Here is a 144,179-nt window from a genome sequence, read left to right on the forward strand (position 1 = left end):
CATAGTCAAAATATTTCAGATATGGGCACTTGATCTGTTAGGCTCTTGACTCAAATAGGTTTGATGAAAGGATTGTGTTCATATTCCCACCAATAGTGCATGAGGTTTCTGTTTACTGAATTCCTTGCCAACACTTGTTATTTCTTATCTTTTTGATAATAGTGCTCCTAATAGGTATGAAGTGATACTTCAGTGTGGTTTTGATTTGCATTTCCCTAATAATCGATTATATTGACTATTTTTCACTTACTTTTTGACCATCTGTATGTCTTTTTTTGAAAAAAAAATTATATATATCTATTGAGAGCTCCTGCCCATTTTTAAAATCAGGTTGTTGGGCTTTTTTGTTGTTGGATTGCATGAGTTCTTTATGCATTTTGAATATTAACCCCAAATTAGATAAAGGATTTACAAGTATTTTCTTTCATTCAGTAGGTCACCTTTTTATATTTTGTTGGTGGTTTCCTTTTTAGTATGGTGTAGTTCCACTTATCTATTTTTGATTTTTTTGCTTTTGGCATCAGATTCAAAAAATCCTCACCAACACCTATTTCATAGAGCTTACCACCTATGTTTTCTTCTAGGAGTTTTATGGTTTCAGGTCTTACTATCTTACACCTTACACACAAATTAACTCCAAATGAATTGAAGACTTGAATGTAGTACCTGAAACCATAAAACTTCTATGTAATTTGTTTTAGTGTTTCCAATCTCTTCTGTGGTAGACAGAGTATAAGTTGACTTTCCATGATCCCCACCTCCTAATATTTGTGATTCTATAATCCCCTCCCCTTCGGGGGTGAGTAGAACCTGAGACTTGCTTCTAACCAAGAGAATATTGTGATAGTGATGAACTATCACTCCTGTGATATGTATTACAGAACATAAGGCTTTTTACTTGCTAGCAGACTCATGCGAAGGATTCTTCTCATTGGCTTGAGAAGAAGTGGCTATGTTGGAAACAAAACATGGCAAAGAACTATAGGCAGCCTCTAAAAACCACACCTAGCCTCTAGAGCTGAAGGCAGCCTCATTTCAGAGCATTACCATTTCATATGAGCAGTTGAGGCCTTCAGTCCTTTATTAAAATGGGGGAAAAATTCTGCCAACAACCTGAGTGAACTTGAAAAGAGATTCTTCCCCATAGAGTCTCCAGATAAGAATGCTTCCTGGTCCACAGCTTGATGATGGGACTCTAAGTAGAGGGCTCAGTTAAATTGTTTCCAGGCTCCTGATCCACAGAAACTATAAGAGGACTAATGTGTGTTACTTTAAGTCACTACATTTGTGGTAATTCATTGTATAGCAATAACAAATTCATATGTCCCCTAAACTCAATGATTAAGAATGTTTTACAGGTAACTGATGGCTGATATGCTTGCTTCTTTATATGGTGTGGTTGACATGAGTGAACATACTAAATAATTATCTGGCTGAAGGAAAAAAAGAGGGAGGAAAGACAAAGTAGAAACAGCAGAGAAAGGAGGAAAGAAGGGACATGCAGTGAAAAGTCAGATAAGGGAAAATAAGTTGATAAATCTTGGGCAACTATTCACATTTCCAAATTATAGTCTTATACTGACCTGAATCTATCTTCTGTGCTGAGCTCTAAAGCTTATGTGCCAAGTGTAGGCCTCACTCATCTGAGGGATTCTTCACCCTCCTGCACAATGTACCAGACCTAGCTTGGATTCTGAGGACATATGCACAACAAAAGCCACTTACCTACTGAGAAGTTCTGGAAGGCAAAGAGAAGAGGATAACTGTGGTTAAAGAAGGAGGACCTCACCTGTGGCTGATAGAGCTGCCTTCTTCAAGTTTATTCATTTTTCCATCAGATACTTTGTGACAAGTGGAATATTTCACACATGATTTCCTTTTAATACATACATTTCTCTGTCAAAACATCTTGATATTGTGATATTATAAAAAGTTTATAAAGTTTATAATTGGTCTTTATCCCTGGTTCCTGGCATAGCACTCCTAAATCCCTTGTTCAGGATGGAAGAAGCATTTTGTTTTGTTTTGTTTTGTTTTAATATGTGGTTTTAGTCTCTAGTTCCAACACAAGAACTTCTAAGACCTTTGGAATATCAGAAATGATGAGTGTCTTTTTATATGCTAGTGAGATGACTGGTGGCAGGGGCACCTAGATAGCTTCAGAAAGAGAGTTGGTTGTCAGAAAGACCAAGGCATGATTAGATGCTTGAATCTTTTAGTTAATCACCAATGACCAATAATTTAATCAATCATGCCTACGTGAAGAAACCTCTACAGAGTCCCCTAAACTGTGAGATTTAGGGGGCTTCCAGAATGGTAAACCCACCATGTGTCAGGAGGGTGGCTTACTCAACTCCTCAAAGACAGAAGCTCCTTCTGGACCCCATTCTATTTACCTTTTCATTTGACTGTTTATCTGTATTCTTATAACATCCTTAATAATAAACTTATAAGTAAAGTGTTTTCCAGAGTTTGGTGTACAGTTATAACACATTATCAAACCCAATGAGGTTGTTATTAGGACCTCTTATTTATAGTTGATTTGTCAGAAGTATGAGTGACAACTTGGCAGTTGGGGCTGGCATCTAAAGTGGGAGCAGTCTTTGTGGGACTGAGTTCTTAACCTCTGGTATCTGCTTTAACTCTGGGTAGCATAAGAGCTGAACTAAATTATAAGGTATGCAGTTGATGCCTGCAGAGAATTAGAGAATTCTTGAGGTGGAAAACTCACACATTTTATGTCAGAAGTGTCAGTATAAAAAGGCTTATTAACATGAAAGAGTTAGTACTTCTTAAATCTATACCTAGATTTTTCTCACCCTCCTATATACATCTCCCTAAGTAGTACTATTACATCTACTAAGTAGCTACTCTCTAAAGAAATTGTAGTTAAAACACCAACTTCTTCCCTATTCTTTTTAACTCAAAATTGTTTCTTGGTCTTGAAAAGAATAAATTTTTTTGTGTGTGTTGGACAAAGAAGAGGAAAAATAGGAGAAAGAAATTGTACACAGAAAATTCTTTTCTCTACATGTGGGCAGCACTTGGGACACAAATGTTCCATAATTGTTATAATTTTATTTTTACAACAAAAAAGATTGTTAATAATCTTTCCTAATGCAAATTTTTAGAGACTTACTGGAGATACCAAAGAGCAAAAGGTCTAGTTTTGAGCAAATATTCATAATTTTCCTCAATTTTCTTGATATTGCTATATTTTGGCGGAGGAAGATGCAGATATTTGGATGTGGATTTTCAATTTAGATAACTTCTGTGTTATTGAGTCATCTTTTGTGAATTGAAGAGAATTGGAGAGTTAGGGATGAGCAGGACATATGTGCACAAAAGTTTCAGCTGAACACTTAGGTTTCCACCCATGGCTTCAGAGAGAAAGTATAGACTTTAGTAATCAATGAATACACATATGGAATTCCAGGGTATGCGAACATCAAGATAATAAACAAATTTTCTATGTTGTCTGTAAGTGATGAATCAAAAAATTCTACTACTGAAATAAATATTGCACTATATGTTAACTAACTAGAATTTAAATAAAAACTTGAAATAAAAAAATAAGATAATAAGAAAAAATTAAAAAATGAAGATTTCTTCCTGGATATAAGAAAGTGAGTGTGATTTTGAGAATTCAAGAGATCATCACTCCTGGGGTCAGAAGCTTCACATAAAGTGGATGGTCTCTGGATACCTAGAAGCTCATGCTGGGTAAGCTGCCCTAAATTTATATCGCAAGAGGCAGATGTCTCAACCTCGTGAGGAAACAGGACAAAAGTGTCTGTGTGAGTTTCTAAAGGCATAGAAGAAACTAAATCTTGACAGAACTTACCCCCAGACTTCGGAAGAGAGGGAGGAAATTTCCATTGCCTTCACTCAATCTTCCCTTCTCTGACTCAAGAAAACATGGGTTCATTGGTAACAGCACTTCACCTGCGGACACCCTACAGATGCAATTGTCACAAAGCCCCATGGTACTTAGACCCTGGAGCCTTATGAGGGTGATGGTGAAACATCCAAACACCTCTCTCTGGAATGCTGAACTGACTGAAAAACAAACAAACAAACAAAAAAAACCCCCAGGAGACTCCTGATATGAAATAATGATTAGTGACAGCAAAGTTGCATGCACATCAAAGTTACATAATTAGAAATGTAAATAGCAATAAAATGGCTTGTCAGTCCATTATGAATGCTGAAGAAGGTGAAGATCTAGGACCTATAGGACTTACAAACATACATTTCACTAATTCAATTGAAACTAACTCTTGAGTGCTTACCGAATGCAGGCCCTGTTATGGATTCTGTGCTGGATTAATGAATGAATGAAATCGTCAAGGTGCCTGAACTTAAAACACACAATTACTTCCTAAAGTATGTTGACAGAAAATAAACAGGACAATTCACATAGTTTCCTAAGGAAAAGATAACCTTAACATATAAGTACATATGTTATATTATATAGTGAGTGGAGGTGAAGGAGGGTGAATGCTTTTACATTGGTTAGAAGAGGACAGTCATCTGTGTCTAGAGTCAGAGAATATCTGGGAGAGAAACTAGTGAATATAGACAGGAACAGGTTGCCATGTTTAAGGGAAAGAAAGAAAGCCACTATGACTGAAGTTAGGGGGTAAAGAAAAAAGTGATAAGAAACAAGATTTTTAAAAAAATGAAAAAGAATAAGAAAAAAGAAACAAGATCAGCAAAGTAGGCAGAGACCAGACATATAGAGCTTTGTAGATCAGTATAGGAAATTTGGATTTTATTGACAAATGTAACAAGAAGCTATTGGGGGCAATTAAGCAATGGAGTTATAAACTAACTTATGATTCATTGGTCTTGTTGTGGGTTTTTTTTTTTAATTTTTATTTATTTATGATAGTCACAGAGAGAGAGAGGCAGAGACACAGGCAGAGGGAGAAGCAGGCTCCATGCACCAGGAGCCCGACGTGGGACTTGATCCCGGGTCTCCAGGATCGTGCCCTGGGCCAAAGGCAGGCGCCAAACCGCTGCGCCACCCAGGGATCCCTTGTTGTGGGTTTTAAAATATTTCTTGCTATAAAGAAAATAAATGAGGCACCTTGGTGGCTCAGTCAGTTAAGCGTTCAACTCTTGATTTCAGCTCAGGCTTAAGCCCCACATTGGGCTTCTTGCAAAATTAAATAAATAAATAAAATCTTAAAAAAACAAAAAAGAATAAACATTATTAGAAAAAGAATAGAAACTGAGAGATCATGTAAGAGGTCATCTGCAGTAGTCACACAAAGAGATAATGGTGGGATTGCTCGATAGTATACTTGAAACTACCATAATATTATATGTCAACTATACTTCAGTTAAAAAATTAAAAAGAGAGATAATGGTGGCTTGCATTAGGGTGCATTAGGTGCATTAGGGTGCATTAGGGTGACCACAGAGTAAATAAAATGAAGAAAAGAAGAACATATTTTGAAAGTAGAGCCACAGGAACTTGTTTATACTTTGGATGTCAGCTTTGAAGGAAAGAAAAGAAAAATAAAATATCTACAGACTGTATTTAAAGCCTAGTGAGAAAATTTAGGCCAAAAAATGATGCAAGGTCTAGGACTGAGCCTTTTAACTCACCAACATTGTGCATTTAAGCTGAGGAGAAACCAGCAAAGACATTAGTAAATATGATGTCTACAATGATGATGTCTACAATGATGGTTTTCACAATTTGAACAGTGACAGCATTTCCTTGATGAGATGAGAAGGACAGGTCTGACATAAAAACAATCAAAACAAAACAAAAAAAAAGTCGAACTCAGAAACAGAGTAGAATGGTGGTTGCCAGAGTCCAGGGTGGGAGGTGCGGTAGCAGAAATGGTGAGATATTGGTCAAATGATACAAATTTACAGTCATAATACAGGTAAGTTCTATAGATCTAATGTACTGCATGGTAACTGTAGTTAATAATCCTGTATTGTATACTTGAATTTGCTAAAAAGACAAATCCCTTAGCTATTCTTACCACACAAAAAAGTTAACTATGTTGAGGTGATGGATGTTAATTAACTAAGTTAATGAACTTGGTTGTGATAAATATTTCACAATGTTTAAGTGTATTAAATCATGTTGTCCACTTTAAATATATACAATTTTGTCAAATATACCTTAAAAAATACAAAATAAAAACAAAAGTGAATTTGTTTTTTTAAAAATAGTGGGAAAAAGGCCTACACTGTCAAAGCAGATATTTTCTTGCCATGACTTTGCTTCCTCTCTGTTAAACACTAAAGTCACTACTAAGGGTCAAAGGTTAGTTCTGGATAATTAAGAAAAAAGAAAGAAAGAAGAAAGAAAGAAAGAAAGAAAGAAAGAAAGAAAGAAAGAAAGAAAGAAAGAAAGAAAGAAAGAAAGAAAGAAAGAAAAAAAAAAAGAAAGAAAAAGAAAGAAAGAAAGAAAGAAGAAAGAAAGAAAGAAAGAAAGAAAGAAAGAAAGAAAGAAAGAAAGAAGAAGGAAAGGGTAAAAAGGACTATGCTCTACAAAAAGCTAAGAGAAATAAAAATTTTAATAGAAACAGACAAAATATGCTATTTCAGAAGAACGGTTAGCAAATAATGCATACATGCATAGTACACAACCTGGAATTGGTCGTTTGCCTACTTAAAATATAGAAGTTTAACTCTACTGCCAATTGCCTGTTCCTCCCATCTGTGGACACTGATATTTTCCAAATGTCAGGGAGACTTTTCTGTCTGCTTTAGTACAGCTATTTTCCACTAGAGGAAAACTGAGGTATTTATCTACCTCTTAGAAGACACCATCTGTATTTGTCAAACTTTCTGAACAATGCAGGAATCTGGGCTACGCCTTGCTTAGATTTCTCCTGATGACTTGCTATCAATGACTGTGTGTGAAGGACAAAGCCTCTTAAGTTCTACGAGGTTGAGGGATATGGGTATGACACAGCTTAACACAGTGACATTCTCAGTTTATCAAAGACAGATGACCCAATTTATTGACCTCCCTAGTCCTTTTCTTTTGATTTGCTTTGTCCTACTACCTTTTTAGTGTTTTTTTTCTTGAAACCATACCAGATAAGAGGAGTAATTTAAAGAGAAAGAAAGAAAGAAAGAAAGAAAGAAAGAAAGAAAGAAAGAAAGAAAGAAAGAAAGAGAAGAAAGAAAGAAAAAGAAAAAGGAATATAGAAATAGAAATGCTTAAAGTTTTCAGCTATGGTGCTTCTCAGAAAACCTGATTTTAACTTCTGTGTGTAAATGAAACAAATACATATGTGTCAATTAAGTATGATAGCCATTTAAATTTAAATAGAATATTTTTCTTAAATTCACAGTAACCAAAGGTTGGCTTTAACTCAGGTATGGATATGTGATAGTTGTAGGGAAGCAGGAAGGATGGCAAAGCAGAGGAAGTAAGAAGAAGGATCCATTTCATTTTTTCAACTAAGTTCCTATTTGGGTAATGATAAAAATTTCCACTAGGTAAACAGTAGGTGCTCTGCACTGTAGTACAGTGCAACGACTTAGGATGTAGGCCTGTGACCATCCTTCTTACCAGCATTTCATGAATCACACAATGATTTCAAAGAAGATGGCCCAGATTCCAAGAAAAAACATGAAATCTATTCCAACAGAACAGCATCGATGATCTCAGCTGATGTAACATAATTTTAGGAATGAAAGAAAATTTAGTCTTCAGATGACTAAATAAGAGCATAGAGAAGGAAAACGCGTGGGTCAGTTACCCAGCTACTTCTCTTAGAACTGAGATCAGAGCCCATTCCTCGGAGCTGCTTCTCCAAAGCAGTTGGATTCCTTCACATTTAAATTTCAGATAGCAGAATCATATTAGTGCCCTCGATATGCTGTGATGAGAATCTCATTTTACTTCTGGCCTTCTTCATTCAAATCCATAACCCCAGTCTAATTGGGAAAAAAATCAGACAAAATAGCTATAGAAAATTCTGCCAAATACCTGCTAGTATCCTCACAACTGGTCAAGACAAGGTCAGTAAAACCAAGAAAAACCTGAAAAGCTATCACAGCCAAGAGGCACCTAACCAGACATGACAATTAAATGCAATTTGGTATCCTAGAGGAGATGCTGGAATAGAAAGTGGGCACTAGGTAAAAACTAAGGAAATCTGAATAAAGTATAGATGCTAGTTAATAATAATGTATCCATGTTGGTTCATTAATTGTGATACTTAGGCCATAATAATGTAAGGTGTTAATAATAGAAGAAATTGGGTGTTGGGTATATGGGAACGTTCTATATGATATTTACAAGTTTTCTGTAAATCTAAAACTATTCTAAAACAAAAGATTTATTTAAAATCATATTTACCGGGATCCCTAGGTGGCGCAGTGGTTTGGCGCCTGCCTTTGGCCCAGGGCACGATCCTGAAGACCCAGGATCGAATCCCACGTCGGGCTCCCGGTGCATGGAGCCTGCTTCTCCCTCTGCCTGTGTCTCTGCCTCTCTCTCTCTCTCTGTGACTATCATAAATAAATAAAAATTAAAAAATAAAATAAAATAAAATAAAATCATATTTACCTATGACAGGCATATCTACTTTTTTATTAAAAAGAATATCAGTCAGTTATAATTACAGTTGTCATTGCTTATCGGCTTCATAGGAAACTCACAAACAAAGCTGGTTTTCAATTTCTAAGGTTTCTATAATTTAAGAATATTTCTGTGAAATAATGATTGAGTGTGCCAAGATTCTGGAAATTTTAACTTTTATCTGGTTATGAACTCATTCATGCATTTTAGAATCAATTCCTGGATGAAGTAAAAAGATAAATTTTCTAGACACAGTGTGTAAATGTTTCCATTTTAAGCTGAGTCATGTTCATAATATTAATTTTTAAGTTAATGGATTCTAATTGCTTGCTAACTCTTTTATATGAATCAGTTATCACTAGTGATGGAAATAGTCCAGAGTACCAAAATGACACAAAATTATATAGAATTAGAGAAAATATATCCTACTTACTGGTTCATACTAAGAAAAAAGTTCATAAGCGTACATTTTTCGTGTTAAGCATTTTAATGAACCGTAAATTCATATGCAGTTGTAAGAAAAAATACAGACAAATCTGGATTCCCTTCAGTCTCCCCCTAGAGGTAGCATCTTGCATAACCAGGAAAATCAGGTACAATCCGCCAACCTTATTCAGATTTTACTACTTTAACATGCTGCATGTTCTGAGGGACACGTTTTTATCTTTTCTTGACAGTTGTTAACTAGGGGGCAGGGTATTCATTACCTGGGACAGGGAAGCAGAGTTTCAAGCTTTTTTTCCCAATTTGGTTGGGGGTATCCTGTCATTTCATCCATCATCTTGGACCTGTCTGGTTTGATTCTGCTTCTTGGGCCAAGTGCTGCCAGGACAGGCCTCTCACCTTCCTGAGAGGTGGTCATCACGTCCTCTTTGCTGAACTCCAAGTTAGAATCTAACTAACTGCCTACTCTTAACAATGGTGCCTCCTGCTATTAATAACCCCTCCCCTCAAGTGGTATTTAGCAGGGCCTTTCAGAACTGACAGCCCTGTGCTACAGTGAGTTAATTCTTTCTCACCAAATTTCCACTTGACCTTAGAAAGGGTCTTTAAAAAAAAAAAAAAAAAAAAAAAAAAAAGCCTTTCTGAATACCCAACATTTCACAGAAACTTTGTGAGTGAATTTTTTAGTTTTATCCTTGCCATGAAGACTTTCTTTTTTACAGAATTTATAAGAATCAGAAATTTTTAAAAAATACTGAAAAAAACAAAACAAAACAAATGAACTGCCACAGCCTGAGGGACTTAAATAACAGAAATGTATCTTCTCGTAATTCTGGAGGCCTCAAATCCAAGGTCAAAATGTCAGCAGGGTTGATTTCTTCTAAAGCCTCTCTTCTCAGCTTGTAGGTAGCCTATCCTTATATTCACGTGGTATTCTTTCTCTGTGAGTCTGTGTCTCCTCCTTTTGTAGGGACACCATTCATATTGAGTTAGGGCTCACCCAAATGACTTCATTTAACCTTGAAGGGATTAATAGCCCAACAGGGCCATAGCAAGATTACTCTAAACTGAAAACATTTGGACAATCCACAGCCAGGGAAAGAAACATTATCTAAACATTAGCAGAACCTCTTGAAAATACAGGTTCCATGGACTCTCACACAGAGAGTTTCCTGCTGGGGAAAAGACTGAGTTTATTAGCATCTGGAGTACAAATTCAGTTGCCATAAACCATGCCCTCTGAAGGAGCTTTCATCCAAGAAGGAAACTGCCCATTGCCATGAGCATCAAAATGCCCAGTTGAACCTCCCATACTTTCCCACTGAAGCTTTTTAACAACTGACCCCCCCCAACCTTTTGTTAAGTTGGTATACACACACCTTTATTTCTGTCTATTCCGGGATTACTCATTTCTGAGTTCATGATGTGAAAAAAACCTTGTCTTTTCTCCTGTTAATATACTGTTAGTTTATTTCCAGGTCCCCAAACACTGGACCTAAATTGACAGAATAAAAATTTTTCCTCCCAACAGCCTTAGTTACCGTTAAGGCTCCCCTCTAAATGCAGTCACATTCTGAGGGGCTGGGAATTAGGACTTCCAAAGATGAATTTTGGGGTAAAATTCAACCCCCAATACTCAGCTACAAATTTCTCCAAATCACTCTTCCTCTCTTATGCTAGAGAATTGCTCTTAGACAAGGCTTATACCGTTTCTCCTCTCAGCAGACCACAAACTTTGACACCAAGAGTCCCCTCAAGAGCCTAACTTACCCACTGGGCATGCCCAGATGTGTTTTAATCACTCAATGAGGATGCTTAGAATTAAGACTCATGTGGGTGAGCATGCTATGTTCTGTAAATTATTACAAACTAACTGACAAAATGTGGAATCAGAAGAATATTCCCTAATGGCTAATAATTTAAGCCAACATTCTCGATTTGTCTTTGTCTCTCTGGATAGAGAGTTATCCAAAGGATGAATCTGGGTGTTCATCCCAGGCTTTGAACTTCAGCTGAAGAATAGTTGATGAAAAATAGAAGAAACTACCATCAAGTAATAAGAGAGGATGATGGTATATATAGCCCAGCTAAAACCAGAATAAAATTCATTACTTCATGACCTATAAGGAATGATGGTTTCAGAAGCCTTAACCAAGTTACCTCACATAGCAACCAACTTATTGGTAAAATACTGGTTGGATTTCCAATCACCAAAGTTTTGGAGGGAATCCAACTGGAGACTGTTCCCCTTGCCCAGTCCTCGTCTGTCATGGGCTGATAAAATAAGGTATATTCCTTGGCATTTGCTGATATTTTGTCATTTAATCAGCTCTTTAGGAAGCCAGGTACAATAAATCATGACAAATTTGAGTACTATGGGCTTTTCACATAATATAATTATGTGCTTTTTAGATATTTCTCAGATGGAAACAAAGTCTCAAATCAGTATTGATGAATTTGTGTTAAACAAATGAAGTTTGTCATCTTTAAGGATATCTTTAGTTAATGTTTAGTGGTACATACAATCACAATTTAATTCACATGTAAAATCAAATGGCAAAACTCTAAACAAGGAGCAAAAATCTCGAATTTTCCTGTTAGAACTAAATTAAAAATGGAGAAAATATTTCTAGCCCTACGATTGCTTGAGAAAAGAACACAATAGGGGTACCTGGGTGGCTCAGTCAATTAAGCATCTGCCTTTGGCTCAGGTCAAGATCAGGCTCCTTGCTCAGCAGGGAAACCTGCTGCTCCTTCTCCCTCTTCCTGCTGCTCCCCCTGCTTTTGCTCTTTCTCTCTCTGTCAAATAAATAAGTAAAATCTTAAGAAAAAAAAAAAACAGAAATAAATGTTGAAAACACACGGAAACAAATCTGCTCATACAGTGTGCACAAAGATATTAGATTCTATCCATGATAAAACCAAAGCATGTTATTATTTCTTTATTCATGTATCTAATCAAAAAATAATTCAGTGCCTACTACTTGTTAGACTTAGTCTAGGCACTTAAAAAAGTGAAGGTGACATAAATTCTATTTCTAATTATGTAAATAATTAATTGAAATAATCAGAAAGTGTAGAATTAAGAGATGGATCTAACACATATAATTCTTTATTTTTTCATTTATTTATTCATTCATTATTTATTTTTTCATACATTGTTTTTTGTTGGGTGTTGTGTATGTGTGTGTGTGTGTGTATTGGTCCCACTTTACAGAGATACATTAAAAAATACAAAGTCACATTTCTGCTACCAAAAAGCTTACAATCATAGTAAGAAGAAATTTTATCCAGCCTTGTGCACAACGTCAAAGACCTAAGCCTATCCACGATTTTAGATACACCATCTTGCACTGGTAAATATATCAAAATCATTGTATTCTGACTAAGGAATCTGAAAGAATAAGTTCAGCTTCATTAGTTGTAAAAGAAATAAAAATGATAGCAACTTTTATCTTTACCTACCAGAAGTAGGGAATTGGGAATGCTGGAGTAACTGAACATGTGGATATCTGGGCATGAGAAAAAAAACTTCCCAGGAACATAAAGATCTGTAAAACCTGTCAGTGGGCAATTCTGAAGTATAATTTAGAAGTTTAAATATATTTGACCCATAAGTTCCACTGCTAGGAATTGATCACAAGGGAACAGATGTGTTAAAAATATATGTATAAAGATATGTTAAATAAAACAATATTCATCTTAAGACATTCATAATAGTCATAGTCTAGAAGCACAGCAGGCAACTGTTTAATTTAACAATAGTACATTTCTAAGATAGAATCCATAAAAATGATAGAAAATGCTCATTTACAGGGGAAGATATTTATAACATATTGCTGAGAGACAAAAGATAACTACCAACAATGAAGTATGGTGCCATTGTGTAGAAAAATATATTAGTAAACAGGAAAAGGTCTGAAAAAGCATATCTGAAAATGTCACCAGAAGTTAGTTACGTTTTGTGAGATTATAATAGTTATTTTCACATTTGGATTTTTCTATATTTTTCAAGTTTTCTGAAAACCTGAAATTTAATATTTTCAATTTAATTTTTTAACAAGCAGAAAGATGTATGAAATAAGCAAAAGTAAATCTGTCTCACATCAAACTAAGGATATATGACATGACTGCTAGAGGTTCCCAGTATCTGTTATATTTCTCTTCTTTTGTGTGTGTGTGTGTTAAAATAATTTAATTCTCCCTGTACATTTCTGTCCACGTGAGCCAACAGAAATCAAGAATGCGTACTTTTACAGCATTTACCTGTTTTGAGACATTCAAGTCAATTCAGATGGCAAAGTAGAATTCAATCACTAATGAAATGTTTAAAAAATATATATTAAACAAAAAAATGTTTTTACAAGATAAAAAATAATCTTCCACAATGCAATAAATTGCAGATCACTGAAATCTTAACTCTTTAGATGATTTCAGTTCAGTTTTTGGTTTCAAAATCTAGAGACAATCAAAGAGAAAAAGTGTTGGCAGAATTTCTATCTGTTTTTACGTTTCTCTTTCTTGCTTCCACTACTTGTTACGCTGCCTAAAGAACATGATGAAGGTGCTCTTGCATGGCCTGTGGCTTTCAGATGGTCAAAAAGTTTATTCCGGGATGGAAATTCACAATGGCAGGTTGTACAGCTGATAAGAACATCACTCACTGTCTGTGGTTCAGCAGGTACTTTAACAGATTTTTTCGTATCTTTGGCTTTCTTTCCTTTGGGTTTAGGAGCATTCTTAGCTTCACTTTTTGGATCATCACAGAGTTGGACAGTCTCTGTGACACTGCTATTTGCTTGGGGACTACCTTCCAGTTCTTTGGCACAGTCTTCATTTAAATTGGTATCTTCTGATTCAACCTTTACTCCTTATTCAGTTCCATTTTCATTAAAATTATCATCATAATTCTGTGCTGGTTTCTGTTTCTTTTTCTTCTGCTTTTTAGAAAGCTTTTGTTTTGGTGCATCTTCTATTTCTTCCTCAGAATTGGCATTCAATGGATTTTCATCAGTTTGAGGTCCTGAAAAATTTTCTTCCTCCTCCTCCAACTGTTGTTTTAACAAAGCAACCACTTATTTTTAACTGGGCATTAAAGCTCAGAACAAATACTCCATTTCCCAGTTTTCTTGTAGCAACTGGCCATGTGACCAAATTCTGGCCAATGAGACAGAAATAAAAGTGTTGTATAGAACTTCCAGGAAAATTCTGAGATCTGTAATATTCATTCATTATTAAGAAGTGAGAAGAGGTTTTCGAAGAATAAAGAGAAGTCTTTAAAATAAAATTATTTAAACTACAGAATTTTCTGTAATACATATACCCAGATCATCTGAGAAATTACTTATATTTGTGCATATAAAACAAAATTGCAGTATGCGTATTTCCCATGCTATTTTCTTCATTAAATACTGTCAAAGTCCTCCAGTAGAATTTTGTTTGTAATGACTAATGTGGATCTATAGTACACTCCAACACGTTGATTCATACAACCTCAGGCCCATTGGGGGGCAGGTAGTACCAAGAGTTTTCCCGCATCCTGATTGCCTGAAAGCAATGGGAAGAGAGTATGGAAATTCTTACAGATACTGTCAGCTGTAAATGACAGAAAAGTTTGCCCAAGGTGGTTTAATCACTAAGAACATATACTATTTCATATAACCAAAGGTCTGGAAGTACATAGTTCCATGATAGGTTAGATTTCAAGAGAATTAGAGTTCTATCCCCAATTTTGTGATCCTCTTGGCTTTTCCCTCACACTCTTAATGGCTGCAGCCCCATCTAGCATCACAGCCTCACATGTTCTAAGGTAGGACATTCCTCACTTTCTGAGGGGTCTCAGAAAACCCCACCACACTTCCCTTTGAATTCCTCTTGCCAGGATACTTGTGGTTAAAGGAACCATTGGCAACTGGTGGAATTATCTTGCTTAGTTCAGGCAAACCTGTACTCCTCTGTGGGGACTGAGGAGGGCCTCAAAATATGTGGATGCCCCCCAATCTTTAGACAATGATGGATTAACAATAAAATAATCTAGCTGTGGAACCTGCAAATACAGTCTTTCACACACTGAATGTTGCTATAAAGAGCAAAACTAAGCTCACTAATGTTTCTCTCCAGTCTATGTAGATATCTATTTTACATGTATAATAGCTTAAAAAAAAAGGACATTTTTCTAAGGTAAGAAAGAATATAAGCACACACATGTATGGATCAAATGTGTATATTATGCAATGAATGTCAATAAATTGTTACATATCATATACAATGCACTAAATAGAGCTTGCTGGAAATTTAAAGAACAATTATTACATGAGAGTGTTGACAATTTTAATGGTACTAATTTCTGTAATGGAAAACAAAGTCATAAAGTCATTTTAGGTAGATCTTTTGGTAAATCCCTGCAATAAACTTGTACCTTCTCTGAATGTTAATGCTTTATTTCTCCTTCTGGAATGGACAAATAACTCACACAAAATGTTCAGCTAAGTGACCTTTTATAGGTATTGTCCCTGCCAGGGCCTAAGTCTGTCCTTCTGGGAGTGAGTAAAGAAGTAATGCAATGAACTATACTAGTCTGAGCCTGCACTTTTCCCTAAATGCTCAATTCCAGCAGAAAGCCCTCAGTGCTAGGAACAATTGCTCCAAGTGTTCTACAATAACAAGGACAAGAAGATCTACAAAAACAGTTAAGGATGAACATGTTACAAGGTTTTTCAATCAGCTATTGACAATATAAAAGAGTGTATGGTTTTATTAGGGTTCACTTGAAAGATTTTTTTAGAAAATTGAAGTATAGTGGGAGGGGGCATGGGATAACTGGGTACGGGCATTAAGGAGGGCACAGGATGAGATGAGCACTGGATGTTATACTATATGTTGGCAAATTTAACTTAAATAAAATATTTTTAAAAATTAAAAAAATAATTGAAATATAGTTGGGGCACCTGGGTGGCTCAGGGGGTGGAATGTCTGATTCTTGATTTCAGGTCGGGTCATGATCTCAGTCAGGGTCTTGAGATTGATTCCCATGTCAGACTCTGCACTGGGCATGGCCTGCTTAAGATTATCTCTTTCCCTCTCTGTTCCCTGCACCGCACCCCTTGCCCTGCATGGACTCACTTTCTCTCTCTTAAAAAAAAAAAAAAAATTGAAGTACAGTTGACATACAATGTTACATTAGTTTCAGGTGTAAACAGTGATTTAACAAGTCTGTGGGATCCCTGGGTGGCTCAGTGGTTGAGCGCCCCCCTTCCGTCTGCCCAGGGTGTGATCCTGGATTCCCGGGGTCGAGTCCCACATTGGGCTCCCTGCATGGAGCCTGCCTCTCCCTCTGCCTGTGTCTCTGCCTCTCTCTCTCTCTCTCTGTGTCTCTCATGAATAAATAAATAAAATCTTAAAAAAAATAACAAGTCTATATGTTACTCTGCTCTCACCACAAGTGTGGCTACCATCTGTCACCATACAATGCTATTTATTACAATACCATTGACTATATTCCCTATGCTGTATGTTTTATCCCTAGGACTTATTCCATTCCATAACTGGAAGCCTGTGTCTCCCACTCCCCTTCACCCATTTTGCCCATATTCCTACCCCTCTCCCCATTGACAATCACCACTTTGTTTTCTGTATTTATGTGTCTGTTTCTGCTTTTTGTTTATTCATTTTTTTAGATTCTACATATAAGTGAAATCATATGATATTGGTCTTTCTCTGCCTAACTTATTTCACTTAGCATTATACTCTCTAGATCTGCCTGTGTTGTTGCAAATGGCAAGGTCTTCTCCTTTTTATGGCTGTGTAATACTCCATTGTGTGTGTGTGTGTGTGTGTGTGTGTGTGTATACACACACACATATATATTAAAAATATATATATCACATTATTTTATCCACTCATCTATCTATGAACACTTAGGTTGCTTCCATATCTTACTATAATGGAAGAATTTTTAAATTTATAAATTCTCATATTTGGAAAATGTCTTAGAAATAATCTACTTAATCTCCTCAGTTTACAAATTAATAGATGGAGTAGCCTAAATCTCAAAGATTTATCAAGGTCATACCTCTTTTGGGAAGATGAGCCATAAAAAAACAAACAAACAACAACAACAAAACCCACCCATGTCTCCTGGTTACTAGTTTAGTATTTTTTCCACTTTGGTATTTTATTCCAAGTATTGTAACACTTTTGTTTATTCACATGAACAATGACAAAATTTAAAATAACATCAAAATGTAAGCAGCATTGAATTAAAAATGAATCTCATGATTTGTTTTCAAGGAAAAGAAGCCATAAATAATTATCAGAATGAGAAAATCATGTTTTAGGTAGTAAGAGTTCTGAACCCAGTTATCATTAGGAAGGGTCTTTTCCCACACTGTCAAGCAATTATCCAACACCAGCTGGATATGCTACAATTCAACTAAGTTCTGGCACTATTTACCTGAGATGGCATTAGATTCCACAGGGCTTTGCCTCCATCCCCATGTCTCCACTTCATAGGACAGACACAAGCCCAGGCTATCACCTGTGCTTCTGACAAGACTGACTATAGATTAGAGGTTCCAATGACTCCCTCCATAGGCTTATTAGTTTGTTAGAATGGCTCACAGAACTCAGAGAAACATTTTCTTTACTAGATTATGATTTTATTATAAAAGGATAAAATTTAAGAACCACCAGATAGAACAGCTTATGGGGAACAGCTTCAGCTTATGGCTTGAAGCTTCCATGCCCCCTTTAGGTGCACCACTCTTCCCAAATCTCCATCTATTCACCACCCAGAAATTCTCTGAACCCCATCCTTTTGGAGGCTTCATTACATAAACATGCTTGATTCAATCATGGACTATTGGCAATTAATTCAACCCCTCTGTGGATATTAATAGTGACAGAGTGGTTTTAGTAGCATCAAGCTTTATATCTTCCCAGAAAAGCTCAAATCATGGAAGAAGGGAGAGACTTTTTGTGAGAAGTTTCCAAAAGCCCTCTCTTCAAGCCCTGGTCATACCCTTTCGTTGCAAGGATTGCTAAGAAAGCAAATACATGGAAGGTGCGTTTTGCCAGTAAGGAAGCGGAGGGGAAGAAATAGCTTTAAACAGGTAAAACTGTATCACTAGCTATTGCCTCATAGCACATTACTGCAAAATTTAGTGTTTTTTTTTAAGATTGTATTTATTTATTCATGAGATATACAGAGAGAGAGAGGCAGAGAGATAGGCAGAGGAGGAGCAGGCTCCCTGTGGGGAACTTGATGTGGGACTCGATCCGAGGACCCCAGGATCATGCCCTGAGCCAAAGGCAGACATTCAACCACTGAGTCACCCAGGTGCCCCAAAACTTAGTGGTTTAATACTGTGTATAATTTATAAAGAATTTACATGTCACCTGGCCTGTACCAGTTTCAGTAGATCTGGGCAGGGTTTCCTAATAAATTTATAGTCTGTTGGTGGAACAGTTTTTGTAAAACTAACAGGAAGTCCTGGATTAATGTCCTTGGAAGCATTCTTTTTACTTCTTTGTTTTCTTTTCATCATTTGGTCCTGGAGCTAGATACTGATGTAGTTGTAAGGTTCAGAATCCAGACCACCTCCTAGTGCTGGTCCTGGAGAATATTTATATGACGAAGGAGTCCATTTTTAGTGCCAGCCTTTGGCATTTGATCATAGGAAAGCTCATTTTCTGGGTGGAATGAGCACAGATCCAGTTTGCTGCTAAGTTGCTGTTGCATGTCTGATAGTCTTGATGAGTGCATGAAGAAGGACTATTTTGGAAGTTCTCTACTGACCTAGTTTACTTAAGGAACCAGATCATGTAAGTAAATTATTGCTCAGAGTGGACACATTGCTACAATAATTACAATGGACAGGCAGGGTGTATTTCCTATGAAATATATATTGTTCAAAAGAAAAACTCTACTGCATAAACAATTCTAACTGAATTGTCTAAGATTGAACAGTGAAAAGATAAAAGTATGACACAAGATCCCAGAAACATCTTGTCTTTTACAAACAATAAAAAAGAGTATAGCTTTTAATGAACAAATTTATCTTCATGGAGATCCATAGAGATCCATGGTATTTACACTATGGATGCACATCCCAGTCTGAGGAGACAAGAAAGAAAGAAGGAACTGTAGTTACTCAATCTAACAGATCTGAGTTATAAGTAAAGGTTTTATAACTTGTATGACCCACTTTTTTAAAAAATCAAGAGTGAGGGAGAAGATGGTCAATGTTGGGAGACATAGAGTTTGTGGGGAAAGTGAGAGTGTCATAGCCACAGGAAGTCTAGTCTTGAATATATACCAGTTCAGATTACAAACTGTATGTTCTCCCAGTAGTAGCTGTCATTAGTAATAGCTACCTACTTATAAGTTTGAGTATACAGAACCCAATTAAAATATATCCTTCCTGTATAGCCTCATATCATTATCTTTATAATAAATTACCATTGAAAACTTATTATCTTCAAAATATAGTAAATCTATTTTAAAGATAATTATTTGGGGGTGTGTATGAAATTTTAGCTTTGAGAATATCATCTGAGAAAAGAGAAGTAATTCTTGGTCATTGTTTCAGTGACTTGAAAGAATTAATTCTCTTGTATTTAGCCAACAGGAAGAATATTATGAATCAATATCTTAGACTATAAGAACAGGAAGGGATCTTAAAGAATATACCGGCCCATCTCCCTACTATTAATGACAGGAAATTAAGCTCTGAGAAGAATATAGAACACTCAGTGTTCAACACTAGCTATTTCATGAATTGCAGTTGTTGTTTTTCTTTCTCTTTCATTAAAATATAAACACTTGCGGCAGCCCAGTCTTGTCTGGCAGAGATATAATCATAAACAAACCCTTAGTATAGCACAAAGAATCTCCTTCAATGCCTCTCTGACACATCTTTCCAGTCATATAGCCCACCCTTCTATGTTCTACTAGGGATTGCTTTAAAGTTCAACATGATATTTTGAGGAAATTATTAACCCTAATAATAAAAACACAAAGTTATACAAATATGTAAATATTAATTGTTATTATCTAAATTTTTTAGGAGTAGGTATATATTTAGAGGTCCAAAGCACAATTGCCAAACATTGAGCAGGGAGTGTGGTTGTCATATTCAAAGAATGTCTAAGAGACATTGGCTGGAGCACAATAAGTGGATAGAAGACAAGTAGAAATTGTGAGCAGAGAGAGGGTAAGCAGGAGGGTTTCCCAATTGTGCAGGGCTTTGGCTCTTACACGGAGTAGAATGGGGAGCCATTGGAGGGTTGGATTAGACTGAATGACACATACTGATTTATGATTTAGAAAAAAATACTTCTCAATGCTTCTGTTGAGAATAGATGTAAAGAGTACAAGGGTAGAAGTGGGGGATGAGTAGAGTGGTTATTGCATTAATCATGTAAGAGGTGATGGCAGACTGTACTAGTATTGTAGCAGTTGAGCAAGACAGCCACAAGGAGTCCTTCAGCTTGACTAGACTGTAGACAGGCTTCTTCCTGGCTCCAGCCCTAGATCTCCCCTTTCTTAGAATATTTACCTTTGAAAACCGATAATTACAAAATCTTTCACTGCCCTTTTGAGATGAATGTCTTTTAAAAGCTTCTTGTTAGTTCTATAATCTAAGAATGTCTTTCGCAGGGATCTGAGAACCACCTCTTTGAAATGGAATCAAGGAAGATAGTATTCTTATCTTCAAGTTTCTGTGGGAGGATAGGAGCCTAACTTTGGAGATGCCTTTTTCCAAGTTGTAAAACTACTCCTTCTTATGAAGATATGAGAAATTTTACTTTTCCTTTAGGTAATAAATGCTAATTAGCCAACATAGGTGGCCTACAGTACCATCACTTCCACCCCAGCTCTTAAATGCTCTCCAGCCCTGTCAAAGTTTTAAGCTTAGACAGAGTTCTAGCCCCTGTTTGCTACTGCATTAGCTTTGCATAAAATCGTCCTTACCTGTCTAACTTCATCCAGTGCAATTTTTGCTTTGATGCAAATATATCATTTGATACATTTCAAAGATAGAATTTTCTGATGAAATTAGATGTGGAATATAAGGGAAAGACAAGGGTTAATAAAGAGTGATGTCAAAAGAGTCAATGCACAAATAGAAGAATCAAACTGTCATTGAGATGAATACTTTGGTTAGGACTTATGGGTTCGGTAGCCAAGAAGATGAGCTTAGGATATGTTGAGTTTGAGATGTCTATTAGACTAATCAGTAGGCAATTGGATGTTGAATGTGAATCTGGAGTTCAGAAGGGAAGTCAGAGCTGAAGATGTAACTGTGAGGGGTCTTCAAAATACAGAACATATATCAAATCAATTACTGGATGTAGAAAAGTGCGGATAGAGAAAAGAAGACTAAAGAGTGAACTCCGAGTCATTACTTTAGCTGGTGGTTGAAAGAAGAATTGCCATGCAGACTAAGAAAGTGTGGCTCAAGAGCAGGTTGAAATCCAAGAAAGGTTGAAATCCAATCCAGGAAGCCAAGAGGAAAAAGAGTTTCCAGAAGAAGTGGATGATCATCTCTGCCAGATGCTGTTGAGAAAGTTAGATGTGAGTGGAGAATGGATCACAGGATTCAGCAACTTGGAGGTCATTGGTGACCTTGGCTATCACCGTTTAAATGGAATGCTGGGAATAAAACCTGGATTGGAGTAAGTTAAGGAGGCTGGGGGAGGGGCTTGGAAAAAGTGAATCTAGTAAGGAGGTCTGGTGTAAAATCGAACAGAGGAATGTGTCAGTAGATAGATGGAAAAATAAAGTCAACAGGTTTTCTGGGTTTTGTTTGTTTATATGTTAGGGATGAGACATAAAAACTCCATTACACTGATGGGAATGATACAGGAGAGAGAGTTTAACTGATGACATTGGAGAAAGAGAGGGGAGAGAACTAGGCATGTGGTGATAGCCCTGAGTAGATGAGAGGAAAGCGAATAGAAGGTCTAGTGCACTGGGTAAGAACTGGCCAGTTGATGAAGCATTTCATCTCTGTAACAGGTGGAAAGGCAGGCACTTCATCTCAATAATAGGAAAAAAGGCAAAACATATGGGCACAGAGTCCTGGAATGGATGGTGGACGAGGCAAAGGGAGTTCACAGAAATTTCCTTCTAATTCCTTTTAAATTCTGTCTGATGTGTTTTTTTAAAAGATTTTTATTTATTTATTTATTTATTTATTTATTTATTTATTTATTTATTTATGAGAGACACAGAGAGAGAGGCAGAGACACAGGCAGAGAGAGAAGCAGGCTCCATTCAGGGAGCCTGACATGGGACTCGATCCCTGGGACCGTGGGATCACGCCCTGAACTGAAGGCAGATGCTCAACTGCTGAGCCACCCAGGTGTCCCTGTCTGATGGATTTTTAAAAAACCTCATTACACTATGAAATATGTTATAGGGGAGCAATAATCAGGGAGGCTTTAGGATATGAATCTCCTCTCCCCTGTAGTGTAAATTGTAGATCACCTGGAACAGTATTTCTCAAAGATAAATTTTCACTTAATTTTAATAACACATTTGTGGCTTATTCGTGGAGCTCTCTTTTCTTTACCAGAACAATAATAATAATAATAATAAAAGCTGTCATGCAATTTAAGTATTATTTCTCAACATTTCCATGTATAACCTCTATTCTACTTGCATTTTGACTGCTACCCTTCATACTATAGACCAAAAGAAGATATTGTACCGTGTCTCTATACAAACTACATTTCAACATTTGGATTTTAGCCTACCAACACTCACACAAGGCAATGGCATTCCTTTAATTGATATGAAGAATATTACTGTTAGATCTTTGAAAGAGAATAAAATCAATGGTAATAATAGCAGCAATAATAAGAACTAGCATTAATTAACTACTTGCATACTGCTAAACACTTTACACTCTACATAGATTACATCATTTAATCTTTACAGTAAATCTGTAAGTTAGGTACCATTATAATACTCACTATTTAGATTAGGGACTTGAGGTTTTTAAAAAGTTAAATAACTTGCCCAAAGTCATACTTATTAAGTCACAGAGCTGGGATTTGAGCACAGGTATTCTGACTACAATCACATTAGCCCAGGAGGTGCCCAAAGCAAGAACTCCAGCTTCCCAAACTGGTACAATCCAGGTGGGTTCCACGTAGTAGTGGTTTGGAAGAACTGTGTGTTTGTAGGGGTGGTATGTGCATATGCTTATGTTTGTTAAATGTGGTAAATATGTTCTCATATATAGTTTCTACTTATTTATAAGTGCATTTTCAATGGTTTGGAAAACATTCTCTCCTTTTGTCTTATACTTTTTACCTGTTTTTAACACAGCTTACTTGCAACTGGTTCTGGCAACATTAGAGGAGTCATTTATGTAAAGATTTTTATCCAACTATCCAGGCATTTCTTTGGCTATTACCGAAAGAAATCACATTTGTATCAGTCAGGGTTCTCCAGAGAAATACAGCCAATAGGAGATTGAGATAGATGATAGATAGATAGATGATAGATAGATAGATAGATAGATAGATAGATAGATAGATGATATTTTTTTCCTCTTTAGACCTTCAACTGATTGGGATGATACACGCCACATTATCAAGGGTTATTCTTCATCACTTAAAGTTAACTGACTGCTCATTCAATTTTCTCACATAAATGTTAATGCAAGCATGTGTGCATGTGTATATGTTGATAAGGGATGTGAAATAATTTTTGTTAGTTATCTTACTTTTTATATAATAACAACTTCACTGCAGTGCTCAATACCTTCCCATTTTAGTACCACCTGCCCACATCTAACTAACGTAAGCAGTCTTACTGTGGTGCTCACTGTTAATCTGCCCCTAATCCTGAACATTTGCCCAGGATCCTATTTTTGTCTGTTTGTTCCAATTGGATTTTCTCCTTAGCATCACTTCCTTACTACATGGACCAAGTCTTAGCTGTGGCCCCAAATTACTGGCTGCAAACTTGTCCCCAAGCATCTCTTGACTTCCAATCCTATTCTCCTATTCAAGCATGCACACCCCCATTGGTCCTTTCTTTTAAGGATGTATGTCCTTACCTATCCCCTACCTGAATATCATTCCAAGCATTGGCCCTAATTTTCAAGTTGTCCTCTTGGTGCTGTCAGTTGGATGACTCATGACCCAGTGCATATTTCCCTTGTGTGACATCAGTGCTGGTCACCATGACTGTGTTAATTCTCTTAGACAATTAGATTATGAGATCCTGTTTTATGTATCTGTACATCCTCTAGAATATTTTATACATAGTAGACATTCATTATTTATTTGTTTAATTGAAACTGCATCAAAAATAATAGCTTTATAGCAAAATATTGTTTGCCCTTTAAATTCTGTGATACACTGAGTATGAGCGTAATATACATGCCAAATTGTGCATAAATAGTTCCAGTATTTATGGGATCAGGGACTCCTTCTTGAAACTTTCAAAAGCTTGTCAAGAATGTAATCTATGTTGAATCACTATATTGTACACCTGAAACTAATTTAACACCATATGTTAAGTATAGTGGAATTAAAATTAAATTTTTAAAAAAGAATGTAATCTCTACTACTTGACCACTAACACAATACTAAAATTTATCGAATATGCAATGTGGCTGACAATTTACTGAATTTGGGAATTTAAGAAAAAAGAAAAGATACAGTCTCTGATTGTAAATAACTCAATATATAGAGGAGGAAATAAATAAGCAAAGGAACAAATATAACACAGTATGATAAATATTGTGACAGATCTAAGCACCTGATGCTATCTGAGAACAGAGTAGGGGTACTTATCCTGTCATTAAGACCTTGCTTAGGTCTTAATAAGCATGAGATATTATACAATAAAAAATGGAGGGAATGGCCTTCCAACCAGAAAAACAAAACAACACAAAACATAGCAACAGAAAACACCAACAACAAAAAAAACGAAAAAAAAACACCAAAACAAACAAACAAACAAACAACAACAACAACAAAAAAAACCCAGCACAAGAAAATGTTCAGAAGAATAAAGAACGTGATATTATTAGGGCATAGAAATATTTAGTATGGCTGTAGTGTAAAAAGGAGGAAAGTAAAGAGAGATGAATAATTCAAATTATGTATTCAAATTATACCTGACCTTGTGTACCCTGCCACATAATTTAGAATTTATCCTAAAAAATGGGCATAGAATGACTTTAATTATGGGACGACATGAGCAGACTTACATTTAAGAAATGTTTTCTCCACAGTGAGGCAACCAGATTGGAGAGAGAATTGGAAATATATATCATAAGGGTTCAAAAAAACATTATGGCAAATGGACAGAGAGAAAGCAGACTGGCTAAGGACTAGAAAGGTAGTAGAATCAATTCGAGTTGGAGACCTATAAAGTATGATGGAGAGGGAGCAGTGAGTGAGGCATTTGAAGCCTCTGGCTTGTAGGATCTAGAGGCTATTGTGCCTCTAGATTCACTGAGATAGTAATTCAGAAAAAGAAGGAAGTCTGGGTGTGTCTTGTGAGGGTAGGTGAGGAAACACAGGTCTGAAGAGAGAGAGGGGTAAGAAGGGAAGGAGCGAAGGAATGCTGATCCTGTAAGACAGGAGGACCTTGAGATTATAGGGGATCAGAATGTGCCATCCCAAAATATGCCTCTTTGGTATGTGGATTGATTTAGGCTGATTATTTTTAAGAATTCAGAGGCTCAGAAAGAAACTTTGACTTCCCCTCACTGCCTAAAAGAATTGACATAGAGGACTTGCTCTGGGAAGTGAGCTGCCACCATAGATAACTACAGCATAAAGCATGAGGGGTGATGGACAAGGAGGAACTTAGTAAAATCTTTTTTGTTTTCTTTAAGATTTTTCATTTATTCATGAGAGACACAGAGAGAGAGGCAGAGACACAGGCAGAGGGAGAAGCAGGCTCCATGCAAGAAGTCCGATGTGGGACTCGATCCCGGGATCTTGGGATCACAACCTGAGCCAAAGGCAATCGCTCAACCACTGAGCCACCCAGGCGTCCCTTAGCAAAGTCTTGTTGTTAAATTTCCTCTTTGTCCCATGGTTACTATATGGCCCAGCAAATAATTGTTTACCAAACGTTTACTCTTTTCCTCTTTCTGTGAGTTGTCTTCTTTTCCTTTGAAGTCCCAGACTCTTACACTGCTCTCCTTAGTTCAGAATGGGCTATGAGCCTTAACTGCCTGGATGCCTGTGAGCCTCATATTCTTATGGAGCCCCCATAGGTACGTAATTAAATTTGATTTTCTCCTGTTGATCTGTCTCATGTAAATTTAATTCTTAGACCAGCCAGAATCATAGAATCACTGGCAGAAATTTCCAGTATTCCCATTCGAATTTCATATTTCAGGTAGCTCTTCTCATATCTTTCTAGAAACCTTGCACCGTGGTTCTGGCCCCCGCAAGTCTACAGCATTTGGTCCTGCAAGAGTCTGGCCCTTCATTAGCCCTCTTCTGCCCATTTGGCGCTCCAGGGAGAGCACGCTACTTCTCTGTAGAGTGGCCCAGTTGCCCCATCTTTTTTTTTTAACAACAGTCTACTCCCTACTCTGCTTCCACAGTGGGAAGGAGTATTTTATCTTTCTTCTATTTATGGGGAAATATTTCCCGAGTAAGTCTGATCTATAATTGGCTTCCTGGTTGCATACTTCACTGATAAAAAGACTCTTCTTTATAATACCATAAAACATTGCCTGTGGCTGCAGCATGGTGTTCCACTACTTACACATGCATTTAAACTCATCTTCTCTCTTTCTTGTGGGAGACTATTCCCTTTATAGTTAGGGAACCAAGTGTCATGGGGGGTGCATGGCGGGGTGATGGTGCTACTCATTATTGGGAACTGGGATGGGTCCAGGCAGACAGATGATCCTGTAAAAGGCATGATTGAATCACTCAGAAGGCACAACCAAAGGAAGTCATGCTTCTGGGAATGTTGCCACACTGCTTAATGAGCTCCAGGCTCTAATGCCTGGCAGCAGTTTGCAGGGAGGCACACTCTTCCATTGCCCCTGCACAGTGCATGGGGGTAGAACTATAGAATTCCACCGAGTGACCCCCATAACACACTCTTTAGTTTCTTAAGATCTGCCTGTCTCCATTTTTTTATTTCTATTTTCAGCTTCTTTTTCTTTTTTTCTAGTCCTTTCTCTTTTTCTGGACTTTTTCTATTATCCATTTTTTTTTTGCATTATAAAAGCATGAACTTCTTTAGGGTCCATATATACTCTAATTCCACGAGGTAGAAATAGAAGAACAATTACAAACTTTCCATATATTGCTGAGACTTCCCATACCCTAATATAATCTCTGTAGCAAGTCTATGATATGAGAGTACTACAATTTCCCCATTTTACCAAGGTAAACTGAAAATGAGAGGTACTAACATCTTGTTCAAAGTCATATAACTAATAACAGGATTCAAAGCTTGTTCTGATAGACTTTAGAAATATGATTCATTTATTCAAGAAGTAGTGATTGAGTGCCTTGGTGCTAGAGACGAAGAGTGACAAAACAGACCAGTCTCTGATCTCGTGGATCTTACCTTCTCTTGAAGTATCAAAGAAAAACTACACAGGACAAATTAAAAGGCAAGGAAGACTTTATTAGAGACTATTGCAATAAAAAAAAGACCATTGCAATAGAGAAGAGAGACTGAACTCAACTCTATAATATATGGTGGGAGAGGTGTTAAGCATTGGAATGAGCTAGTGGGAAAGTACTGGAGGATGTTAGGGGGGTCAATGTGATTAGTCATTTTTAAGGAAACTCTATGGTTAATGCGGGGCTCAATTTCAAGACCTCAAGATCAAGGGTGATATGCTCTACTGATTGAACCAGTCAGGTACCCCATAAGTCATTTTATTTTTTAATTGATACTTGTCAAAGTTAGGCTCCTACTCTCCCACAGACTAGGAAATAGGGTGTAATCTTTCTTGATAATTATATTTCAAAGAGATAGTTTATAGCTCCTTGAGAAAGACATTTCTGGGTTGTAAAACTGGCAGGAGGTTGGGGAAAAAAAAAACTAATCTCAAAGGGAGATAGAATTTCCAATAGTAAGAATTCTAAAGTAAATGCTTTAAGAAACAAGATTTCAAAAGTTTGGGAGAAACCACTCTAAAGTTTAGTCAAGCTAAGAGGAACATTAAGTTCATCTTGATCAGGGATAAGTAACATACACAGTAAATGTAATATCAAGCAAAATAAGAGTGCTCAGGTGGGGATGCTATTTTGCGTAATTTATAATATTTTCTTCCAGTTTATTCCTAGAATAAAGGTCTTAACCCCCCCAGTTCCTAACTTATTAGAGGAACTAGTTGGCATTAGGGAGAAATATCTTCTAATGACAGGAAATGTCACAACTGACTGACTTGATAGTTATTGGAAAACATGGCGCCAGTCTGGGTCTTTCTTCTGGTCTAGCTCTTGATCTCAGGACTTTTCTAGCCATTATTCCTAATGTGCGTCATTAATTCCAGGCATATAATTTGGCATCAGCAAATAGGCTATTATCTTCTTCCACTCCAAGTTGCCAGACCCTCTAACCCAAAGGCCTATAACCATATGCTGGGTAATGGGGCCATCCTAATTTTTCCTGAGGGAACACTTCCTTAGTAACTTAAGTCTGTTCCCTTTTACCTCTTCTAAATCTGGCACATTGCCTAATAATTCTAAACATGAAGTTTCCCCCCCCCCCCCGCCCCGGTCAATAGCATTATACATGTAATCTTCAAGAACAAAGAAGTCACCTCAGCACTTCAAGAGTCATCCAGCCCATACCCCCGCCTCCTGCCCTGACTCCTTGGATAACCAAGGAGCCAAGGAGACTTTTCAGCAGGTCACTACCTGAGGCAGGAAAAGCAAGTGGTTAAAAAAACAGATTTAGGGCAGCCCGGGTGGCTCAGAGCTTTAGCACCGCCTTCAGCCCAGGGCGTGACACTGGAGACCATGGATCGAGTCCCACATTGGACTCCCTGCATGGAGCCTGCTTCTCCCTCTGCCTGTGTCTCGGCCTCTCTCTCCCTCTCCTCTCTGTCTGTGTTTCTCATGAATAAATAAATAAAATCTTAAAAAAAAACAAAAACAGATTTAATCTCCAGCAGGACACCTCTACTCCATTATATGTCCACTAGTATTTTTATGTTCTTGAAAAAGTGTGACAGTGACATTTTGTAGATAAGAAGACTGAGGCTTAGAGATTCTTCTTCAAGCCACATGAATGTTAAACAGAAGAGCTGAGATATAAACATAGGTTTTTCTAACTCCAAAGTCTGTGTTCTTTGGTATTTTTAATTCCATTATTACAAGCTACTACTAATTAAGTTTTCTTCTTGGGGATAGGGGAGAAAAAACTGAGTCCTATAAATTTTTCCCCCATGGAAAATGTAGGTATCTATAGGGATATTGGAATGAAACATGTAAGAAATATTATTTTAGCCTGTTGTAGAGTTTCTCATGAAATTCAATAATTATTACTAAGTTTTCTATTCAAGTGTTCTTCTCAGGAATAGATAATTAGGGAAAAGGCTAAATGGTATGGATGATTCATATTTATTTCAACATTAAGAGGAGCTGTTTTACTAGCTTATTACTTCCCTTTGTGGATTCATAAGCTCAATTAGTTTCATCCTTTTTAAAGATAAGAATATTGCAGAAAACAATGAGTATCACAGGGAAAATTCCAGTTAATTTGTAGAATTCGTAGAGTTCCTTGTGTTGGTTGTTTGCTTAAGAGGTTTCTTTTCTGATTAAAGAACTGTAAGTTAAAGTGCAGGAGTAGATTTTCCATTCACATTTTTTTCACAGTTTATCTCTTTTCTCTATCACTTAATATCAGAAAGCTTATTATAACCTTGGCTTAGGGAATAATAGTTGGTGCATCCCTTTGAAACACTAAGCAATGCCTTTCCATCCTCCAACTTCTCAGCCTAGGATTTCTTCTGAATATCTCAGAAAATTCAGACCACGTCTACTATAGAAAAGTGGGTTTGAAAGATGAAAATCCCAGAATCAGGTGCCGGTGCCAACATGCATTCTTTTTTTTTTTTTTTTTTGCATTTTCTTTTTTTTTTAATTTATTTTTTATTGGTATTCAATTTACTAACATACAGAATAACCCCCAGTGCCCATCTGCATTCTTGAAGATGGCACTGTGGCTGCTGTGTTTCTGATGATGCTCTCATGTCCCTGAGGCCATAAGCCCTTCTCTTTTTCCCTGGCTCATTCCTACTCAAATGGGAGGTCAGAGACATGAGAATCTGACATCCTTCCTGTGGCACTGCCACCTAACGGTACTATTCTCCATCACGTACCAGTTAGAGGAAAGGTGTGAAAACCCCTTATCTTAGGAACTATTTAAACATATGTATTAATGCTATATATTTGAAAGGGTGTCCTGTGGGTTGTAGAATTACATAGTCTTGCAGGAAGAAGGGGGCATAAAAGACCACTGAGTACACTCATTGTCATTCTCAGAATTACTTAGGAACCACACAGGGATGATTGTTAGACACTGTTTTAGATTGTTAGATTCCTGTGTCATATCCCAGTAACGTTAAGGTTCTCTGAGTTGCTAACAAGGTTCCTAAATATTTCTTAGTTAGCTCTGAAACTCGAAAAGGATATGAGTAGGTGGTTAAATGATGTGATGCACCCCTAAAACCATGGAATTAAAACATGATAACAAATAACTCCTGAATGATAATTCTCATCATAATAGTCTGGGTAAAGCCTGGCCGGCCTCTAACTCTTTTACAGATTAAAAACCTATTCTGTTTTCTCCTAAATGGATGGGTTGCAACCTGATTTGATTTTGCCTCTTGCAGACATTCTGTGTCTGTGTCCCCGGGGAGAGACAAAAGAGCATGAAACAGGGGTCATTGCTGAGGACAGCTTCTGTTGTGAAAGGTACCTTCATCACTCGGACTTGAGGCAGATATCAGTCTTTAGGAGGCAATGAAAGACCTGCTCCTAGAGCCACTACTGCCTCGTCCTTCCCAATTCATGACAGAGTGCATCTTAAAGTGAAAGAAATGTTTCCCTCATGAATCCGGTATAGATGAAATGAAAAAGGATGGCTTTCTCCCAACTCCTGGGTAATTAATTTAGTCTCATGTGTCTGTTCTAGCATCCAAGTTCTGCAGTAATAGGCGCCATGTAAATATACAGATAGCTGGAGAGAGACCACTGTATTTAGACAATCGAATTACTGCTTGGTCCACCCAAAGTTAACAATGACTTAAAACTCTCATTCATTTAGTCTAACAGTATCTTACATGTTATAACAATTTTTAGTATTTAATGTATTTTTACATACACTTTGAAGAAGCTAGTGCTTAATGAACTTATTACTCTTGTTTTCATGATCTTAACATGTAGGATGGGTCAGAGTCAGGATTCAGATGTAAGCCTAGAGACGTCAAGTCTAGTTTTCTTTAAAAAACGTGAGGGCATATGTAATCAGTGTTTCCAAATTCCTGTTGTAGGGAAAATCTAAAGCTCTGGTTATGATAAAAAGGTTATTTGGCTCAAACTCTCACCCAGATCTGATGGGACTATAAAGTCACTCCTACCTCTCAACAGGGCTTGGCTCTTCCTGAAAAACACTCCACAGTCTCCTTTATCTGGTTAGAATTCAGGAGCAAATTATATGATGTAGCACTAAACCCCAGCATCTTCATATGATTTATTCTCTGTAGTAAGTCTCCCATTCAACAAATATGTATTGAGCATGTGCTAGGGGGTGGGCATGGTGCTGAGAACAAAGAATATAATCAAGGGCAGCCCTGGTGGCTCAGTGGTTTAGAGCTGCCTTCAACCCAGGGCGGGATCTTGGAGACCCGGGATCGAGTCCCACGTCGGGCTCCCTGCATGGAGCCTGCTTCTCCCTCTGCCTGTGTCTCTGCTCCCCCCCCCCCCGTGTCTCTCATGAATAAATAAATAAAATCTAAAAAAAAAAAAGAATATAATCAAGAAAAAGAAAAAAAATATTTCTGTGTCTTCTATGAGCCTATGGTAGAGTAGAAGATTTGGAAAAGCTAAACAAGATATGCATTGGATATGGGGTATATGGATATTTCAAGCTGAGATGGAGATGCAAAGCTAGTCAGTCAGTCCAGACTGGCATTGCCAAGGAAGACTGCTTGGAGGAAGAAACTTCTAAGCTGGTCCATAAAGGATGAGTAAGAGTCAGGTGGGGGAAAAAAAAAAAAAAGAGTCAGGTGGGTAAATGGAGATGACATGGAAAGAAATTTGCAGTCAAAAGGAAGAAGCAAACTGACCAAAATTAACCACAGTTTACTATCCAACTCTTCCCCTGGAAGTCACAAGCCTTCAACAGATTGTGGATTTCCAAGGTAGTTACATCAGACAGATTCTACTAGTACAATTGTTGTCTAGATGGAGACAGATTCTTGGTACTTCCCATTTTGCCATCTTTCCAGAATCCTTCCCTGCACTCATAGATATTTGCACAAAACAAATAAAAACATATGTCCACAAAAAAACCTTGAACGAAAATGTTTATGGCTGCTTTCTTGATAATCACCAAAAACTGGAAACAACCAGATGTCCAATGAGCATCCGATCAACAGTCCAATGGATAACCAAGTGTTATATATCCAACAATAGAATACTGAGTAGTATTCTATTCAACAAAAAAAGTGCCAAACTGACAATACATATAGCAACATAGATGAATCTCAAAAATGTTATGTTGAATGGAAGCAAGAAATGAAAAAGTGCATACTATATATTTCCATTCATATGTAATTCTGAAACAGCACAAATTAACCACAATGATAGAAATCAGACCAGTGATTGTGTGGAAGGTAGAGGGAGGGTATTGGCTGAAAAAGGACACAAAAGAGCTCTCTGGGTTTATGGGATGTGCATGTCAGGGGAGTTTAAATTTCTCAAACTGACTGAATGATAGTCTTAAGATATGAGCATTTTATTGTATGTACCTTATACTTCAAAAGAAAATAGCTTTTTTTAAGCTCAATAAAATTGCCCCTGTGAATTTTACTTGACCTTGTTTATCAGTTGATTTTGAAAATATATGTGTGGATTATAACCATCCCTGAATTGAAGATATTAAAGGGATCAAGATATTATTTTATAAGTTTTTAAGAATTCAGGCCGTTTAATATCTGTTTCATTCAGATCACACATGTACAAGGCTGAGCTACTGATATTAGCCAAACTCACTGGGATGGCTAGAGAATGAACTAATTAAAGATCTCTAAAATACTTAGCCATAAAAGCAAATTATTCTTTATGTGATATGTAATTTAATTTGACATATAAAATGAAAAGCCATCATTATTTTCTACTCTTGTTACCATAATTTGTATTTCACTTTATCTTTAGAGGGGTAAGATTATGTAGGGGATCAGTAAAGGTGGTAACAGGTCATCATTACTTGATGCCTAATTGATATTTGGTCATTAAAGAACCTTCTTGGAGATGAATTTGTGTAAATATCATAGTATCTTGGTTATTATAAATAGGAGACCAATTTATTGAGTCAGGTAGTTGGGAAAGGGGGAAAGGCGCTTCACTGAGCAGGCAACAGATGGGTATCTACCGGAAGCTAGTGGAATTATAAGAATTCGTGGCCAAGTACCATTTCGAATAGAACTAAAGGATGGAGCTGTCCCTAAAAGCAACAATGCTTATCAGGCCATGGAAGAATAATGATAAAATGCATGAAAAATATTTAGCCATGTGCTTAAAGTGAGCACCTAGTGGGTGCGAAAGTCTAATAGAGATATATACAGAGACACATGTAATTATAAATATTTGGCAAAAGAAGGTACAGATTTGACAGACACACATCAAACTTTATTTGTTCCTCGTGGCAGAGGCTGGCTGAGGACTGACCAAATGTCCCCCTTTCCTCCTGGGTCTACAGCAAGCTTACCTGTACAACCTCCCCCGGAGGAATGTGATGCCAGGTCGTGAGTTCCCACCCCTGGAATAGGTAGAAGGGATGCGAGTCACCACTTCCAAGCCTGGCATATAGATCATTCCATGAATTTCTCCACATCTTCTTTTCCCATCTGCCAGCTGCATGTTGGGGCTCACTCGCTAAAGGATGGAAGAACCTGGATCTCTGACTTCAGGGACCGATTGGCCACCACCACCACCATCTCCTCTCCCCTGGTCCTGTCTCTCAGAGTGTGAAGTGCATAAAGAATAAACTTCTACTGCATTAAGGACCCTGAAATTCAGGACTCCATCTAGTGGAGCAACTAGCATTACTTTGACTAATACACCGATGCACTAACAAATATTAAATGCAAATATTATATAAATTATGGAACACTGGTGTTACCTGTTGCTGTGTGTATAAATGGCACAAGAGTGTATCAGTCAGAATTTTGTTTGGTTCCAATCATAAAAAAACAGCAACAATAACAACAAAAATAAAAAACAAAAAACCTGTTCCCAGCAGCTTTAAATACCTAGGGGTTTAATTTCCTTACAAGGACATAGGTTTAAAAAAAAAAAAAAAGAAAGAAAGAAAGAAAGAAAAAGAACACAGATTCAGAAGTAGCAGTTATTGCCTTATTTCGGCAGCCAACGTGTCTGGGGACCTCTTGCTTTTCCTGCGACATGACTGAGGCAGCTCACGTGCTATGATCAAGGCAGGAAGGAAGTAGAAAAGCCCAGTGCATCTCCTTCTATCAGAAAAGTCGGAGCTTATCTGGATTTCTCAGCAGATGTCAACTCAAATTTCACAGGCTTCTCTGCCAAGGTGTCATTTGTCACCACGAGCCATAGGAAGGTTGGAAAGTTTCTACTTAACCAGATACCTTGCTGTCCCAGACGTAATTATGGCCCTGTTACCAAAGGAGAACTGGAGAATAAATATTAAGTAAGTGACAATGTCTGTAATTCATAGGGGTAATCATGAACTACAACCTGTTAAGTTTTAATTCTGTGTATTTGTCTAAATGAGGATTAAAAGACCCAGAAAAAAATCAGGAAGTAGTCTAATTTTACCAAATGCCAAAAGTTAACAGAAATAATCGTATCTATGCAAGGGCTATATATAACTTCTGCTTCCATGTGGAAGACCATTTGCCACGTGAAAACCCAGATGTGCTCAAGTGATTGGCTCTTATTCATGACATGATAAGAAAAAGATAAAAACATATATGTGTAAAAATACTTTTAAAATAATGTGGGGAGAGAAACGAGAAAGGACTTACAAAAGTTCTCCGGGTTAAACCCTGAAAGTCTCCCATATACTGGTTTATTCAATCAAATTTTTACATTTCAATTTAAGTTAGTTTTAATTTTTAATCAAACTAAACGTCTTGTTTAGTTTGAGTGCGTGATGGCAGTGAGGAGTATATTAGCTTCTTTTTTATTTATCTTGCCAGGAGTTTCTAATTAAGTAAGTCTCCTATATGACTCATAAGTAAACCTTTCACCGGTCCTAAACATCTGGAAGTCGCATTTATGTATTTATGACAGATTTCACTTGCTGTCATGACTCATGGATGATAATAATCATTTATTTGAAGATTCACATTTCCTTCCTTTTCTTGATGTGGGGGTAGTTTCAGCTGAGACATTCAGCAACTAAAGATTTTGATGTACTAGACATGAATGCACAGTATTTATATATTCTGCTACTTTTCCTTGCAAATGTTTCCTTCAACATAAAAAATAATTGTGTGTGCATGTATTTACTTAATATATTTTCTGTAACTACATGTTAATATATGAATTATAATTATTTAAATGGATTTCCAAATAGATGTATTTGTTACTTAGGGAATTTTATCCGAAGGCATGCTTCATAAATATTTTTTTGTCCATAAATATTCCAAATAAACATTCACGTTGCCAGCTTTTATGACTGGTTAATACTTTTTTTTTTTCTTTTTTTAAAACAGGGCAGAAATGTGTAACATACCTGAAAACTTTGATGGGTACCAAATATTTACGGTATGTAGGCATTGAATTTTAATTTTATTACTCAGGACATTTTTTCCTTATTAGATTGTGCTTGCTGAGGAGGAAAATACTAATATCGTGTGAATGGCATAGATAATTCTCATCTACATTAGTTGATTCCTGTACTGTCTAAAAGCACACGAGGCATAATTCTTTTTCATTTTTTGTTAAATAATTATTGCAAATAGGCTATAAATTCTCCATCTTAAAAACAAATAAACCCAGCCTTGACCCCATGTCCCCTTCAGCAATGATACCCACTCTCATTTCTCTGTTTCTAGTTACAGCATATTATAGACAGAGTGGTTTATACTTATAATTTTATTTCTTTGCTTCCTTCTTTCTCCTAACCAGGTCTTCACCCCCTCACCCTGTTGACATCTTATTTTCAGTTTACACGGATTTCTGTTTTACCAAACAGGTCCACAGTTTGTCTCCTGATCACTTGATCGATCAGAAAGATTTGACACATCATTCCTCTCCGGAAACACTTTATTCTGTTGACTTCCTGGGAATCCACTTCTCCTGGGTTTTCTCTTACTACACTGGCTCATGTTTGTCAGTCTCATGGGCCATGTCCTTTGCCTTTCAGACCAAATGTTAGGTCACCCTAGGTGTTAGTCAGTCTGAGATCTCCCTTCCTTCTTTGTTACATGGTCACTCTCTAGATGATCTTATCTAATCCCATGACGTTATACTATACGTCTGTATACTGATAACACCCAAATGTATATTTCTGGAGCTTCCCTCCTTTGATTTGAATATTCAAACTGCGTGATTTCTCCTTTTGGAATTAGTATTTACAGAAAAAACTCTTTGCTTCCTTCCCACACTTGATTTCTGAGTGTCTTCAATTTGATAAATGGCACCACCATTTGATAAGGGACACCGAGTTTGATAAATGGCATTGATTCTGTTGTTCAGCTCATTTCTTACTCTTCTATTTCTTCCCACACCCTCCTCCAGACGGTGAGTAAATTGTGCAGCTTCTCCCTCCAAACACATCTGGAATTTGATGATGCAGCACCTGCTTCAACCACTATCCATCTTTCTCCTGAACAGCTGTAATAGCTTCCCACTTCTGTGCTCCTGCCCCTAAGGTGTATTATCCATCCAACCACCTAAGGAAACTTCCTATATAATAAGATCCTATGAGGTCACTGTTCTTAATTCTCCAATTCTGTAGTATGATACTCAGAATGAAATCAAAGTCTGCAAAAAAAAAAAAAAAAAAAAAAAAGAAATCAAAGTCTGCATTGTGCCCCATGACATCTGACAGGTCCAAATGCTGGTCTACAGGACTAACATGGTTTCTCATTCACTCTTTTTAGGTGTTTGCTTAGAATTATTCTCTTTAGATAGACCTCTGATAATCCTTCATAGCTTCTATGAGATTCTATTATCCTATCTCTTTAACCTACTTAGATATTATTATACTAAAAACTGATGGGCATTACATTAAATATGTAAAAATATGAATTCTGTTGCTGAGAAAGCTATGTTCTGTATCCCTATCAGTTTCCAATTATATACATCCCTCCATTTTTGCCTGTTCAGTACAGAGGTGATGTGACAATGGCACTTAACCAGTATACCTGTAGAGTTCAACAGAAAGCCAAATGTTGCTTTGAATCACATCTGTTAAAATGGGAAGTCTGAAGATAGAAATGGCTTTATGCTTTAAGAAAAACAGAAGCAGTCACATTTCTTGGCAAGTGAAATACACCTGTGTGTTCAAAGCCATGTCAGTGTGTATTGAAAAACTGGAAATTAAATGTGATTTAGACCTAAAGAAGAAAAGGTTGATATCACATTGCATAGGCAAGGGTGTCCTGCTCCTTCCCACTGCAGGTGCAACCCCTCTGCAGGGCACTATGGTAATACCTTTCATAGTTAAATGCATGAATCCTTCGATCCAGCAATTCCAGTTGTCAGTGTTGTTGCTTGGATGGTACTTATGCGTGTATAAAATGTGCACAAGAGTCTTCTCTATATTGTGTGTAAGAAATGTGGATGCCCACCAAAGACACTGAGAGACATTACTTAGCAGGTGTATTTTATGGTTAAAAACTCAAAGTTTTTCAAAGATTCCATAACAACTGAGGTTGTTTCCTTCAATGACCTATCCGGCTGTCCAACACAGAGTACCCCAACCGGCCCCAGCTAATCAGCAGTTTATCCAAGGACAGGAAAACGTAGGTTACATCTCCACGTGGTTGGTGTTATTTCCTTCTTCCTTTTTTTTTCTTTATTTTTCCTTTTATATAAATCTTGTTAGTTTATAACTTGTTAGTATATAAACTAAGATAAATTAGTTTCTTGATTGGCTTCCCTTGTATACAAATAAATAGTGTGTTAATGTTAATGTAACTGTGTGTCTGATTTACCATTTGACGCTGTAATATCTCCAAAAGATTGGAAACAAATCCTTTGGATTTGTCTTTTAAACAAATCCTTTGTCTTTTCAAAGGCAACTGTATTTTAGTATATTATCAAATAGCCATGTAATGTGATGGCACAGAACTCTAAATAAGAACACAATATCTCTATATACGTTAGTCTGGAAGGTTTTCCAAGGTATAAGCCCTGTGCAGCAGAGTACATGCCATATACTATTATTTGAGAGTGACATGGAGAACAAATAATTACATGCTTTTAATATAGATAATATCTCTGGAAGGACAAACAAAAAACTGTTAATAACAGTCGCCTTTGGGAAAGGACCTTGGTGGCCCAAAACAGCAAAGGGAGACATTTTTTACTGTCTACTCCTTCCTTTCTTGTTAAAGGGAGTCTGTACCTTAATTCCAACGTGAGGAAGGTCCTGCACACCATCAACAAGAAATTCTGCAACGCCAGCTGGGTGTCCTACAGTCCAACTCCGTTCTGACGCTCTGTACTCTGAGAGCCTCGGATTCCATGGGTGAAGAGCTTCATCCCACATGACTCCCCACCCCCCCCAGCCTCCAACCCCCACCACCATCACTTCAAATGCCAGTTGCAAACTCAGATTATTTATCACTTGTGCTTCTGATTGGAAGGTCCCACAGCTCCCTCCTTGGGTTCAATTAATTTGACAGCCTGGCTCATGGAGCTCAGAGAAACATTACACTTACTAGATTACTGGTTTATTATAAAAGGATGTAGTTCAGGAACATCCTGAGGATTCAGAAAGAAATCCCTAGGGCAGAGTATGGAAAAAGGGTGCTGAGTTCCATGCTCTTTCCGGTGTGCTATCCTCCCCAAATCTCTGCATGTTGTCCAACCTGGAAGCTCTCCAAACCTCACTCATTTGGGTTTGTATGGAGGCTTCATTACCTAAGACAGGATTGATGAAATCATCAGCCACAGGCAACTGGTTCAACCCCTCCTCTCCCAGGAGTAGGGCTGCAAGCTCCACCCCTTTAATCACTTGGTTGGGTCTCCCAGTTCCTAAAGTACAGTCACTTTATTAACATAACAAAAGACACTTCTATTGCTTTCATCACTTAAGAAATTCCAAGAGTTTTAGGAGCTCTGTCAGAAGCGAATATCAAATATTTGTTTCTTCTTACAGCAATATCACTTCGTGAATCTAGTACTTTGTGAACCTATCCAGCGATTGGCTCTGGGGTGCAAAATTAAGTTTGCATTTGTCATTTGCTTGACAAACAGTGATCTTCAACGTGCTTATTATTATGCAGAATTGGAGAATTATTGGAAATAGAGTGAGGAAAGTGGCAGAGGGGCCACGTGGCTTCCTGAAGTAAAAACACAGAGATACTTCTCTTTCATTATGCTTTGTCCTGATGTACTGAAGAGGCTCCTGCTGAATGTGGTGAGAGAAGGCAGGAAAAAGTCTTTCCTAACAGCAAGAGAAGTGGTGATTTGCCTTGTGACTGGGCTCAACACCAGGCATGGGTTGTTTGGGGATAGGACTGCTTCCTGGTACAGATCATGGCCCATGCTTCAAGTGTCCCTTGAACTAAATAAACCTTCTGGAAATATGAGTGTGCCATGGGGTTCTGCATGGTACATGTTAAGTAAAGGGCATGCAGGAGCAAACACAAATTTGGGTCTGTCGGCTTCTCCATTCCTAATCTCTTCACTAGGCTCTGAGAGTGTGACGTCCAGCCCTGCAGACTCATGATCCACCTCCATATCCTGCATCCTCAAATCTGTGTCCTTCATGCCTATCTGGATAAAGGGCTTCACCATCCATCCACTCACCCAGGCTATGATGAAACTCTGGTGCCATTGTTGATTTTCCCCCCTCGTATTTCATATTCTATCCACTAGCAAGGTCTATTTTTCTACCTTCTGAACGTATACCAACTCCGACCACTTTTTATTACCTCCACTGCTACAACCCCAGACCACATCTCTATCAATCCTTGCCTGGGCCTACTAAAGGAGCCTCCCAGTGTGTTTCCCCTCACATAGTAGCTTGAGAGAACTTTTAAAATTATATGTCATGCCACTTCACCTCAACTAAAACTCTTCCATTCCACTTGGAATAAAATACAGACTTTTAAATGACTCAGACTCTCTACATAACCAGAGCCTTCCTTCCTCTCTGTCCTCGTTTCCTCCCTCTCTGCTTCTTGTTTACCATCCACCATGTTGGCATTTGCCCTCCTCGAAGCCTCTGCACTCAATGTCCCTGATGCTTGGACTGTTCTTCCAACAGGTCCTCCCAGGGCTCCCTTCTCATTTCAGGTTGTCACATGTTTTTTCTTCAGAGATGCCTCCTTTTACTGCTGAAAAGCAATTGTCTACGACCTGGTCATGCTCTATCATGTTAAGCTATTTTATCTTCACAGTTTATCAGTGAGTGAAATTATTTTATTTGTATATTTGCTCAGGTGATTTTTGTTTGCTTCCTCCTGACTTAATCATAAGTTCCTTGATAGCAGGGGCTGTCTGTTATTGCCAAAGCCCTAATGTTCATGCAAGAGTCTCACACATGGCAGATTGTTCACTGCTTGATGAACTGTTTTTGTTTTGTTTTTTTTTTAAGATTTTATTTATTTATTCATGAGAGATACAGAGAGAGAGGCAGAGACACAGGCAGAGGGAGAAGCAGGCTCCAATGCAGGGAGACTGATGCAGGGACTTGATCCCAGGACTCTAGGATCAGGCCCTGGGCTGAAGGCAGCACTAAACCACTGAGCCACCAGGGCTGCCCCTGAACTAGCAGTTTTGATATGGGACAATCAGCCTCTGGTAACCTTGTGGAGATCACAATCACACCTTTAAAGGTCTAACTCTGAGTTCCAAATCTAGTAATGAGATAAAAGTAGCCACAGAGTGAGCAGGGACTCCATTCACCAGGAATGGGGGTTAACTTTTGAGTCTAGTTTCATCTTCCACACTTGGGATATCTGACTCTAAACTTTAGCTAATGGATTATTCTACCCAGATTCATGCTTTAGACTGAATGAGCCAGTGAGCCCTACACTTGCTACCTTTCCCCCTCCCTCCCTTCCTTCATTTCTTCCTTTTCATTGTTGCTGCTTAATATTAGTATAGGAAGGATACCGAGAAAGAAAGAGTTCTCTTGGTAGGGCTCAATCTATTTAATTGTAAATGTTAGAATATATGTGAGCTTTTCCAACTTAATGAAGTCACGTGCCCACATACAGTTTTTCATTTTTTAAATTTTTTTTTCGTTTTGGGTTGAAAATGATGTAATATTTAAAATAAAATTTTACACTATTTGCAATACTTATTATAAGACTCATTTTAAGCCATTTAATTATATATAAAACAATTTATATAATTTCATCAAATATAGGATCCTTGTTCGTATATGAACTATACAGTCATTATAAACACATATGCAGTTTTTTTATATTCTATTTTTAACTTTATCAGCCAAGAAAGCTTTCCTCTTTTATCAGCCAGGAAATAATTCATCCAGACCCCACTAATAAAGTAGAAATAGCAAGATGTATAAGATACTGTGCCTGCCCTCATAGAGCTCTTATATCAGTTGGGGAAATACATTCACTTACAAAGATGAGACCTTTAATAACAATTATTTAAGGCAAGGAAACAGTGTAGAAAGTAAAGTAACTAAGTTACTCTGGGTGTATGCAGGATGGGTAGAGATCACAGTGTATTTTTTCCCAAATGGAATCCATGAGCACCATAGGTTAATTTTGGGAGTTAAATAGCTCTATGTACAAAAATACAAGTGAATATTTTTAAGATTTTGTTTTTATTCACGAGTGACACAGGGAGAGAGACACACAGGCAGAGGGAGAAGGAGGCTCCCTGTAGGGATCCCGAAGCAGGACTCAATCCCCAGACCCCAGGATCACAACGCCCCACCCGTTCCATGTCTTATAGTTTTGGTGATATAAAAAGATTTCTAGTTATGTTTATGAAATAACTTTTATCTATAGTGCTGATGGGATCTGACAAAGTGATCTAGGATACCTTAGTTATCTTGCAAATGCACTGCAGCAAGTTTAATCCTTAGAGTGAAACCTCCTGAATAACTATCTCAAAACCTTTATTCCACAACCTGCTGGCTTTCCTGACTTTTTTTTTTTTAGAGAGACTGAGCAAGCAGCAGTGTGGGAGGGCCAGAGGGAGAGAGAGAATCTTAAGCAGGCTCCAGGTTCAGTAGGGAACCCAATGCAGGGCTCCTCACGATGCTGACATCAAGACCTGAGCCACAATCAAGAGTCCAATGCTTAACTGACAAGAGCCACCCAGATGCCCCGCCTGACATTCTAATATCAGATACAAAGCATTTGACTAACTCCTTCAATATTCTTTTTTCATTTTAAAGATTTAATGAGGTCCACATCTTAATAACAAGGATAGACTACATGAATGTTGACTGTATTATTTACTATAGTGAACATTTATAAGGAAACAAATTGCCCAGAATAGGTTGAATTGTAGTTGCAGCATCAAAGATTATTAGAAAGGCATAATAGCATGGAAATATGTTCATTATATATTGTTGGGTGGAAAACTCTGGTAATCAAAAATGCAGTTTGACCTCATTTTCTATTTAAAATAATAAAAAGTTTGAATATATGCATATGTATTGTATTTCTATATATGGAGAGAGAGAGATATATAGAAATCTAACACATACGTATACACACATAGGTAGCATGGGAGAAAGATGCAGAAAAACAGAAAGAGAGAGGGAATAGACTCTACTTTCTTCACTCTGCTCAATTCCAACTACAAGAAAAAGTGCACTAGGAATTAAAGCTGGAAGAGGACAAAATATATTCATTATGATTATTTTGGGGAGATGGGAATGAGTTATTTTTGCTATTCGCACTAAGTATTTGATAATTTTATAATTACATTACCTTTGTAATTTGTGTAGTATTTCAAGTAAAAGAAGTTGAATCCAAATTTCAGTCATTTTTTGAAAAGATTTTCAGTTATTTCTAATAGAAGGTTTATCAGCATAATGATTATTTCATCTTTAAAAAATTCTGGTATAGTTAACATAGTGCTAATGTCAGGTGTACAGCTAGTGGTCCTATAATTTTTTTTTTTTTTTTTTTTTAGGATTTTATTTACTTGAGAGAGAGAGTGCAGGTGCGCACAAGGATGGGAGCGGCAGAAGGAGGAACAGAGCAGGAAGTCAGACTCAGACTCCATCTAGGGACTCTGGGATCATGACCTCAGCCAAAGGCCAATGCTCAACCAACTGAGCCACCCAGGTGCCCAGTGATTCAACAATTTTATACATTACTCAGTGCTCATCGTGATCGGTGGACTCTTAATTCCCTTCACCTATTTCACCCGTCCCCTCACCCACCTCCCCTCTGGTAACCCTCTGTTTGTTCTCATAGTTAAGAGTCTGGTGTTTTGGTTTATCCTTTTTTTTCTTTGTTTTAGTAAGTTCTTTTTTTTTTTGTTTTGTTTTGTTTTGTTTTGTTTTAGTAAGTTCTGTATGTGAGTGAAGTCACAGGGTATTTGTCTTTCTCTGACTGGGTTATTTTGCTTAACATTATACTCTCCATCCATGTTGCTGCAAATGGCAATGATTCTTTCATTGTTAGCCCACAAATAAGACTCATACCACATTCTCCAAAATCATGAAATGAAATCTGGTGCAATCAATAAATAATATCACCCAATAACTCTTGAATGGCTAACTTTAATTAAGCGTAACATGAAGTATGCTACTAAAAAGCAGACATTAAATACATCTCCTCAAGTAATTCTTAAAACAACATCCTAAATTTAATAACAATAATTTAGTTAACATTAAACAATTACATGTAACATGTTTCAAAATAATCAAATCACATAAAATTTTAAGACAACAAGAATTCAGGGCAGTCACCAGTTAAACATTTACATAGCATTCATTATTCGGTCAGCCAAGGTACCTAGGAAGTCGGGCAACTGATGTAGATTCTGGAAGCTCACAGGTTGGAATACCTGCTAATATAGCACTATTGGAATTAGAGCCAAGATGACATCGGGAAAATCTGTTTTCTGTACTAGTTTTTCATTGGGAACTACTTTGACTAACATGCAATTTCCCCCATTTTGTGAAATTCTTGTTTCCCATTGTGTCTTTGCCTGTGACTCAGGGCTTGAGAACCTTCAGTACTCTCCCACCCATGAAGTAGTAACAAAGGTGCCCAGAGAGGTGCCCCAACCCTTGACCTGATGGGGTTATGGGAAGGCACTGAAGAATAAGGGACCATCTGAGAGGATCAAAATGAACTAAGTCGATAATGACCATGGTTATGGAAGTTAGAGTGACACCTTTTACCAGGTTCTCAGAACTACGTGGAGTGGTGGGCAGGTTACAACTAGAAAACTGGACACCTGATTTCTAACTCCAGATTCTTATGATTAGTGGTATGGGTTCCGGCATGTCAGTTGTCTGGTTCAACTTAGAAAGAGCATTTGAGGCAGTTTTATTAAACTATTAAACCTTCCAGATGCACTTAGAGTTTTATCACTCTAAGTTAATACAACTCTGGACCTTAGCTATTATCAGCTAGTGCTTTGGCCACAGTGAAAAATAGCAGTTTCAATACCACTGAAAACAATAACATTTTCAAAATGTGATGCGATACAAACCCCTGGAATGTTATTGTCCCTGAACAACTCTTATCTTAAGAGAACTGCCTCTTCCTTCTGATCTAAAATGCCATATAGTTTCTCTTCATTTATATAACACTGCTTTCTTGGTTGTTATGGAAAATAATTATTTATAAAATTTGATTTCTTGTCTTGAAATGTAAATTTCTAGGCAAATTGTTTTCAGCTTTGTTTTAAAATATTCATTGATTTCCTACTTTCTTTAGTCTGAAGTGTCAGCATTCAAGTGATTAATACAATTTACAAAACTAGAAGTTTAATCTGTAAATCTATAGGCTTTTAATATCCTTAATTTGAATTTTAATTCCTCCATATTATGAATTAATGAGAACTTGATGAGCAAATATATATATATATATATAGATAGATATTTGATACTTTTAAGGATATATGTGGACCCTTTAAACAGATACCCCTTAACAGATAAACCCTTAAACAGATAAGCACATCGAGAGAATATTACCAGGCTGGATTTGTGCCTTTAGATCTCAGAAAGTAAGTAGTACTTTACTTTCACGCAGCTCCCAAAGCCCAGTTTTATTTCTGCTGCAGAAAAGAGGATTTCATTCAACTAGACAACTGACCAGCATGGTTGCTATAAACAGGAAATAATAAGATTATTTATCATAGTGAGACAAAGTTCGCCATTTGAGGGAAATGACTTGCTGGGTCTTTGCAAACACCTCAGTTTCGCTTTTCATCCTACTTTACGAGCAGTGCTAAGAAATTATAATTTAGATATCCTTTTAGGAACTGCCTAATACAGGTCATCTCCACATTCCCTTTTGAGTGCTGGGCTGACAAGGAAATCACAGATTTCTTCTTGTATGCTAAAAACATATGTCAAAAAACCCACTCATGTTAACCTATTCACATCCATGAAGTGGGGAAATGCAGGGCTCTTGACAGTAAAGAAATGAAAACAATGCCATGTGCTTTACATTAATTAGTAATTTCACCCAGTGCTCACAAGAATTGAGAAGTGATAACAGCAAGCCACTAAACAGGATAACAGAGCAGAAATAATTGGGAAGTTTAAGTAAATATTTAACGTGAAATTTATGACACATACATTTATGATCTCACAATCTTTTTTCCTTTTACTTCCCTGGAATCTGCAAATACCTTTTTAGCTGTGAATAGCTAATTCAATACCATAAACAACGATTCATTTGGGTGGGCACTATATACATATTTGGTGAAAAAAAAGAGCAGCTAAATCCCATGTGGATAATACACACTGAGTATTGAGAATTTCAATTTCATGAAGTATTCTCCTGGTTCCTGGAGGTATAAAGCAGCTTTGGTTTTGTTCATAATTTTAAAACAAATTTATCTGTAGCAGTGATGTGATCTTAGAAAGTCACCCATGACACGTTTATCCTGCACACAAAGCACAAGGAAGTTAATCCTCACAGTGGAACCTCCTGAATGACTATCTCAAAGCCTACGTTCCACAGCCTGCTGGCTTTCCTGATATTCTAATACTAGATACAAGGCATTTGATGAATTCTTTAAATATTATGGACTCTTCTTTCATTTTACAGATCTAATAAAGTTGACCATCTCTAATAATAAACAAACTCTTCATAAAGGAAAGATAATCTCCAGATGACAATACATGACTTCAAGATCTGAGAGGTAAAATGTGTTTGGAAATACAGAGCATAAAAATGACCATATGGATTCTGGGAGGGAGAAAGACTTAATTCTAATCCCAACTCAGTCACATGCTAAATATATGGCACGTTATTTGTCCGAGTCTCAGTATTTTTTATCTGCAAAATAACACCTACAGTGAATAAGTATTAGAATGATAAGAATTCACATTTGTAAAGATCCAGCAGAGAGCATACATTAGGTGCTTAAAAAATAGGAATTATTCTCATCCATCGTCGCATCACATCATTGGCTAAAGTAGTCTTTCAGCTCTGAGCGCATACATTTGGCCTGTGATAAAGTAGCTGACCAGTTCAAGTAGGAGTCCAATTAAGCAGTGATCAAATAAATAAAGATTCTTTGGGAATTTTCTACAAATTGCCTTTCTATACAGCTATCTCCTAAATATAAGCTATAAGACTCTGGAATAAGCTAAGAGATCAAAAATTGCCTTTATCACCTTTATGGCTTTAGTCTGGAAAAAACTATTAACAGTGATAATAACCTTGAACTCTTAAGGAATTGCCATAACTTTCCTGGAAGTCTATCACTACCAAGAAATGGATATTTTTTGGTACCACTGAAATAATAAAGTGAGCTAGAATTTAGAAGACAAATTTCAGAGGTCTACTCACTATAAAGTGCCTATGATTGTCACGTTAAGTCTGGGACAGATAAAACTCATCTTAAAATAGAAGGCAAACTTCTTAAATAAAATGCCTTGATTTGAGTTCTACTGAACTACTGCCTCAACTGACCAAAACTCTTAACTTGCACAGTGCAAGGGCAACTTCTCAAGGCAAAGCTAAAGATCAGTTTTAGAAATAAAAAATATATGTGTGTGTCTATATATATATTTATATATTTATATGCATAACCCCAGTGAGGATTCCCTTTAAAACCTGAATCTAGGTGCACAATCATTCACAGATTCAATTTTTTCTATGACTGTAGTACCCAGATGGCTTCCTTTTTATTCTGGGGAATAAATACACTTAAATACCATGCAAAGCTTAGTGAAAGTGATCATGGATCATCTGATTGTAAGGACTCTGAGGACATGATGAAGGGTCATTTGAATGGTAAGAGCAATCAGGTTATTAGCTTCTCATTTGAGGTAGTTTTTACCTTAGTTCAAAAAATGCTTGCAATTATTTTACCGATTAAACCCCAGATCATCTTCTCCATTGTCAGTGGAAACAGCCGGCATTTAATTAAAATAGACTCTTTTAACTATAACTAATTGAATAAATAGTGACTAAAATGGTGAATTGATAAATAATTAAATAGTGTAAAATGAGAATTATCAAAACACTCTTGAGAACACAGTTCTGCTTGGAGGGCTCCAGGGAGGAAGTGCCTCATTTTCAAGAAAGGAATGACGCTTCTTTTGTTTTCGTTCAATTCTTTCCTGCCTTTCTTTCTTTTCCTAAAGAGAAAAATAGAAAAATGAAAATTTATATACACATGTGAACATTATTTTCAAATCAGGTTGCTTGCTGAAGAACAAAGAAATCTATTATAAGACATTTAAATGTCATTTCCTACTTAATTGAAAGGAATAACGGCTAGAGAACATTGCTCACTTATAAGTATACCACCAACAGGTATTAATGCACCACTTAATCACTTATTTTTGGATATTAAAAGGGATAATATTTAAACAAAATTATGAAAAAATGAGAAAAGACCTATAACTGCATAACCCAAAGAGAATAATTATGAGAAGTTACTGATGACTTTCTGAGAACAGATTCTCAGAACTCAATTTCCTGCCAAGGTTGACTATGTCATGATAACTGGGATACGTCAAAATTTTTACAAATGGTCGACAATTAAATCTCATGTTTCTTATCATTAAGCTTGAGCACATTTTTACTTCTTTAGCCCTTTTGTGGATTTTTTTGCTCAATTATCTGGCTCATCCAACTCTACGGGTATCAATGCTGTTAATGTTTAGCACTTTGTATATTTTCATGTGATAAATATTATCCTTGCAGCAAACATTTTATCTACATTCCTTTTAGTCCTTTTTAGAAAAAAAATTCAGAAATATTTCAGCCAATTGTTTGTCAAAACCTGTGTGCCCACCATCTGCCTTATGAAAAAAAAAATCACAACCAATACTTTCAAAGGTCTCTGTGTTCATTCCTTCATCACACTCCTTCCTCACACTCCTTCCTCTCCACCCCACTGAGGTAGCCATTACTCTCAATTTGATGCTAATTAGTCCAGTGCATCTCTTAATACTTGTGTTATAAATGTATTAATCCCCAAACAAACCATTTTTCTTTGCATGTTTTTACAAGCGTAAAAGGTAACAGGCTACATATTTTTTCAACTTCCTTTTTTATTCGTCTCAATATTTCTAAGATCTACCTATGCAAATTATAGCTCGAAATTCAGTGATATCCCATGGAATAGTCATAGAATTCCAGGAGATCAACTTACCACCATTTGTTAACCTATTTTTGTTGCTGTCGAAAACATGATGGGGTTTTTCCCCCGCACAAAGACAATACTATAAACATTCCTGTTTGATTCCTTGTACTTACAAGTCAAGATTTTCTCTCCATGTATATGCCTAGGAGTGAAACTGCTGGTTTGCATATACGAATATGTTCAACTTTCCTGGGAAATGACTGATTTTTCAAAGCAGCTGTAGGAATCCACCCTCCAAACAGCCCTGCACTGATTTTTTATGTTAATGCATTAATGATTTTAAATTCCGTTTCTATTCCTGTTTTCCTTTATTACTTCTACAGTACTTTTCAGGTTACAAAAGTAAAGTGTCTTATCTCCATGAGACTTGATAGTGTTTTATTCTTTTTTAAGATTTTATTTATTTATTCATGAGGCACACAGAGAGAGAGGCAGAGACACAGGCAGAGGAAGCAGCAGCTCCTCGCAAGAAGCCCAATGTGGGAGTCGTTCCTGGGACCCCAGGATCACGCCAGGAGCTGAGGGCAGACGCTCAACTGCTGAGCCAGCCAGGTGTCCTGATAGGGTTTTATTTTCTTTCAGTTCTTCTATTGTTTGGCATTTTCTATTTAATGCTTTAGGGCTTTTGGCATTTCTATTACTGTAGGGTAATTCTTTGAAGTGATTTCATGTCCAAATGTCACTCAGATAACCCAAGTTATAATTTCCTTGCTTCTAATAATTTGTGTTACTTTATTATATAGCTCATCCTTACTTGTAACCGGTTCTGAAAAGTCCTGGCGGGGGGGTCTATTATTTTATGGGTATTATACCGCTTTGATTTGTGTTAATTTACTCAACTGTTAAGCCCTGAGATCCTACTCTGGGTCAAGCAGTATACTGGGGGCCACGCATAAAGTGATTCTAAAATGCAAACACATAGATTCTGTCCTTGCCCCTCAGGTTATTTTCAAAATGGGCAGTTAAGAAATAAACAACAAATGATTTCAAATTGTGAGAATTTCTATGGAACATATAACAAAATTGTTGTGATTGTTAAGGAACAAAAACACTTTCAAAGAAGAGAGGATTCAGGGGGGATCCCTGGGTGGCTCAGGGGTTTGGCGCCTGCCTTTGGCCCGGGGTGCAGTCCTGGGGTCCCAGGATCGAGTCCCACGTCGGGCTCCCTGCATGGAGCCTGCTTCTCCCTCTGCCTGTGTCTCTGCCTCTCTCTGTGTCTCTGTTTCTCTCTCTCTCTATCATGAATAAATGAATAAATTTTTTTAAAAAAAGTGGATTCAGAGAAAGTCACTTTAAAGTGAGAAAAGATGGATAAGACAAGCCCCTTGTGGTAGGCATAGAGGAGAGAATGGTTCAGTCAAGCAAACAGCATGTGTGAGGACTCGGACAAGTGGGAGAGACGTGGGGTGTGAGAGGTCACGACAGAGCCGGCGTGAGCCACCGAGACTCCAAGTGGGCAGAAGACAAGAGGGGGGACCAGAGGAGAATAAAGAGGCGGTGAGAGAGGTGCTGTGGGCGCCGCAGGCCTCGGCCGCACCTGGAACACAGGTAAGAGAAGAGAAGTCAACAAGTGACGCTGAGAAGGCAGGTTGAGAAGTGAGAGAAACCAGGACCGCGGGGTCCCCAGGGGAGAGGACAGTGCCAGAGGGTGAAAGTGACTGAATGGCTGAGAGGTCTGGGGGTGCAGCCCAAAGCAACACACGGGGTGGCTGGATGGTTTGGCAAAACTAACTTTCAAAGACGAGGCCACAGTGTGTTGAGGGTGTAAAGGGTATGGAGAACCAAGAAGTGTAAATAAAACTTTTTTCAGAAGTTCAGCTATTAAAAAAAAAAAAAAAAAAGAGCAGTGAAATGTGGAACCATCCCTGGAGGCAAATGAGGAATTACGAATTATACCTCCTGGAAAGTGATGGGAATAATCCGACACAGAAGAATGCTGGTTCCGGGACAGTGGAATGGTAAACTGATATTTTACTGCTTGATGGGAACAGTCCTACACTTTATCTCATTTTGAAAATATTATCTACCATATTCTCACATTTTTATACCAGATAAATTTTGGAACCATTGTGCTTCCCTGCACACACTCCCTTCCAAGAAATGACTATGTGAGGATTACTAAGAGACTTAAACACTAATCTAGGAATGCTTGAGATGTTAGTAAGATGTTAGTAACACTTGCTCATCTCATCCTGCAGCTCAGATGGTCTCTCCATTTCTCCAAGTCTCTGCTAACACTATAAAGTTTGGTGGTTTCCTCATTTCCTCATATTGGTGATTTTTCTCAAAGAGCAGCAGGATCTAGAAACCCTTAGACAATGTTACCTGTGGGGGTTGGATGACTTGGGAGGGGCAGCATTTTGGTAAATTGTGAGGGGTCTATGATTGTTTTACCAGCACGTGTACGAATTAATCAGTGTCACAAACAGAATACGATAATGCAATGTTTCCATTAGCATACAGTTTTCACATAGAACAAAAGGAAAGAAAAGAGGTATGAAATTCATTTTTTCTGTCTTAACATTTTGTTTCATACTTGCTACTCCTACTAAAGCAAGGACGGAATCTCCTTTTAGAATCCTAACTGAGAAACAAACCCTCAAAACTGTAATTGGGCCACTGTCATTCATTTTAGTATCTTAGTGGCAGACCCTCCAGCGAGGGAGCAGAAAAGTAGCCACTAGGCTGTGTCCACAGAAACTGGCTGAACAAGCCTCTTTTTGTCCATTCCATTCACCATGGGGAGAGAGAGGGAAACATGAAACAAGTCTGCTTTTACTAGAAGGTGCTAAGAAAGAATAGGAGATAAGCAAGTAATTATCAACATTAATTAAGATGATCAATAAGGTTGTCTCAAATAATACTTAAAATAATCTTGGTAAATGGTCCTTCTGACTGTTGTCTGTTGGGGAGTGAATTTTTTATTCATTTTCTTATTGACTGTAACTATTAATTAATCTGGGAACCAGCATGATAAAGAGAGTCTTACTGATCTTTGGCTGTAGCTTTTCCCTGAAAGAATAACCCATCCAATGCTCATTACTCAAGCCAGATTTTATAAAGAAATTTTGAGATGTAACTGTACATTAAAATTGAAGTTCTTAAACTGCCATATAGGGGTATTTTCTTTTTTTCTTTTTTTTTTAGGGGTATTTTTCCATTCTTTCTGCAAACAAGTTGCGATAAGAAATTGGTAAGTTGGAGAACTAGATCTGTCACATATTGTGTATGGATTTTTTATAAGTAGCATTGTATTTGTCAAAGTTCTACTACATATCAAAACAAGTTATTTTCATCTTAAGCCTTTGACTGATGAGTTTTTGTTCTCCAAAGGACTGATTAGAATGAGAAAGTGACTAAATACTGTAAAAAAACATAATGTACTTAGTGACTTAGTCATTTAGAAAATTCTATTCCATTTCAAAGAGTATGTGAAAATAAAACTGAAAGACACGTACATTTAGTTGCCCTAAGTGATCTAGCACAGTTGGTATGTGTCTCCTTGATAGAAGAGTTTTAATTTTTTTTAGAAGCAAACACTATTTGAGAGTTTAATGAAGCCATCATGAAACACTACCTTCCTCATTCAAATCTACCAACTGATTTTGATCACTTATTTTCTTACTGTTTTTCTGCATGGAATTTGCATAAAGCCGGCCTACAGTCAATACGTAAACAAGAAGAAATTCTGTTGGTATTTTTATTACGATTGCATTAAATCTGTAAATTACTTCAGGGAGCACTGACATCTATAACATCATTATAAGATTGAGTGTTCCTATCCAAGAGCAGTTTTAATCCATGTTCTCAAGTCTTCATTTGTGTCCTGCAGGAGTGTTCTAAAATTTTCTCCATGGTGGTCTTGCACATTTCTTAAGTTTATTCCTAAGTGCTTCATCTTTTTATCCTATCTTCAAATAGCCTGCTTTGTATCCTGCATGCCTATCTAGCTACTGTTGGGTTCTAAAGTTTATGTGAAAAAGTAAACAGTAACAGAAATACTTTGAAAAAAGTACTATGAGGGAAGATTATTTAAAACCGATATGAAAACATATAAAGCCCTGATAATGAAATAGTATGATACCGGAATATGTACCGTGAGATTTGAGATTGACCAATGGAAGAGAAACGTCAAGTAACTGACCCTAAAATCTGGAAGTGGACCATATAACAAAGGCAGTACCTCAAACCAGCGAGTAAAAGAAAGGTTATTTGGAAATGCATTTGGAAAAAATAAAGTCAGAATCATATATCCCACCATTATCAAGGTAAATTACAAGCTGATCAAATGTTAATGTTCAAGATATTGGGTCATAAAGTTATTAGAAGAAAAATGGGAGCACTTCATTTAACCTCAAGTTACAAAGAAAGTCTTTTCAACTACACTTAAAAATCAGAACCCAAAAGACTGAAAGATTTGACACAGTAAATAAATACAATTTTTCATGCCTTAACATACTATTGATGCAAAGTTGAGAGACAAGCAATGGGAGAAAGTCCTTGTAACTTGTACCAGTCACAGTAGGCTAATTTCCCTAGTATATAAACAAGCTTCAAAAAATCAAGAAGAAAAGGACCAACAGAAAAATGTGCAAAGTCTAAGATTAACAGTTTACAAAGAAAATTCCAAATGACCTTTACACAAATGAAAAGCTGCTCAAGCTCAGTCCCCACCAGAGAAACACAACCACAAAATACCCTGGACAGTATTTTTAACTAGCAGATTGATGGGAATTCAAAAACAGTTTGACAGGAAATCCTACTGGAAAGAAATCCTACTGGATTCTAAACCCAATGGAGCAATTGTACACGTTTTGATTCCCGCGGCACGTGATGTGCTAAGCATTCATAGGAATGCACCACCTACTCGAGTAAAATACTTATTCATATGAATGCATTACTTAGTCAAAACTTGATAATCGTGCATATTTATGATGAAATTTAAAGACAGAAAACAGTACTTTGCTTAACATTAACGAAAAGAAACTATCAACCTAAGTACACTGAAACAAAAAACATAAAAAACAAAATAATGTTAAGTCCGCCTTGACATTTCCTCCCAAACTTCCTACTGACTTTTTTTCACTTAAAAATACCAAAATGAGACCTTTTCCTTGAGGTCATCAGAAAGATCAAAAGACAATTTAAAGGATGGAAAAACCTTCTCACCATTCAATTCAGCATTACTGTGTGTCGTGACCAGTCCCACCTAAAACCGTCTGGCAGACCGGCAGCATGCACTTGGCAGCGTCCCATGATTTCTGACATGACGGTCATTGCAAAGTCATTGCAAGAGTCAGTGTTTGGTAAGTGACTGCATGTGGGGATGTGGGGATGCGGTTAAGGAAGAGTATGATGCCTGAATTTTTAAGTCTGAGCGTTTGAGGGTAGAGTAGAGGCGTCAACAGAAAAGAGGAAATCAAAGACAATATGACAGACTTGGGGAGAGAACAGATTCCACAAGGCAGCTTCAGGTAAGAATGGCCAGTAGGCAAGGGGCACAGAGAACTGGAATTAGGGACAGAAAAGTCACAAATAAAGTGCATTCACAAGCCACAAGTGCACTCACAGACAACACCTACCAGCCATTTTTCATATTCATCAATAGCTTGCTTATCTTTATCTTTTTTCTCTGCTCTTTTCAGTTCTCGTCTCTTCTCACTTATTTTCACTTTCTCCTTTTCTTTGAAAAAAGCATTCCTTTCATTCCTGTGTAGGATAATATAAAACACTGGACAGTTAAAGGGGAGAATGAAGTTTCTCTAATATATCTTTGCAGCAATGAGATGGCAATGCATTAGCAAGTGTCAAGCATATAATCTTTTTAGGAGCCTCAAGTGTTATTCACTTGAAATCTATCAAAATAGCTCTCACTTGACCTCTTACCATTTCTCAATGGCTGTTAGCTTATCTTTCCTTTTCTCAGCAATTGTTTCCTCCTCTTTCTGCTTCTTTGCTCTTTCATATTCTCTCTCCTTTTTATTTTTCTCTCTAAGATATTCCATCTTTTTCTCTTTCCATTGTTCAAAGGCCTGAAAAAGTTCATAACGATTCTCTTATTTACTGCGAAAAACCAATCAAGTAAAGAAAGAAACAGCTAGACACAAATGCAGGTGTGTGATATGGTGAAATGATGACTGCGGGGACTCCAAGCCACTGAGTACCTGCAGCGCCTCTCCCTTTCTGGCAGCATTTTCTTCCTCTGTTTTCTTCTTGTTTTTTTCCTCAAGCCTTTTTCGGGCAGCTATTTTCTTTGCTTCCTTTTCTTTCATAGCCTTCCAGGCCTCAAAGGATGCTAATGCTTCTTCTCTCTTAGCAGCTCTTTTCTGTTTCAAAAAAATAAGAGACAGTGAGACGTGTGTGTATAAACAGACGGAGACAGGTAGATACGACACACACATATGGATTGTGCTGAATTCCCTTCATAGTCATCATTTCGAGACATTGTTTTGCAGAGCAGGTGACTCATTTAGAATAGTTTAGACAAGCTGATTTGGAAAAAAAATGTTACCGGAACTATTCATTGCATTTTAAATATCCTTTTCTAAAACCATTTATCAGATATTGATCTGCTATGAGAAAGACCTCTTTTTTGGAAGCGTACTAAAATGTTATCTAAATAACCTATAAAGGCTGAGTGCTCCTGCAAAATGCTCATAATAAAACATTCCATCACAAGAAAAGGATCAGGAAAGTTACAGGTTTATAAAGTAAGTCAGAGTGAGGTAACCCGGCCAAGCCACTTAGGAAGCCAAAATAGATCTTTGCTTTGAACCCGAGTTTAGGTGGACATTAAACCATAAGATTGTGACAACACAAGCAGCACCCAAATATTGAACCTGTATGTTGGTGAGCATATGGTAGGTATGTTATTACTTGACTTACCTCCATCTAATCCCATACTATCCTTTGCCTAATAATTCTGTGTAATGTTACACGACATAAAGCCTTACAAAGAGAAGACACTATTTAGGAGTAAAGGTACAAGCTACCTCCACGCGGTGTGAAGATCACACGGGAAAGTGTGTGGCACTGAGCACAGCCTCCTAATGGTGCCGACGTGTTGATGGGGGGTGGGGACCTCCTGGAGGGCTGCTCCACGCAGCACCATGCATGTGGGAAGTAGCCTTCTTTCCAAGTCCATTGTAGTGTCGGACAGCACAGGAAAGGCACTTTAGTTAGAAGATGGGAGGGAACTAAGCAGGTTGCAGGCCACCAGGCCTACATGGAGACTGAAGTCGGGTCAAGAGCTCACATAAGAGCTGGTCTTAAAGACACATATAAAATTCAAGATGGAAAAGAGGAAAACCGGAGGTGGATGTCTGATGACCCTTCCCATTCTTGGCTAAGTCATAAGACTGAAGTCAGTTTTTAATAGTGAAAAGTGAAGTAAGAGTTAATAGGTGGTCAGAAGCAATCACATGTTCCTAATCAGTAGTGTCAGATCTATTCCACAACAACAAAATAGAAATCTCTGTGTATCTGTTTCCTTGCGAGAGGATTATATTTATGTCAAACTGAAATGTATGGAGTACCAGAAAGGAAATCAGAAATCCATTCTTTTATATACAGGTTATTTTGCCATTTAAAAACCAGTGGCTTTAGAAATGTTACTGAGAGATATTTTACTGACTTAAAAATCCAGAATAACTTCCACTTCTATATGTCAGATTACCTGTTCATTTTGGATCCTTAAGTTCTCACTTTCAATCCTTTTAATTCTGTGCATTTCATGTAAATACACATTTTTCTTTTCTAACCACTCCTGAGAAAATAAGAAAAAAAGAATAGAATGTTCAGTTTCCCAAAAGAATTAGAATTCTTATCCATTTCTGAAATACTATAAATTTTTAAAACGGCAAACAAAATTTAGAAATTCCATATAAGCCAGTATCATGCTTCTTTTTTCTGATAATATTCTAATACGTAAAGACGAGCATGAGTTAAGAAAAATACGTTATCTTTCTTAGTTTTAACAACAGACTTCAAAGATTGAATATAATGGCTACATAAGTTAACATTTTTTCTCCAAAATTTATAAGTACAATTTTCTAAAGTGTACTGTTTTGTATAACAAACAAGACCAAATAAAGAACCTCTTTTGGAATTGTGAAGACAAATCAAGAAAGCCTTTTTCTCTGTAAGCTTAATGAAAATAGAAGGCCCAGAAAAAAAGTAAAACTTTTTGTTCTTAACAATATACATTTTAAGAAGAAAAAGTATAAAAACATATATAGACATTAACCACATTTGCTTCTACTGTATTTTTATAAAGTGCTGTGGCATATTCTCTTAAACAACTATGATCAGTTAAGCAAAACTTGGAAGGAAATAATTTAGTAAAAATAACTCTGGGTTGCTCAGATATTATAAAGGAAAATGTTTTTTTTTTTAAGATTTTATTTATTTATTCATGAGAGACACACAGAGAGGCATAGACACAGGCAGAGGGAGAATCAGGCTCCCTGTGGGGAGCCCAATGTGGGACTCGATCCCAGGACCCCAGGATCATGACCTGAGCCAAAGGCAGATGCTCAACCGCTGAACCACCCAGGCATCCCTATAAAGGATAATCTTTTCCAATAGGGGAAATATTAAACTACGATGTCTACGAGGTCATTTATTCCTTGGTGAATGGGTAACCTTGTTGCGCAATCAGTTCATTTTTTGTTACATGTTTTCCTTTTACCTGATAAACAGTCGCCCTTATGCTATCTGCTCTTTCAGGTTCTGTGTTCTGTTTCTGTGAGGGCTTTTGGTCCAAGACTTTCAAAGTCCCTAAGTAGTGAGAAGAAGCAGTTGTCGATGGAGGTCTCCGTATAGAACTAGATATCTTTAAAACCTCAGGGGTCATTAATCTGAAAAAAATCCAAATAAATCAAAATAAAATATTACAGTTGCACTTGGTAGAAGAAAAATTCATCAGAAAATTCATTAGAATATACAACTACTATATTTGAAATTACATTGTAAATTAATAAATTATAAGTACTTTGAAAGGGATGATAGCCTTTTCTTAGTCTACTAAGAGTTTCAAACTGCTATTTCTAGATACTTGTAATTAGAACATTTTTAAGAAAAATGAACTATATCTAAAAGTTATATGGAAAAAATAATATTAATAAAGTAGATTTTATCATCTACTTTATGTATCATCATGTTACAAAAAATAACTCTAAATATAAAGTTAGAATAGCATCCTCTATTTCAGGAGTTGGCAGGAAAATATTGCCCATGGTCCAGGTTTGCACAGTTTGTTTATTTCGTGAGTTTATTGCACCATAGAGATTTCCCTGCCACAACAGCACAACTGAGTAGTTACAACAGAGACTGTCTGGCCTACAAAGTCTAACACATGTACTAACTGGCAATTTACAGTTAAAGTTTGCTGGCTCTTATTTTAATTCATTAATGATAATTTAAAAGAGAAGGTTTGATTAGCATTCATGAGGGAGACATTCATTATCATCAGTGTGAATGAAGCAATATAGAGTCCGATCTTTTTTTTAACTTAAGATTTTATTTATTTATTCATGAAAGAGAGAGAGGCAGAGACACAGGCAGAGAGAAACAGGCTCCATGCAGGGAGCCCGATGCAGGACTTGATCCCAGGATCCCAAGATCACGCCCTGAGCCCAAGGCAGATGCCCAACCATTGAGCCACCCAGGTGTCCCGTGTCTTATCATTTTAATAAATCAACTTAGTCCATATAATCTCAAGGTTTTAAGTAGAATTTTCATGTGTTAGACAAAGATACCTAATAGAGAAGTGTAATAATGCTGGACATTGGCTCATTACTGTATATCATCTTAGGAAAAACAGCAAAGAAACGCTATCCCATTAGGAATGTACAGAACGGGGAACCCCTAATCAACTCCTTTACATAAAAGCATATGATCAGCTGAGGCGTTTTATCATGAAGTGACTACTTCATTCATTTCATGAGATGGGAGTTTAATCAAAATCAAATAATACAAATGAAATTCACTTTACAGAAGTTAAAACTAGCTTTGTTGAACGTAAACTCATAAATGAAGGATACCGATAGTTTATTACCTGCCAGAGGCACTGGACGCTCTATTATTTGTTGACTTTTTATTCTTCATATTTCTATCTTCAACTGTTTTCTGTAAAATAGAATATATCATAGATGGATTATTCACCATAAGTATCACAGTTAGGCTTAGGGCCAAACTGCCAGGAAATCAATGTTTCTAAAGAATCTACTATGCATCGAGTCCAGTGGTCGCTGAAAACAAATAAGGATACTACATTTTAGAGAGGGTTGAGGGACATGAAACACCAAACAGATGTGAGTCATGAAGGAGATAAAGTAGGGTGAGGGGTTACGATAATGACAGTGATCAGGGAAGGCCTCCCTGAGGTTTGACAGCCACGCTAAGACAAATGATGGGAAGAAATGAGCCCTGGGAAGGAAGGTCTATGGAAAGAAAGCAGCAGCAATGCTAAGAGCCTGATAGTTTTGAGAAACAGAAAAAGGTGAACGATGCTGAAGCACAGTGAGTAGCAGTGAGAATGGACAAATAAATGGTCAGAGAAGCAATCATGTGAGGTCATGAGGAACTGGGGTGGAGTCTGCATTTTATTCCTCTGATAATCCAACCAAGAGACCTTAGCTGGGGAATGATGTAATTCAGACTTGAAGAAGATTCCCCCGGAGGGAATAAAGACAAAGCCAAGGACTCAAAACAGATGTTATGATCTCACCTGCTATATAGAGATTGCCTGTTGTTCTTAGAACTGCATCTATTAGACACTATCAGATCCTGTTACTATACATTCCAGAATACCCTTCTTTTTAAGGAGCAACTTCTCTATTTTACAATACTTTTACAATAAAAAATACTTACAATACTTTTTAAGGAGTAACTTCTCTATTTTACAAAGACAGGTGTTAGTTAGCATTGAAGTGACAGCACAGATGTAAGCACTTTGCTAACTTATCATGAGTAACTTTTCCTAAGGAAAGTGGTTACGAAAAATATACCTGGAACGTGTTTTAATGAACCTTCTCCATAAATTGCAATACAAAATGCAAATATTCTGTATTATAAATGTCCTATTCCACCACAAGTTTTCAAGTAGCACTGTTATCTTCCCCGATAGTAGTACATGGCCATCAGCTAACTACAGCTATAAGGAATGAAAACTACATTCGGGAGACATAAAGACTAAAAATTCTATAGCATACATTTAAAAAATATTGTATTCTGGTACAACATAGTGACACCATCCTATGGTGTATAGGATTCACCATAAATCTGGTTCTCAAGGTAATAATGATGATGTTTCTGAAAATGATCTTGTCCATCCATTTAAACAAGCAAGATGTTGATAAAATTTCTTAAAGCTCTTCCTTAAAATTTGTAAACTGTTTAAAAATGATATCTAAAGGAGTAATTTTCACTAATTCAAAATCCCAGAAATTGTTCCAGATAGCTGCATTTTTATAATATGAAGACCTATAGAAACCTACCTACTTATACGTTTTTATTTCTGAGATGTTTAAGAGTATATTATGATCATATACCTTTGATAATTTTTTTACCTTCGATAATTTTTAATGAAATATTGACTTTTATTATATTCACTGCAAACCTTTGCTAAAGTAAAATTCTACCGACTCGATGCCTACCTGACAATATACCATTACCAAAAGAGTTTTCCACAGACAGTTCAAAAGTACATAATGTGGCGGATACCAAATATTTAGATAGAAAAAGGATAAATGTCATGTACTTGATTTCCCCTTGAATTCTGAAAATTATATCAGAAACAAAATAACGGTATGTGTGTGTCTGAACTAACCATCTTTTTAGCGAATAGTAATCTAGCATAAAGTTGATGGCATCATAATGTAGGAAGTTTGATTTTGTTGTATAAATTATAAATTCTATTTTTTGTTTACACAATATTTTATGGCACAAAGACAGTTATTTGTCCAAAGCAATAAATAGAAACCGTCTAGGAAGCGGGCAGAAGGGCGGGAACACAGAAATGTACCTTGAGAGGGAAAGCTTTGCAGATGAGACTGGCAAGTTAGTAGCTTTTTATCCCAGTACATTCACTCATCTGTGCAGCTCAAGTGGTAGAGAGTTGCAGCCTTACTAGACTAGTTTAAGGGAATGGAGGACAGAACTTAGGACTAAAAGATCAGCCAGTAAGTTTGAGGAAGAACTCCCAAAATTTGCATATAAAATTCACCCCAAACCCTTTGCTCATCTTGCATGGCATGGAGAAGACTTCAGAGAAGATCCTGTAAAACCAGAGTAGTTAGAAATTGAAAGAACTAAACAAAGATTTCGCTGACATCCATGGCAAAGGAGACAGAGTTGGGAATTAGAGTCCAGCCACAATATCTATATGCTAAAGCATATATTCAGAGGAATATAACAGAATCTAGAATCTCTATAACATATCGTTCATAATATCCTGTATTCAATCAAAAGGTTACTAAATAGATGAAGAACTAGAAAGTGGTGATGCATACTCTTGAAAACAAACAAACGAAAACCCCATAAAAATGGTCCTTAGGACCCAACCTAGATGACCCAGATGTTGTAATTAGCAAACAAGGATTTTAAAGTAGGTATTGTAAATATGTTCAAGGACTTAGAGAAAATGCATGCATGGAGGTTGATATAGATGGGGATCTTAGAGATACGAAAAACACAAAAAATACCAATGGACATTATAGAGTTGGAAACTACAATATTGAAATAAGAAATTTGCTGGATGGGCAACAGCAGATCAGAGATGGCAGAAAAGGGAACAGTGAACTTAATGACAGAGCAATACAAATTATTCAGTTTGAAAAACAAAGGCAATAAAGACTAAAGGGACACAAACAGAATTTTAGAGATCGGATGAGACATATTAAGGATTTCATCACTGAAAGGAGAGAAAAGAAAACTAGGGCAGGAAAAAGTATTGTAAGACTTCCCATTTTCATAGAAAGTGCCTGTTTATAGATCCTGAAAGCTCAATGAAACCCATGCAGAATAAATATTTTTTAAAAGCCTCACACCTAGTTACTCTGTAGTCAAATTGTTAGAATACAAATTTTTTAAAAAGTCTTGAAGATATTCCTGAAAGCAGCCAGAAAAAAAAAAAAAAAAAAAAAACAAGACATATATAGAAAGACAACAAAATGAATTCTTGCTGGTTTCTCACCAGAAATAATACATGTTGGGAACAATGGCCACTCCTAAAGGGCTTAGAGGGGGTGAGAAGGGACATGTCAGCCCAGAAGTATACATTCAGCTAAGCCATCCTTCAAAAGTGAAGATGAAATAAGTATATTTTAGATAACTAAGACTACAGAACCCATCACTGGTAAACTTGCATTACAAAAAATGCAAAACTAAGTTCCTTAAATTGAAGGGAAACAATACCAGAAGGTGGTCTGGACCTATCGGAAAGAATAAAGATCCTCAGAAATGGAATATATATTTAGAGAACTGTAAATATTTATTCTTTTCTTCTTTTATTTCTTTAAAAATTGAAGACAAAAATTTTTCTTTAAAGAAAAATTGTAATACTGAATTGTGGGAATTATATCATTTGTAAATGTAGTGTGTATGAGAACAGTAGCAGGATGGACGAAGGAATAGGTGGAACTACACTGTTACAAGGTTTCTATATTAAATATGAAATAGTGCAGTATTGGTCCTAAGTAGACTGATCATTTATAGCTGCATCCCATAATCCACAGAGCAGCTACTAAAAATATAACACAAATAAGTACACCTAAAAAGGCAACAGAGGAAATCAAAATTGGAAACTAAAACCTATGTTATTAACTCTCACAAAACAACAACAAAAAAAAAGGCAGGGAAAGCGTTATAGAGGAAGAATAACAAATCTGCTTTAAAAAAAATAAGTAAATAGAAAACACAGCAACAAACTGGTCCTAAGTTAAAAATAATCAGACTAAACACTCAAAAACAGACTACAGCTAAAAAGCAAACTGTCAGACTTGATTAAAAAAAAAAGTAGGGCAGCCTGGGTGGCTCAGTGGTTTACCACCGGCCTTCGGCCCAGGGTGTGATCCTGGAGCCCCAGGATCCAGTCCCATGTCAGGCTCCCTGCATGGAGCCTGCACCTCCCTCTGTGTTTCTGCCTCTCTCTCTCCCCCCGCCCCTTCGGTGTCTCTCAAGAATAAATAAATAAAATCTTTAAAAAAAAAGGTGACACTAGTTATATAAGTTATTATAAAAATTATATAAAAAAGAAAAAGTCACAAATAGTTTGAAGAGAATGATAGGAAAAGATAAACTATGCAAACATCAGTGATAAGAAAGCTGAGATATCAGACAAAGCAAACTACAAGATAAGGAGAATTACCAACAATAGATACATTTCATAACGTAAATAGGGGTGAGACACAATAATAATAAATGTGTATGTGTCTGAAACAGTCATAAACTACTGACAGAACTAAAGGAAAGTAGAGACACATTCACAAACATTACTGGAGATTTTACTACCTCTTACCCCTTAGTTGGCACTTGAGTAAGCAAATTAAACCCAAAGAAAGTAATAATAATAATAATTAATAAAAATCAGTGAAATTTGAAATGACAAAGTTAACAAAGTCAAAGTTGGTTCTTGGAAAAGTTGAATAAAACTGCATAATGCCTATCAAGAAAGACAGAAAACATAAACTATGTATTAGAAATAAAAGATGGAATGTTATGATAACTCCACCATCATCAAAAGGATGAAGGAATACCACAACCTCATGTTTATAAATTCAAAATCTCAGCTGAAATGGACAAATTTCTTAATGGACATAAATTACCAGATTGATAAAATAGAAAATCTGACTACCAACGTACATATCTATCAAAGAATATAGTTTACTGTCAAATATCACTCCACGATGAAAATTCCAGGCCCAGATGATTTCACCAGTGAATTCTCTCAATTAAGGGGGAAAAAAAATGATAGCCAACTTTTGGTTTCATATGAAACAAACTTTTAGAAAATAATGGAGGAAGAGACACTCCCCTACTCATAGGATACCCAAGCCTGATACTAACATTATAAGGAAAAAAATACAAATAGTCTCTATAATATGTATGTAGAAGTCTTAACAAAATATTAACAATAAAATATTCTACTATAATCTCCTTCCTTCTCTCTCTCTCTTTCACACACACACACACACACACACACACTACAAAGGAAAAGTGGGAGCTGAGGATGGTGAGAAAGCAAATGTCACCCTTTCAAGATGTAGCCGTGACATCTGCAGGAAGGTAAGGCAGTAGGAGAAGTGTATTTTATGGTTAAAAACTCAAAGTTTTTCAAAGATTCCATAACAACTGAGGTTGTTTCCTTCAATGACCTATCCGGCTGTCCAACGCAGAGTACTCCAACTGGCCCCAGCTAATCGGCATTTTATCCAAGGACAGGAAAACATAGGTTACATCTCCACGTGGTTGGTGTTACTTCTTTTCTTTTTTTAATTTATTTTTCCTCTTATATAAGTCTTGTTTTTTTTTTTTTAAAGATGAAATTAATTTATTGATTGGCTTCCCTTGTACACAAATAAAATAGTGTGCTAATGTTAATGTAACTGTGTGTCTGATTTACCATTTAACGCTGTAGTATTTCCAAAGGATTGGAAACAAATCCTTTGGATTTGTCTTTTAAACAAATCCATTGTCTTTTCAAAGGCAACTATATTTTAGTAAATTATCAAATAGCCATGTAATGTGATGGCATAGAACGATAAATAAAAACACAATATCTCTATATGCGTTAGTCTGGAAGGTTTTCCAAGGTATGAGCCCTGTGCAGCAGAGTACATGCCATGTACGATCATTTGAGAGTGATGTGAAGAACAAATAATTACATGCTTTTAATATAGATAATATCTCTGGAAGGACAAACAAAAAACTGTTAATAACAGTCGCCTTTTGGGAAAGGACCTTGGTGGCCCAAAACAGCAGAGGGAGACATTTTTTACTGTCTACTCCTTCCTTTCTTGTTATAGGGAGTCTGTACCTTAATTCCAACGTGAGGAAGGTCCTGCACACCATCAACAAGAAATTCTGCAACGCCAGCTGGGTGTCCTACAGTCCAACTCCGTTCTGACGCTCTGTACTCTGAGAGCCTCGGATTCCATGGGTGAAGAGCTTCATCCCACATGACTCCCCACCTCCCCCAGCCCCCAACCCCCACCATCATCACTTCAAATGCCAGTTGCAAACTCAGATTATTTATCACTTGTGCTTCTGATTGGAAGGTCCCACAGCTCCCTCCTTGGGTTCAATTAATTTGACAGCCTGGCTCATGGAGCTCAGAGAAACATTACACTTACTAGATTACTGGTTTATTATAAAAGGATGTAGTTCAGGAACATCCTGAGGATTCAGAAAGAAATCCCTAGGGCAGAGTATGGGAAAAGGTTCTGAGTTCCATGCTCTTTCCGGTGTGCTATCCTCCCCAAATCTCTGCATGTTGTCCAACCTGGAAGCTCTCCAAACCTCACTCATTTGGGTTTGTATGGAGGCTTCATTACCTAAGACAGGATTGATGAAATCATCAGCCACAGGCAACTGGTTCAACCCCTCCTCTCCCAGGAGTAGGGCTGCAAGCTCCACCCCTTTAATCACATGGTTGGGTCTCCCAGTTCCTAAAGTACAGTCACTTTATTAACATAACAAAAGACACTTCTATTGCTTTCATCACTTAAGAAATTCCAAGAGTTTTAGGAGCTCTGTCAGAAGCGAATATCAAATATTTGTTTCTTCTTACAGCAATATCACGTCGTGAATCTACTACTTTGTGAACCTATCCAGCGATTGGCTCTGGGGTGCAAAATTAAGTTTGCATTTGTCATTTGTTTGACAAACAGTGATCTTCAACGTGCTTATTATTATGCAGAATTGGAGAATTATTGGAAATAGAGTGAGGAAAGTGGCAGAGGGGCCACGTGGCTTCCTGAAGTAAAAACACAGAGATACTTCTCTTTCATTATGCTTTGTCCTCATGTACTGAAGAGGCTCCTGCTGAATGTGGTGAAGGAAGGCAGGAAAAAGTCTTTCCTAACAGCAAGAGAAGTGGTGATTTGCCTTGTGACTGGGCTCAATTCAGACTCTCTACATAACCAGAGCCTTCCTTCCTCTCTGTCCTAGTTTCCTCCCTCTCTGCTTCTTGTTTACCATGTTGGCATTTCCCTCCTCGAAGCCTCTGCACTCAATGTCCCTGATGCTTGGACTGTTCTTCCAACAGGTCCTCCTCCCAGGGTTCTCTTCTCATTTCAGGTTGTCACTCACATGTTTTTTCTTCAGAGATGCCTCCTCTTACTGCTGAAAAGCAATTGTCTACGACCTGGTCATGCTCTATCATGTTAAGCATTTTATCTTCACAGTTTATCAGTGAGTGAAATTATTTTATTTGTATATTTGCTCAGGTGATTTTTGTTTGCTTCCTCCTGACTTTATCATAAGTTCCCTGAAAGCAGGGGCTGCCTTTAATTGCCAAAGCCCTAATGTTCATGCAAGAGTCTGGCACATGGCAGCTTGTTCACTGCTTGATGAGCTGTTTTTTTTTTTTTTTTTTTTTTTAAGATTTTATTTATTTATTCATGAGAGACACACAGAAAGAGGCAGAGACACAGGCAGAGGGAGAAGCAGGCTCCAATGCAGGGAGACTGATGCAGGGACTCGATTCCAGGACTCTAGGATCAGGCCCTGGGCTGAAGGCAGCACTAAACCACTGAGCCACCAGGGCTGCCCCTGAACTAGCAGTTTTGATATGGGACAATCAGCCTCTGGTAACCTTGTGGAGATCACAATCACACCTTTAAAGGTCTAACTCTGAGTTCCAAATCTAGTAATGAGATAAAAGTAGCCACAGAGTGAGCAGGGACTCCATTCACCAGGAATGGGGGTTAACTTTTGAGTCTAGTTTCATCTTCCACACTTGGGATATCTGACTCTAAACTTTAGCTAATGGATTATTCTACCCAGATTCATGCTTTAGAGTGAATGAGCTAGTGAGCCCTACACTTGCTACCTTTCCCCCTCCCTCCCTTCCTTCATTTCTTCCTTTTTATTCTTGCTGCTTAATATTACCATAGGAAGGATACCAAGAAAGAGTTCTCTTGGTAGGGCTCAATCTATTTAATTGTAAATGTTAGAATATATGTGAGCTTGGGGATCCCTGGGTGGCTCAGCGGTTTAGTGCCTGCCTTTGGCCCAGGGTGCGATCCTGGAGTCGGGTCTGACGTCGGGCTCCTGGCATGGAGCCTGCTTCTCCCTCCTTCTGTGTCTCTGCCTCTTCTCTATCATAAATAAATAAATCAATATTTTTTTTTTTAAAAGAACATGTGAGCTTTTCCAACTTAATGAAGTCACGTGCCCACATACAGTTTTCCATTTTTTAAACTTTTGTTTCGTTTTGGGTTGAAAATGATGTAATATTTAAAATAAAATTTTACACTATTTGCAATACTTATTATAACTCATTTTTAGCTATTTATATATAAAATAACTTATATAATTTCATCAAATAATAGGATCCTTATTCATATATGAACTATATAGTTATTATAAACACATATGCAGTTTTTTTATATTTTATTTTTAACTTTATCAGCCAAGAAAGCTTTCCTCTTTTATCAGCCAGGAAATAATTCATCCAGACCCCACTAATAAAGTAGAAATACCAAGATGTATAAGATACTGTGCATGCCCTCATAAAGCTCTTATTTCAGTTGGGGAAATACATACATTCACTAACAAAGATGAGACCTTTAATAACAATTATTTAAGGCAAGGAAACAGTGTAGAAAATAAAGTAACTAAGTTACTCTGGGTGTATATAGGATGGGTAGAGATCACAGTGTATTTTTTCCCAAAGGGAATCCATGAGCACCATAGGTTAATTTTGGGAGTTAAATTGCTCTATGTACAAAAATATGTGAATATTTCTTTTAAAGATTTTTTTTTTTTTTTTTTCCATGAGGGACAGAGAGAGACAGACACAGGCAGAGGGAGAAGCAGGCTCCCTGCAGGGATCCCGATGCAGGACTCAATCCGTGGACCCCAGGATCACAACCTGAGCCAAAGACAGACGTTTCAACCACTGAGCCCCCAATGCCCCACCCGTTCCATGTCTTATAGTTTTGGTGATATAAAAAGATTTCTAGTTATGTTTATGAAATATCATTTATCTATAGTGCTGATGGGATCTGACAAAGTGATCTAGGACACCTTATTTTGCAAACACACTCCAAGATTAATCTTCAGAGTGAAACCTCCTGAATGACTATCTCAAAACCTTTATTCCTCAACCTGCTGGCTTTCCCTTCTTTCTTTTTTTAGAGAGACTGAGCAAGTGGGAGTGGGGGTGGGGTAGGGGAAGGCCAGAGGGAGAGAGAGAATCTTAAGCAGGCTCCAGGTTCAGTAGGGAACCCAATGCAGGGCTCCTCACGATGCTGACATCAAGACCTGAGCCACAATCAAGAGTCCAATGCTTAACTGACAAGAGCCACCCAGATGCCCCGCCTGACATTCTAATATCAGATACAAAGCATTTGACTAACTCCTTAAATATTAATTCTTTTTTCATTTTAAAGATTTAATGAGGTCCACATCTTAATAACAAGGATAGACTACATGAATGTTGACTGTATTATTTACTATAGTGAACATTTATAAGGAAACAAATTGCCCAGAATAGGTTGAATTGTAGTTGCAGCATCAAAGATTATTAGAAAGGCATAATAGCATGGAAATATGTTCATTATATATTGTTGGGTGGAAAATTCTGGTAACCAAAAAATGCAGTTTGACCTCATTTTCTATTTAAAATAAAAAGGTTTGAATATATGCATATGTATTGTATTTCTATATATGGAGAGAGATATATGCAGAAATCTAACACATACGTATACACACATAGGTAGCATGGGAGAAAGACAGACACAGAAAAACAGAAAGAGATAGAGGGAATTGTATCTCCACTTTCTTCACTCTCTGCTCAATTCCAACTACAGGAAAAAAAGCACTAGAAATTAAAAGCTGGAAGAGGACAAAATATGTTCATTATGATTATTTTGGGGAGATGGGAATGAGTTATTTTTGCTATATGCACTAAGTATTTGATAATTTTATAATTACATTACCTTTGTAATTTGTGTAGTATTTCAAGTAAAAGGAGTTTGAATTCAAATTTTCAGTCATTTTTTGAAGATTTTCAGTCATTTCTAGTAGAAGGTATATCAGCATAATGATTATTTCATCTTTAAAAAATTCTGGTATAGTTAACATAGTGTTATATTAATATCAGGTATACAGCATAGTGGCCCAACAGTTTTTTTTTTTTTTTTTTTTTTTTTAAGATTTTATTTACTTGAGAGAGAGAGTGCAGGTGTGCACAAGGATGGGAGCGGCAGGAGGAGGAACAGAGCAGGAAGTCAGACTCAGACTCCATCTAGGGACTCTGGGATCATGACCTCAGCCAAAGGCCAATGCTCAACCAACTGAGCCACTCAGGTGCCCAGTGATTCAACAATTTTATACATTACTCAGTGCTCATCGTGATCGGTGGACTCTTAATTCCCTTCACCTATTTCACCCGTCCCCTCACCCACCTCCCCTCTGGTAACCCTCTGTTTATTCTCATAGTTAAGAGTCTGGTGTTTTGGTTTATCCTTTTTTTTTTCTTTGTTTTAGTAAGTTCTGTATGTGAGTGAAGTCACAGGGTATTTGTCTTTCTCTGACTGGGTTATTTTGCTTAACATTATACTCTCCATCCATGTTGCTGCAAATGGCAATGATTCTTTCATTGTTAGCCCACAAATAAGACTCATACCACATTCTCCAAAATCATGAAATGAAATCTGGTGCAATCAATAAATAATATCACCCAATAATTCTTGAATGGCTAACTTTAATTAAGCGTAACATGAAGTATGCTACTAAAAAGCAGACATTAAATGCATCTCCTCAAGTAATTCTTAAAACAACATCCTAAATTTAATACCAATAATTTAGTTAACATTATACAATTACATGTAACATGTTTCAAAATAATCAAATCACATAAAATTTTAAGACAACAAGAATTCAGGGCAGTCACCAGTTAAGCATTTACATAGCATTCATTATTCGGTCAGCCAAGGTACCTAGGAAGTTGGGCAACTGATGTAGATTCTGGAAGCTCACAGGTTGGAATACCTGCTAATATAGCACTACTGGAATTAGAGCCAAGATGACATCGGGAAAATCTGTTTTCTGTACTAGTTTTTTCTTGGGAACTACTTTAACTAACTAACATGCAATTTCCCCCATTTTGTGAAATTCCTTTTTCCCATTGTGTGGGAAAGCCTTGTGACTCAGGGCTTGAGAACCTTCAGTACTCTCCCACCCATGAAGTAGTAACAAAGGTGCCCAGAGAGGTGCCCCAACCCTTGACCTGATGGGGTTATGGGAAGGCACTGAAGAATCAGGGACCATCTGAGAGGATCAAAATGAACTAAGTCGATAATAACCATGGTTATGGAAGTTAGAGTGACATCTTTTACCAGGTTCTCAGAACTACATGGAGTGGTGGGCAGGTTACAACTAGAAAACTGGACACCTGATTTCTAACTCCAGATTCTTATGATTAGTGGTATGGGTTCCGGCATGTCAGTTGTCTGGTTCAACTTAGAGCATTTGAGGCAGTTTTATTAAACTATTAAACCTTCCAGATGCACTAGAGTTTTATCACTCTAAGTTAATACAACTCTGGACCTTAGCTATTATCAGCTAGTGCTTTGGCCACAGTGAAAAATATCAATACTATTCAAACAATAACATTTTCAAAATGTGATGCGATACAAACCCCTGGAATGTTATTGTCCCTGAACAACTCTATCTTAAGAGAACTGCCTCTTCCTTCTGATCTGAAATGCCATATAGTTTCTCTTTATTTATGTAACACTGCTTTCTTGGTTGTTATGGAAAATAATTATTTATAAAATTTGATTTCTTGTCTTGAAATGTAAATTTCTAGGCAAGTTGTTTTCAGCTTTGTTTTAAAATATTCATTGACTTCCTACTTTCTTTACTCTGAAGTGTCAGCATTCAAGTGATTAATACAATTTACAAAACTAGAAGTTTAATCTGTAAATCTATAGGCTTTTAATATCCTTAATTTGAATTTTAATTCCTCCATATTATGAATTAATGAGAACTTGATGAGCAAATATATATATATAGATATTTGATACTTTTAAGGATATATGGGGACCCTTTAAACAGATACCCCTTAACAGATAAACCCTTAAACAGATAAGCACATCGAGAGAATATTACCAGGCTGGATTTGTGCCTTTAGATCTCAGAAAGTAAGTAGTACTTTACTTTCACCCAGCTCCCAAAGCCCAGTTTTATTTCTGCTGCAGAAAAGAGGATTTCATTCAACTAGACAACTGACCAGCATGGTTGCTATAAACAGGAAATAATAAGATTAATTACCATAATGAGACAAAGTTCGCCATTTGAGGGAAATGACTTGCTGGGTCTTTGCAAACACCTCAGTTTCCCTTTTCATCCTACTTTACAAGCAGTGCTAAGAAATTAGAATTTAGATATCCTTTTAGGAACTGCCTAATACGGGTCATCTCCACATTCTCTTTTGAGTGCTGGGCTGGCAAGGAAATCACAGATTTCTTCTTGTATGCTAAAAATATATGTCAAAAAACCCACCCATGTTAACCTATTCACATCCATGAAGTGGGGAAATGCAGGGCTCTTGACAGTAAAGAAATGAAAACAATGCCATGTGCTTTACATTAATTAGTAATTTCACCCAGTGCTCACAAGAATTGAGAACTGATAACAGCAGGCCACTAAACAGGATAATAGAGCAGAAAATAATTGGGAAGTTTAAGTAAATATTTAACGTGAAATTTATGACACATACATTTATGATCTCACAATCTTTTTTCCTTTTACTTCCCTGGAATCTGCAAATACCTTTTTAGCTGTGAATAGCTAATTAGATACCATAAACAACGATTCATTTGGGTGGGCACTATATACATATTTGGTGAAAAAAAAGGAGCAGCTAAATCCCATGTGGATAATAATACACACTGAGTATTGAGAATTTCAATTTCATGAAGTATTCTCCTGGTTCCTGGAGGTATAAAGCAGCTTTGGTTTTGTTCATAATTTTAAAACAAATTTATCTGTAGCAGTGATGTGATCTTAGAAAGTCACCCATGACACGTTTATCCTGCACACAAAGCACAAGGAAGTTAATCCTCACAGTGGAACCTCCTGAATGACTATCTCAAAGCCTACGTTCCACAGCCTGCTGGCTTTCCTGATATTCTAATACTAGATACAAGGCATTTGATGAATTCTTTAAATATTATGGGCTCTTCTTTCATTTTACAGATCTAATAAAGTTTGACCATCTCTAATAATAAACAAATACTTCGTAAAGGAAAGATAATCTCCAGATAACAATACATGACTTCAAGATCTGAGAGGTAAAATGTGTTTGGAAATACAGAGCATAAAAATGAGCATATGGATTCTGGGAGGGAGAAAGACTTAATTCTAATCCCAACTCAGTCACATGCTAAATATATGGCACGTTATTTGTCCGAGTCTCAGTATTTTTTATCTGCAAAATAACACCTACAGTGAATAAGTATTAGAATGATAAGAATTCACATTTGTAAAGATCCAGCAGAGAGCATACATTAGGTGCTTAAAAAATAGGAATTATTCTCATCCATCGTCGCATCACATCATTGGCTAAAGTAGTCTTTCAGCTCTGAGCGCATACATTTGGCCTGTGATAAAGTAGCTGACCAGTTCAAGTAGGAGTCCAATTAAGCAGTGATCAAATAAATAAATATTCTTAGGGAATTTTCTGCAAATTGCCTTCCTGTACAGCTATCCTCTAAATATATGCTATAAGACTCTGGAATAAGCTAAGAGATCAAAAATTGCCTTTATCACCTTTATGGCTTTAGTCTGGAAAAAACTATTAACAGTGATAATGACCTTGAACTCTTAAGGAATTGCCATAACTTTCCTGGAAGTCTATCACTACCAAGAAATGGATATTTTTTGGTACCACTGAAATAATAAAGTGAGCTAGAATTTAGAAGACAAATTTCAGAGGTCTACTCACTATAAAGTGCCTATGATTGTCACGTTAAGTCTGGGACAGATAAAACTTATCTTAAAATAGAAGGCAAACTTCTTAAATAAAATGCCTTGATTTGAGTTCTACTGAACTACTGCCTCAACTGACCAAAACTCTTAACTTGCACAGTGCAAGGGCAACTGCTCAAGGCAAAGCTAAAGATCAGTTTTAGAAATAAAAAATATATGTGTGTGTCTATATATATATTTATATATTTATATGCATAACCCCAGTGAGGATTCCCCTTGAAACCTGAATCTAGGTGCACAATCATTCACAGATTCAATTTTTTCTATGACTGTAGTACCCAGATGGCTTCCTTTTTATTCTGGGGAATAAATACACTTAAATACCATGCAAAGCTTAGTGAAAGTGATCATGGATCATCTGATTGTAAGGACTCTGAGGACATGATAAAGGGTCATTTGAATGGTAAGAGCAATCTGATTATTAGCTTCTCATTTGAGGAAGTTTTTACCTTCATTTCAAAAAACGCTTGCAATTATTTCACCGATTAAACCCCAAATCATCTTCTCCATGGTCAATGGAAACAGCCGGCATGTAATTAAAATAGAGTCTTTTAACTATAACTAATTGAATAAATAGTGACTAAAATGGTGAATTGATAAATAACTAAATAGTGTAAAAATAAGAATTATCAAAACACTCTTGAGAACACAGTTCTGCTTGGAGGGCTCCAAGGAGGAAGTGCCTCATTTTCAAGAAAGGAATGACGCTTCTTTTGTTTTCGTTCAATTCTTTCCTGCCTTTCTTTCTTTTCCTAAAGAGAAAAATAGAAAACTAAAAATTTATATACACATGTGAACATTATTTTCAAAACAGGTTGCTTGCTGAAGAACAAAGAAATCTATTATAAGACATTTAAATGTCATTTCCTACTTAATTGAAAGGAATAACGGCTAGAGAACATTGCTCACTTATAAGTATACCACCAACAGGTATTAATGCACCACTTAATCACGTATTTGTTAATATTAAAAGTGAAAATATTTAAACAAAATTATGAAAAAATGAGAAAAGACCTATAACTGCATAACCCAAAGAGAATAATTATGAGAAGTTACTGATGACTTTCTGAGAACAGATTCTCAGAACTCAATTTACTGCAAAGGTTGAGTATGTCATGATAACTACTTACCACCATTTGTTAACCTATTTTTGTTGCTGTCGAAAACATGATGGGGTTTTTTCCCCGCACAAAGACAATACTACAAACATTCCTGTTTGATTCCTTGTACTTACAGTCAAGATTTTCTCTCCATGTATATGCCTAGGAGTGAAACTGCTGGTTTGCATATACGAATATGTTCAACTTTCCTGGGAAATGACTGATTTTTCAAAGCAGCTGTAGGAATCCACCCTCCAAACAGCCCTGCACTGACTTTTTATGTTAATGCATTAATGATTTTAAATTCCGTTTCTATTCCTGTTTTCCTTTATTATTTCTACAGCACTTTCCAGGTTAGAAAAGTAAAGTATCTTATCTCCATGAGACCTGATACGTTTTTTTTTTTTTTTAAGATTTTATTTATTTATTCATGAGGCACACAGAGAGAGAGGCAGAGACACAGGCAGAGGAAGCAGCAGCTCCTCGCAAGAAGCCCAATGTGGGAGTCGTTTCTGGGACCCCAGGATCACGCCATGAGCTGAGGGCAGAGGCTCAATTGCTGAGCCAGCCAGGCATCCTGATAGGGTTTTATTTTCTTTCAGTTCTTCTATTGTTTGGCATTTTATATTTAATGCTTTAGGGCTTTTGACATTTCTATTGCTGTAGGATAATTCTTTGAAGTGATTTCATGTCCAAATGACACTCAAATAAGCCAAGTTCTTATAATTTCCTGCATCTATTAATTTGTAAATTTGTTACTTTGATAGCTCATCCTTACTTGTAACCGGTTCTGAAAAGTCCGGGGGGGGGGGGCTATTATTTTATGGGTATTATACTGCTTTGATTTGTGTTCATTCACTCAACTGTTAAGCCCTGAGATCCTACTCTGGGTCAAGCAGTATACTGGGGGCCACGCATAAAGTGATTCTAAAATGCAAACACATAGATTCTGTCCTTGCCCCTCAGGTCATTTTCAAAATGGGCAGTTAATAAACAACAGATGATTTCAAATTGTGAGAATTTTTATGGAACATAAAATTGTTGTGATTGTTAAGGAAAAACACTTTCATAGAAGAGTGGATTCAGGGGGGATCCCTGGGTGGCTCAGGGGTTTGGCGCCTGCCTTTCGCCCGGGGTGCAGTCCTGGGGTCCCGGGATCGAGTCCCACATCGGGATACCTGCATGGAGCCTGCTTCTCCCTCTGCCTGTGTCTCTGCCTCTCTCTCTCTATCATGAATAAATGAATAAAATCTTAAAAAAAAAAAAAAAAAAAAAAAAAACAAGAAAAGTGGATTCAGAGAAAGTCACTTTAAAGTGAGAAAAGATGGATAAGACAAGCCCCTTGTGGTAGGCATCGAGGAGAGAATGTTTCGGTCAAGCAAACAGTATGTGTGAGGACTCGGACAAGTGGGAGAGACGTGGGGTGTGAGAGGCCACGACAGAGCCATCGTGGGCCACCGAGACTCCAACGGGGCAGAAGACAAGACGGGGGACCAGAGGAGAATAAAGAGGCGGGTGAGTGAGAATCCTACTGGATTCTAAACCCAACAGAGCAATTGTACACGTTTTGATTGCTGCGGCATGTGATGTGTTAACCACTCATAGGAATGCGCCACCTACTCAAGTAAAATACTTATTCATATGAACGCATTACTTAGTCAAAACTTGATAATCGTGCATATTTATGATGAAATTTAAAGACAGAAAATAGTACTTTGCTTAACATTAACGAAAAGAAACTATCAACCTAAGTACACTGAAACAAAAAACATAAAAAACAAAATAATGTTAAGTCCGCCTTGACATTTCCTCCCAAACTTCCTACTGACTTTTTTTCACTTAAAAACACCAAAACGAGACCTTTTCCTTGAGGTCATCAGAAAGATCAAAAGACAACTTAGAGGATGGAACAACCTTCTCACCATTCAATTCAGCATTACTGTGTGTCGTGACCAGTCCCACCTAAAACCGTCTGGCAGACCGGCAGCATGCACTTGGCAGCGTCCCATGATTTCTGACATGACGGTCATTGCAAAGTCACTGCAAGAGTCAGTGTTTGGTAAGTGACTGCATGTGGGGATGTGGGGATGCTGTTAAGGAAGAGTATGATGCCTGAATTTTTAATTCTGACCGTTTGAGGGTAGAGTAGAGGCGTCAACAGAAAAGAGGAAATCAAAGACAATATGACAGACTTGGGGAGAGAACAGATTCCACAAGGCAGCTTCAGGTAAGAATGGCCAGTAGGCAAGGGGCACAGAGAACTGGAATTAGGGACACAAAAGTCACAAATAAAGTACATTCACAAGCCACAGTGCATTCACAGACAACACCTACCAGCCATTTTTCATATTCATCAATAGCTTGCTTATCTTTATCTTTTTTCTCTGCTCTTTTCAGTTCTTCTCTTCTCTTCTCATTTATTTTCTCTTTCTCTTTTTCTTTGAAAAAAGCATCCTTCCTTTCATTCCTATGTAGGATAATATAAAACACTGGACAGTTAAAGGGGAGAATAAAGTTTCTGCAGCAATGAGATGGCAATGCATTAGTAAGTGTCAAGCATATAATCTTTTTAGGAGCCACAAGTGCTATTCACTTGAAATCTATCAAAATAGCTCTCACTTGACCTCTTACCATTTCTCAATGGCTGTTAGGTTATCTTTCCTTTTCTCAGCAATTGTTTCCTCCTCTTTCTGCTTCTTTGCTCTTTCATATTCTCTCTCCTTTTTATTTTTCTCTCTAAGATATTCCATCTTTTTCTCTTTCCATCGTTCAAAAGCCTGAAAAAGTTCATAACGATTCTCTTATTTACTGCGAAAAACCAATCAAGTAAAGAGAGAAACAGCTAGACACAAATGCAGGTGTGTGATATGGTGAAATGATGACTGTGGGGACTCCAAGCCACTGAGTACCTGCAGCGCCTCTCCCTTTCTGGCAGCATTTTCTTCCTCTGTTTTCTTCTTGTTTTTTTCCTCAAGCCTTCTTTGGGCAGCTATTTTCTTTGCTTCCTTTTCTTTCATAGCCTTCCAGGCCTCAAAGGATGCTAATGCTTCTTCTCTCTTAGCAGCTCTTTTCTGATCAAGAAAATAAGAGACTGAGACGTGTGTGCATAAACAGACGGAGACAGGTAGATACGACACACACGTATGGATTGTGCTGAATTCCCTTCATAGTCATCGTTTCGCAGAGCAGGTGACTTATTTAGAATAGCTTAGACAAGCTGATTGGAAAAAAGAATGTCACCAGAACTATTCATTGCATTTAAAATATTCTTTTCTAAAACCATTTATCAGATATTGATCTGCTATGAGAAAGACCTCTTTTTTGGAAGCGTACTAAAATGTTATCTAAATAAACTATAAAGGCTGAGTGCTCCTGCAAAATGCTCATAATAAAACATTCCATCACAAGAAAAGGATCAGGAAAGTTACAGGTTTATAAAGTAAGTCAGAGTGGGGTAACCCGGCCAAGCCACTTAGGAAGCCAAAATAGATCTTTGCTTGAACCCGAGTTTTGGTGGACATTAAACCATAAGATTGTGACAACACAAGCAGCACCCAAATATTGAACCTGTATGTTGGTGAGCATATGGTAGGTATGTTATTACTTGACTTACCTCCATCTAATCCCATACTATCCTTTGCCTAATAATTCTGTGTAATGTTACACGACATAAAGCCTTACAAAGAGAAGACACTATTTAGGAGTAAAGGTACAAGCTACCTCCACGCAGTGTGAAGATCACACGGGAAGGTGTGTGGCACTGAGCACAGCCTCCTAATGGTGCCGACGTGTTGATGGGGGGTGGGGACCTCCTGGAGGGCTGCTCCACGCAGCACCATGCATGTGGGAAGTAGCCTTCTTTCCAAGTCCATTGTAGTGTCGGACAGCACAGGAAAGGCACTTTAGTTAGAAGATGGGAGGGAACTAAGCAGGTTGCAGGCCACCAGGCCTACATGGAGACTGAAGTCGGGTCAAGAGCTCACATAAGAGCTGGTCTTAAAGACACATATAAAATTCAAGATGGAAAAGAGGAAAACTGGAGGTGGATGTCTGATGACCCTTCCCATTCTTGGCTAAGTCATAAGACTGAAGTCAGTTTTTAATAGTGAAAAGTGAAGTAAGAGTTAATAGGTGGTCAGAAGCAATCACATGTTCCTAATCAGTAGTGTCAGATCTATTCCACAACAACAAAATAGAAATCTCTGTGTATCTGTTTCCTTGCGAGAGGATTATATTTATGTCAAACTGAAATGTATGGAGTACCAGAAAGGAAATCAGAAATCCATTCTTTTATATACAGGTTATTTTGCCATTTAAAAACCAGTGGCTTTAGAAATGTTACTGAGAGATATTTTACTGACTTAAAAATCCAGAATAACTTCCACTTCTATATGTCAGATTACCTGTTCATTTTGGATCCTTAAGTTCTCACTTTCAATCCTTTTAATTCTGTGCATTTCATGTAAATACACATTTTTCTTTTCTAACCACTCCTGAGAAAATAAGAAAAAAAGAATAGAATGTTCAGTTTCCCAAAAGAATTAGAATTCTTATCCATTTCTGAAATACTATAAATTTTTAAAACGGCAAACAAAATTTAGAAATTCCATATAAGCCAGTATCATGCTTCTTTTTTCTGATAATATTCTAATACGTAAAGACGAGCATGAGTTAAGAAAAATACGTTATCTTTCTTAGTTTTAACAACAGACTTCAAAGATTGAATATAATGGCTACATAAGTTAACATTTTTTTCTCCAAAATTTTTAAGTACAATTTTCTAAAGTGTACTGTTTTGTATAACAAACAAGACCAAAAAAAGAACCTCTTTTGGAATTGTGAAGACAAATCAAGAAAGCCTTTTTCTCTGTAAGCTTAATGAAATTACAAGGCCCAAGAAAAAATTAAAACTCTTTTAGTTCTTAACAATATACATGTTAAGAAGAAAAAGAATATAAACATATATAGACATTAACCACATTTTTGCTTCTACTGTATTTTTATAAAGTGCTGTGGCATATTCTCTTAAACAACTATGATCAGTTAAGCAAAGCTTGGAAGGAAATAATTTAGTAAAAATACCTCTGGGTTGTTCAGATATTATAAAGGAAAATTTTTTTTTTTAAGATTTTATTTATTCATGAGAGACACACAGAGAGGCATAGACACAGGCAGAGGGAGAATCAGGCTCCCTGTGGGGAGCCCGATGTGGGACTCGATCCCAGGACCCCAGGATCATGACCTGAGCCAAAGGCAGATGCTCAACTGCTGACTCACCCAGGCATCCCTATAAAGGAAAATCTTTTCCAATAGGGGAAATATTAAACTACGATGCCTACGAGGTCATTGTTCCTTGGTGAATGGGTAACCTTGTTGCGCAATCAGTTCATTTTTTTGTTACATGTTTTCCTTTTACCTGATAAACAGCTGCCCTTATGCTATCTGCTTTTTCAGGTTCTATGTTCTGTTTCTGTGAGGGCTTTTGGTCCAGGACTTTCAAAGTCCCTAAGTAGTGAGAAGAGGTAGTTGTCGATGGAGGTCTCCGCATAGAACTAGATTTCTTTAAAAACTCAGAGGTCATTAATCTGAAAAAAATCCAAATAAATCAAAATAAAATATTACAGTTGCACTTGGTAGAAGAAAAATTCATCAGAAAATTAATTAGAATATACAACTACTATATTTGAAATTACATTGTAAATTAATAAATACTTTGAAAGGGATGATAAAAAAGGAAAATGACGATAGTCTTTTCTTAGTCTACTAAGAGTTTCAAACTGCTATTTCTAGATTCTTGTAATTAGAACATTTTTAAGAAAAATGGACTATATCTAAAAGTTATATGGAAAAAATAATATTAATAAAGTAGATTTTAATTCTCTTGTATCATCTTATTAGAAAAATTACTCTAACTATAAAGTTTCAGGAGTTGGCAGGAAAATATTGCCCATGGTCCAGGTTTGTACAGTTTGTTTATTTCGTAAGTTTATTGCACCACAGATTTCCCTGCCACAACAGCAGAACTGAGTAGTTACAACAGAGACTGTCTGGCCTACAAAGTCTAACACATGTACTAACTGGCAATTTACAGTTAAAGTTTGCTGGCTCTTGTTTTATTTCATTAATGATAATTTAAAAGAGAAGGTTTGATTAGCATTCATGAGGGAGACATTCATTATCATTAGTGTGAATGAAGCAATATAGAGTCCGATCTTTTTTTTAAATTTAAGATTTTATTTATTTATTCATGAAAGAGAGAGAGGCAGAGACACAGGCAGAGAGAAACAGGCTCCATGCAGGGAGCCCGATGCAGGACTTGATCCCAGGATCCCAAGATCACGCCCTGAGCCCAAGGCAGATGCCCAACCATTGAGCAGGTGTCCCGTGTCTTATCATTTTAATAAATCAACTTAGTCCATATAATCTCAAGGTTTTAAGTACAATTTTCATGTGTTAGACAAAGATACCTAATAGAGAAGTGTAATAATGCTGGACATTGGCTCATTACTGTATATCATTTAGGAAAAACAGCAAAGAAACGCTATCCCATTAGGAATGTACAGAACGGGGAACCCCTAATCAACTCCTTTACATAAAAGCATATGATCAGCTGAGGCGTTTTATCATGAAGTGACTACTTCATTCATTTCATGAGACGGGAGTTTAATCAAAATCAAATAATACAAATGAAATTCACTTTACAGAAGTTAAAATTAGCTTTGTTGAACGTAAACTCATAAATGAGGGATACCGATAGTTTATTACCTGCCAGAGGCACTGGACGCTCTATTATTTGTTGACTTTTTATTCTTCATATTTCTATCTTCAACTGTTTTCTGTAAAATAGAATATATCATAGATGGATTATTCACCATAAGTATCACAGTTAGGCTTAGGGCCAAACTGCCAGGAAATCAATGTTTCTAAAGCATCTACTATGCATCGAGTCCAGTGGTCGCTGAAAGCAAATAAGGATACTACATTTTAGAGAGGGTTGAGGGACATGAAACACCAAACAGATGTGAGTCATGAAGGAGATAAACTAGGGTGAGGGGTTACGATAATGACAGTGATCAGGGAAGGCCTCCCTGAGGTCTTGACAGCCGCACTAAGACAAATGATGGGAAGAAATGAGCCCTGGGAAGGAAGGTCTATGGAAAGAAAGCAGCAGCAATGCTAAGAGCCTGACGGTTTTGAGAAACAGAAGAAGGTGAACAATGCTGAAGCACAGTGAGTAGCAGTGAGAATGGACAAATAAATGGTCAGAGAAGCAATCATGTGAGGTCATGAGGAACTGGGGTGGAGTCTGCATTTTATTCTTCTGATAACAATCCAACCAAGAGACCTTAGCAGGGGAATGATGTAATTCAGACTTGAAGAAGATTCCCCCGGAGGGTTAAAGACAAAGCCAAGGACTCAAAACAGATGTTATGATCTCACCTGCTATATAGAGATTGCCTGTTGTTCTTAGAACTGCATCTATTAGACACTATCAGACATTTCTAGGATCCTGTCTATACATTTCAGAATACCCTTCTTTTTAAGGAGTAACTTCTCTATTTTACAAAGACAGGTGTTAGCATTGAAGTGACAGCACAGATGTAAGCACTTTGCTAACTTATCATGAGTGACTTTTCCTAAGGAAAGTGGTTACGAACAATATACCTGGAACATGTTTTAATGAACCTTCTCCATAAATTGTAATACAAAGTGCAAATATTCTGTATTATAAATGTCGTACTCAACCACAAGTTTTCAAGTAGCACTGTTATCTTCCCCGACAGTAAGTATACATGGCCATCAGCTAACTACAGCTATAACTAACTAGAGCTATAAGGAATAAAAACTACATTCAGGAGACATAAAGACTAAAAATGCTGTAGCATACATTTAAAAAATATAGTATTCTGGTACAACATAGTATAGTGACAAGGAATCCTATACACCATAAATCTGGTTCTCAAAGTAATAATGATGATGTTTCTGAAAATGATCATGTCCATCCATTTAAACAAACAAGATGTTGATAAACATTGCTTAAAGCTCCTCCTTAAAATTTGTAGACTGTTTAAAAATGATATCTAAAGGAGTAATTTTCACTAATTCAAAACCTCAGAAATTGTTCCAGATAGCTGCACTTTTATAACACGAAGACTTAGAGAAACCTACCTACTTATACGTTTGTATTTCTGAGATGTTTAAGAGTATATTATGATCATATACCTTTGATAAATTTTAATGAAATATTGACTTTTATTATATTCACTGCAAACCTTTGCCAAAGTAAAATTCTACTGACTCGATGTCTACCTGACAATATACCATTACCAAAAGAGGAGTTTTCCACAGACAGTTCAGAAGTACATAATGTGGCGGATCAAATACTTAAAAGGTCTACTTTGAGTTTTAGGCTGTAGTACAAAATGTATAATTTCATATAAATACCTTTGAAGACTCAGTTGTGTCAGCAGATATTAAGATACTCTGAGATTTAAATAGTGGGTCAACTGTTAAGTCATTCATAATCAGTTCAGCTTTCTCCTTTTCTTCTTCAAGGTCATCAGTAATCACTTGACTTTCCTGGGATTTCTCGATTGGTGTAGTAACTAAGTCTATCAAAAATGAATTCCCTTCATTTTCATTTGATTTCAAGGAATTGTGGTTTTCAGTGAGTTCTTCATTCTGATCTATTTTGAGACAGAATCACAAAATTAAAACTCCCTTCTTTTTTTTTTTTTTAATTTTATTTATTTATTCACGAAAGACACAGAAAGAGAGCCAGAGACATAGGCAGAGGGAGAAGAAGGCTCCATGCAGGGAGCCTGATGCAGGACTCGTTCCCCGGACCTCGGGATCATGACCTGAGCCAAAGGCAGACGCTCAAACACTGAGCCACCTAAGTACCCTAAAACTCCCTTCTGAACTAGTAAGGTGGATAACAGATTCATTTGCTTTCTACTGAATGAGGATTGTTTATAATCTCTTTGTCTTGCAGAATAAAATACAAGGAGAGCAATTATATTCATCTTGAATAAACTTTTCTCCAAAGTGATCTATGAAAGAGAAAATGGCTACTCAATCTACTAAAACATTTGACATACCTAATACTTGGGGAAAAAACATCATATTGTAAATGCAATGGAATAACTACCCTAAACCAAAGACACACCAGAAGCTCCAAGTAAGTAGGATAGCAATATCTATTCTATTCAAAGCCAGTATTTCTTAGCTGAAACAAGAGGCTGTGTAAGCAGGAGTCATACATCTCTGTTACTATAGGTACAAGTGGTACAGTTGTAAAATTGTATATTCAGGAGAACCAAGAATTCATGTAATTTTAGAAGACTCATCACACAGAATAAAGCCATCCTACAGACCGTGCTATTCCTGCTAAGATGCAGTGTTGCCTCTGATATACCATAGGCGCACTAAAGGCAGGCCTATTACTCATCCTTTCTGTGCTCCAAGGGACAGTCTCAAGCTCTGGCATGAGACGATTCAGTTTTGCTATTACAGAACTATTTCCATTATTCTGTCTACCCCACTTTGGAATTTTCAGCAGAAAGAAATCAATGATCACCAACTTCAGTTCCATTGGGAGCCACCTACTGGCTAACCTTGTCAAAGATTTTAATTCTGCTCATTTCATTACACCATTTTTGAAACCCATTTTGATGTAAGCAGGATTTAAAATAATTTTGTAATAAGAGTTTCATCTTCATTTGGAGAGCACTCATGACTCCAAGTATCATTAATAGATTCTTTAGAGCTGCTAATCAATGTATTCAGTAAAAAGAACAAGGACTTTGGAGCCAAAGATTCAAATTATGGCTCTGTCACTGACCTTGGGTATGTTTCCCAATTATCTTTGCACTTCAGTTTTTCTCATCTGTAAAATGACAAAAATTATACTACACGGTAAGCACTTAATAAATGTCATGTATCTCGGTCCTTAAAAACATCCATGCCTTTTAGATCTCATTAAGCTATAAGTCACAGGGCTAAGGAAAGAAAGAAGTTGACAACTCACACCTCACACTTATTCCGTGCTTACTGTGACACTGTTCTCAGTGCTTTACATGTATCATTAACTCATTTAATTCTCACAGCCACTGCTTGGGGTAGGTTGCCCTTACCATCCCCATTTTAAAGAGTATACAGGGCCAGAGAGATTAGCTACTTTGCTCTTAGAACTGTGTCTAGTTCTGCATCTAAAAACCACATGGTTAGTAAATAGCAAAGCTGGGACTAAAACTGAGGCAAATGCAAACATGTGCCATTCCTATAACTATGTAGTCTTTCTTTTACAAATAAGATTCTAAGTAATACAGAGTTCACACATAAACTAAGATGTAATAATTTGATAGAACCACCTTCTACTGATGCTTTTCCCCCAGATCCTGGTGAAAAGGAATCTCCAAGATTTTCTTTAAGGGATGATGATGATAGACTTGTTAACCATGGATCCTGTTTAAAAAAAAAGAAAAAAGAAAAAGAAAAAGTATTTACCATGTAAGTTTAGTTCTCAAGATTTGTGGCAGGAAAATAGCATTATTAAGACTTTTAAAACTCTGAAATCATCATTATTACAAGTTTGCTAGTGCAACACCAAAGCATTAAGCCTATGGAAGCTAACATGCTTTATTTTCAAGCCTTGATGTCTTGGATCATTAAAAGGGTCACTAAAGAGCTATTCTAGTACGTTCACCGGCATCTCAATATTTGTTTTCAGTCATTTTCCAAACTCTTGCTCTCAAATCAAATCTCATAAATATTTGATACAAAGATTTGGCATCTTTTTCTCTAATTCTTATTTCTAAGAAAGCATAAAGGAGACAATAGGCAAAAACCCTTGGTGTCAAGTATTACTAGTTGTCCAAAAAAAAGCAATTTATAAAAACCAAGTAGACAGCTACTACCAAAGATTTAGATAGAAAAAGGATAAATGTCATGTACTTGATTTCCCCTTGAATTCTGAAAATTATATCAGAAATGAAATAACGGTATGTGTGTGTCTGAACTAACCATCTTTTTAGAGAATAGTAATCTAGCATAAAGTTGATGGCATCACAATGTAAGAAGTTTGATTTTGTTGTATAAATAATAAATTCTATTTTTTGTTTACACGATATTTTATGGCACAAAGACAGTTATTTGTCCAAAGCAATAAATAGAAACCATCTAGGAAGCGGGCAGAAGGGCGGGAACACAAGAATGTACCTTGAGAGGGAAAGCTTTGCAGATGAGACTGGCAAGTTAGTAGCTTTTTATCCCAGTGCATTCACTCATCTGTGCAGCTCAAGTGGTAGAGAGTTGCAGCCTTACTAGACTAGTTTAAGGGAATGGAGGACAGAATTTAGGACTAAAAGATCAGCCAGTATGTTTGAGGAAAAACTCCCAAAATTTGCATATAAAATTCACCCCAAACCCTTTGCTCATCTGTGCATGGCATGGAGAAGACTTCAGAGAAGATCCTGTAAAACCATAGTAGTTAGAAGTTGAAAGAACTAAACAAAGATTTCCTCTGACATCCAATGGCAAGGGAGACAGAGTTGGGAATTGGAGTCCAGCCACAATATCTATATGCTAAAGCATATATTCAGAGGAATATAACAGAATCTAGAATCTCTATAACATATCGTTCATAATATCCTGTATTCAATCAAAAGGTTACTGAATAGATGAAGAACTAGAAAGTGGTGATGCATACCCTTGAAAACAAACAAACAAAAACCCCATAAAAATGGTCCTTAGGACCCAATCCACAGATGACCCAGATGTTGTAATTAGCAAACAAGGATTTTAAAGTAGGTATTGTAAATATGTTCAAGGACTTAGAGAAAACGCATGCATGGAGGTTGATATAGATGGGGATCTTAGAGATACGAAAAACACAAAAAATACCAATGGACATTATAGAGTTGGAAACTACAATATTGAAATAAGAAATTTGCTGGATGGGCAACAGCAGATCAGAGATGGCAGAAAAGGGAACAGTGAACTTAATGACAGAGCAATACAAATTATTCAGTTTGAAAAACAAAGGCAATAAAGACTAAAGGGACACAAACAGAATTTTAGAGATTGGATGAGACATATTAAGGATTTCATCACTGAAAGGAGAGAAAAGAAAACGAGGGCAGGAAAAAATGTTGTAAGACTTCCCATTTTCATAGAAAGTGCCTGTTTATAGATCCTGAAAGCTCAATGAAACCCAAGCAGAATATTTTTTTAAAAGTCTCACACCTAGTTACTCTGTAGTCAAATTGTTAGAATACAATTTTTTTTTAAAGTCTTGAGATATTCCTGAAAGCAGCCAGAAAAAAAAAAAAAAACCAAGACATATATAGAAAGACAACAAAATGAATTCTTGCTGATTTGTCACAAGAAATAATATAGGTCGGGAACAATGGCAATTCATAAAGGGCCGGGAGGGGGTGAGAAAGGACATGTCAGCCCTGAAGTATACATTCAGCTAAGACATCCTTCAAAAGTGAAGATGAAATAAATATATTTTAGATAAGTAAGACTACAGAACCCATCACTGGTAAACTTGCATTACAAAAAATGCAAAAATAAGTTCCTTAAATTGAAGGGAAATAATACCAGAAGGTAATCTGGACCTATCGGAAAGGATAAAGATCCTCAGAAATGGAATATATATTTAAGTAAAGAGTAAGTAAGCATAAATATGTAAATATTTATTCTTTTTTTTTAATTTTTATTTATTTATGATAGTCACACAGAAAGAGAGAGAGAGGCAGAGACATAGGCAGAGGGAGAAGCAGGCTCCATGCACCAGGAGCCCGACGTGGGATTCGATCCCGGGTCTCTAGGATCGACGCCCTGGGCCAAAGGCAGGCTCTAAACCGCTGCGCCACCCAGGGATCCCTCTTCTTTATTTCTTTAAAAGTTGAAGATAAAAAATTTTCTTTAAAGAAAAATTTTAATACTGAATTGTGGGAATTATATCATTTGTAAATGTAGTGGTATGAGAACAATAGGAAGGATGAGGGAATACATGGAACTACACTGTTACAAGGTTTCTATATTAAATATGAAATAGTGCAGTATTGGTCCTAAGTAGACTGATCATTTATAGCTGCATCTCATAATCCACAGAGCAACTACTAAAAATATAACACAAATAAGTACACCTAAAAAGGCAACAGAGGAAATCAAAATTGGAAACTAAAACCTATGTTATTAACTCTCACAAAACAAACAAAACAAAACAAAAGGCAGGGAAAGCATTATAGAGGAAGAATAACAAATCTGCTTTAAAAAAAAATAAATAGAAAACACAGCAACAAACTGGTCCTAAGTTAAAAATAATCGGACTAAACACTCACAGACTACAGCTAAAAAGCAAACTCTGACTTGATTACAAAAAAAAAAAAAAAATGGGGCAGCAGGGTAGCTCAGCGGTTTAGCACCTGTCTTCCGCCCAGGGTGTGATCCGTGATCCTGGAGACAGGGGATCAAGTCCCATGTCAGGCTCCCTGCATGGAGCCTGCTCCTTCCTCTGTCTATGTCTCTGCCTCTCTCTCTCTCTCTCTCTCTCCCTCTCCGTGTCTCTCGAGAATAAATAAATAAAATCTTTTAAAAAAAAGGTGACACTAGTTTTAAAAGTCATTAAAAAATTATACAAAAAAGAAAAAGTCACAAATAGTTTGAAGAGAATGATAGGAAAAGATAAACTATGCAAACATCAGTGATAAGAAAGCTGAGATATCAGACAAAGCAAACTACAAGATAAGGAGAATTACCAATAGATACATTTCATAACGTAAATAGGGGTGAGACACAGTAATAATAAATGTGTATGTGTCTGAAACAGTCATAAACTACTGACAGAACTAAAGGAAAGTAGAGACATATTCACAAACATTACTGGAGATTCTAATACCCCTTATCCCTTAGTTGGCACTTGAGTAAGCAAATTAAACCCAAAGATAGTAATAATAATGATAATTAATAAAAATCAGTGAAATTTGAAACGACAGAGAAAGTTAACAAAGTCAAGTTGGTTCTTAGAAAAGTTGAATAAAACTGCATAATGCCTATCATTATTTAACAAGAAAGACAGAAAACATAAACTATGTATTAGAAATAAAAGATGGAATGTTATGATAACTCCACCATCATCAAAAGGATGAAGGAATACCACAACCTCATGTTTATAAATTCAAAATCTCAGCTGAAATGGACAAATTTAATAGACATAAATTACCAGATTGATAAAATAGAAAATCTGACTACCAACATACATATCTATCAAAGAATATAGTTTACTGTCAAATATCACTCCACGATGAAAATTCCAGGCCCAGATGATTTCACCAGTGAATTCTCTCAATTAAGGGGGAAAAAAAATGATAGCCAACTTTTGGTTTCAAATGAAACAAACTTTTAGAAAATAATGGAGGAGGAGACACTCCCCTACTCATATGATACCCAAGCCTGATACTAACATTATAAGGAAAAAAATACAAATAGTCTCTATAATATGGATGTAGAAGTCTTAACAAAATATTAACAATAAAATATTCTACTATAATCTCCTTCCTTCTCTCTCTCTCTCTCTCTCTCTCACACACACACACACACACAAAGGAAAAGTGGGAGCTGAGGATGGTGAGAAAGCAAATGTCACCCTTTCAAGATGTAGCTGTGACATCTGCAGGAAGGTTAAGGCAGTAGGAGAGGCGTGGTATCAAGTGAGAGTGTACACAAAGTTAAAGAGGCTTGAGCATAGCTGAATCTGCATGGAAACAGACCCTGACAGTCTTTGACTTTTCTAGTGAAGAGCCAAAGGTAATAGATATAGGAGAGAGAAGAGTTGAACCAAAAAAATAGATGGGAAATTCCTGTGAAGGTGGGCTTAAAAAAGATTCAGAGCACAGTCAGGAAGATTTTTATAATGAGAAATATGGAACACTTATTAGATTATTAAAAATAAAAGTATCCAAGTTTTATATTATGGGCTATGTTTATAATCAGTAAGGGGAATGTACTCTCAAGATCACCCAGCTATATGGAAAAACTTCATGACCTAAAGCTAAGAGATGAGGAAAAAGCACGATACAAACATTATGTTAAGATGACAACTATAAAATCAGGTATAGAAAGACAGCCTAAAAGGGAAAAAGAATGATAAACATAGTTATTACTAGATGGTAGGATTATGGGTTGATACCATATTTGATTAAATTTTGTCATAATATGATGTTACTTTAAAAACTTTAGGAATACTTTTATTCCCCCTTAAATCAAAGGATACAGAAATGCTAGCAAAGAGCATTTAAAGTTCGTATCAGCACTGTATTCAATAGTGTTCCCTCAAAATTCATGTCTATCCGGAACCTCAGAATGTGATCTTATTTGAAAATAAAGTATTTGCAAATGGCATTAGTTAAGATGAGAACATACTGGAATAGGTAGGCCCTAAATCCAATGACTGGTGTCTTTTTTATAGAAAAGAGAGGGACACATTGAGATGCAGGGAAGAAGAAAATGCCACATGATGAGGCAAAGGAAGGTAGTGACACAGCTAAAGCCAAGGACCGCCAAGAATTTCGGCAACAGCCAGCAGCTGGAAGAAGCAAGGAATGATTCTTCCCTAGAGCCTTTGGCGGGAACATGGTGCTGCCCATAACTTGATTTTGGACTTCTGGCCTCCAGAACTCAGAGAATAAATTTCTGTTTTAAGTCATCCAGTTTGTGGCAGTTTGTTATAGCAGCTACAGCAAAACTAACACAAAATCCATCTGACCAGATAATTTTACTAAATAAAAAATAACCAGGTTTGATGAGACCCCCGTCTCTTGATTTCCAGAACAAATTAGAAAATGGCACATTGTGGTCAGATAGACTTGTATAAAATTTTCAGCTTTACTGGCAAAGATAACTACAAAACCAGATCTGAATCTGTAGCCTACTGCGCTATTTCCCGTTGGAAGTGGAAGCGTTTATTCATTTACTCATAATAGGAAGAAGCTGCCCCCAGTTCCCTTTCATGCCACCTCCCAGGGACCAGATCCTGGGAAGAGTGGGGGGGAGGAAGGAAGCTTAACTAGGTACACATTCAGTTCCTTTTCCCCCCATATGCTCAAGCAGATTATGGACAGGGAATGTTCTTTCCATACTGACTCCTGAAAGGTGAGTGGAAGTTCACTAACCACACTTACTCCCATCCTGGCAGATGTCCCCAAAACACAGGACAGTGCCGTGATCATTCAATATACGTGTGTTGAGTGAATAAAACCAAATGAACAAAATGACACTGGCTGAACTGTCCTTGGCCATAAATTATAGAATTCAAAGTGAATAAAACTATAAATTCTTAGAATTAAAGACAGATAGCATTGCATAGATTCAGAAGGGCAACATTTTTTTTTTTCACATTTTACTTTCTCTGAAATCGGATGGTCCATTTTATAATTACTGGCATATTGTGGATTAAGTGGCAGAGTTTTCTTCTTTCTCAGCAGTATATAAAAATAACACTACATTTTTGCTGTATCCCACAGTAGGTGAAGTTTTAGACTCAATGGAATACTGTACATTAAAAAAATATGTCTTTAAGTTATTTCCTATCAATTGCTGTAGAAAACATGTAAAAACGCACAGACCTACAAAGACACACACGCGTGTGCACACAATCTCTTTCTCATAATCAGATGCAAAGACCTCAGGTCGAGAACACAGTTCAGCAGTAGTGCTAACCTTAGGATCTAGGTTTTCGGAGGCCAATTTTTTCTCAGCTTCCAGTTGTCCGTCGTTTAGCTTTGGAAGGGGAGAAGGAGCGGAACGTGCTTCCAATTCCTCACGGAGGGCAGGGGTTTTACCTTCTCCTGGCCCATCTTTCTCTTCCCCGTGGCTGTGTTTTTTCAACATGCTCCGTGGACGAGGTGAAGGCTTAAAGTGGTTGTTGGCTTCAGGGCTGCTGTTGTTTTCTGTTGAAAAATACCATGTTTCAAGGGTGAGCATACCAAAGAACGCCCACATCTTCAACGACTACCAGGATGCCCTGATACTTCCCTCTTGGGCCTGTGTACCTTGGCCCCCTGTCTCGCAGAGTCCAGAAGCAGCCCACAGCCCTTCTCTACACCAGTACACAGGCCTGTGTACCAGTAGGCCCAGATAAGCAATAGTTGATCATCAGTTTTTTGTTTTTTGTTTTTTTTAAGTAGCTGCCATCCTGGAAGCACCTAGTATATTTGAATTTGTGAGAAATTAACTCTTCAGCATTCAAAAAGATAATAAAAAACAAAACACCAGCTGTGGCCTGGTTTCTGCCTCAATGACCCGAAGGGGCTCATCTGTGGGCCTTTGGTGAGCGTCTGCCACCAGGCCCTCCACACATTACTCACATCGCTGGACCTCCTAATCGAGACGGCGACAATGGCCCCGTCTGAGGATTTTACAGGTTGGAAGGGGAGGGGATTCTAAACAAAAGAAATTACTAGAGAAAGGTAAGTTCTGCTACAAGTACGAAGATGATGTGGGTACAGGGGGCACAAGTGCTCACTGACGGGGCGGAGGCATGAAGAACCACAGTCATGAGCTGCTGTTCTTTTGAGTCCATGAAACTTCTCTGGAGTTATTAAAATTTCCCAGCTACTACCTCCATTATTTCCAAGTTTAAAACAACAATCAACCGCTGGTATACTCCAGCCCTCAAAACAGAAGACAGTTCTTACATACACTTTTTGCCCAAGTTGTACCTGCTACACACATTCATTTCTCCGTTGTTCTACCAGTGTTTGCTTCCAACCCAAACTTCAAAGCTGAAATAATCAACGCTTTCCTCTTTATCTATAAATGGGTTTATGAATGCTGCTAGAAGGTTCCACCACCATACCAAGCTGGCGCCGCTATAGAGGTGTCCCTGCCAGCTTCAGCTGTGTTCTAAGCTCTGGCCAAATGCCCAAGCCACCCCGATTCCCCCCTCTGTTCCCTCCAAATGCAAAGTGTCAGGACACCCTAAGAATCCTTCTAGCTGAATCTCTCCTGCAGCCCACATTCCACGGCCCCACCGTGGGCTCCACCCCTGCGAGCCACAAGAGGTCTCCTGGTCCCCCCTCCTGGCGCGACCCTGTCCCCGACACACGCCCTCGGTCATCCGCGTGCCGACGGGCCGGGCTCACTGCTGTCGACGGGGCCACCGTCTCCTCCTGCCGTACCTTTGCCCACGCTGGGCCCTCTGCCTAGAACGTCCGCTCCCTGCTCCTTCTCCTGACAAACACGTGCCATTCGAGCCTCAGTAGAAGCAGAATATTGTACGACGCCTGAAAGGTGTTGAGTCACTTGGTGCGTGTGGTTTTGTTGTTGTTTAATCGCGGTGAGGACACTTACCCACACACGTACCCTCTTAACCAACTTCAAGCACACCGTTGGGCACGGACAAGCTGCAGGACCAGGGCTGTAGGGCGGATCTAGAACTGCATTCGCCTCGCGGAAGGGAGACCACAGCGACCCCCTCCTCTCCGCACACCCCTAGCCAACACCACTCGGCCCTCTCTCTTAGGGGGTCTGTGGCGGAGAGTTCCCATCTGGATCGGGGCTCTGACACTTAGCAGCATCGTAACCGCCGCATGCCTCAGTTTACCCATGGGTACAATGAGTTAGGAATTCCTAAGGGAATCTCACTAGGGGCCTAGTGAGAGAGAGTAAAGTACACAGTACGGTACTGGACTCATGGCAAGTGCTCACTGAGCATTAGTAACTGTGATGGACTTTTCCTTTCTCCTCTTTTTGTTTTTTGGGTTTCTCACTCCTGTTTTCTTCAGGGTCGTCTCTCCTCTTCTTCCTTGTGAATTCTAGTGGGTTAACAAATATCTCCTCCATAGCTCAGTGAGAAGAGTGGGAACACAATGCACACCACCCTCCTGGCTCATCACAGAAACTTCACTGGCCCACTGCAGGTGGTCGGTCAGTATTTTTTTTTTTAATTAGAGTTGGAGGACATGCCTTTAAAGTCATGAAGCTGGAAGGATAAGATTTGGGGACAACTTGTGGCATTCCTTCCCGCCAAGGGAAGGGATGTCGGAGACAAAGAGACCAAATGACAAAAATAGAGGACCAAAGGATGGAGAAACTGGGCTAGTGACAGGGGTGGGAGGAGACAGCGAGAAGTTCTAGGAGTCGGGGAGGGAAGACAGAAGTTGAGAATCCAGAAGACATAAATACTGTTTCCAAACTTAATCACACCTACCGAGAGGTCTTCTGACATCTATGCTCAGTAAGGTGATAAATTCCTCCTTCCACAGAAGTCTGAGTCATTTGCAGCCAACACTCTTGACTACTGGTACTATTATTTGTCAGTTACAACTATTATTGCCATTTCCTCTGGGAAGCCTTCCCTGATGTCCTGAGGTAAACTTAGGTGCTCACTTCCCTGTGTTCTTACTCTACCTTTTATTTACCTTTCCATTAAATTGTACAATCTTTGCTATGGTCTGTTTGTGTACGTCCACATTCTTAGGCTGAAATCCTAACCACAAAGGTGATGGTATTAGGAGGTAGGAGGGTGATCAGGTCAGGAGGGTGGAACCTTCATGAAGGGGATTAGTGCCCTTATAGAAGAGCCTCCAGAGAGCTTCTTGCCCCTTCCATAATGTAGAAACACAATGAGCAGTCTGAGACCAGGAAGAGGGCTCTCACCTGACCATGCTGGCACTGTGATCTCAGACTTCTAGCTTCTAGAACTGTGAGAAATAGGTTTCTGTGGTTTAAAACACATCCAGTCTATGGTACTTTGATACAGTAGCCCAAATGGGCTAAGACAGTCTTAGAATATTGGTACTATGCCTTTTTTTTTTTTGGTATTATGTCTTTTTAATTTGTCTTCTTAGTTATCATCACAATGAACATAACATAGTGAAATAGACTGTATTCATAATAAATACGTGTGGAAAAATAAAATGATCTGCTTGTGAGTAAATGCTAAATAATAAAAGAAATAATAAAAGCAATTAGAAAAGTGCTTGATTTACACCAGATTGTTCTAAAATCTTCAAATGTATAAACTCATTTAATTGCCTCAAACCTCAAATCCAAGTTCAACTATTATGCCCACTTTACAAACAAACAAAATGAGGAACAAAGAAGTTCTGGGCCCATGTTAATAAACTTTAGTTTGTGGGATTAAAGCAAGAGCACCCAAAGTTTATGACTTTAGTCATTTAAATGTTAAAAGCAACATACCCTGTAAAAATTACTTTCTGCAATCACTACCCATGTGACAAGTTGCTTAAAAAAGTGAAAGAGTCTAGTTATTGCACTTTTAACAAAAGACAGCCAAGAACAAAGGAAACTTCCAGGTTCCAGTATTTTCATAAAGGATTCATTGCTATTCAGCAATGTCTCACCACATTAAAAACATTAAGTTCCAAACTTTGTAGGAAAAAGAAAATGTCTAAAATTTAGGGAAGGATAAAGCTTAGCTTGTGAATCACACTCTTTCATGAATGAATCATTCATTTATTCATTTATACATTAAAATATCTGTCAAATTGTATATGCCAGGCACTAATCACCAGCCTCAATTTTTTTCTTCAATCTGAAGAGCCTAGGAATAATGCCTTTAACATATTTTATGTGAAAATTCCACTTCCAGAAGTATTGTCAAGTTTTCAAAAAGAAAAAAAATCTATACATTTTCAAAATGCTTTCTTTTATAACTAAATGTAAATGATTACCTGTGTTTAGTAATTATTTTTATTTAACATATAGTGAATGGTAAATGGCTTATGACTTTAGAAATATAGTATTGCACATTTGGGTATAGTATTTAGAATCCTGGTGCCATCTTGTGGTTTAAGGACAGTATTTCTCTGTTCATTTTAATTTGTCACAGCTTTTTATTTTTATTTATTTATTTTTAAAGATTTTATTCATTCATGAGAGAGAGAGGCAGAGACACAGGTAGAGGGAGAAGTAGGCTCCAATCAGGGAGCTGACGTGGGACTCAACCCTGGGACCCCAGGATCAGGCCCTGGGCTGAAGGCGGCGCTAAACTGCTAAGCCACCCGGGCTGCCCTATCACAGCTTTTTAAAAAAAGGTATTAAATAGGTGGATTATTGATGATTATCTACCATAAAGCTCTAATTCTAATTATATACTTCTACCCATATCAGACCAAATTTTAGCTTCTGTATGCTTACATTTTCTTAATGTAAGATTTTCTTACAAAAAGCTTTTCAGAATTGAGACAAACAGGATAGATATAATACACAAAAATAGATTTCTGAATTCATGGGGATGAGGAAACACTGTCTGCTCTATCCTTCTTGAAGATTCCTCATTCATATTTCCTTTTTTTTTTTTTTTTAAGATCTTATATATTTATTCATGAGAGACACAAAGAGAGAGGCAGAGACATAAGCAGAGGGAGAAGCAGGCTCCATGCAGGGAGCCTGATGTGGGACTCGATCCCGGGATCACCACCTGAGCCAAAGGCAAAGAGTCAACCACTGAGCCATCCAGGTGCCCCTCTTCATTCATTTTTCTTTAATAATGGCTCCAAGAAGTTTTCTCATAAGGAAATTACTTTAAAATTTCTATGATTCTGTATTTTTCCAATATACCAATGAACCAACTGCTGAACCCTGAACTCTGTACTTAGGGAAATGGTGAACTACTGGATTATTCACCAAGTTCCACTATGTTCCCGTTCTCTCCATCTCAGATCCTATTCAGTACGCTGGGAAGGTTCACTTTAGCAACTTAATTCTGTTTCATTATGTCTCATGCTTATATTTTTGGTAGAACTGTATAGTTTCTGAGATACACTTCAACAGATTCTGAAAACAATTCTGTAGAATAAGAAGAGCAGGTTTTATCCTCCTCCTCCTAACAATAAAGCTTACCCTGTTTGCCAAGGTCACATATAATTAACATACAGCGGCTTTTTTCCTAGTGGTCCCTGCTCTGTTCATGTTTGAAAGTTAATGAGATTATTGGGGAAAGACTGGTTCCCTAATATACATGTGAAATAATGTTCTATCTGACGTTACCAGTGATATCTAGTATGTGGAGTATGTAATATTTACCAGTAGAGTATTTAATGATGACATAAAGGAAAGAGATTTTTATGATTTTATTTTTATAATATATTTTCTATAATACAGGAATAATGACTAGAAGACACCAAACCCTTAAACCTCTATGCCTGTGTTTCTGTGTGGTGGCCCATGGGACCTCAGAGAGGCTGGTTCCTGCTTCACTCCATCTTTGCACCATTGTGCCTAGAGCTCAGAATTGTGGAGAAACCACTGTACTCCCAATCACACCAGGAGCTTCCATGAGAAAACGGTTTCAGTAGATTTTCCCAGGGAACAGAGAAACTAAATGGAGATTCTCTTTTCTTAAGAAAAGTTGGAGGCTTAAATAACAACACCAACAATGAAACTCTCTCCCTTCACATACTCAAATATAAAAAAAAAAAAAAATTCTGGCAAATGATGACATGGAAATGATTGTTTGAAGGACACGTTCCAATGCTGCTGTTACTCTAATTACTGGAGTGTAAGATGGATTAGAAAGGACTGCATTGCAGCCCCATCCTTAAAAACAAAACTGAAGCCCAAAGGCCTTGCAAGACTGGACCCAGAAGTTTCAGGAGACACAGCCGTGGAGGACAAGGCACTCTGGCCTTCTATCAGGAACCAGTATAGATGCAAGACTGACATGCAACTGGACATCAGAACTATGAGTTTTCTCTATGGTTCCATTATTTTGACTTATAACTCTAAAATTAAAACGTTAAGTCTATTTTAAAAATTTTACTAGCTACCATATAAAGATATTTTATGATTATCTTAAAATTAGTTCTCAATAGGCATCTGGGTGCCTCAGTTGAGTAGGTGTCTGCCTTTGGCTCAGATAATGATCTCAGGGTGCTGGGATCCAGCCCTGTATCAGGCTCCCTGTTCAGCGGGGAGCCTGCTTCGCCCTCTGCTTCTGCCCCTGCCCCCACTCGTATGCTTGCACTCTCTCAAATAAATTAACTAAAATCTTAAAATAGATAAATAAGTTTCCAAGAACTGCAATTATAGTAACGTAAATTACCTGAAGACATGCTTTTGACTGGAAGAATTCTGGGCTTAGGTTTCATCTTAATTTTGTCTTTTTCAATTTCTTGGTCATTATTTTGAGATTCAGATAAGGGAGTTCCAACCATGTTTCCACAACCATCAGGTGCCATTTCCTCATCGTTTTTGGTGGAGAATACTGGCTCATCTTTCATTATGTCACTGTTTGATTTCTTGGTTTTCAAAAAAGACAGTTTTGGAGAATTCTTTTCTTCATCATCTGATATATGGAAATCATTCATTTTTTTCTTATTTGAATTTTCATCTACTGAGGTGTCCGAAAAATCACCTAAGGAAACTGAAAAATGGAAGAGAAAAAATGTTTTCAATAGCCTCTTTTAAAGTTGTGAAAGTTATATGAATCAAAAAGATTACCTTAAGAGACTAGAAATGAATTTACAACCATGAATGGATGCAAGTCTGTTTTACAAATAGATCTGCAGCTCTAAAACACAGCTAACTTAGGCAGTTTTCATTGGTATTTATGAAATAAAAATTTCAATTTCATAAATTTTTTCAAAACATATTTATTGAGTGTGAAAAGTGTGCCAAACCCTCTGCTTTCTCTGAGAAGTCATCCAAAGGTTCCTCAAAATAACAATGACATAGGATATTTAAATTAGGTTTTGGACTATAGAGCTTTTATTTTCAAATGACTTCATCATATAAAATAAAAAGAAACACTGGTAAGTGGAGAAATTTTACTAGTTATTTGCTAATTATGTTTTTTCCATAAAAATTTCACAACTACAATTTCATCCATACCAGAGTATTCGATTTTACTGTGAGAAGAATAAAGAATGCTAACTTAACAATACAGCAATGTTTTAGCTATTGTTCTGATTATTTTTACAGAGAACATTAAAAGTTACTCACTGAATATTAAAGAATAAAACACAGAATTTCAAGTTTAGAATTCTGTGTACTTAATACTCTTACATAATCAAAAGAGACCAGATTAAGTCATACCAGCACTGATATACCAGGTTTTTAAAACTGAGCCCGTATTACAACAGCCAAAAAAACCTGATTTACAAAAAGGACTACAAAAGTGATTCTGACATGCACCAAAGTTTAGTTCTATGGGCCCTAGTTTCTAATTCACTATAGGGTCTCACTGACATTGTGTCCAACATGGTTTACAACTGACAGGCATCCTTTTACTGCAAACCTGATATCAATTAATTTATATTTTCTGTATACACGTTCAGAAATAAACAAAGACAATTATACAACTTCTTGAAGATTACGACTTTTTACTCATTAAAAAATTGGAAATTTAAAACCAGTTTATTTATAGGTATTATTTTAACATAAGTGATTGTTTTTGAAGGGATGGGCTAAATGCAACTAAGGAAGCAAAAAGAGAAAATGTTTTTACTTTTCCATATTCACACATACCAATTTCATCACTGTCAAAGTCATCTGAGTATTCAGAACTCCTTTGCCTGGCTGAGCGAGCTGTAATTGCTTTTATTAGCTCATCCTGAAAGGAGATAATGAAGATCAATTTCCACCCAAACACTGAAGACTCCTATCTAGAATTAATTCTTTAAACAAACAACGCTGGATTAATAATTGCTTTCAAACTCAGGTTTCATTCATATAACAAATATTCAATGAAAGCCTACCTTATGCCATGCACCCAAGCCCTCAGATTCAATGTGTAACATCACAGACAAGATCCTTCTCCTTATGGAGCTTACAGTTAAATTGAAGGAGACAGGCAATAGCAAAGAAATTAATTACAGCGTGTATTTAGGGCAGGAGAATAATAAACAGGACTCCATTTAGACAGATTTATTACGAGCTACACTTTGGAAGAAACTGGCACTTTTAAGATCTTTTGTTTTAGCACATTGCAGTAATAAAGGTAATTAATACTGCAAACTTAGAGGCTGAGTTTAAAATTGTAGTGACCTGTACTGAGAAAACTGAAATGTTATTATGTTACAACAGGAAAAAAAAAAAAAAAAAAAACCTTAAAAAATATGTAAATTTAAAGTTGCTAGGTGATTTAAACTTTTAACTTAGTAAAAACCTAGTACTGAAGCTAGGTTAGTGGTCTGAAAGCCACAGAGAAGAGCTGGTAATACTTGAGCCCAAATGTGATCATCTGCAAAACTTCCAAAATAATGTAAGATTTATTATTCCTGTATTATACACAGCCGTTCCTAGAATCATTTCAAGCCCAACATCCCTAATACAGTGCTTATCTTGTAGAATCACTCAAAATAAAAATGTCTTGAAATACTTTACCTGGAAAGTAGTCCTTTTGGTGACTTTCGGACTCTTTGTATAAGCTAAAATTGTGCTAAAAACTTCATCAGACATAGTGTCTTTTTGGTTTTTGTTTTGCTTTTTACTTTTTACCTTTATAAAACAGCTAAGAGATTCAAACTCTGACCGGGTCTGAAATATATAAAAAACAAATGAGAGGTTTTTTTGCATATTGGAGAATTTCTATTACTACCCTTTAGCGCAAAAAAAAAAAAAAAAAAAAAAAGAGAGCAAACAAACAAAAAAAAAACAATTAAGAAAAACATCTATGAACACGGCACTACATATTCACCTCAATATGCAGAGTTCCCCTAAAGACACATAAGATTCTCACGAGTTTGTTATCAAAACAAGAGAAGTCAGATTTAAGTCATCCTCAGAGTTTTGCGATTGTTTTAAAGATGAGCCAATAAATGCCCGCAACAGCTTAATAAAATGTTGCAAATTAAAATGCAACACCTTTATTCTTCACCTCTCCTCCGTTCAAAATCTAAACCCTGGCCCAGGGAACGGTGCCACCGTGAGAGGCCTGCCACGGGGACCGGCCCCCACCGGCCGAGCCGGAGGCCGACGCCCGCACAAGCTGCGGTGCCCCAGCAGGACCGAGCTGCGGTGCCCACCTGCAGGGGCCCGGGCGGGCGGCCGCGGCAGCCGTCAGGTCACCGCACCGGGCGGCCCGCACAGTGCTCCTGCCCGAGCCGAGGCCTGGGCCCCCCGCCGCCCCGCTCCCCGCGCCCGGGACCCTCCAGCCCGGGGACCCTCCCGCCGCCCCCGCCCGGCTCCCCGCGCCCCGGGAACCCTCCCATCCGCCCTCCCCGGCCCCCCGCGCCCCGGGGACCCTCCCCCCGCCCGGCTCCCCGCCCTGCAGGCCCCCGCCGCCCGCCAGGCCCGAGCGCCGTCCACGCCGCGTCTCCCCGGCCCCCGCCCCGCGCTGCCCGTACGCACCGCAGCCGCAGCCGCAGCCGCAGTCGCAGCCGGCCCTGGGGCGGACGCCCCGCGCCCCCGAGGACCGAGCGCCGGCCTGGGCGGGAGCCTCTCGCCGCGGCCCGGGGCTGCCCGAGGACGGAGACGGACCGGGACTGAGCGCAGGGGAGGGACGGAGAGCGGACTCGGGAGGCGGTTGCCGGGCAACAGCGTCTGCGGGAGGAAGTGACTCCCGCCCGCCGCGTCTCTCGCGGACCCACCGCGCTCTCCCGCAGGACGCGTCGCTGGGGCAACGGCGCAGACGGAGGAAGTGACGTCACCCCCGGGCTTCGGGGTCTGAGCCGCGTTCCTGTTGCCCGGGAGACGCGACCCGCGGCCCCGCGCTGCGAGGGGGCCCTACCTGCACCTGCTGCTTGAGCCCGGAGCACGGCCCCCGTCTTGCCGCCGCTACGGTGGGAGATCCTGCGGCTCGGAACCGCGTACGCAGCGGCGGGCGAAGTGACCGAGGCGCCCGCAGAGCCGGGGGTGAATCTGCAGGCTGAGGACCTGCCCGCGTGGATCCTGGCGCTCCTTCCCCCTTGCCCGTGTGACGTCATGCATGCAGATTATGCTGCAGTTTGCTCTTCTGGGGGGGAAACAAAGTCACCTTACGGGGTTGCTGTAACTGAACGAAATGACGCAGGCCGGATACCTGCAAGACTGCCCGGGATTGCATCCGGTCAACTTTACAGAGTCTTTATGCAGCTCCGTCACAAAGACCTGGGCAGAGGTCGTCCCCTGTTGACACGGCTGGAAACCTATTCCAAGTGTTCCTTTAATGCACAGTTTCCTCCTTTGCATCCGAAGAGGATACTACGGTTGGAGTCAAACTAGTCAATAAACAACGTGGTCTCAGACTGGAGGGCCAAGTGCTGCCCAAGTAATCAAATCAACCTCGTTTAATTAGCGAAGGGAATCCTGAAATAAGCAGAAGACAAGAACACTTCTCTAAAGACTTCAAAATAACACGGATTTCTACTATTTTTAATCGAAAAGATATTTAATCCTAGCTAAATTGTCCAAGTGAATTCATTGACTAGTAATTAAAGTTGTCCCTGGTATTTTTTTTTCCCCGTATCCCTAAAGTTCATTCATTTTTCACTTATTCAGCAATTATTCATACACAAATCACACTGACATATAGATTTAATAAATTAACGTCTTGAAAACTAAACGTGCATAATAAGTATGAAATTTAGTTAGGATTATGCTTTTAGCAACACTTACAACATTTACAATTCAATTTTTTCAGAATTGTGTTTGGTTCATATTCAACTTGTTTGGAAAAGTCAGTTTACCAACATTTGCTTGATTTTGATGTATTCGAATATTTTTGAGTGAGTCATTGCATAAGACAAAGATTCCCCATTCCTACCAGTTACTGTTAACTTTCTAATTCATGTAAGTTATCAATAAACAAATGTGATTCCATCGTGGTACCTGTGCCCACAGTGAGAGGATAGAATCCACATCATCCTAATATGTGAAATCCTAATTTGGTCATGTTGGATATTTATATTCATTCAAAAGACTCTGTTCATTTTTTATCCACCTAATATGTAGTTTTCATCTAGCTATGACTTTTAGATTCATCTATTCATCTAGATATTAAGAAAATAAAATTCACAAAAAGCATTAATGAAAAAACCTATAAGAGCCTTTCTATAGAACCTACTAGATTTTTACTTTTTACTTTCAACTTAGAACAAAATAATTAATAAACGATGTCAAGCTATGTCTTGCAAAGCTACAGTTAACAGAGACAACCTGAACTCAACTCTATTTCTACACAAAACCTAAAGCACAGTATTTTTCTACTATTTTTTTATTTTTTATTTTTTGTATTTTTCTATTACCATAAGCAGCAAAATATTATGCACTTTATCAAGATTTTCAGGTAGCTTCAGGATATGGTAATAATAACATAATATCTGATTTAATGCTATGATTTTATCTAACACATAGTTTGTAATAAATACATAATTGTTGAATGAAAGAAATCATGAATAGCATTTTAACCTGAAAAATAATTTTTAGACTATTCCAGAACAAAGTCACACATATTCAATTAAAAAAGTAAAAACATGGGGTGTGTGAGTGGTCAGTCTTTTAAATATCTGCCTTCTGCTCAGGCCATGATCCCATGTCCTGAGATCGAGCCCCACATCTCTTCTCCCTCTCCCTGTGCCCCCTATTAGTGCATGCTCTCTCTCTCTTAAATAAATAAGTAAATAAATGAATGAATAAATAAATATTAAAATAAATATTAAAATAAAAATAAAAAAAAAACACTACAACACAAAATTTCAGTAACTCAGGTAATATTTTTTCTTTGTTTTTCTTTTTTCAAATATACATTTGAACTCAGACTTACTTGCTTAGCAAATATTTTTTGAGTTTATGCCCTTTAATTTCTCAACCTGGCCTTCATTCATTCATTCATCCATACACCCATATCAGTAACATTCTGGATCAGATTTGGGGAGTTCAAATATCAACTACACTAGTTCTCTGCCTAGGGATCTTATAGAACAGAGACAGCTGGAGGGTTGGGTAAACACACGATGATTATACATTGTGCTAATTTCTCTGTAGAAGTACAGAGAGAGAAGGTCTCAGGAGACAGCACAGAAGTCTTCCTGGAGGCACGACAAGGTTTTCACAGAGAAAGCTAAATGTGACTTGATTAGTGAGTTCAGGAAATTGGAGGGATCAGAAGTATATGTTAAGCAGAGGGAATGGTCTGTGGATACGGAGTCCATCTCACTGTGGATTTAAGCATTCGAACAAAGTGATTGTGTGCTGCCTTTTGGGTGACGAGTGGGGTGAGGAGATCTATTTCCAGTCAAGAAGCAACTGAGGAGTGACTCTTTTTCAAAAGTCCCCCACTCCCCTCATCAGACAAATTGTTTATTGTCCTGGGACTGGCAGTTAAAGAGAGACGAAGGATCTTGTACTCACAGCCAGCCCTGGGTGGATAGATAAAGCACCTGTCTAACATCTTGAGAAGTGCACTACAAAAAGCAAATCGTCATAGGTGCCAATTGATAAAAACTAAATATACACTGAACACTGAATGCACATGTCAGAAGAGAGAGAGAGAGAGAGTAAGCACTCAAGATACAGTGCTTTTCTCAATACCTGTGCCAACTTGTGGGGCGAGAGCTTATAGAAGGGAAGTCTTAGAATCTGGAGGGAAGCCAGCAACAACCAAATACACTGATTAAAAGTATTTACCAGCTTCTGATAAGTGAAGGAAGCTGGCCACTTCTAGTCAATTATACCAGAATGTATATTGTAACATTGAAAGTTTGAAAAAAATATTATTCAATGTGGTAACCAGGTGACTATTTTCACTGGTGAAAAGTCAGACAAGACTGGTTTATTATACAGACTTTATGATGTGCTATCTTCAATTTTAATAATGTTTTCAGATACACAGTGACCTTACTCTTACTTAGGAAGTTGAGCTAGTGTATTCTTTCTTTTGTGATCTCTTAGCCCACGCTGTGTAAGATAATTTTACATTTCATTTCTTCCAAGTGTAGCTCCCTCTTTCATCTACCTTTTTGGAATTGCTCGGAACATTCTTGCTTTGTGAACCTTCCCCTTAAGACAAATCTGGTTTGGGGTTAGAAGAGACAAACTATTAATGTTTTTGCACAAAAATTTTATGAGTTTTCGTGGAATTATGATGCAGCATTAAGGAAAGCCCAGCCATTGCAGGATTTTCAAAGAAACTGAGGCCAGAATCCAGCTGTAGGTAATATGAATAAAACAAATTCTTCAACACTATGCAGCAAATCTGATTTTGCTTTAGCATTGCACTTCTGTGAGAATGGAATTTTTCCTTGTTTTTCTACTTTCAGAAGTCTTTTCCACATGCATTTGTAACCTACTTCCAAAAGATGGCGGCAAAGGATTTAGTACCTGGGAGTATAACAGGAACATAATCATTAATGTTTTGGGGATATTTTACTATGCTTAGAGTGATTACAAATTACATCGAAAAATAAACTATTTTTAGAATAATTTCATAAAGCTCAAAGCTGCATCATAATTCCACAAAAACTCATAAAATTTTTGTGCAAAAACATTAATAGTAAATGATCGACTTTTTCCTTATATTAGAATGTTAGGAATTTAATGACAAGAAAATATTTTTTAATAAATATTTTTTAAAAAGACTCATGTAAGTGCTCATATCCCAAACTATTCTCTACTCTCCTGAACTCAACCAAAGTCATTGTTAATAGTTGGCATTCTTTTCTATACTACTTTTTCTGTTCACATAAAAATGTCCAGGTTACACTTATTCATCTATCACCTGGTCTTTTTACACGTATTCTTCTATCACCTGGTCTTTTCAGTTGAATATCTTTTCATGCCAATTAAAATATGAATTGTGCATTCCTTTATGGTTATGTAATGTATTCTAAAGTTGTTATTGATGGTTCTTTAGATTGTTTCCAATTTTTATGAACAGCAGTGAATAAATGTTGTAGCATACTTATTTAATTTGAATAAAATCCTAGAGATGGAATCACTGGTTCAAAGTATATATACATTAACTGGCTTTATATTTTTTGCCAAAATGACTTCCAGAAAAGTTTTTACAACATATGCACGTGAATATAAGAACATAAGAATAGTTTTCATCTAAATTTATTCATGAGTTAGATACCCTTTTTGCTCCCTTATAAAATGCAATTTTTTAAATTTATTTTTTGATGTTACTTAAATTCAATTATTAACATGTATCATTGGTTTCAGAGGTAGAGGTCAGTGATTCATCAGTCCCATATAATACCCAGTGCTCAGTACATCACATACCCTCCTTAATATCCATCACCCAGTTACCCTATCCTCCCACTGGCCTCCCCTCCAGCAAGCCCTCAGTTTGTTTCCTATGAAGAGTCTGTTACGGTTTGTCTCCCTCTCTGATTTCATCTTGTTTTATTTTTCTTCTCTTCCCCTATGATCTTCTGTTTTGTTTCTTAAACTCCAGATATGAGTGAGATCATATGATAATTGTCTTTCTATGACTGACTTATTTCACTTGGCATAATACTCTCTAGTTCCATCCATGTCTTTGCAAAGGGCAAGATTTCATTTTTTTTGATGACTGAGTAGTAGTCCATTATATATATGTACTATGTGTGTGTGTGTGTATATGTACACACACACACACATATATATGTATATATGTGTGTGTGTATATACGCCACATCTTTATCCGTTCATCTATTGCTGGACATCTGGGCTCTTTCCATAGTTTGGCTATTGTGGACATTGCTGCTATAAACATTGGAGTGCAGGTGCCCCTTTGGATCACTACTAAATTGCAACTTTTTTGCTAAACTTTTCTTCTCATTTAATTCTGTGTAACTCCAGGGTTAATTGTCTCTTTTTTAAACAAATCATATATTGACACAAAATAAGAAAAACTACATATCAAATAAAAAATGAATATAAAATATTTTCTTCAGTTTTTAAAAGGAAACATGAGTTAAAGAAGTAATTATTTAAAAATATAACAGGAAAGTATTCTTCTGTGGGTAAAAATAAAACATTCCAAATTTCCTGAATTCTATAAGTATTATTCCTAGCATTAGGAAGGCATTATTTAATATAGTGCTCTTAAGGAGATCCATTAGGTCGCAGGAACTAAAAATAACAAATTAAAGCTCTTCATGCTTGAAACAGGCAATGATGAATGTTAAGGCATTATTAAATAGTTTATGTAACTTCAAAGGCACTATATTTGCCCAATCAAGGATTCAATTTTAAGCATTTTATATACATATACTATAGCCAAACTTAGAATAAACTTTCTTTTTTTTTTTTTTTCTTTATTTATTTATGATAGTCACACACAGAGAGAGAGAGAGAGGCAGAGACACAGGCAGAGGGAGAAGCAGGCTCCATGCACCGGGAGCCCGACGTGGGACTCGATCCAGGGTCTCCAGGATCATGCCCTGGGCCAAAGGCAGGCGCTAAACCACTGCACCACCCAGGGATCCCTAGAATAAACTTTCATAAAAACCTTCTATTATGCAAGTTTCTTAACCTTAAAATGAACTTTTGTGATTCCTGAGTAAATATGTAAGGTGATGCTTTTATTCTTTGGCTTGGATCCAGATGTCAACTTTTTGTTTTAAACAGCATGGGTGGCTCAGCGGTTTAGCGCCTGCCTTTGGCCTAGGGTATGATCCTGGAGTCTGGGGATTGAGTCCCGCATCAGGCTCCCTGCATGGAGCCTGCTTCTCCCTCTGCCTGTGTCTCTCCGTCTATCTCTCCGTGTCTCTCATGAATAAATAAATAAAATATTTTGAAAAATAAATAAACAGCATGTCCATACAGCCTATAGCAACTGACTTTTTCTATTATGGAGAAAGAATAAAGTATGTACTCTAAAAATTCAATGGACATTTTTTTTCTGCATTATCTATTATAATATCTCTTTTTTTTCTATACTTAAAGCCTGCAAATTTTTCCCTTTAAAGCAGCCAATATAAAAAAATAAAATAAAATAAAACAGCCAATATTATATCTGTTAGATAAGACAGATTTTCCCTATTAGCTGCCAGTGTATCTGGTTTTTTTTTTCCTGTTTTTATTACTTTTGTTTTATTTTACATTTGGAAGTGTGCGTCAGGAGTTGGTCAAAATTAGTGATATCTGAAAGTTACAGATAGCACAGACATGGTATTTATTTTCTTCTTTTTTCTCTTCTTTCTTCTTTTGAGAGGGCTAATATTGCAAAACCTAAGTCTTTTGGAAGTTTGGACTCACCTTTTTAAAAAGGAAATCTTACTGTTTTGATGGAGTGAGACAATGAAGTAATGAGACATAATTTGGCATCTGGTTTACAAATATCAGTTTTAAAGTTTATATTCGAATATGTTTTAGATTCTTTTCTGTTAGACAAAGCAATTCAAGAACATTATGTCTCACCTAGAAGACTCTACTGTCTAAATGAAACTGTGCTACCCTGAAAGAATACAACTAAAATTCAAGAATGCCATAGAAATAATAACATAATTCTTGGCATATGAATGCCTTTGACAATATTAAGGGAAAACATCTGTTGGAATGTTCCCAATGATATAGAGGGAATATCCGATGTATGTTTTCCATTGTTGGACAGTTTTAATTATCACAATTTTATTCTTTATGCTTAATCAAAATGTGCTACCCCACTTTATATACATTGATTCTAGTTCTATTCTGCAGAATTTTGGAGAATAAATCTAATCCTTCTTTTATATGACAAAACTTCCATTTTGAAAAGATTTAGCATAATCCCTTTCCCTATTTACCATTTTCCTTTATTGCTATCTTCCATAGTTTCAAAAACCCATTATCATCCTGAGTATTCTTTTCTGGACAGTATAATTTGATTTTATCTTTCAAGATTTGTGTCTAAAGATAAGCAAAATAACCTAAATGTGGTTTAATCTGTGCAAAGAAATGATTCCTTTTATGGTCTGAACACTGCTCACCCTTATGTTAGCTTCTTTCTAGGAGATGGGTTCCACTGTTGGTTCATGTTGTGGACTTGCACTCAGTCAAATGCTGTGATTTTCTAGGTGCCATATAATTCAAAAGAGTCTTTGAATCTAATTGTAGGATGTGTATTTTATTTTTTAAAAAAACTTTATTTCTTCATGAGAGACACAGAGAGAGAGAGAGAGAGGCAGAGGGGGAAGCAGGTTCCCCCCAAGGAGCCTGATGTGGGACTCGATCCCAGATCCTGGGATCACACCCTGAGCCAAAGGCAGAGGCTCACCCATTGAGCCACTCAGGTGTCCCGTGTAGGATATGTATTTTAATGTGTTAAATACCATTGTCCGGTTTGGGGCATCTCTTTTCAATCTTTCAATGTATAGAAAACTCGAGTTCTTATTTTGTCATCTAGCATACAATTTTTCACTTTTGTGTTATCTTTAAATTTAACAAAGCCAGGCATGTGGCAAGGATATTTACTGAAAGTGTTACTAGAACATTTAATTTATCCACATACATGGAAGTCTTTCTAACCAGAGTTAATGCAAGTTCATTTTGCTATCTCCCCTTTGGCAATAGTCTGGAGAAATGGAATCTACTTCTGAAACATAATCTTCTTTCTCCTTCCTAAGGCAGCAATAGTAACATCAACACTCCCTTCATTTGGTTCTCTCCTCCTTCGGTAGCAATTGCCAATTGCAGTTATAATTTTTCTTTATATGATAGTCTGTTAATGGGTTCAGTAGTCATGTAATATGATTGAAACCTAAAACATGCTATAGAAAATCATAAATGTCCAAGAAATGTTTATTTGAATGAAGCCTCAATAGAAATGAATATACTACATATTTACTCTAATCTGTCGTTTGTCATTTCTCTCTGCTGTGATTTATTGGAAATTGTTTCTCCTTTCTAAAAATTCCTCCACGCTATCTAGTAGGAAGTTGCTATGGCTGATGTCAAAGAGGTTGCTACCTGCATTTTCCTCTAGGAGTTTGATGGTTTTCTGTCTCACATTTGGATCTTTCATCGATTTTGAACTTATTTTTGTTTATGGTATTAGAGAGTGGTCCAGTTTCATTCTTCTGCATGTGGCTTTCCAGTTTTCCCAACACCATTTGTTGAAGAGACTATCCTTTTTCCATTAGATAGTCTTTCCTGCTTTGTCTCCTGAGGCATGGAAAACAGAAGCAAAAATAAACTATTAGGGTCTCATCAAGATAAGAGGCTTCAGCACAGAAAAGGAAACAATCAACAAAACTAAAAGGCAACCTTTGGAAGGGGAGAAGCTATTTGCAAATGACATACCTGATAAACGGTTAGTACCAAAATCTGTAAATAACTTATCAAACTAGGGTCACTTGGGTGGCTCAGTTGGTTAAGCCTCTGCCTTCCGCACGGGTCATAATCTCAAGGTCCTGGGATTGAGCCTCTCATTGGGCTCCCCGTTCAGCAGGGAATCTGCTTCTCCCTCTCCTTCTGCCCCTCCCCCTTGCTCATTTTCTCTTTCTCTCTCTCCATCAAATAAACAAATAAAATCTTAAAAAAAAGAAATAACTGATCAAACTCAACACCCAAAACCCAAATAATCCAGTTAAAAAATGGGCAGAAGACACGAATAGACATTTTTCCAAAGAAGACATCCAGATGGGCAACAGACATATGAAAAGATGCTCAGCATCACTCATCATCAGGGAAATACAAATCAAAACTGCAATGAAATATCACCTCACACCAGCAGAATGGCTAAAGTTAATAATATAGGCAACAACAGATTTTGGTGAGGATGCAGAGAAAGGGGAACTCTTTTATACTGTTTGTGGTAATACAAAGTAGTGCAGCCACTGTGGAAAACACTATAGAGGTTCCTCAAAAAGTTAAAAATAGAATGACCCTATGACCCAGCAATTGCACTATTAGGTATTTACCAAAAAGATACAAAAATACTGGTTTGAAAGGATGTGTGCACCATAATGCTCATAGCAGCATTATCAACAATAGTCAAACTATGGCAAGAACCCAAATGTCCATTGATTGATGAATGGATAAAGAATATATATATACACATATATATGATATATAATCATATATATATGATTTCATTCATATGTGGAATTTAAGAAAAAAATAAACAAACATAGGGAGGGGAAAAAAAAAACAGAGAAAGGCAGACCACAAAAGAGATTCTTTTTTTTTTTTTAATTATTTATTTATTTATGATAGTCACAGAGAGAGAGAGAGAGAGAAGCAGAGACACAAGCAGGCTCCATGCACCGGGAGCCCGATGTGGGATTCGATCCCGGGTCTCCAGGATCGCGCCCTGGGCCAAAGGCAGGCGCTAAACCGCTGCGCCACCCAGGGATCCCAAGAGATTCTTAACTATAGAGAACAAGCTGATAATTACTAGAGGGGAGATAGGTGGAGGGATGTAGTTTAAATGCGTGATGGTTATTAAGGAGGGCACTTGTGATGAGTGTTGTATATAAGTGATGTATCACTAAATTCTACTCCTGAAACTAATATTATACTGTATATTAACTAACTGGAATTTAAATAAAGACCTGAAGGAAAAAAATTCCTCAGCACTATTACATTAAATATATTCAATAATTAATATAATTAATTTAGTTATACATAATTAAATTATGCTTAATTTAAGACGATTTGGGGATGACTGAATTATACTACAAAAATTACTATTATCAGACATGTCAGTTATTGACCTATTAAAAGAGATATTAATAATTTTCTTTTATTTTGGCAAATAGAGATTTTAAACAGTGTTAGCATGAAAACAGAAATAGTACTAATAGCTCTAAGATTAATTAGGAGACATTGATAGACTAGGCTAAGTAAATTTTTAAAATATAACAATTTCTTTTTTTTTGAATATTACATATGAATTATCCAAAATCCTAGGATAAGCTACATTTCTAATATAGGAAACATCAATAGACATGTTTCCATTTATTGTATTTTTTAACTTAGACATTTGGTTATGGATGAGAATATTTATTTCTGTTTGATTTTATGGTTAGACTTTTGTTGTGCAAACACATAAAAACACACACACAGACTTTCATAGCTTTTGAATAGGATTCAAACTATTGTTGAATAAAGAGCTTTTGTCACTTTGGGTATTGCTTTTATTTTTTTGGAGTTAGATTTTGCCCTATTTCTATCACACCTCTCTCGCCATAGTGATCCTAACAAAATCTCAGCCATATTTCCCATATCCATGTCAATAGAAGGCTAGATTTTAAAAGGGGGGAATATAGGAATCCTTAAAAAAAAAAAAAGTGTTTGTTTTTTTTTGTTTTTTGTTTTTTGTTTTTGTTTTTGTTTTTTTGTTTTTTTTTTTTACCACTTGCAGTGTGAATAGAGTTGGTGGGCATGCAAGGAGGACCACAGGGCGGTTGCTGCTTCTGCTTTCCGGAAGAGAGAACTAGTAGAATCAGCAGAGTGGTGAGATCATGCACAGGAAACAAGAAATAGGAATGGGTAATTGCCTCACCTGTTCAGCAAACCAGTTGGAAATTAGATATGTCTGTCCATTTCTAAAATGGAGGGGATAGGAATATACATAAAGGGAAGAGTATTAAAACCAGGGAATGCTACACAGAAGATGGAGAAAAGAGGTACAGGGATAGGGGAGGGACTAGAAACGGCTTTCAACAACATCCGTGACTGTGTGTGAGGAGGGGCTGCATTTTCCAAACTGTGAGTGTGACCCACTAGTGAGTCATCACTTTAATTTGATTGTAATCAAGATTCAAAGGAAATTCCTGACATAAACTGGACTGGAATAGTACAAAAATACACAGACATTACAAATTGGAAAAGTATGGGCTATTTCAGAAAACCTATATTCCCCTATATATAATGAGTATGCTATATATGGAAAATATAGAACAAATATTTATATTACACAATATACAGACATGTATATAAATGCACTTATGGTGAAGTGGCAGGATAAAATATATTTTTTACCACTATCTATGGCAAAAATCTTGACAGTCCCTGAAATGTTGAATATAGTCTGTTCTTTTAGGAAAGAGAATGGGAAGAGAAAGATAAGAATTTCCTATTCTCACACAACCAGAAAACCAGCTTCCCTAAAACCATAATATTTAATTTGTCTACCACTACTGGAAGACAACTCCAACTTGTACGACAGCTTTACAATTGGAAATGGACTAAGCACACTGAATAACCTATCTTGCAGCAGTTTATACAATTAATAGCATCAAAACATGTGAACAAGAGTCAGAGAAATACAGAATTCCAGGACTGCACACCTGCTCCCAAGCCCGCCACCCAACTCTGTTCAGACAAACCTATGTTTTATATTACATACACACACACACACACACACACACACACACACACACTGTGTTTTGGAAGCATCTTTTAAATAGAAATGTCATTTCTTCCAATCCTCCCACCTACCATCATTCAAAACTCTTTCCCACATTTACTGCCCCCACAAAAACTTACATTATTAACCAAATACAATGTGATAATTACTCTCTACTGTCCAGATCTTAAAATAGAGAGATTCCATCATTTAATCTCTATTATATGTGGGCATTTATAGAATAAAGTAAAAGAATTCTTATATATAATTTCCATGGATGGAAAGTTAGGGTTATTGTGTGCTCTGTGTGTGTGGATGTGATATAAATCTTATATAATTAATTGTATTTCTTTTTAGTTAAGTGTTACTTCAGATAACAGTTGCATTTATTTCAGTTTTTACGGTTTTTAGTGGAAAGGGATGAAATTTGTTTGATACTCTTTTCGGAGACACTTGGGTGACTCAGCGGTTTAGCACCTGCCTTCACCCCAGCACTTGATCCTGGAATCCAGTCCCACATGGGGCTGCCTGCAAGGAGCCTGTATCTCCCTCTGTCTGTGTCTTTGCTTCTCTCTCTCTCTCTCTGTCTCTCATGAATAAATAAATAAAATATTTTAAAAAGAATCTTGTCCGAGGGCAGTGGAACGAATATAAGAGAATTCAGCTACCTTTAGATTCTGGTAATGATAGTAATGGTGCTGTTTTTGTCCTGAAGAACAGATTCTTTCTTGAATCAGCTACTATAACTTCTTTCAGTAATTCTTATTCCATATCTCTTTCAGCAAAGAGTATTTTATAACTTTTCTTACTATGCTCCCCAAAGAGTGAAAACTTGGACAATTTTGTAATATATTAAAAGTCTATGCAAAGGTGATATTCAAAAACAGCACAGAAGACCCTGTTTCTACAGTTGCATGCATGTGTGTTGGAATAAGTCTGTGAACTCACCTCTGCTTATCTTCTTCTATTCTGGCTTTTTCTTATTGGCCCAAGATATTTAACAAGATTAAATTGGATGCTTATGATTCAGAGATGTCACTAATTGCTGATGTTCCCTTTAAGTTTAGAATATTCTTATTGTTGAACGTGTATAAATGGAAGATAAATAGAGAAAAATAAATTTTGAATAAATAAATCAAAATATATTTTAGAAAGGAAAACATCAGAAACAAAGGAATAGGCAAGGTTGGAAGTCAGTTCATTGGGGGCATGACTCTTGATTAATTAATAGGAATAATGTTGTACATACCACACTTGCACCTCCGGCTCTGTTTATCAACCCTTTGCTGTAAATCAGTTGGCAGGTCTCATATATTTTCTCGATGCCTATTGAAACTAGATATAAAGCTATCAAATTTTATTCATTTATATGAGTAGCTCTTAGAGTTATGTACCATTTTTGTGTCCTTATTCATTTATTTCTTCTATTTGCTTATTAAATTTAAATCTTCTGTATTCTTTGTTTTTTCTTTTTATAATTTTTTAGTTAAACATTTGTTTCATGTGTTTGCCTTTCTTTACATCTTCAATTTCAGTGTAAATGTCGAAAATAGATTTTGCAATTTTGCACTGTGTTCATGTATCTTGCATAGTGGCATTTTGTCTATTTTAATTTGTCAATTAAATTTGGGCATTAGGATGAGAACTCTGTGTTAAAATCCTGGCTCTTCCACGTAATAGCTTTGTGACTTTCGGTAAATTAGTCAACCTTTCTACAGTGTCCTCCTCTGCAAAACAGAAAAAAAAATGGGAATACTTATCTTTGCTGTTGAGAAGATTAATAAAGATAATATGTAACACATTTATCCTAATGCTAGAGTCAATGATGGAGCTGTGAATATATATTTATATGTGACATATCTTTCAGTTTTATATTACATATTCTATCACATATTATATGTTATATAATACATACTATATGTTCCAAATAAATTCCTCCTATCCATATTGTATGTATAGACACAATCCAGTTGCTTCTTAATTAAGATAAATTACTCTAGTAGTAGTAAAGGAAGCTCAAAACACCCAGGTCAAAGTCTCAATTTTTAAATGAGATCATTGTTTTATCTCCTCAGGGAAGCATTCACTAATCTTTTAATCGTTTTTGTTTTTTCCCTCTCAATAACCAGTTGTAGGGAATTCCCAAAGTAGGTCTTTGTTTAGGTTGAGGAGGAGATGAAATACTGTTAGAGTAGATGCCTCAAAAGTATGAAGCTCCTGCTCGTGTAACTTGACTTTTGCTTTCAGGACTTACTTGAGCCCAATCTTGTATGGCCTGCTTCCACTTGATAATTAGGTGTTGTTATATATTTTCAACTTCACAACTTGGCAGTTTCAACAATACATGTCTTATAAGATGATCGGTTTCTATCAGGAGCCAGGCCAGTGGCTCTTTCTCAAAAAGAGATTATCTGCAGAAGTAAGCATGGCTATTGGGTCTGTGCCATGAATCTTTATCAAGACTTACCAGAAGCTCAATATAACCTATCTACTTGCCTCAGATTGGAGCAGAAAACTCGCTTGCTTTACATGTTCCTTCCAAAATACAGCCTTTTATTTTTTTTTAATTTTTATTTATTTATTTTTTTTTTTGGTGGTAAAGGGTATAAGATCCAGAAACATGTCTTTATGTTGGAAAATAACATCTCAGTATGTCCAGCATACTTGGCCTCTAGACATTTTCTTGAGATGGGGAATATTCACAGAGATATAACATTTATCTTCTTGTATGCATGTGTCTTAATCATGACATCTAGGGTATTTGACATTTCCTGTTCACAAGGTCCAAACATCATGAATTTATCAATATGGTGGACAATAGTGGGTAATCTATATGAAGGTGGACCTGTCAATTATCTTGAGCATTAGAGTATGACAGAGATAGAACATATATCCTTAAGTTATAAAAGAGAAAGTATAATATTCTCTTTGCCATGTGAAAATAAACTGTTCCCAATGTTTTTTGCTAATCAACATATATTTTTAAAAAGTTTTTTTTTTTTTTTAATGCTCAGTAACTTCAAAAACGCCCCATAAGCTCTATGGACTTATTTCTGTAATGAGATCATATCTGAAACAGAAGCTGCAGTTGGAGACACCCCCTGATATGGCTACAATAAGCCACTGTTATTTATTTGTATTTTTTTAGGTAAGTCTGTCTTCCACGCAGGCTAAATACGTGAGTTAAATGAAGATTCAACCAGAATCACTACTCCTGTAACCTTCTAGTCTTGGGTGGGTACCATGATATTCACTATTATGTCAGGTAGGCAAGTATTGTTTTTTATTTATGATTTGAAAAGGAAGATCTATACCAGGGTTTCCTCTTAACACTTCCTACTTCAGTTACCTATAAGCTAGTCTCAGTGAGCCAAAGCAGGTTTTTGCAAGTTTTAGGGTATGCCTATGCCAACTGCAAATTCATTTATTAGCAGAGGGTTGATTCTCAGACCAAATAGACCTACAGTGAAACTGACTTGAGTAATATATTCATTTATCACCTGACCTCTGAACCTCTCTTATGATGGTGTGCCATGACATTTTGGACACTCAGATATTAACTTTACCTCAGAGCCAGCATTCAGTGTTTATCTCCCCCTAGTGCCTCCTAAAATGGCTTTAGGTCTCTTTCAGGGAAATTTAGAGCTCATATTTGAGATGCTTTTGCCTGGTCCTCAGTGCTATTCATCCACTACTCAACTCAAATGAACTTGAATCTGTGGACTGGGTCAGGTCTGGGCATTGAAAGAGAAGATGTTTTGGCACCACATGTCTTTAGAAACCTAGAGCTCTGTGTGTTTTTGTTGTAATTGTAGAGATCAAGTGAGACTTCTGTAGGCTGCCCATCTGTCTAATTGGCATCACCGATTAGCTGCGTCTAAAGATCTCTACAAGTTACTTCATTCTCATTACTGCTCCGACTTTCCTGCTTATTACAGAATCCATGCCCACCTCGTACAGAAATTAAGTGCCGTTACTTGGTCTCTAGCATTCTCAGATCCTACTCCCTCCCCAGTAAAATCAAAGAGTGTGTTTTATGGTAAAATTTTTGACATCATTTCTGGCCTGCAAAAACAGGTTAGAGCTCTTCAAGGAAACTGGAGCTCCCCTCACCAATATACGTCAGTGCTGCAAAGGAGCGTCCTTTGGGATTCTTCAGGGTGTGTAGTAGGGGCTGGTTGAGTGAGCTACACATAACAAAGCTATTCCAACATTTCCATTTCCTTATTTTTTAGATTCTTCTTTGAGTTCTACAAAGGAAGTCCTGGAATCTAAAGTTCATTAAATACACAACACCATTGAGTCCAGATTTCCATCAGACAACCAACTATGAAAATGACTCCTAATGCTTGAGCTAGCACATTAAATACTCTCTGATAAATATGCCATCAAAAAATTCCAACTGACAGAGTGCTAAGCTAGTTCCTTCCCAGTTTAACACTGATAGAATCCATTCCCACAAATATTCTCCAGGTTTGTGCTGAAATACATTGGAAAATATTGTGATTATTTTGGTCTTCATGCTATCTTTTCCTTTCCCTTTTCCATACTTTTTATTTGTTCACATAGAGCATGTAGGAGTCTAACTCTAGTTACAGACCTAGAGCTATTAAGAAGTATAGAGGGGCATCTGGGCGGCTCAGTTGGTTAAGCGTCTGCCTTTGGCTCAGATCATGATCCCAGAGTCCTGGGATCTAGCCCCTAGTCTGGCTCTCTGCTGGGTGGAGAGCCTGCTTCTCTCTCTGTCCCTTTGCCCACTCATGCTCTCTCTCTCTCTCTCTCTCTCTCAAATAAATAAAAATCATATAAAAAAAAAGGTGCAGAGAACACATTTTGAGGGATAAGAAAAATACCTCAAATAAAGACAATGAAGGATTTCCAAGAAAGGAAATCTAACAGCCTGAGGTTAAGAAAGTCATGCTCTTTCTCTGGGGCAGCCACAGTGGAATTTAAAGGATAAAAATCAGCAGATTAATCTGAACCTACCCATATTTCTCAAGTCTGGTTCTTTAGGACCCACACTCTCTCCAACCATGTCCTGACTTTCATAAAGATCTTCTCAGACTATAAATTCAAGTAGCACTATAATTAAATTTGTGCTGTAATTACAAGCAGAAGGATATAATTTGGATTTGTTTTAGTAAACAGTGGCCTTGGGGCTGTGAGGGAGAAGATAGCCTTGGGTAGTCATAGAAGGTTTCTGAAGGGCCCAGAACTACTTCTGGCAGCAAATATTGCCTGAGGCAGGGTGCAGTAAGAAGAGCAGAAACCATCCCAAGTATTTAACACCAGAAGTGATATAATATAGAGAATTAGGGACTAAAAGGCTATAGAAAACCCTTCGGGTAGGAAGAGCAGGGAAGCTACTACAAGTGTTAGGGAAGTCAAGAGGTAGAGGAATCATCACATCAAGAACAATTGCTCATGCTGCGTGCTGCCCACCGCACCATAACGGCTGGCTCACTGGAGGCTCCCGAAAGCATGTCAGGCGGTGTTCTTTGCCACATACTGTCTAGTACTTCAAATAATGTGCTCCAAAGGAATTACTTCAACCATGAAATGTCTCTGCTTCACTTCCTTTAATGAGGTAATCAAGACTATCATATGCCTCCAGGAACAAACACATAATTTATTTTGATTGATGAAATAAACAAGAAAACTAAAAATAAAAAAGAATTTGAGAACAAAAACCAAAGACACTGTAAACATTTTTTTACTTGTGATCTGTTTTTGTCTTTAGTCCCTTCACTCTTACTCCTATAGTGCTCTTAAAAATGTCAAATCTGGGCAGCCCGGGTGGCTCAGTGGTTTAGCACCACCTTCAGCCCAGGGCCTGATCCTGGGGATCCAGGATCGAGTCCCATGGCAGACTCCCTGAGTGGAGCCTGCTTCTCTCTCTCTGTCTCTCATGAATAAATAAATAAAATCTTTTAAAAAATGTTGAATCTGATAGTCAACGTCTTATTCATTTTGAGACTGCAATCTAAAACACAAAATGAGAGGGACTGTGGGAAACCTCACCTTGATATTTAATAAATGCCAATTTTACATCATTAAAATAAAGAAGCGATTTTAAGATTAAAATGAAGAAGCAATTTTAAGATTAAAATGCTTTTATTCTGATGGTTCAAATAGGGAGTTGATTTTTCCCCACTTTCTGGTTCCCAAGAGGAAGAATTTTCCTTATTAATGTATTGTGGTCTCTTAACCCATGCTTCATTCCTCTCCACAGAAGTGAGATGTATTACGTTATCAAAGCCATTGATCCATATTTATCTTGTGGCTGGAGCTAACCATTTTATTTTTTAATTTTTTAAAAGATTTTATGTCTTTATTCATGAGAGACACAAAGAGGGAGGCAGAGACACAGGCAGAGGGAGAAGTAGGTTTCCTGTGGGAGCCGGATGCGGGACTCGATCCCAGGTCTCTGGGATCACACCTGAGCCAAAGGCAGACACTCAACCACTGCGGCACCCAGGCGTCCAGGAGCTAACCATTTTAAAATCTGAAAGTAGGGGATCCCTGGGTGGCTCAGCGGTTTGGCGCCTGCCTTTGGCCCAGGGCGTGATCCTCATGAATCTCTCATGAATAAATAAATAAAATCTTAAAAAAAATAAAATAAAATCTGAAAGTAAGATATCTTTCTCCTCACTCCATTTAAAACACTATGAGGCAGTAATCCTGAATAAAAATTTCACCCTACCAACCCATACATGCTGGATGAGCTGGTGCAGGATCTGGACTGGAAAGGGGGCAGGGAGTCATTCCGCTTCACTCTCACACTTCAGCTCTAGCCTCCGTTATGGCTACTTGGCCAACAAGACAGATCTGCCTTCCTCTGACATCTACCTCATAGGTGGTCCTGACATCAGTTTTAGAAAAGGAGTGTGCAAACTGAGGCCAACAACAAAAGGACAAAGTGCCCACTTTAAAACAATGGGCTAATGTCATGTACAACTTGGTGACTATAGTTAATAATACCGTATTGTATATTTGAAAGTTACTAAGAGAGGAGATCTTTTTTTAAATTTTTATTTATTTATGATAGTCACAGAGAGAGAGAGAGAGAGGCGCAGAGACACAGGCAGAGGGAGAAGCAGGCTCCCTGCACCGGGAGCCTGATGTGGGATTCGATCCCAGGTCTACCAGGATCGCGCCCTGGGCCAAAGGCAGGCGCCAAACCACTGCCACCCAGGGATCCCAAGAGAGGAGATCTTAAAAGTTCTCATCACAAGAAAACAGTTTGTAACTCTGGGTGGTGATGGGTGTTAACTAGACTTATTGTGAGGATCATTTTGCAGTAATATATACAAATACTGAATTGTTACATTGTACATTTGGAATTGATATGTTTTATGTCAATTATATTTCAATTAAAAAAATGGGCCAAAGACTTGATGAGACACATTTTCAGAGAAGATAGCCAAGTAGCCAATAAATACATGAAAAAATGTTCAACATCATTAACCATTAGGAAAATTCAAATTAAAACCACAAGATACCACTTCACACTATTAGGGTGGCTATAATTTTTTTTAAAAAATTGGAAGAAAGTAAATGCTAATGAGGGTATGGAAAAATTACATGGCAAGTGAGAATGTGAAAGGGTGCAGTCACTGTAGGAAACATTTTGGCAGTTCCTCAAAAAGTTAAACATAGAATTACCATATGACAGAGTAACTCCACTCCTTGGTATACACCCAAAAGAACTAGAAATGGGTATTTAATCAAAAAATTATACACAAATTCCATAGGAATATTATTCACTGTAGCCCCAAAGTAGAAACAACCTAAAAGTCCAATAACTGATGAATGGATAAACAGATGTGGGATATCCATACAACGGAATGTCACTCAGCCATAGAAAGAGGGAACTGTTAATAAATGCTATATAATATGAATGAACCTCAAAAAAAAACTACCCAATGTGGGGAGAGCCAGATACAAAAGAGCATGATACAATTTCATCTTTGTGAAATGTCCAGAATATGTGAATCCCGAGAGTTAGAGAGGAGATTAATAGTTGCCGGCGGGGGGGGGGCTGGAGAAAGGGGAGAATAGAGAGTGACTGGTCAAGTGTATCTGAGGCTTTTTCTGGCTGTTATGAAAATGTTTTGGGACTGTATGGAGGTGATGGTTGCAGAGCATTGTGAACAGACCAAATGCCATGGAATTGTACATTTTATGTTATATTAAGAAAAATAAAACCCTACATGTGATTCTTTTAAACCTTATGAACCTTGATAATCAGACTAAGTAAATTTTGTGAAACAAAAGGACACACGGAGGCTTTGTGGCATGGGCATATACAGCTTTAGACCTCAGGCTTTAGCTAGTGGACAATGTGGGGTTTACAAAAGGCCCATCCTGGCCTGAAGCAAATATGCATGAGTTTACTGAGCCTTAATAAGGTGAGACAAGGATTGTATTATAAGAAAATATAAATCTCTGCACACCAGCCTGTTTAGTTTCTGGGAGTACATATGGAAAAGGGATTTCACTGGGCATTTGACCAGGGATTCTCAAACTTCAGCTGCTTAAAATGTAGATTCTGATCCAGTAGGTATGGGATGGAATCCGAGCTTCTGAATTTCTAACCGGCTCCTACCTGACACAGATGCTGTTGGTCCAGCATTTCATTTCTTGAGTGGGGTTAACCAACATGTTTAGATCTGTCATTTTTAGAGGGCCAGGGCCAAATAGTGACTGGAGTGCAAGATGAATGGACATTTCTCCTCTGGCTCCCTGTGGACAACTTTGTCCCCACAGGCTTTCTCTTTCTTATTTAACTATTATGGATTCTCATGACAAATGTCCAGGATAACATTATTTTCAATAATCTTGGGAACTGAAGTGATAAAATCATGAGGATCAAAGCTTATCTGCACTTTTCCTTCTTGGCTTGCCATGGGTCTCTCTTTCTTTTCTTCCCATCTGTCCTCTTATCTACCTATCACCTTGCCTTTATTCTCTTTCTCTCTAGCCCACTCTGTGACCAACTCTGTCTGCATCTCTATTGTACACTTGGACAGTAAAGGGACTAAGAAAGAGTAGACCAAAGGTTAGAGGGAGACTCTTGCACTGTCAAGGATCAATTGACTGATAGACACAGAGATAGAACTCAAATTTCCAGATGTATATTTCATTTAAAAATTGCACTTTTACTAAACTTTTTCAGATATATTTTAACAAGACATCCTATTTATGTAAAATCACTTATTTTAAAAATACAACAATTAGTTCACTGCCCCTCTTTCAATTCTATCAGGATGATTTAATGTCCCTGGTATGTTTTTCTAATCTGGAGGATAGAGCTAGTGTAGAACAGGGAAGATGAGAGAAGAAAGTCAAAACTTCATGGCTATTCCTGCCCTATTATCTACAAAACTACAGAAATGACCCCAATTCTTCATCCTTCCCTATATTCATGCCCTTTGCTGTGTGACTTCTTTATTCCTTTCATTAAAGGCAGAGTTTACTTGCTTCTTAATTTTGGATCACCCATATGACTTGTTTTGACCATTGGGGCGGTTAACAGATTTAACACTGTATAATGGTTAATTTAGGTTAACATAATATAAATATAACATAACATAACAAGTTTTGAAATTTACTGTTCAGTAGTGCATTTACTAAAGTTATCAGTATACATTTTGTAAGCTTGAAAATTATCATTAGACTGATATCATTTCTTGTTTCTGATATTTATTTCAACAAAGACCATTATGTTATACTCTACAAACAGATCATCTATGAGAGTTTGGGGCAAAATATTACCAAAGTCTTATCTATAACAAATTGTCCATGACCTTTAGAAAATGAGTATAATTAAATTAGGATAATGACTTTTTCTCAGATATTGTTATGATAATGTTCTAATTCTGTCAAGTGCATAATTATAACATATTTGGATTCTATTGGATACATTGGATATATTTTTTAACAATTTCATGGTATCAGTATTTATAAAAACCTGGAAACTGTATCTAATTGAAATGAACAAAAATTTTTGAATGCCGACTTAAAATGTTTGTGACAGAAACATAATTTATGACTATTCATTTTGGAGATTATGAGTAAAGTGTTTAAAGACCACCGAGCTGGTCTAATTCAACTTGATTCATGTGATTGTTAGCGTATTTATAATAGAACTTAGAACCCACCAATAGTTGAATGCAGATTAGGGTCAACTATTTTCCTATAATCTTGTCATGAAGTTACAATGAAACGGGAGTCTTATAGACTAGATTCTTCTATATTCTTCCACAATTAGCTATTTACTGGCAAGCAAGAACAAAGCAATCATATAATCTTTTCTGTAAGCTCAAGAATTCCCAGCTTTCTGTCTTTCTTTGGAGCTTCAAAAATGCCCCATATGAAAATTCTACTTCAGAAAAATAAGACCTTATTTCAATGTCAGGATATGGCCCATCAGCTACTGAACTCAAGAAACTAGAACTCGTCTGAGGACGAGTGGCAGGATATAAGACAATTTAGGGACCAAATCTTGGGCACCAACTATTAGCATACAGTCTCCTTGACATAAACTCTTAATCCTATTTATGCAAGAACGAGAAGAATCATGACACTATTAATTTTACTAATGAAAATAGATTCCCAACATCTATTAAAACTTAGTAAATCCTTTAGTGTTAACGGAAGGTAAAAATCTTTGAAGTTTTTGTTAACTCTAGAGCATGGCTTCCTGATTAGCATTCTAACTCACCACTAACATTACCAATTAAAATTAGATTCTCAATTAGAGTCTGTGTTCCTAATTATGGCATTGATCCCACCTAGAGTACCACTGAAATTGGCATATGCATAAATTCATACTTTCTGTGCTTTCTGTGATCTTAATTATATGCATCATAAATCATTGGGTATAAGCATATACGATAACTAAATCCTAGCAGATTGTTTTCCAAAATGACTGTTCCAGTTTATATTTGCCGTAGCAAAAATGAGAATATCAAAGCCCCACATTTTGCCAATAATTCTTATTATCTAACTTTAAAATGTTTTATATTCTTAAGAATTTTAATGTGTGCCTTTCTCATTAATAGAGAATTTGGACATTCTTCAGACCATATTTTCAAAAAAATGTGAGCCTTTTGGGCTTTCCTTTCTGTAAAATAAGTACATATTTTACATATTTATGTGTAATATATATTCATATATTTTTATTTATATATGTAAATATTTCAGTTATTTAAACATATAAAAAATAAACATATATATATATATATATATATCAACTTATTTAAACAAAGAAAATTACCCTGTTCTCCCACCCCCCACTTCCCACCACCATACCTCTGACAACCACCAATCTGTTCTCTGTATCTATGAGCTTGGTTATTTAATTCTTTATTTAGATTCTACTCTCTTGAATTAAGAGACATCATAGGGTATTTGTCTTCCTCTGACATGTTTCACTTTGCATAATGTCCTTGAGGTCTATCCATGTTGCAAATGGCAAGGTTTTGTCTTTTTTATGGCTAAATAATATTCCATCATATATATACATATGTGATATATGTCTCTGTATCACAATTTCTTTATCCATCCACTCATATCCATCCACTTAGGTTGTTTCCTTTTGTTCACACCTCTATTGGGTTTCCTGTCTTTGCCTTGTTGACTTACATTCATTAATAAATATTCCATGTTACGTAGGCTCTTCATATTTCAACAGAGACTCTCCCAAGTTCTATTAAGAGAAAAATACATATGAAAATAAAGAAGGTAAACATCTCTCGAACTCAGCCTCTTGGGAATCTAGGAACAGTGAGATCTTACTTTATTGGAATCTATTTTTACAACCAGAAAACTCTTTTAGGTCCAAATAGCTTTGGAGATAGATTAACTGCTTGTCTCTTAGCAAAATATGTTGATAGTGCTCAAGCCAGATTTCATTGTTTTATTCATTTGTCACCTTCCCCTCCTTTAACTTATTTTCCACATCTAACAGCCAGAACTTAGAACTGTTCCTCAGATGACTATTTTGAGCAACTGAATCCTTCTTTGTTCATGTGCTAGAAGCCCAAAGACCCTAGAAATAACATGTTCTTTCAAGTCAGCCCTTAAAAAGTGACAGACTGGCCTGTGCTTAGGAGAGTCTTAACTTCCTTGCCTACCATCAGATGACTGAGGTTTAGTCTACACTCCTGACTGAGTTCCCCTGCCAGAGCAGTCTGAGACAGGGGAATCAATTCGTCCCAGGTTGCTGACATTTTCTATTTTAGTACCGAAAACGCTGTGTCCAGGAATTGCCCTCAGTTCTGGGCAAGCCTACTTTGGACTTTGCCTGGCCTCACATTCTCACTTATCATCCTCTCCTCTGTCCAGTTTCCCACACCTCTCACTAGTTCCTTCCTATTCTGAGTAATTCCTTAATAGAGGACTTGCACGCAAAGTTGTCTTGGTGTCCCCTTCAGGGGAAAGTGACCGAAGACACCCTCCTAACTCTAATGCCTTATAGTTATTATGACTCAGCTAGTTTCCCCTCCCCCCCCCCCGTTTGGCTCTTTTTCTTGCTATTACTGATGTTTATCTTCAATTTTTCATTCCCATGAAGACAACCATGACCTGACTGGTCCAGTTAGTCAGCATGATCATATTGGGAAGATTTTAGATACCAAAAACCTTGTAGCAGATTTAGCAGATTTCTATGTCATAAAATAACTCCTACTAAAAACAACCTCCCAAACCCCTTTATTTTATTATTATTTTATTAAATGCTAAATTCTTATGAATTTATGAATCTTTTACAATGCTACCCAAGGGAAATTTTTTATGTAAAAGTATTAAAATAGGTTTAAACTAAAAGGCAAGGCAAAAAGTAGTGGCATAGGAGGCACACAATAAGAAGAATGTAGAAGTGGCAATATTTTCTAATAATTGCATTTCATTCATTAATGTATACTTTATAACATCACGTTAGACAAATAGTTCCTTATACTACAGCTTACAAATACATAAGCATTAAATATTTTATCTATTTGCATGCTTTTAGGCAAATCTACTTAAAACATTTGTGGTTTTGATGTGAGATTTTGCAGCTATGAAGCTTGATTTCTTTTTCAGCTCTGCAATTTGCTTGAACTTATTTGTATGAGGAAGTAAGCTTGTTAGAGTCATTCAAGTATGTCCAACTTGCATTTCTGAGTTTGAGTCCTACACACTCAATTGAATTTTTTTCCATTGCTTTCTCTGGCTTCTTTAAAGATAAAAAATGACATACATATTTTTAGATGTTTTCAAGCTATGCTTCTTAGAAAATTTACCTAATTCAGAAGATTTTACCTTTTATTTTAAGCCCATTTCCCTTTTCTGGATGATGATGAGATTCTGCAGATTTAAACATCTCTAAGGATTTTGCATCTATTCCAAAGTCTCATGCTTATAAGGGCAACTCTTAGAGTGTCTATTGTTTTAAAACAGGATCATACTCATACCTTTAGTATGGGTATTGGAGGTACTTCTAAGAGATTTTTTTAACCTCTTTTTTGGAGGGGACATTAATATGATCCTGGATAGCCCTTCATGTTCTTCTGTAGGCAGCTCTTCATATAGTCAGGAAAATCCTTTATTTTACTTAATAATTGTTTAGATGTTTACTCTTCTCTATACAAATTCTGGTATATTTCAGCCTGAAGCCACAGAGCTTCTGCTCTTTAAAGTAACTTTGGTCAAAAGAAAATTTAAAGTCGGATACAGTGTGCCTTTAGGCCATGTCTTCCCATATAGCCCATGGCTTCTTTTTTTTTATCTTCAAGTTTTTTTTTTTATTTTCAAGTTTTTAAAGGAATTAATATGTAATACAAAAATAAAATAGTTATGAAAAGCTTGCAATAAAAAGAACTGGCTCCCTTTTCTCTCAACCCATCATTCTTTTTTTTTTTTTTAAGATTTTATTTATTTATTCATGAGAGACACAGAGAGAGAGGCAGAGACACAGGCAGAGGGAGAAGCAGGCTCCCTGCAGGGAGGTCGATGTGGGACTCATCCAGGACTCTGGGATCACACCCTGGGCTGAAGGCAGATGCTCAACCATGCTCAGGGCATGTCCCAGAGTCCTGGGATGGAGTCCCACATCTCCCTCTGCCTATGTCTCTGCCTCGCTGTCTGTGTCTCTCATGAATAAATAAAGAAAATCTTAAAAAAAAAATAAGGGATGCACATGCAATATTCCACTGTTTGTATTAATCATATTTTCTTTATTCATTCATCCTTTGACGGATATTTAGGTTGTTTCCACAACATGGCTATTGGCTATTGTAAATAATGCTGTATTTAACATGGGGGTGTTAATATCTCTTCTAGATGCAGATTTAAAAATTTTTAAAAATCTGGTGGGTTGTTAAGACTTATGGTAATTTTTTTTTGTTCTGTTTTGTTTTTAAGGTAGGCTCTATGTCCCATATGGGGCTTGAATTCGTGACCCCAAGATCAAGAGTCACATACTTTACAGACTGAGCCAGCCAAGTGCCCCTTATGGTAGTTTTACTTTTTATATTTTTATATTCCATACTGTTTTCCATTTCAGCTGCACATTTTGCATTCCCACTAAGAGTGCACAAGGGTTCCAATCTCTTCACATCCTCATCAACAACTTGTGTTTTGTTTTGTTTTGTTTTTTCTAATAGCCATCCTAGTAGTTGTGAGGAGATATCTTATGGCTTTGATTTGCATTTCCCAAGTGATTACTGCAGTGGCATCTATTACCTGTTAGCCATTTATATGCCTTCTTTGAAAAAATGTCTAATCCTTAGCCCAGTTTTAAATTGAGTTATTAGTTTTTATGCTATTGTGCTGTAGAAGTTCTATTGATTGCTAAAATTAACCCCTTATCCGATACAGGTTTGCAAATATTTTCTCCCATTCCATAGGCTGTCTTTTCACTCTGTTGATTGTGTTCTTTGCTATGTAAAAGCTTTTAAATTTGACCTGGTTCTACTGGTTTGTTTTTGCTTTGTTCCCAATGTTTTTGGTGCCATAGCCATGAAATCATTGTCTAGACCAACATTATAAAGATTTCTGCTTTGTTTTCTCCTAGGAACTTTATAGTTTCAGGTCTTATATTTAAGTGTTTAATCCACTTAGAATTGATTATTATGTATGGTATAAATAAAAATTCTATTTTGTTCTTTCGATGTGGATATCCAGTTTTACCACCACCATTTGTTGAAGAGACTATCCTTTCTCCAATTGTGTATTCCTGATAATGTTGTTGAAGATCAGCTGACTGTATACATATGGATTTATTTCTGGATTCTTCATCTGTTCTACTGGACTATATTTATCTCTTTATACCAGAACCATCATATTTTAATTACTTTAGCTACATAATATATGAAATTGGTAAGTATGATGCCTCTAGCTTTGTTCTTTTTTTTTTTTTTTTTTTAACTTTGTTCTTTCTTAAGATTGATTTGGCTATCTTTCGTGAATGAATTTTAGAAGAGTTCTTTTCTATTTCTACAAAAAATACCACTAGGACTTGGGTATTACATTGACTGTAGATCATTTTGGATTGTGTGGACATTTTAACAATGTTAAGTCTTCTTATTTATGAACACAGGGTATCCTTCCATTTATTTGTGTCTTTTCAACTTTCTTTCATCCATGATTTGTGGTTTCCAGTAAGTCTTTCATTTTCTATTTGTTGAAAGTTTCCCATAGAAGGGTATCACATTTTACTATACTTTTTTGCCATCTAGTGAGATGATAGTGATTTTTACCTTTTATTCTGCTAATGTGCTGCATGGCATTAATTGATTTTCATATCAATTGAGTCGTTCTTGCATCCCAAGGATAAATTTCACTTGGTCTATTTAATGATCCTTTTAATGTGACCTCGATTTGGCTTGCTAGTATTTTGTTGAGGATTTTTGCATCTATTTTCATCAAGGATATTGGTCTGTAGTTGTTTGTTTTTTGTAGTGTCTTTGTCTAGCTTTCGTATTAGGGTAATCCTGACTCTGTAGAATGAGTTTGGAACTCTTCTGTCCTCAATATTATGGAACAGTTTGATAATAATTGGAATTAATTAGCTTTTTTTTTACATGTTTGATAGAATCCCTCAGTGTAGCCATTTGTCCTTGACTTTTCTATGTTAGAACAATTTTGACAATGATTCAATCTCCTTGTTAGATATAGGTGTGTTCAGGCTTTCTATTTCCTCATAATTCACTCTTTTTTTTCTTTTAAGATTTCATTTATTTAGGAGAGACACAGGGAGGGAGAGAGAGAGAGAGAGGCAGAGACACAGGCAGAGGGAGAAGCAGGCTCCATGCAGGGAGCCTGATGTGGGACTCAATCCCGGGTCTCCAGGATCAGGCCCTGGGCCGAAGACGGTACTAAACCTAAACCGCTGAGCGACCCGGGCTGCCCGTGATTCACTCTTAACAGGTTGTATGTTTCTAGGAATTTATCTTTTTCTTCCAAGTTAACCAGTTTCTTGGCATATAATTGTTCATGATAGTCTCTTATGATCTTTTTTATTTTTCAGGTAACAATTATAATGTGTCCTTTTTAATTTCTGATTTTATTTATTTAGTATTTTCCTTTTTTCTTAGTCTAGTTGATAGTTTGTCAATTTTATCTTTTCAAAATCCCAGCTCTTAGTTTTGATGATTTTTTCTATTGGTTTTCTATTTCCTATTTGACTTCTCCTATAATATTTATTGTTTCCTTCCTTTTAACATTAGACTGAGTTTGTTCTTTTTCTAGTTTCTTGAGGTGCCAAGTTAGGTTGTTTGAGATCATTCTTCTTTTTTAATGTTGATATTTATTGCCATAAAATTTCTCCTTAGTCTACTTTTTCTGCTTTCTTTAAGGTTTGATATTTCGTGTTTTCATTTTCATTGGTCTTAAGATATTTTCCAATTTCTTTCTTGGTTTTTTTTTTTTTTGGCCCTTTGATTGTTGAAAGTGTATTTTTTAATTTCCACGTGTGTTTGAATTGTCCAATTTTCCTTTTTGTTGATTTCTAGCTTTTCCATTATTATTGGAAAAGATACTTGGTGTGATTTCAAATTACTTAAATTTGTGAAGATTTGTCTTTTATTTAACATGTGATGTATCCTAAAAAATAGTGTTTGTATTCTTGAATATATTTTGCAGCTGTTGGGTGGAAAGTTCTGTAAATGTCCTTTAGGTCCACCTGGTCTATAGCATTGTTCAAGTCTGCTGTTTCTCTGTTGATGTTCTGTTTGGTTGTTTATCCATTATTGAAAGTAGGATGTTAAAATCTATTTTTTTATTGCTGTCAATTTCTCTCTTCAGTTCTGTTAATGTTTGCTTTGTGTATTAGGTACTCTGATGTTAGGTGCAAATACGATGGCTACATCTTTCTGTTGAATTAACCTTTTGTCAGTATACAATGTCCTTTTTTTTATTTTTATATTAGCTTTTGACTTTTAATGTATTTTGTTTGGTGTAAGTATCTTTTTCCATCTCTTCACTTTCAGTCTGTGTCCTAAAATCTAAAGTAAGTCTCCTGGATGGCATATAGTTGTATTTGTGGTAGTGCAATCTTCTACTCTTTGTTCTTAGTGGACCTTCAGTTTCTACAGCATGCCAGCTTCCATCCTTGCTCTAAGATAGGCCAGATAAAACATGGTCCCTTGAGCAACTCCTGGAAAAGTTGGAACATTTGAAATGTGGGGCCAATTCTTTCTCTTCTGAGGGAGAAGCTGGGAAATATATATATTTTTTTATATCTACTCACTCTGTATTAAGCCAGGAGGACAAGCTATAATGAAGGCCCACATGCAAGTTCAAACTGCTGCCTTTGTTCTCTGTAGTCCCCAGGATCTGGTATATGCCAGGCCCTACTAGTGCTCTAGACAGGTGAGATAAAAGCCATCTCTTCAAGTAGTACCTGAAGAAGTCGAAAGTTAGATGTGTGATCCAACTCTCTCTTTTCAAAGAGAAGCTGAGAACTGAAGTTTTCCTCCTACTCCTATGGCACTGTGCCAAAGAGGGGGCAGTTATGGCAAAAGAATGTCTCTAATTTTCCTTCCAGTTTTGATGTGGCTGGTTTTGGATCTGCCCATTGTGCAGGAGTCTCTCAGCTAGTTTCTGGATTTCTCACAAATTGAATTAATCCACGTATTGCTGTTAAATTGGTACACCCATGGAAGGAAGAATAGTCCAGGGCTCCTGTTCTGCCATCTTGTTGATGTCACCTACAAGACCCTCTTAGGATGATGTACAAGGTATAAATTTTTTTCATCTCTGTATGTAAAAATTTTTCACAATTCAATAAAATAAACCTATATTATGATGAGAGAGAAAGAGAGAGAGAGAGAGAGAGAGAGAGAGAGAGAAAGGGGCTGGGGGCAGGGGAAGAGAGAGAATCTTAAGCAGGTTCCATGCCCAGGATGGAGCCCAACATGGCGCTCAATCTCACAAAGCTGCAATCATGAGCTGAAATTGAGAGTGCCTTACATTATGATTTTTAAATAAGAAACAATGTATTTTTTTGGATTTGTAGAAATTGTACTTACCTCTTCTTTTATCTGATTTTGTTGTTAAGAAATGTAACTTCTCTTTTTGTTATATTTTTTCTGAAAGATTTTAGAAATGATGGCTTTATTCCTTGTATTTTTAAATTTACAATAGTGTGCATTGAAGTACATATAATTTCATTCTTTGGTCTTGAAATTTGGCCTGCTCTCAATCAAGATAACTGTCTTTCATTTTGGGAAAGCTATCTTATTATGCTTTTGATAATTTCCTTTCATCTTCCATTCTTTCTTTCTAGAACCTTCTTCATTTAGAAGCTAGGCACTATGGATTGATCTTTCAGTTCTTTCCTTCAACCCCTCCCCTTGCTTTTAGTCTTCTATTACTTGTTTTTCTATTTTACTTTAAAAAGATAACCTAAAATCTCTCTCTCTCTGCCAGCCAATCTTTATTTCTGCTTACTTCTACTACACTTCTTTTTTGACTGATATATCTTTTCATATCACTGTGAAAGTAATAATTATCATTTTATGTGTGTGTGTGCGTGTGTTTAATTTGTTTCTGGGTCTACTGATTTTTTTCTCTATTTTTTAGTATTTATTTTTTTTTTCAGATTAGAGGATTCTCCAAATATGTATAATTAGCGGTCTGCTCCATTCAGAAGTGAATCTCTAAAAATCTAATTGGAAGCTCTACGGGCATAAGTGGAGCTTTCCTACTGCAACAGTTTATCTACAGTGTTTTAGATAGGTGCCAGCAATTTAATTTGGTAAACCTGCAACTGACAATAAAATGCTGCAATGATTTACGTAGAAGGATAGCTGAGAATCTTTTATGTATTTGTGTGTGTGTGGACATGCACGATTGTGTGTGTATGTAGTAAGTATTAATCATAGAGACATTTAGAATATCAGGAATGGTATAATAGTTTTTATGCTTATTTATGTATTTATCTCAAAGTAATGTATATTTAATTTTAATTATTTTTAGAAGAAACAATGTAACTATATAATTTTTGCAATTAAACTTAACTTAAAAGTGCTAAACATTAGATTTATTTAATTTCTAATTTGTTGATATCTTAAACAAATTTGATTCATTGCTTTTTTATTTTTGAGCCAGAAGAGGTAAAGCAAAGTGAGATTATTTTCTCACTGTTTCTGTTGAGTGCTCACTTGGGCAGCACATATACTCACTATTTATGTTGAAGAATTTGATCTCAAAATTGGTGAGTAGTATAACTCTATTACTCACATCTGGACACTTATCAAGACTTTAATGTTAAAACTAACAAGTATGTTTTGTTTAATAAACCAAAATCTAGTGATGTTTATGACTGAATATTCAAATGAGGGTTTCTTTCTAAATAATCAGAGAAGTATAAAAATTGAAAATAGCAAGGATTAGTAAAAATTACATTGCTGTTCAAAATTTAGCCTTATGAAAAACAGAATATATATTCCTGTGTTTACAACTATAATTTCCTTGATTTAGTCTAATCAGAGGAAAAAATGACCCTCTATTTATAAGTTAACTTAAGGCCAATTGGAACCAATATGCCATCACCATTGTTGTCTTCAATTATTGTTTACTGAGCATCCATGAAATATATAACATTGGCTTAAGTTTGAGCAGTCCTGGTTCCTGTCATTGGAGAGCTTTTGACCTACATTAAGGAAAAGTACTACACAGGATCAGGACATGTATATAGCATATAGTATATACTTGTGGTGGGGGCAGGGATGCTGTTTGTGAGGCTTTGCCATATTCTTGCCTGTCACAGAAATGTTCATACCATAGTTTTGACACATGGGAAGTTAGGGTTTTAGCAGAGGTGGAAAAAAGATTTTAAGCTATTTCAGATGTTGGAAGAACAGTTAGATGTGGTTTTGAAGCCATAAAAGAGAAAAATCCATGCGGCTGGTAGTAATAGCAGCAACTTGACTCAAACAACACATGTTTACAGATCATTAGTAAACTAAAAGGAGGCTTTGCCATGGTTGATGACAGCCTGGAAAATTATCTTACAAAATGCCCTAGAAATAAAACAAAATGAAAAAGCACAGATAAGATATTTGGCATGAATGTATGAGTTAGAAAGATGAATTCCCTAATCCAGCATCTAAGAAATAAGAACAAAAGAAGCATTCATTAAAAAAAAAAAAAAAAAAGAAGGCATACTGGAAGTCCACTATGTAGACTTCTTTCATTAAAGAAAGGAGGAAATCATATGCAGAAATAGAGAGAAGCAGTATCTTAACGTCTAATATTTTCAGGGCAAGATTGCCAAGGAAAACATGAGAATATGGTTTCAAACTCAAAGTGGTTGAAAGCAGAGATGAGATAGGGCAACATGCATTGCATGGTTTGGCATAAATTTGCATGTTTCCATTGGCATATCAATAAAAGGGATTGTATTGAGAGGTAACCATGGCACAACTGGTAAGAGTTCAGATAATGAAGCCAAATTATCTGAGATGGGATTCAGATTCTCCAATTTCTGGTACCTGACCCCTGGGCAAATTGCTTCACTTCTGTGAGCTTCATCATAGTACATAACTAAGAGGAGTTTTGAAAATTAAATGAGTAAATATATGCAAAGCACTAGAATAACTCTTGGTTCATAGCCTTAGCAGTTATTTTCATTGCCATTATTACCATTAATTTTCCTTTTTTCACTGCATGTAAGGAATTTTTACATATTTCTGAATATTTATTTTTCTTGTCTTGGCTCTATTCATCCATTCGGCAAGTCAAGAATACTAGTGAGTGCCTGGCTATGGGAATATGTAGGATGTATAAATCTGTGCTGATGGAGAGCTTATATTTAGTTAGTGAAAAAGACATACTAGTAGAGTAAAATTTTGATTTTAAATAATGTGGTTCTCAATGTCTTTTGCTACTACCCCTTCCTCTATCATTCAGGCTTCGTTAATGGCTTTTTATCTGTACTGCTTTCGGTATAGGTTTGCTACTTCATACATGAAGACAAAAGAAAAAACTTAATGCTCAGTTATTAACTTGAAAACCTTAGTATTGATTAGTAAGAGCAAAGTCTGAAGGATTTAGAGAGGAGGTTTCAATCAGTAAACTAATAGATTAGAAAAGAACGTAGGACAAGGTAAGACAGTTTGATTTGCAACACATTAATAGAAAAGACCTTTTTTAAAAAAATAATATAGGAGGTAGGAGTGGAGCTTGGTTAAAAGGAGAAAAAGTATTTATAGATTAATGAGGAATTCCTCCCACTGTCTTCTCAGGACACATTCTGTGCCTTGGAGGGAAATGATAAGGCAGCAGATATTTTTTTAAGGGGGACCCCAGGGGAATATAAACATTAATGAAAGGGAAAGGAGAGAAAATGAGTGAAAATATCAGTGAGGGTGACAAAACATGTGAGACACCTAACTTTGGGAAATGAACAAGGGGCGATGTTGGGAGGGAGGTGGGCGAAGGGTTGGGGAGACTGGGTGATGGGCACTGAGGGGGGCACTTGGCAGGATGAGCACTGGGTGTTCTATGTTGGCAAATTGAACTCCAATAAAAAAAATTAAAAAGGGGGGGGCAGGGCATAGAGAATCGGTGTCTTTTTTCTGAGATCATGGTCTAAGGGCACTGCGTGCCTCACAGAGAAAGCTCAGTGTGGAGCCAGAGTATGAATAAGCAAGAGAGAGAGGACAAGGAGCAAGGGAGGAGACTAGAGAAAGGAGTCTGAGATGACTTCCTGCTCTCCTAAAGCCAGAGAATTTGGGGAGAGTTTTCATAAAGGGCCCAGGAATGAGAGAGCACGCCAGAGAACTGAGCAAGTGTTTGCCATTTGAATGAGGAGGGCCTGAGTATGTCCCCTGAAAACAAAGTCTCTGGATGTCAGCTGCCCGTGTAGTCAAATGGTGAGAACTGACTGAGCCATCACATCACTGGGCAACCCTGGGAGCACAGAGGAGGGCCCCGACCCAGCAGCCCCTCTCGTCTGCAGCCCTTCCCTACCTTGACTTCTATGACGCTACCTGAGACCCTCCCAGAAGCTGCAATTATCCAGACAGGAGGGAAGGGGGTGGGCGTGGAGGGAGGGAATTCTGCATTGACTATGAGAAGCTACAGGGGGAAAGAAGGTTTTTTTAAAAAAAATCTGGAGTTGATAGGTTTTCTAAATTTGTAAGATTAAGTGATTTTTGTTTCGTTTTGCTACTGGAGAGAAATGGAAAACCATCAACAGTGCAGCATTCAGTTACAGGGAATTTTAAAAAATATTTTATTTATTTATTCATGAGAGACACAGAGAGAGTCAGAGACATAGACAGAGGGAGAAGCAGGCTCCCTGCGGGGAGGTCGATGTGGGACTAGATCTCAGGACCCTGGGATCTTGACCTGAGCCAAAGGCAGACGCTCAACCCCTGAGCCACCCAGGCGTCCCCAGTTACAAGGAATTGCAGGTGCATCATCTTGCATCCCACTTCTGCCGGTACAGATTACCCCAGCCACACTTAACAATGAACACTTCAACAGCAATACAAGTAATATGACCCTAGAGTCGGTGGTGGAGAAATAAGCTCTTTGGGGAAAACACAATAGGAGCCAGAATGATCACACGGTGCGTGAGTTTTAAATAGACAGGGAGTGGGGGAATGGCATTTGGGATCAAAGCAAAACTATTACACAGAAACCATCATTTCCCAAAGAGGTGAACAAAGCCCTTTTTCTCTTCTGTGCTGGAACCCATTTCCCTCCACTTCTGGCTTTGCAACTCTGGGCACATGACTTACGCCCCTTGACTTGAGTTTTTTCATTATTAAGTAGGGATGCTGTGAGTAATTACCTCATATGCTTGTGATAGTTACACAAGCTACCATGTGCCTGGCACAAAGCACACAAGCCTTATCTATTTTTAGCATAATATTTGTTTTACGGAAACTTCACCACCCTCGAGAGAACTAAGTACTAAATATTCTAGTACTTCCAGGTTTCTGGGTTCAGTAGAAGATACAGAACCATGATTCCAGGTCTGGGCTAACGAGGGTATGTGAATAAGAGATCGGAGGGCTTTCCATATAACTCTGGTTTGCAATTATAAATAACATTTCACTGCTGCCCCTTCTTTGTTACAAACAAGGATTATGTTTGGCAACTATGCCTTCCCAGGAATTTTCTATTTTGAGGTTTTCTTCCTGGTTTTTCTATTTTGAGTGGGTTCTTTTCCCCTTCTGAGTGTCCCTTGGAAATTTTTTTTTTTCAGACAAGCATTTCTTATTGTATAGATTTTTTTTTTCACTGATTTTAGGATTCTTTGACAACTAAGCTTTTAGCACCACGTTCAAAAAGCAAGTGATCACATAATCCTACTTTTTGCTTTTCAGCATTTCTACTTTCACAGTCCTTTACCTGTTAGTCATTAAAGAAAGGACTTTGAGGTATCAGTATATTCATGAGAAGACTTAGAAATTCAGTATAGTTCAGAGAGACCCTTGTTTCACCTGGATCATTGGGACTGCCTCCTATTTGACCTCCCCTTTGACCTTCTCCAGCACGCTGGCCTCCTTGCATTTCCTGACTGTGCAGAGCATCTTGCCTCCTCGCATCCTTTGCACTGGCTATTATTCTCTCTGAAAGACTCTTCCTTCAGATGGTCACACGACTTGCTTCGCTTCCTTCACGTCTTTAGATAATGGTCACCTTCTCAACAAAGTTTGGCCTGATTACCTCATTTCAAATTTCTGATAGACACTTCCTCACTCTTAGATCTCATTCCTCTGACAGTGATCTGCCTTTCTGCCATAAGAGTTTCACCCTCTCATATACTGTATAATTCATGTGTTTATTAGATATTTGTTAATTTTCCGTCTTCTCCTCCATCTTCAAGATACAAATCCTTTCCTTCCTTTATCCCCTTTATCTCAGGAGCCTAAAACACTACCAGGAACATGATAATCTCTGAGTAAGTGTGTACAGAATGAATGAAAGACAGATACCTTTTGTATTGAACTAAAATAGAGACAGGTGATTTCAGTTTTTGGACATATAAACTGGGTCCTTTTGTGCAATCTTATTATGGCTCAGATATCACATTACTTAGTCCTATAGGAATTAAATTATATGCTAAAGTTTTTAAATATTTATTTATTTTTAGAGACAGAATAGACAGAGGAGGAGGGTAGGAGGGACACAGAGAGACAGAGAGAGAGAGAGAGACTCTTAAGTGGACTCCAACCTAAGCATGGAGCCTGTCAAGGGACTTGATCTCATGACCCTGAGATCATGACTTGAGCAGAAACCAAGAGTCGGATGCTTAACCAGTTATGCCCCTATATGCTAATATTTTTGAATTTATACAAATGGGATAACTGGTAGAGAATGTAGTGATCAGATTTAGATGCATTATGTGTCTCTCAACTTTGAGTTCCCTTCTCTGTCATCCTCTTCTCCCAGGGCTAATGTGATTCTGTGTGTAGATTGTGACCAAACTTAACCATTCTACTTAGATATAAAATTGGTCTTGATAATCTGATGAAGTTTGCAAATCCAATATTTTCCTGAGTAAAAAAGCGAGTACAAATTAACTAAAAAGACAACTCATAAAGCATAAGTCACATCATCAGGCAAGATTCTATTTTATGTGAATTAAATAAAGTCCTACTGATTTTCATTTTCTTTTGCTGCTTATAAAAATGATTTGAAGATAAAGCATGTCTTAGACGTAGGAATGTTTGAATGTGGGAAGTAAATCCTTCTGTAAGATTTTCCAAGTAAGCTTAAGTTGGATAGGAGGAGAGAATGGCCATTTGGTAGAAATTGTGAAATCCTAAAGGTATGAGTGCGGGTGGATTTGGGAGAGATTTAGCTCACTGATCAGAAGCTCTTTGAATAAATCTGTTTTGTAGACTCAGATTCTTGAATGTTTGCCATATGACAATATTTGTTCCATTTGGGAGGGATGGATTTGGCAAACTCTTTTTTTTTTTTTTTTAAATTTTTATTTATTTATGATAGTCACAGAGAGAGAGAGGGGGGCAGAGACACAGGCAGAGGGAGAAGCAGGCTCCATGCACCGGGAGCCTGATGTGGGATTCGATCCCAGGTCTCCAGGATCGCGCCCTGGGCCAAAGGCAGGCGCCAAACCGCTGCGCCACCCAGGGATCCCTTGATTTGGCAAACTCTTACTATTGTTTCTCAGGAATGGTGTACAAGGCATTAAAGTTATATTCTATTGAGAAAATATGTCCAATTTATAAGGTAAGGACATAGAGTTTTGAAATAAATAGAATTTTTTATATTTTTCCTTTCTGTAAAAAAATGCAAGGTAATTACTTACTAATATTTTTAACAGAAGAAAATTGTCATTAAATGCCTCCAAGAAAATAAGACAGGTTATGGTTAGATGCCATCCTATCTAGGTTATAAAAAAAGAGCAAGGACTCAAGTTTCTGCCTCACTTTAGGGAAGTGTTACCGTGTCTTATCAATGGAACTTGGCTATAGACATGTTTCTCTTTTCTTCTACTTTTTCTAATATAAGAGGACCTTATCTGTTCAGAATTTCTGAAATTAAATGACAAAGTCTCACCAGAAAGTGACTGAGAAATTAGTGTGTGATAATTAGTCATTATCACATGAACTGTATGAATTTAATAGGAATTTAGAAAAAAAGTCACACTATGATTGATTTCTACCAGTTTGAGTTCTGATTATTTTACTGCTCTTGAAAAGATTCAATTAATGAATAGGGACTTGTATAAAGAAAAGAGTTTTCCTGATTTTGGCAAAGATTTCCAAAGAGGAACTTTGTTGTATAAGAACTTGGGTAATATGGGTATATTATAAATTATACCTGATTCACGATGAGCTTTTAAGATAGTTTACTAGACTAACTAAGAATTTTAAGAAAGAAAGGCAAAGGACAACTATCTTAATTGTAGATCTATGTAGTTATTGGGGGATTTTATTTTATTTTTACGGAAAGCAGATTTTATTTTATTTTTTATTTTAAAGATTTTATTTATTTATTCATGATAGTCACACAGAGAGAGAGAGAGAGAGAGAGAGAGAGAGAGAGGCAGAGACACAGGCAGAGGGCGACACAGGCTGCATACAGGGAGCCTGATGTGGGATTCGATCCCAGGTCTCCAGGATCGCACCCTGGGCCAAAGGCAGGCGCCAAACTGTTGCGCCGCCCAGGGATTCCCTATTGGGGGATTTTAATATATGACACATTATTGGGTAATGTGGAGTGATTGTCTCCCAGGAGGCACATTCTGAGACCTCATCAGAATTGTAAACACAGCTGGCATGAGAGGAAACATATGTTGTTAAAAAGTTACATTCAACATTAGAATATCATACATTGAATGAAAAACACAAATGTATTTTGAAAAATATAAACTATAAAAAACTAGCTTGGTAATAGTTTAGGTAGTGGAAATACACAGCTAATATGGGAGTAAAATATTTGGGGTGAGCCATGCAGTTAACAAAGTCAGCGCCACATGTCTATGGCTTATTATTTTCTTTGTGTGCATGTAAGGAACGATATTCAGAGCTAACTCAATTGTGTACCACAAATATTAATGAAAATGAAATCCCAAATCTTTGTAAGAGTTTATGATACCCTACATGCTCTGGCCTTGGGCCAGTAGTAGCTCTTCCCATTTTTCACTCTGTTTCTGATTCACCTTTACATTGCAGCCCCCTGCCTGCAATGGTCTGGCATCATCATTGCTCGCTGCTTATTCACCTCATTCAGATTTCTGCTCAAAAGCCACCCATCAGAGCAGCCCTGGTGGCTCAGCGGTTTAGCGCCGCCTTCAGCCCAGGGTGGCATCCTGGAGACCTGGGAGAGAGTCCCACATCGGGCTCCCTGCATGGAGCCTGCTTCTCCCTCTGCCTGGTCTCTGCCTTTCTCTCTGAATAAATAAATAATTTTTTTTAATAAATAAAAAATATTAAAAAAAAACAAGCGACCCATCAGAGATGCCAACGTGAAGTCCTCTATCTCAACCCTTCTCACTGGTCTCTCGTCCCTATCCCTATTTTATTTTCCTTTATGCACTTACTGCACTAACATACTAAACATTTAATAGGTTTTTAAAAAAATTAATTTTCTGTCTACATGAACGGAATATGCAAGAGCAGGAACACTGTTTTGGTCAGTGTACTATCAGAGCTCAGAACAGTTCCTGGACCAGGGTAGACAGTCGATAGATACTTGCTGAATCAATGGATAAGCGAGAAATGAGTAGCCTTTGGGATATCTTGAAATCAACACTTGCTATACCATCATTCAGATAATCTGATTACATCCTTCTTATTTCCCTTTTTTGTCTTCTTTAATTATTCAAGTTTTTCTTTAGATAATCTGAATTTAGCAACCAAAACAAAGTAAATAAACAAAAAACAAACTCAAAATGTTTTATGAGACTTACGCCAAGTTCAGGCTTATACATTTTGTAAGGGATGGCATCCAATTTAATATTATGATCTACATCAAAACTGCTGAGCAATACCTCGAACTAACCTTCATATATAAGCACTATTTGAGGTAAAAAATGGGGATATATTATTTTTAAAAGCAAGATATTTTTCCAGGTTAATCATTTGTTTTTCAGGAGTTTAGATATCCTGAAATATACAGTCAAAATTCAAGGGCTTTAAAAATTAATTGTAGAGAATAGAAAAAAAAATGCCTCAAAATGCAGAAGAAAATTTTCAGAAGATACGTTTTTCATAAGAATATTTATTTATCTGACTTTTCTGTCAGATTTACAACTGATAATGTAGCTGACAATTTTTTTTGAATTTTGTAGATACTCATGACTTTATATCATTCTTGGTTCTGATGAATCTTCTGATGAAGGAAATTGTGCTTAGCTATTTATTTGATCTAGAGAAAATAATTTGTTTTCTCAATTATTGGGGTCAAAATTTTTCAAGTAAAATGAGTTAAACTAAAACAAAACAAAACAGAACAATAGAGTAGGCCTGTGGTGTTCTGGAAATGCTACTCCCCACATCAGGATTCATATTTTTACAATATTAGAGGAAATATCAGGTATTGGACTCCTTAAAAAAGGACAACTGCCAACAGAGTCAGACTTATTTTACATATGAATTGGAGACTTTTCAGGGCATTAAATCCTAGATGTCATGAAAAACTCCATTGTATTTTCACTCTAGCAGCTATACCTGAACTTTGAGAAAAATCAGGTCTCACAGAAAAGCTATAGCTTTGAAAGAAAAATCTCTTGAAAGGCATGTCTTAGGAAATAATTAAACCTGAATTAAAGCAATTTAAAATTATTAAAGTGAAACTATTTTATAGATAAAAATGTTAATTAGAAGCTTTTTTGAAACACACTTTTTGTGGGAAGACCTTTAAAAGAAGTTTTTATAATTTAATAAAATTTTGGGTACGAAAGTAATTTTCAGAAAATCACCTTAGAAAATTTTACAGTAAAATTTCAGTTTATTCTAAAATACGTGAACTTGTTTCACATCAAATTTTCCCATTTTTAACAACTCTCATTTGTAAATCTTGTTTTTCTGCACTTTTGGCTGTGAAAATAGTGCAACAAGTTTGATGGTAAAAGTGTGTTCTAGCTTCAGATTTACTTTGAATTGAACATATTATAACGAACACCTGACTCAAATTTGTGATTCCGCTCTTATCTTGATTGAAGTAAGAGGAAAATATTTCTTTTAATATTAAAACAATGTTTTCTTTTTATAGTTATCATTGCTCTGGGCTTAGATTATTCTGAAATTTTAAACAGCGTTAAAGGAGAGTAAGACTTTTTCATCAGACTTAAATATTATACAAAAAGTTAGAAAGAAAATGACATATGGAAGTACTTCTTGTGAATTCAAATTCATCTTGCTTCACTGTTACTGAGAGTAAATGTGTCATAGCAGAACTCCAAATCTAGAGGTACTCTGAGATGTAGAAAGTCTAGTCTTTTTTCTGGAATCTTCTCCATTTCTTAGTACTCATTCTGTCTGTAGATACTGAGGAGGGGACTAGCTCACACATAAAAATAAATGTGAAAGTCTGTCTGAAGCTTGTTACTTCCCCTGCTGTGGTTTCCAGAGGCTTTGCCATCCATGTGGGGCTCACCCCACCTCCCACTGGCTGCCAGCCCTTTTGCTAAGCCCTCCAGGGGTCTTCTATCCCTCTTGCAGAGTGACTCCTGCTTTTCTTCCACCATCTCTTAGACACAATTCTTCCCTTCATGATATAGTCATCTCCTTCCCTGAGCTTGCATACCTGGAGATGCTGAAGTGAGACTGGGCTACTGAGGGAGCAGGATGGATGGGGAGTTGGCCAGGATGGGCAGGTGTAGTCTAACTCTGTACCTGGAATTAGTCCCCTTCTCTCCCTGCCTCCACAATATCCATGCCTGCATCTTGGACTGGCCACTTCATGCTGTAATTTTTCATCTTCTTCCTTCCTTCTGTCCTTCGTCCCTCCCTCCCTTCTTTCCTTCTTTCCTCCCTCCCTCTCTTCCTCCCTTCCTCTTCCCTCTTTCATCTCTCTCTCCTTTTCTCCCCATTTCCTCTTTTCCTTCCTTCCTTTCAATATATTCTAAGCCCTTATGTGCTAAGCCTTATGTGAAATATTTCATAAACTTATTACCACAGGTGCTTAACAATCTAAATATGCATCTTTCTTTTATTAAAAAAAGAAAAGATTTATTTATTTATTTATTCATCTTTTTAAAAAAAGAAAATATTTATTTATTTATTTATTTATTTATTTATTTATTTATTTATTTATTCATGAGAGACACAGAATGAGAGGCAGAGACATAGGCAGAGGGAGAAGCAGGTTCCCCGTGGGGAGCCCAATGTGGGACTCAATCTGGAACCAGGGATCACGCCCTGGGCCAAAGGCAGACGCCCTGCCACTGAGCCACCCAGGTGTGCCTGCATCTTTCTTTTACTAGTATCCATGTTCTTTTCCATCAGATTTCTGCATTCATCCGGAGCACTAAACACACTGCAAATTTGAGAAGGAGGAAACCTCTTATCTACTCAATAAACATCAGGAATTCTCATGCTTTATTCTTTTGCCATCCCAAGATTTGAAAACAGAAAAAAAAAAAAGATTTGAAAACAAGAAATGAAATCTTCCAAATCAAGGCATGTGTCTCAGCAAATGTTTGGATGTGTCTGAAACACACAAAACCTTTTATTTCAGGGACACAGCAGTCTGCTTAGTGCCCAAAACGACCTCCAGGGGGTGGTATGACTCAATGCTGCAGCTCTCAAGGTTGTTAAACGTGCAAAATCTCAGTTTATTTGTGGGTTAGTTTCTATCCGGCTAATGAACTGTTTCTAGGGAAAAGTCACTAAGAAGAAAGCAAATGGTATTATTTTATCATTCCCTCTTTGTCTTCTGTTTCTAGCATGGATAAATGGGAAGGCAGCTTTCAGGACAAAGAGTTCTACTTAGTTTGGGAGTAGGAGAGTAGAATTTAGGATTCACGGCAGAAGGAACTGGATTCAGAAGAAATGCTGGATTGGGAGATTTATTTTCTTGTCAAGTCTCACTGCGGAGACAACGGGGGAAGCATGGGGGTGGGTGGGGAGGTGATGGTGGTCCTGATATTGGTTGAAACCATGGTTGGCTTCCCTCCCCTAGATTTTAGAATGAATTGAGAGCTTTACATGACTTAGAAAAATTCTTAGATGTGTGATTATTTGCTGTGCAGCATTAGTGAATCAACCCTGAGGAAAAGGGGTACAACTAGAGGGCTATGAAGAATTGAAGGAATAGGATGGGGTGCAGAACCAGATTAGGTTCACTTCCAAAATCCAGAGCTGAGAGATCTAACCCCTCATGATACTCTCTGTGCAAATTCAAACGCTATGGGGCATTGTTGGACTGTTATTATAATATGGATATTTTAGCTCACATAATTTTGGTTCATATTGCGTTATTTTGAAAATCTTGAAATAATTTTTAGGAATGAAGAGCCTTAAAA

The 144,179-nt window shown here is 37.1% G+C and overlaps 1 protein-coding gene, 1 long non-coding RNA gene and 1 pseudogene across 6 annotated transcripts; 1 reads left to right on the forward strand and 2 right to left on the reverse strand.

Annotated features, from left to right (window-relative positions):
- Window positions 1-13,190: 13,190 nt before the first annotated feature.
- On the reverse strand, window positions 13,191-34,662 carry LOC140602296 (dnaJ homolog subfamily C member 21-like; annotated as a pseudogene).
- Window positions 34,663-34,697: 35 nt separating this feature from the next.
- LOC140603127 (uncharacterized) lies at window positions 34,698-44,694 on the forward strand. Its single transcript, XR_012006170.1, has 3 exons — window positions 34,698-34,922; window positions 35,953-36,004; window positions 43,541-44,694. It is a non-coding gene; the product is annotated as an uncharacterized lncRNA (long non-coding RNA).
- Window positions 44,116-101,381, reverse strand: MAP9 (microtubule associated protein 9). Of its 5 annotated transcripts, none has more exons than XM_072773742.1 (18): window positions 100,846-101,039; window positions 99,880-100,032; window positions 99,022-99,106; window positions 97,598-97,918; window positions 91,249-91,478; window positions 84,894-84,987; window positions 82,966-83,207; window positions 81,286-81,356; window positions 79,937-80,105; window positions 78,924-79,013; window positions 77,430-77,591; window positions 77,152-77,297; window positions 76,855-76,987; window positions 59,256-59,326; window positions 57,888-58,056; window positions 56,874-56,963; window positions 55,363-55,524; window positions 44,116-48,185 (listed from the first exon to the last, which is right to left on the reverse strand). In XM_072773742.1, exons 2-18 carry the CDS (start codon window positions 99,952-99,954, stop codon window positions 48,063-48,065), a joined length of 2,433 nt encoding a protein of 810 aa, XP_072629843.1. In that variant the 5' UTR covers window positions 99,955-100,032; window positions 100,846-101,039; the 3' UTR covers window positions 44,116-48,062. The 5 variants fall into 5 exon arrangements, with proteins under 5 accessions (XP_072629843.1, XP_072629844.1, XP_072629841.1 ...); XM_072773743.1 differs by lacking the exons at window positions 44,116-48,185; window positions 100,846-101,039 and adding exons at window positions 55,064-55,230; window positions 101,225-101,381; XM_072773740.1 differs by lacking the exon at window positions 44,116-48,185 and adding an exon at window positions 55,064-55,230.
- Window positions 101,382-144,179: the final 42,798 nt, after the last annotated feature.

Source organism: Canis lupus, chromosome 13 (assembly GCF_048164855.1).
Source record: "Canis lupus baileyi chromosome 13, mCanLup2.hap1, whole genome shotgun sequence".
In the NCBI taxonomy this organism is placed as follows: Eukaryota; Metazoa; Chordata; class Mammalia; order Carnivora; family Canidae; genus Canis; species Canis lupus.

Coding starts and splice junctions, on each gene's coding strand:
- MAP9 (XM_072773743.1), bottom strand. CDS start 99,954: ATGTCTGATGAAGTTTTTAGCACAATTTTAGCTTATACAAAGAGTCCG. Junction 77,592..78,923: donor TAAGGATCCAAAATGAACAG/GTAATCTGACAT, acceptor TTTCTTGATCAG/AAAAGAGCTGCTAAGAGAGA. Junction 55,525..56,873: donor TAAGGATCCAAAATGAACAG/GTAATCTGACAT, acceptor TTTTTGAAACAG/AAAAGAGCTGCTAAGAGAGA.